The following is a 144179-nucleotide window of genomic DNA, read 5'->3' on the forward strand; positions in this document are numbered from 1 at the left end:
GAGTTAGTATGTACCAGGGCATTCCTCAAATTAGAATTTTTTCTAAATGAGAACATGGGTTTCTCAAATGATAACGTGTTAGATGTCAAAATTGACCATTTTTTGTTGATTATTTTTTTCAGGTCATTTGATGAGGAATTATATGTGGTCACACATATGAGTTGGTCTGGTTGCTCTTTTGTGTATGTTTCTAACAGAGCCTCCCTTGGTGTATTGCGCGCTCTTTTATTCGCTCTTTGTATGATCTTATTAGGGTACATCTTCTGTTGAAGTTTGTTACTAAGAATAGCAGCCTCTTTTTTGTAGGTTTGTATGTTGGAACAGTTCCTTCGGATCCTTAAGAATTGGCCTACTGGCAAATTCTCTCTTAAGGATCGCGGGTGGGCACTATCAAATCTTAATAGACTGTTCCTGTCCGTAGGTTTTGTATACAACGAGCTTTCAAGAGTGCCATCTTTAGCTGTGAGAGTGACATCCAAAAATGAAATGCTTTCTTTATTCACATTCATGGTGAAGTGAAGGTGTGGGTTCAGTGAATTGATCCATGTTTTAAAACTCTCAAGACTAGTCAGATCACCTCTCCAGATCATCAGGACATCATCGATATACCTGTACCACTTGCAGATATTCATGCTAAAAGGATTTTGAGTCCATATATATAGGTCTTCAAAGTGACTGACATACAGGCATGCCAGACTTGGGGCGAATGTACTCCCCATTGAAGTACCATGTACTTGTAGGTATAATTGGTCTTCAAAGGTAAAAAAGTTTTCTGTTAATGTCAAGTGTATAAGGGTGATCACCCACTCAATAGGAGCTGCCCATACCCAATCCTCTTGTCTAAGGATCTCATGGATTACTCTGATGCTTTCCGCCTGGGGTATGTTTGTATATAAAGCCTCTACATCCAAACATACCAGAAAATTTTCTACAGGATTGTATTCTACTTGTGTCAGGAGATTAAAAAGATGTTTAGTGTCTTTAACATAGGATTTGATCTTCTTTACCAGGGGGCGTAAGAACCAGTCAGTATATTTTGACAGTGGTTCCAGAATAGAACCGATCCCTGAGACAATAGGTCTCCCAGGGGGAGGAATCTTGCCTTTGTGTATTTTAGGGATGGTGTAGAACAGAGGAATTCTGGGGTTCTCTTGATTCAGAAATTCATATTCTTTCTTCGTGATCCATTCTTTGGTCAGGGCATCTGTTGTTAATGTCATGATAGTTGTTTTTATCCGTTGTGTGGGATCCCTGTTAATTTTTTTATAGTATTTTGTGTCAGCCAATAGATTTAGACATGCTGTTCTGTAGGCGTTGGTACTTTGTATCACGGTCGCTCCCCCTTTATCCGCTGGTTTGATGATTATATCCGTCCTGGATTGTAGGGTGGTTAGAGCAGCACGCTCTTTCTTGCTTAAATTATTGAACCCGTTTCTCTTGGGTTGGAGAAGTTCAACTTCCTTGCTGACAGCCTCTTCGAAGGATAATACTTCTGGAGGCATCATGTTGGTTGGGGGGAGAAAAGAAGATTTTAGTCTCAACCCCGTGTAGGTATTATCTTCTGTGGGTCTCTCTTTGTCCTGAAAAAAAGTTTTCAATCTTATTTTTCTGAAAAATTCGCCTAATTCGCATCGAAGGCGGAATTTATCCAGGTAGGTTGTAGGGACGAATCCCAAACCTTTGTCCAAAATTGTTTGTTCGTCTGTGGTAAGAATGACATCTGTGAGGTTTATAATTAATCCCTCGTGTTGCTTGTGCTCGGCTGTTGTTCCCTGGTGTTGCTCCTGGTGTTCACTGAGCTCCGCTCTTCTTCCCACTGGATTCGTTTCCCCCTTCTTCCTCGTCTCCCTCTTCTTCCGCCCTGACCTAAAAAATGTTGGTTAAAGTCCGGCTGGTAGTAGGGTCCTGTTGGGAATTGAGGGGGGCCATGGTATTGGACTGGTCCAAAAGGGGCTGGCCAAGGGAACATCTGTTGATGTCCGTATCTTTGGTTGTAGTTCCCCCTACGTGGTCTCCTTGCCCTTCCACGCCAGCTCTTATTTGATCCGTCACTTGACCAGTCATCATATTCTGAGTCAGATGATCCTGTCTGTTCGCTTCGTGCCGAACCTGAATCAGATGGGACCTGGCTTTTGTAGTCATCTTTAATATAAGGATAAACCTTCTCATGGCTGAATTTCTTCAGATCTTTCTGCAGTTTATTGATCTTGTTCTGCATCAGGTACTCTTTATGTTCATTTACTTCCTTGTTCACCTCTTCAAGTTTCTTTTTGTACAGAGTAAGTTTAATCTCTGTCAATAATGAGTCCTCACTGATCTTTATTTTTATCAGTAGGGCCTCTGACAATCGTTTGGCTGTATTGATTATCAAAATGAGCCAATCACGCAAGCATCTCCAAGCGATAAGCGACCATTCTTTTTTGAATTGTGGGTCATCGAGGAAAATTCTTGGGGCATTTGTCACCAATAAACCTGTGGGTGCCACATTTCCGCGAAGGTATTCTGTCATTATTGCCCCGTGCAATAGTATTTTCATCTGACAGCGTTTCAACTCCTTTAGTTCATCCCAATTTTGGGCTTGGGTAAGTGTCTGATTAATGTTGGTATCTGACAGAAGAGATGGACCCGCTAAAATTGCGGAGGCCTCTTCATCAGAATATCCAATACCGAATAATTCGGCCATCTTATGGATATGGTATATAGGGTGATTAAAAACCGGTGAACGAGTGTATCTAGTGGGAGAGAGAGAGAGTAAAAATCCACTGAAGTGATTCCTTTTGCAGAAATTTTCTGTGTTTGAACCCTACAGCTGTACGCTGCGCTAAACTTATGTATACAAAGGCTGTTGAGAAAAGTGACTTCTCATGCCCAAAGGGTAGAGAGGATACAGGTCAGAGTAACACCTCCCAGTATAAATAGTTTCACAAAAAATTTTACTCCAACTAACCATACAATGGTCATTAATGTTACGTCTAGATGGAATGTTATGATGAACAGGGGAACTTATAACTTCACCACTAGGTGAGCAAGGAAGCAATTCCTTTTGATTAAAGTACCCTCACACACCCTAGTGGTGTCATGCTTCATCATCGGGTCACCCCGACGCCTAAAAGTCGGGGTGGGCTCGACCACAGTGTTGGGAGCGCTTTTAAGAAGTTGCAGACCAGGGAGGCTATAAGATAAAAAAACCTCAGGCAGATCCCCAGTTTCCCTTTATTCTTGGGTCTGTCTGGGTTGATTAAAAATAATAAGAGTAGGGGTATATATAGGAGTATTATGGTCCTATGACCCTAGTGCCAACATGTTTCAGTCCACAGCGGCCATAAAGGTCCAGGACTTTCTTCAGGGCAAATGAGGCCACCCTGGGATTCAGATGGGGGAATACCCTATTCTGTTTTTTTAGACAAGGGTAGAGTAGCTACTCCTTGTGTAGAAGACTGATTAATTAATCTGTCCTGCGTTGTACATCCATCTGTAAAAGAAAACACAAAGAAACACATATCCAACTTATACAAATCGGTTTGCATCAAGGAGTTTCCAAAATGGCGTGTTTCAAAATCGTGTTTGGAATTCAGAGCCACACCTATATGTGCCAGGTGGTCATAGAGGCATAATAGTGTGCAGCTATATCCACATGTGTGTCACTCAGAAACTTGTATCTGTGTACAGTTAATCGGCGTGTCAGATATATCGTGCGGTGGCGATTATGCTCGCATTCTATCTGGAACCAGTCGCCAACAAAGTGGATGCTATCAATGAAAGGAAACTCTCGTCAAATCTTCCCACACGTACATCATTCATACCGTATCTGTGATTCAACACAGCTTTAAAAACATGCGTGACTGTTAACACCTATGAGTAATTGTGAAGGTGTCTCTCATTCTTGCATACTCGCTTACCCGGACTTCGAATGGTAGTTGTTTCTCAGGGGATGGAAGGGCTAATGGAGTAGCTCTGTAGTCAAACCCTGACGTGAAACCCAGGGGAAATATGGAGTGGTTAAGAATGATCAGGTTCAGGGCATTCAAGACCAAACATATTAACAGGTGATTACTTCTCAGGAGGGGGACCAACTGCTACGCTGATAGTTCTGATGTGACAGACTTACTTCGTCAAGAGTCCTGCTCCGCTTCACCACCTACTTGGACCCGATCCCCGGCGTTTTGCGCCGTGTTGTGGTGATCGGGAGGTTTATACTTCCGTATTGTTAAAAAGGACGTGTGGATAGGTCAGTGCAAGCATGTGACGTGTGACGTCTACCGCTCACGATAGAACAGCCGTAACCTGTGACCCATGGTATCGTCCAATAGGACAGAGCGTAACCAGTGGCAACGCCGAAGTAAACGGATATAGATTTATATTTTGATCCGTGTATGCATATTAGCGATCTTATTGCAAAAGCCCACAGTAATGTGGTATTCATAGTTGGGGGCTCTCATTCCAGATTGATGTACAGTTACTAATGGACCCAGGGTTACAATGTGTGTGTACTTGGTCCGTGGAATATCGAGGGTGAACTTAGTACCCAATGTAGTGGCTGATGGGGGATGTAGTTCATCTATCCACTCGTTGTGATAAAACTAACACCCTATAAAATGCGTAGACAGTGCTATTCCTTAATCTTGATTCATCACGTATCCAGTGTTCCTAAATGTTTTAAGGATATATTTACACTGAGTGACAGAAGTATCGCAAGAGACATCACATGGGTACATTATATAGATATGGGCATTGCACCATGGGTTGATGGTGGACCTTAAACGAAGTGTAGTAGTTTTTTAATTTACACGAAGCTAAAGGTTTTCGTGGAGACCAAAATCCACAAGTGGAGGATAATGACAAATAGAGAAATCTCATAAGTTAGTTGGTCACCCATATCAGAGGGAATGAGGGATGTACTGTATCTATTTGTTCAGTTGGTTCCAAGGTATGTAATCATTGAGCCCTTTCTCATGGGTCTTCAACCGGTAGACCCATCGTTGTTCACGCTCTAAGAGTTTTTGCTGCAGGTTGTTCCCCATAGTAGTGACCTTTTCTAGTACTGTCCACTTCAACTCTGTGTCTTTATGTTGTTTCTCCTGGTAATGGGCAGTGAGCCTAGTTGCTGTGACTGATCTACGTATCGTGCTTCTATGTTCGCTTATACTTTGATCTTACGAATTGGGATGAACTAAAGGAGTTGAAACGCTGTCAGATGAAAATACTATTGCACGGGGCAATAATGACAGAATACCTTCGCGGAAATGTGGCACCCACAGGTTTATTGGTGACAAATGCCCCAAGAATTTTCCTCGATGACCCACAATTCAAAAAAGAATGGTCGCTTATCGCTTGGAGATGCTCGCGTGATTGGCTCATTTTGATAATCAATACAGCCAAACGATTGTCAGAGGCCCTACTGATAAAAATAAAGATCAGTGAGGACTCATTATTGACAGAGATTAAACTTACTCTGTACAAAAAGAAACTTGAAGAGGTGAACAAGGAAGTAAATGAACATAAAGAGTACCTGATGCAGAACAAGATCAATAAACTGCAGAAAGATCTGAAGAAATTCAGCCATGAGAAGGTTTATCCTTATATTAAAGATGACTACAAAAGCCAGGTCCCATCTGATTCAGGTTCGGCACGAAGCGAACAGACAGGATCATCTGACTCAGAATATGATGACTGGTCAAGTGACGGATCAAATAAGAGCTGGCGTGGAAGGGCAAGGAGACCACGTAGGGGGAACTACAACCAAAGATACGGACATCAACAGATGTTCCCTTGGCCAGCCCCTTTTGGACCAGTCCAATACCATGGCCCCCCTCAATTCCCAACAGGACCCTACTACCAGCCGGACTTTAACCAACATTTTTTAGGTCAGGGCGGAAGAAGAGGGAGACGAGGAAGAAGGGGGAAACGAATCCAGTGGGAAGAAGAGCGGAGCTCAGTGAACACCAGGAGCAACACCAGGGAACAACAGCCGAGCACAAGCAACACGAGGGATTAATTGTAAACCTCACAGATGTCATTCTTACCACAGACGAACAAACAATTTTGGACAAAGGTTTGGGATTCGTCCCTACAACCTACCTGGATAAATTCCGCCTTCGATGCGAATTAGGCGAATTTTTCAGAAAAATAAGATTGAAAACTTTTTTTCAGGACAAAGAGAGACCCACAGAAGATAATACCTACACGGGGTTGAGACTAAAATCTTCTTTTCTCCCCCCAACCAACATGATGCCTCCAGAAGTATTATCCTTCGAAGAGGCTGTCAGCAAGGAAGTTGAACTTCTCCAACCCAAGAGAAACGGGTTCAATAATTTAAGCAAGAAAGAGCGTGCTGCTCTAACCACCCTACAATCCAGGACGGATATAATCATCAAACCAGCGGATAAAGGGGGAGCGACCGTGATACAAAGTACCAACGCCTACAGAACAGCATGTCTAAATCTATTGGCTGACACAAAATACTATAAAAAAATTAACAGGGATCCCACACAACGGATAAAAACAACTATCATGACATTAACAACAGATGCCCTGACCAAAGAATGGATCACGAAGAAAGAATATGAATTTCTGAATCAAGAGAACCCCAGAATTCCTCTGTTCTACACCATCCCTAAAATACACAAAGGCAAGATTCCTCCCCCTGGGAGACCTATTGTCTCAGGGATCGGTTCTATTCTGGAACCACTGTCAAAATATACTGACTGGTTCTTACGCCCCCTGGTAAAGAAGATCAAATCCTATGTTCAAGACACTAAACATCTTTTTAATCTCCTGACACAAGTAGAATACAATCCTGTAGAAAATTTTCTGGTATGTTTGGATGTAGAGGCTTTATATACAAACATACCCCAGGCGGAAAGCATCAGAGTAATCCATGAGATCCTTAGACAAGAGGATTGGGTATGGGCAGCTCCTATTGAATGGGTGATCACCCTTATACACTTGACATTAACAGAAAACTTTTTTACCTTTGAAGACCAATTATACCTACAAGTACATGGTACTTCAATGGGGAGTACATTCGCCCCAAGTCTGGCATGCCTGTATGTCAGTCACTTTGAAGACCTATATATATGGACTCAAAATCCTTTTAGCATGAATATCTGCAAGTGGTACAGGTATATCGATGATGTCCTGATGATCTGGAGAGGTGATCTGACTAGTCTTGAGAGTTTTAAAACATGGATCAATTCACTGAACCCACACCTTCACTTCACCATGAATGTGAATAAAGAAAGCATTTCATTTTTGGATGTCACTCTCACAGCTAAAGATGGCACTCTTGAAAGCTCGTTGTATACAAAACCTACGGACAGGAACAGTCTATTAAGATTTGATAGTGCCCACCCGCGATCCTTAAGAGAGAATTTGCCAGTAGGCCAATTCTTAAGGATCCGAAGGAACTGTTCCAACATACAAACCTACAAAAAAGAGGCTGCTATTCTTAGTAACAAACTTCAACAGAAGATGTACCCTAATAAGATCATACAAAGAGCGAATAAAAGAGCGCGCAATACACCAAGGGAGGCTCTGTTAGAAACATACACAAAAGAGCAACCAGACCAACTCATATGTGTGACCACATATAATTCCTCATCAAATGACCTGAAAAAAATAATCAACAAAAAATGGTCAATTTTGACATCTAACACGTTATCATTTGAGAAACCCATGTTCTCATTTAGAAAAAATTCTAATTTGAGGAATGCCCTGGTACATACTAACTCCTTTACTCCTAAAAAAACTGATCAACAGACTTTGTGGGGTCTAACACCTGTTGTTGGACACTACCCGTGTGGGTCATGTGTGGCCTGCCCCTTTACAGAGCACACCAAAACATTGGACTTGGGCTTAAACTCTCCATGGGAACAGAGGTCACATACAAATTGTAACTCGGAATCTGTGATCTATCTGATAAAATGCCCCTGTGGATTGATTTATATTGGCATGACCAGTCGTAAGATCAAAGTTCGCATAAGCGAACATAGAAGCACGATACGTAGATCAGTCACAGCAACTAGGCTCACTGCCCATTACCAGGAGAAACAACATAAAGACACAGAGTTGAAGTGGACAGTACTAGAAAAGGTCACTACTATGGGGAACAACCTGCAGCAAAAACTCTTAGAGCATGAACAACGATGGGTCTACCGGTTGAAGACCCATGAGAAAGGGCTCAATGATTACATACCTTGGAACCAACTGAACAAATAGATACAGTACATCCCTCATTCCCTCTGATATGGGTGACCAACTAACTTATGAGATTTCTCTATTTGTCATTATCCTCCACTTGTGGATTTTGGTCTCCACGAAAACCTTTAGCTTCGTGTAAATTAAAAAACTACTACACTTCGTTTAAGGTCCACCATCAACCCATGGTGCAATGCCCATATCTATATAATGTACCCATGTGATGTCTCTTGCGATACTTCTGTCACTCAGTGTAAATATATCCTTAAAACATTTAGGAACACTGGATACGTGATGAATCAAGATTAAGGAATAGCACTGTCTACGCATTTTATAGGGTGTTAGTTTTATCACAACGAGTGGATAGATGAACTACATCCCCCATCAGCCACTACATTGGGTACTAAGTTCACTCTCGATATTCCACGGACCAAGTACACACACATTGTAACCCTGGGTCCATTAGTAACTGTACATCAATCTGGAATGAGAGCCCCCAACTATGAATACCACATTACTGTGGGCTTTTGCAATAAGATCGCTAATATGCATACACGGATCAAAATATAAATCTATATCCGTTTACTTCGGCGTTGCCACTGGTTACGCTCTGTCCTATTGGACGATACCATGGGTCACAGGTTACGGCTGTTCTATCGCGAGCGGTAGACGTCACACGTCACATGCTTGCACTGACCTATCCACACGTCCTTTTTAACAATACGGAAGTATAAACCTCCCGATCACCACAACACGGCGCGAAACGCCGGGGATCGGGTCCAAGTAGGTGGTGAAGCGGAGCAGGACTCTTGACGAAGTAAGTCTGTCACATCAGAACTATCAGCGTAGCAGTTGGTCCCCCTCCTGAGAAGTAATCACCTGTTAATATGTTTGGTCTTGAATGCCCTGAACCTGATCATTCTTAACCACTCCATATTTCCCCTGGGTTTCACGTCAGGGTTTGACTACAGAGCTACTCCATTAGCCCTTCCATCCCCTGAGAAACAACTACCATTCGAAGTCCGGGTAAGCGAGTATGCAAGAATGAGAGACACCTTCACAATTACTCATAGGTGTTAACAGTCACGCATGTTTTTAAAGCTGTGTTGAATCACAGATACGGTATGAATGATGTACGTGTGGGAAGATTTGACGAGAGTTTCCTTTCATTGATAGCATCCACTTTGTTGGCGACTGGTTCCAGATAGAATGCGAGCATAATCGCCACCGCACGATATATCTGACACGCCGATTAACTGTACACAGATACAAGTTTCTGAGTGACACACATGTGGATATAGCTGCACACTATTATGCCTCTATGACCACCTGGCACATATAGGTGTGGCTCTGAATTCCAAACACGATTTTGAAACACGCCATTTTGGAAACTCCTTGATGCAAACCGATTTGTATAAGTTGGATATGTGTTTCTTTGTGTTTTCTTTTACAGATGGATGTACAACGCAGGACAGATTAATTAATCAGTCTTCTACACAAGGAGTAGCTACTCTACCCTTGTCTAAAAAAACAGAATAGGGTATTCCCCCATCTGAATCCCAGGGTGGCCTCATTTGCCCTGAAGAAAGTCCTGGACCTTTATGGCCGCTGTGGACTGAAACATGTTGGCACTAGGGTCATAGGACCATAATACTCCTATATATACCCCTACTCTTATTATTTTTAATCAACCCAGACAGACCCAAGAATAAAGGGAAACTGGGGATCTGCCTGAGGTTTTTTTATCTTATAGCCTCCCTGGTCTGCAACTTCTTAAAAGCGCTCCCAACACTGTGGTCGAGCCCACCCCGACTTTTAGGCGTCGGGGTGACCCGATGATGAAGCATGACACCACTAGGGTGTGTGAGGGTACTTTAATCAAAAGGAATTGCTTCCTTGCTCACCTAGTGGTGAAGTTATAAGTTCCCCTGTTCATCATAACATTCCATCTAGACGTAACATTAATGACCATTGTATGGTTAGTTGGAGTAAAATTTTTTGTGAAACTAATACCACAGTGGACATTTTGTAGCAGGGATTTTGTGAGAGGCGCCGATAGCAGTTGCTGTGAAGACCAGATGCCAGAATAGCTTTGGGAGCTTGGGAAGTAAGGGTTCTGGATTTAGTAAAAAAAATCTTTTGCTCATTTGTCCACAAAGACAGCTTATCAGGAAGCTTAAGAAAGAATGGAATCTAGAGGGGCAAAGATGAGGAGGAACTATTGGAAAGATGGTAAGAAAAGTGTGCTTTGCATTGCCACCTGAGAAGTTTGGGATTCATTCATTCAGGATTGAGGCGACGACAGAAGCTGACAGGCTAGGTTTGTCAAAGGAGGACATAAGAGCTAATGCGAGGTGGAGGTCCAATGTTTACAAGAGACATATCAGGCATAGTAGGACGAGAATGGGCAAATCTTTGATATGTTTAAGTTGAGTTTTAATTATCATTTCTTTTTGTTGCTGCAGGTTGTGTCACAAGCTTTAAAAGGAGCACCATGTCTGTATGGATGTTAAGATACTTTCTTATAAGATGGGCCTAGAAACGGTCCAAAGCAAGACCTTTTGGAAGACCGCTTGGTTTATTCAGAGTAAGGATAGCAGTAAACTGGTAGGACAAAAGTGACATGCGATGGGGGCAATTAATTCCTAGTTTGGCAGAGTGTTTTATGGGCCATGGCTGACCTGCCCTTTTAGTGCTACACAAACTAGAAAACAAAAAGTTCTGTTGCCAGGCATTGGGTTACTACAAGAGATGGCATAGGACATGAATCATGTGAAGTCATTATGGACTGGAGCATACATGTTATAGACCAAGCTGATTTATAAGAGGGTATGGAGAGGTTCCAGGAAACCAAGTGTCATTGAGAAAGCAAGATGAAGGTTTTACAGGATAAGGACATTTTTCAAAAGGACGGGGGTGAGACAGAAGGGCAGGAAAACTCCTGGTCATGGGTTTCCTGGTTGGTATGAGTAAAAACATTGGCTGGATTACACATGGAGGGTTGGATAGTTACTCGTCAAGCAATTCCAGCTAGGGGTGAAGGCATGGGGCTATGGACAGCCCTGCGATTGATTATGATAGCGTGCGCAAAAGTGGCAAAAGTTATAGAGAATGGAAGAGGATAGGGTAGGGAAGTTTTAATTTAAATGACATGATGATGTGTTCACGACTTAGTGAAAAATTGGGACAGTGTCTGATTGAATGTTTGGGTTTTTTAACTGAGAAGGACTAAAGGCAGGAATGTTGGGTAACAACTTATTTGTATTAGAGAGGAGATTAAAGCATCTGCTGAGCAGTTGTTGGCTTTACATAGACCTGTTCTATTAAAAGTGACTATTCTCATTTTATTTAGTTGTCAATGGTTAGTTCCTCCGTTTCTCTTGAAGGGTACCTGGGGGAGGGCAGGTGAGATCTGTGTGTGGGTGGTGCGGTTCACTGGGCTCTGGAGTCAGGGGCCACAGGGGTGGGGATGCATGGCGCTTTTCTCAGGTTTTGAGAAGGGAGATGGCCTCTGTTGCTGGTACCCTGTAAATCTAGTAGACTAGAGAGTTATGGAGTTTTCCTGCCTTCCCCCATAGCTTGTGTTTTTTGGGGTTGTTTGTTGGGTGTGGGTGAATATTTAGGGTGGTATTTTCTGTGGGTTGAGAAAAAACCTTGCCCATCGGAGTGCTAGATTGTTACTGGTTGAATTATACCAACTGACCGCTGGGAGCTTGGATCTAGGAACAGATCTGGGTTTGCTTAAAATTGTTGGCCTTATTTATGAGGCCTTGAAACACTTTTACGCCGCCCCTGCGTCACTTTTTGTGACGCACCGGCTGTGTAAAAAATGTGCCTCATTGCGCCCTATTTACAAAGTGACGCAGCTAAGCAGATGCATCACATTGTAAAGTCCTGCACTACATTATACCTGCGTCAAGTATAATGTATGCATGTTGGACGTTCCCCCACAAAAAGCCTCGTAGAAGTGGCATAGTGAAATCTATCAGATTTCACTGCGCCACTTCTAGGACACCATTGCGTCAAGTCCTTACGCTTGCCTCACAGCAGGCGTAGGACTTGCCCGTGAAAGGACACATTGCTGGAGGAACATCTGTTTTCCGGCACACCCCAGCAATGCGTCACTTTTGTACCTACAGATATCAGTTATACTGACGTATCTGTAACTCCTTGCGACATGAAGCGGTGTACATTAAATATGGTGCATCTATCATGTCACAAGGAGAGTGCAGTGAAAAGTGTTGCATCGCTGTTTTGTCGCAGCGATCAACAGTTTTCATAAATGAGGCCCAAGATAAGCAACTAAGTCCAGGAAGGGGATAAGACACTTTAGGCAACATTATGATGTCTTCAGTACTTTGTTAGGAATAGGGACAGTGCGGGGCTGAGTGTTTGGGGTTTTGGGTTTGAGGGAAGTTTTGAGTTTAGAATATTAGGTAATTAGGGGCATATCAACAAGGGCTTTATCTCTGCTTTTTTGGCTTTAAAAGCCAAAAAAGGAGAGATAAAACTAGCGCCCTATCAACAACAGGGTGCTAACATGCAAATTTGCATGTTAGCACCCTTTTACTCTACGCTTCCCCTTGCATCTCTAATGAGATGCAAAGGGGGCGTTCCAGAGTAAAATAATAGGAGAAATGTCGCTAAGCGACATTTCTCCTATTATCAAGAATGTCGCTAACCCTGTTAGAGACAAAAAAAGCAGCACTAACCGCGGTTAACGCTGCTTTTTTACGTCTGGTATTTTTCTGACTTAGCCATGATATCCTATGGAAGGAGGATATCATGGCTAAGTTTGCCTGTCCCTATCAACAAGGTAACGTGAGATTATCGCTGGGTTTCCAGCGATAATCTCACGTTAGCCTGTTAGCGTGAGAATTTTTATCGCTATTGAGATAAGCGTTGCTAATAGCACGCTATCTCAGCGATAAAAATTCACGCTAGCCGGCGATAATTATCCTCACGCTAAGAGCGCTGAGCGATAATTATCGCCGGTTGTTGTTGATATGCCCCTAAATTATTTGCATTAGTGAGCTCAGCAATATAATAGGCTGCAAAGCATTTTTTGGCTTGACACAGACCTGTGCTTTTGAAGCAGCCTCACTCACTTTATTCAGTGGTGAGTGTCAATTTGCAACATCTCGATTTTATGGGTACAAGGAAGCTCTCAGATATGGGTTTGGGAGACAGCAGTCAAACTGAGTGAAAAGGGGGGCTTGAAATTGACATTGAGAAAACTGCTCTGTATGGATCTCCATGAAGAAAGGCGGTTGTTTCTCATAGGGGTGGGGCTCTGTGAGGGGGCTGGAATGTCCATCAAAGGGGGAAAGGCTTCTATATGGAGATCAGGAAATGATATCTCTAAGAGCTCTTATGCTGAGAAGGCGGGGGCAGTCTCAGAGAGAGGAGCAGCTGTGAGCGGAGTTTGTGATGCAGTCCTCCTGAGGGCAGCAGCATGCTCCCCACCCCCCAGAGCTCAGGAGTTGTGAATGGGATTTGCTCATATTCTGCTCTCAGCCCATCTCACTAATGCATTGCGATGGGTAATCTGGATTTATCATCTGCCTTTTTCAGCCATCTCTGCAGGATTTGTACTAAAATACCATGCTCAGCCAGCTGTTCCCTCACCTGAGACCCTCTGAGCTGTAATTAGAGGGTGCACTTCGGAAGGAGGGGGAGAAAGAAAGAGATGGGGGGGGGGGAATCCTCAGCACACTGAACATCCCCGAAGCAGATATATCAACGTGGGCCTCGACATATTATATATTCATCTCTGCCTACATCTCTGTAGTCTACATGTTTTCCTTAATGTTTACCAAACCTTAGAGTGTAACTTGTTTGTCACAATAGAACTCTCTTGTGCGTATTCTAGACCTTGCCTGACTCCAAATCTATCAGCTTCCCAGTCTTCCTGAAGATCTGTACAAAAACCTGAAATAAACAAATAGCTATAATCCCGATATCTGTAACACTTTGACCATCTCCCTTTAGAACGTTGTGTCTTTAAATATATAAACTCTTACTGTCTCTAAATCTATAATTTCCATGTCTAGCATTGTAACGTCCCTATACCTAGCCCTATAATCCTATAGTCTAACTCTAACCCTGTTAACTTCACCGTAACCACATTTTTCTAACTCTAACCCCCTATGGTAATCTCAGCAACTATCCCACGCCCACCGCTAACTCCTCTAACTCTGCGTGTAGCTCATGTCTAACTCTATAAACTACTCTGTGACAAATTCTATAACTTCTCTTTCCAAATCTCTAAACCCCGGCTATCTCTAACACCATAACTACATATAACTTTATATTCCCTGGGTCAAACTCTATGGCACCCCTGTGCTTGTGGTTCACTCTATATCCCCAGGGGTTTATTTACAAGGCCATTACGCCGCAGGTGCATCACTTGTTCTGACGCATCGGCAGCGCAATGGCACTGTCCATATTTACAAGGCCATTTAAAGTCCCCCTGCATGACTTTTCATGGGCTTGTAAGTATGGGCCTCTTTCACTCATTACTCTGCGTGAAAGGGGCATTCCATTGGTGTTGCTGTGGGTGTTCCCACACAACGTCCATGGAACTTGATGCATTACTAGATTTACAACATTATGTAGAATCCTACGCCTTCCCAGGAGAGGTGTAGGAATGGCGCAACAAGGAAAAGTACTTTTAGTTCTAATCGTTTTTTCCACTTTCTATGCATAGAAAGAGGAAAATGCCATTAATGATTGTTTTTGTGCAGGAAGGTATTGTTCAATTCTATAATCCCTGTGCCAACTCTATAACACATATCTGACTCCATAGCCCCCTTTTATACCTCTATTACAACCAATGTCTTACTCAATAATCTATCTGTGTCTATCTTTGTAATCCCCAAGTCTAACTCTATACTCTCCTTTCTAGCTCTATATCAATGCATCAAACTTTATTATCGCTGTGTGTCTAACTCTATTATAGCTCTGTGTCCAATTCTGTAATCCCTCTGTATCCAAATCTATAACACCTGTGTCTGACTCCATAGCCCCCTTTTATGTCTCTATAAAAAATGCATCACTCAATAATCCATCTGTGCCTCACTTTGTATACCCTGATTCTAACTCTATACCCTCCTTCCTAGCTCTATATCAATACATCTAACTTTACCATTGCAGTGTCTAACTCTATCATAGCCCTGTGTCCCATTCTATAAACCCCTTTGTGTCCAACTCTATAACACATGTGTCTGACTCCATAGTCCCTTTTATGTCTCTATAAAAACAAATACATAACTCAATAATCCATCTGTGTCCAACTTTGTATACCCTGATTCTAACTCTATACCCTCCTTCCTAGCTCTATATCAATACATCTAACTTTACCATTGCAGTGTCTAACTCTATCATAGCCCTGCCTCCAATTCTATAATCCCTCTGTCCAACTCTGTGACACCTGTGTCTGACTCGATAGCCCCTTTTATAGCTCTATAACAACCAATGTCTTCCTCAATAATCCATCTGTCTAACTTTGTAAATACAGAGTCTAACTCTATACCCTCCTTTCTAGCTCTGTATCAATACATCTAACTGTATCATCGCTCTGTGTCTAACTCTATTATAGCCCTGTGTCCAATTCTGTAGGCCCCTTTGTGTATGACTCTATAGCTAAAGCTCTCCACTGCAGGCAGTCTTGCTAAAGTTACAGCGATATACCAAGCTACCAGAAAACAAACAAGCACTGTGACAGGTGTAGTTCAAATGTTTCAGGGCTGTTTGGGAGGGGTTTGGTAACTTTATTCTGTATCGAACTGCATATGTTTACCCTTAAGGTTAAGGTATAGAAGTACCTGAGGTGCATTTTCCATATCTTCTGCTAAGTATTAACACCCACTTTGAACTGACAATCTGGGCAGACTGTCTGTATTGCTTCACGTTATTCTCTTCCCTCACAAACGGTGCTAGTGCGCAAGAGTTCTGACTATGAGCTTCATATGCAAACTTTAAAATGAACAGATTAATTTGAAAAACTGTCACCTATGAATTCTGTTGTACGGTCCACTCTGACTCTAATCCTATAACCATCACTCAATAACTCTAGAACCCTTCCTGGATCAAGAACACTCCTTACCTATAACTCCAAACTCCTGCCTCTCATTCTATAATGCTCTGTTAATAATCATCCATCTCTAACTCTATGAAAAGCTCTGGGGTCAGTAAGAGTTTCACTTGTTTTTCTAACCTAGGACGGATATGGGAGACATGGAGGTCCCAGGTAGAGGAAATGCACAATGGTTCCCACAAGCAGGGAGATAACTCCCTGAGTGTCAGAACCATTGCTTTTTAAAGTTCTGAAAACAAGCTCATGCTTTGGGGGTTTGTTTTCAGAAAACAAAAAAAATCAGATCGAGTCAAGGGTGGGCTTGGTGGAAGCCTCAGCTAATAAATCCCAGCCGGGTGATATTCCCTATGCGATCTAAGAGGAAATAAGAGAATTGAAAAACGCACAAGAAAAGGCCCATAGGGAAGTTAAGGGTCAGCTCGACACCATCAATGACAATGTTTTGCAATTAAACCAGAGACGTACGCAAGCAGAACAGCGCAAATCGGATCTAATGGGGCCTGCTTGGCAAAGCTTCAGTGCAGCCACCAGCGTGGCCACTCAACTGAAGGCAGTCAGGGGCATAATATCAAGGACGGCGTTAAAATTATCGCCGGTTTAGCGGCAGATAGAGCGGCGATAATGGGCTTGATAACATGCCCTGGAGAATTCCAATAGAAACCCATGTTCACACCAGAACATGGACTTCTATTGGAATTCTCAAGGGCATATTATCAAGCCCATTATCGCCGCTTTAGCGGCAGTTTTCTGCCACTAAACCTCTGATAATTTTTAACGCCGTCCTTGATAATATGCCCCTCAGTTCTTTATGTGCCTGGCGGGGGTTTCTAAATGTGGTGGGTGGTTCTCCACTAGGGGAACAGAGGTCATGACTTTAATTAAAGTATTGCATCTCTGCTAAAAAGAGCAGGTACTTTCCATTTCAAATTTAAAAAGTGCAGGTGCTAAGTGCCACCACCCATTTAAAGCCCTGAAGGCAGCATGTTGATGTACGCCTCGCTCAGTGCATGGTTGAGTGTCCTTGTCCCCTAGACCGCAATGACATTTCTGCGCTCACAGTCATCTGGAGGAGTGTTCTGCAAGCTGCATGAAGCGTTGGACGAGAAGGGCAGTGGTTGGAGTGTGAAGGTCAGTGCCCAGCAAAGATGTTAAAGTTGGGCTTCTTTGTCATTTGCCAAACTGAAGCCATGAATTTCAGATCAGAGGTGTGGTCAAGCCTTATTATAAACTGCCCTTTCCAAGATATTGGTCTTTCCAGAGAATTCTATCTGAGGTTCCTAATCCAAAGCATTATCCTCAGATTTCAGTTCCTGTTTGAATCGTATATAAGGAGGCATCGCAACATATTAATTACCGGGTGTTCTTCGCCTCCTTCCAACTATTTTTGTCCCAGATGTTAGCTTCTTTTAAAAAAAAATTGTTTAAACTTGTTTTTATTAAGTTTTTTTCATAAACAACATACATTGTGTGCATCAAATAGGCATTGTGTGCAGCATGCAACCTTAGACAGTATTTTTACTTCAGTCATATTCCACCTTGTGCGCTTTAACGTTTGCTTCTTTTAGTTGGAATGTTTACTAGGTCTACTTGTGGATGTCCCTGTTTGGCTCTATCTTGTTTCCTGATGCTGCCGCGGCCTCTGCAGGTAAGAGGGGTGGTTCGGTGGTGCTGGGTGGGGGGAGATTTTTCAAGAGACGACCACGTGGGAAAATTTCATAAATAATACATTTTCCCTCGTGGTAGTCTCTCGAAATCGAAACCGACCAAACAGTCAGGGCCCACAGCATTGGACAAGCCACTCCTCCCTGATCCACCCACCCGCCCGTCCCCAACCAGGCATACACCAGAAACATAAAATGGTATTTAAAATACCATTTTATGTTTCTGCTTCTCGCACTGCGAGAAAGCAGTGAGGCAACACTCCTCCTCCCTAATGGAGGAGCCGCCTCTGGGTAGCACCCTCCTAAGTGTGCAATGACTGTTTGGCTGGCACTCTTGGGCCGGCAAAACAGCCATGCGCACTTTGGATGTTCTCCTAGCATGCTGCATTTCAGCCTATGTGGAGAACATGCTCAGGCCCCCCAGGCCATTGCTGAGCACCAAACCACGGCTTTCAGACCAATCACAAGGCTGCACTGCAGCATTGTAATTGGTCAGAGCAGCCTGGGTGTTTACCAATCACAGCGCTGCATTGTAGCGTTGTGATTGGTCAGGGGAGCCTGGTTGCCATCTTCCTGTTCCATTCCTGACACGAGAAGATACGACGGAGAGGTACGTTTCTTCTTTTTTTTAAAAATCCCCTTAAAATCCCCTTACACCAATCAGTATTGGGTCTGGTTTAGTTTAATCTGACAGGGGTCTAAGATATTGCTCTTGAGAGCCCTCCACGTTCTGGTTGACCCCTACACTACCTTTGTCTGCTGGTTTGATAATGTTGCCATCCTTGTTTTTAAGGTTGTGTAAGGTCATGCTCTCTGCTCTGAAAGTGTTTTCACAGGTTCTGGATTATGACATTTCTACTGCCTCCAAATCTGCAAGTACTACTTTTCAAGGTGCTCACTTCAGGGGGTGGTGGCGTTAGGAGGTGTAACTTGTGGTTTTTTCAAGGCCAGTGTCGGATGTGGCATTGGTCTCACTGATTCGTTTTTCATACAAAATGAACAACAATGGGGCCTATTAGCAAGAAATTGCGATGCTTAGCGCGTTCATTTTTATCGCTGCCTATCGCTGGATATTTTAGCGGGGAAAACATGCTATTAGCAACGTTTTTCTCCATTGTGCTAAAGTATCCAGCGATAGCGGAGAAATGCGTGAATGTCGCTGGAAATCCAGCGATATTCACGCATTAACGCCAATGTTATGTTATGTTATGTTATGTTTTGGTAGAGCGCAAAACAGCTGCCCCAGCAAAGGGGCGTCCCGGCGCTAAAGAACCACAGAATCATCACAAAAAACAGAAAACCAGGAGTCAGAAACCTAAAGGGGAGGAAATAGATGGGTTTTGACAGCTCTCCGGAAAGCAGACAGATTTTCCATTGAGCGGATGTTCACCGGCAGATTGTTCCAAAGTTTGGCTCCTAATACTCTAAAGGAGCGCCCACCTGTGCGAGCTAACTTTGTGAGGGGAACTGTCAATAAATGTTGGCCAAGAGAGCGCAGATTGCGCTGTGGTACGTAAGGTATAAGGAGAGGGCGAAGAAGTTTAGGGCATCCAGTTTTGAGAATTTTAAAGATCATAACGAGAGCTTTAAACTGGATACGAGACTCAATCGGCAGCCAATGCAGCTTTCGTATAGTGGCTCTAGCCGAGCACCTGCGGGGAAGTCCGACCAAGGTTCTTGCCGCGGTGTTCTGTACGCGCTGTAGACGCGCAATCTCAGCTTTGTTGGCGCCCAGGAGTAAGACGTTAGCGTAGTCTAGGCGGGACAGAATTGTGGCTTGTATAATCGTTTGGCGAACCTTGGAGTCAAAGTAGCCGAGTATGGGATTAAGGCTCCTCATCAGGCCCACACAAGTGGCCGCTACTCTTTTTGTGTGGGTCTGGAAATTGAGTGATGAGTCCATCCAGACGCCCAGGTTTTTGACCAGGGATTTGGGGGAAGGAATGGTGCCTAGTGACAAAGGCCACCAGTTTTGGTTCCAGTAGCTGGTATTCTTTCCAAGAAGCAGTACCTCCGACTTGCCTGCGTTGAGCTGCAGGCAATTATCCGTCATCCATTGGGCTACGGCAGCCAGCCGGGGACTTAACCTGAAGATCCACCGCCCATTGGGTAAACAGGTAAGTCATGTTTTTAGCAGGCTTTAGGTTATAGCGACAATTGCGCATAGCGCAATTTTTTTCATCGCTTCGCCTGCCTTGCTAATAGGAGATGGCTGTGTTAGCGACTACTTTCAGTCGCTAACAGTTTGGGTACGCCCACTTTGCATGTCATTAGCGATAAATATCGCTGACATGCAAAGCGGGCCCCAAACTGGTCGCTATCGCCTAAAAGCTGTCGCTAACTGCTGTTAGCGACAGCTTGCTGATAGGGCGATAGAAATATCGCCGCTTAAAGTGCCGCTAAAGCGGCGATATGGCCCTTGCTAATATGCCCCAATGTTGGATTTATGAAACATTGGTGAAGCTCTACCCATGTTCAAAGTGGTCATGTTTTGTGGAGGAGGCAAACCTAGAGTGGCTTGTTAGCTACTTTTACCTGTAAATTTAGTGCTCCTCGTAATTCAGGGATAGTTTGAAATCCTATGGTGCTGGTATTGGCCTTGATTCTTTCCTTGAGAGCTTCCTCAGCCTCAGCCTAAAAACATCTTCTACTGTTAGTGCTAGGAACTCCTCTTTTTGTGAATGGGCCTTGCCAAAAACGTAGAGGCACATGCATAAAAGTTTCATTTTGCGATTACCAAATAACGATTTTTAAGAAATCTCTAATTGGTAATCGCAAAAATGAAATGCAACAAAACAGAGAGCAAAGAGCGATTCCTTAAGAATCGCAAACGCAACTAGGGAATCGCTGTTTGCATTTGCGACTCCATTCTTTCCAATGGGCCACAAGGTCCATAGGTGAGAATGGTCTTGCATTGCCCAAATTGCGATTGTCTAATTGGTAATCGCAAATTAGGTAATGCAGAGGCATGGGTGCCCAGGGGCCTAAGGCCCCCCTGAGGTGCCCCTAACAAAAACAATTGCACCTGTAAGGCACACACATGCCCATAGGGGCATGTGTGCGCCACATGGCACTTTAAAAAATGTGGTTTTGTGCATTTTTCAAAGTATGCACATGGTTAACATCAACTTCAAATTGATAGTAATTCGAGTTTTCTAAATTCACAGTTCGCATTTAGGAAAGGCTTCTTGCATGTGCACTAGGGAGTCGCAAATTGCGATTCCCTATTTGCATTTGCAATTTAGGTAATCACAAGATATTGCAATTACCTCAATTGCGAAGCCAAAAACCTTCATGCATAGCAAAAGGCCATTTTGCGATCGCAAACGGGCGATTTTTGCGAATCGCACTGTTTGCGATCGCAAAATTGCTTGATGCATATGCCCCTAAAGGTCGGTTGCTGATGTTCACTTACTTTTTTTGTTTGCCAAAAGTAACCTGTTTCAGCACGTCAAACTAGAACAAGAAAAAAGAGACCTTAAGGATCTTAAATCTAGCTGTAAAAAAAACAACTTAGAAGCTAATTATGTCAAAAACAACAGTCAAAACTAAAAAGAAAAAAAAAAACACCCAATACATTCACCTTCATAGCAAGACAAATATGAGTATTTCACAACGATTTAAAGTGAACCAAGTATGAACCAATTTGGGAGGGAGGTCTGAGATAAGTAAGTGGCCTATCATATTTTTGTTGGGAGATTTTCAAATTAAATTTTTACCTACATTTTATTGTTCTAAAAAAAAAAACGCTGACAAACCAATTCAGTTCAAAATGTAAGTTCTTTATTTGAAGAATTACAAACGGGCACAATATACCCGAACATCTTGGTAATTAAATAAATACAATTTTAAAACTTCAGAGCACTCCATCATTCACTATGTCAGATGACAACCGCAAGAACTTGTATCTAGATTGTAGTAATTGAAAGTATTTCTGGTTGAGGTGCAAAATAGTCACATTTTCATTCAACTTTCAAGTGAAATGGCTGCAGCTAGTTGTGGGGATTCAGAGCAATGTGCAAGATTTAGCCAGACCTGAGTATAGGTGCACACTTCACTTTTAAAATACTTCATTATCAGCAGCAAAATCAGTTTGCCCACAACAGAGTCATTCTAACGGGGACGGGAGATTCCCGTCAGCGCTAACAGTGGGTAGGTATCCACTTCAAAGCCAATGGGTCCCATAAAAAAATAAAATTGGTTTGGCCTTGCTTGTCCTCGCTTTTGCTTCCAGGGATCCACACAAGACCATCTGAAACCAACACTGATCACACAAGTTCACTCGTTCATTGTTTCCAGCAAGCAATTGGTGGATTTGAAGGCCTCCGGAATATCACTATCTAGCTTGCAGATAACCTTGTAGATGGCTTTCTTCCAAGAAGGGTCAACATCTTTCCCCGTGAGAACGGCACTGAAAAATTCACGCAGAGTGATTTGGGAAACATCAAGGAACTTGGCTGGAATCTTTAAAAAATAACACAAAAGTTTGTTAAATACATTAACTTATAATAACTTGCCTCACGTATACATTCCTGACGACATCATAATTCACCACAACTTACATCCAAGGCCAAACTTACAGGCTCGGCTATCCAGTATCCCACTTTTGTGAAGTAATTGCTACTCAAGAAGGCGATGAAGCAAGGGTCATCATTATGATAATGCCCGTGCCCCCATGACGTATATCTGTAATGCCAAGATCATCGAACGTTCCAAGAAATCCCTTGTGCTGATTATCACTAAATGTATCAATACCGCAGTCATACAGGGCATTGTTCCCTTGAAACTAAAACATGTTCCACTAACCCAGTTAAGAACCCTAATGTTGACTTGGGATCCTTGAACAAAGACAGTCTTTTTAACCAGTGTCCAGCTCTGGCCAAGATCCTATAAACTGTCGTCAACACCCAGAGGAACTGTTCACTGCTTAAGACCATGACCACACTTGTGCAATTGTCCTTCACCACTCCTTGGCAAACAAAAGAGTTGACCACAAAATACTCCCAAATCATCATGCAAGAGTTTAGTAGGTCCAACCCTCAACTGGTTCACCTCACTCCTGTGTCACAGATCTCACCAGCTGAAACAGACCTCATTCCTGGCTACTCCAACAACCCTTTGCTGAGGGTCCCACAAGGAGCATCTTATCTTTATCCCTCTTTGATGCCTATATTGTACCCCTGTGCTGCTTTGTGAGTACTATCACACATACACCAACACCCAGATACGTACCAAAATATCCAACATCCCAGTAACATTCAGCATTTACAAGACAGCCTAATGCAGATCATTCAGTTTAATACGTTATGCTGAAATGCCTATAAGACTCAGTGTCACCTTTAGGTCCTTGAGTCAGCCCGCCAGCCCAAAAGGGGGACAGAGGCACAGGCTTTCGGTTCACTGGTGGAAGACAGCGTCCATATTTATAGATTCCTGTGTCCCTGTTCCTCCAACCTCTAAATGAGGCCCAGGGAACCTATTACTAGGCAGAGGCATCCCTACTTTGTTACAGTTGACCAGGTGCAATAAGCAGCAGTTCTTTCTAAGAATTAAAACAAATGAACTGCCGACAAAGAGAAAACATGGCGTCTGATGCCATCAGTGGTCTGGCCACACAAGCTGCCTCATTATTAATAAAGGTGGCAGGCTTGCTTGAAATTAAATATCTATAAGTGTTATAGAAGCACAGTGGGGCTCATAAAAGCATGGGACCAGTGGCATGATATGCCCCTCCTAACCACTAAACCTCACCCCTTGTGACTGCCCTAGCTCTGTCAATCCCGTCTTTCATGTCTGCCTCCACATCCCAGCCTTTCAACATGGCACCTTTACCTTCCTCCAAGGCCTGGTTCATGTGGCTTCAAAGTAAACACATAGTCAAGTGTCAACTCACCTCATAGTCACTGGACTTGTTATAGTGTTGGTTTAGGATGCGGGCCAGCTCAGAATCCCGAGTCACGGTCAGCCTGTCTGCACTGACCACCCCCTCTGTCACTGCCTGGCGGGAGAATTTCTCCATCTGAATGTAGAAGAACTCACGGAAGTTGCTGAACCACTTGATAAGCTGGGAGGTGATGGAGCGGTTGAACTATGGAGAGATAAGAGTGAATGGTGAGTGCAAATAATAATTCAAAACCCCAAAGGAAGACTGGTCATCGAAATCTGAGGGCTTCATGCAAAAAAAATCTACAACTTACACACTACTGTGACTCATCTACTTGTAAAGCCACCCTGCCTTTAGATAACTGGGACACAGAAGGGTACCAAGGCACATTGTGCCCAATACAGAGTACGCTTTACAACTTTGCAGCCCTCACATTCATGCCCACCTGCTTCCCCTCACTTTAATCAGCTTTTTCTTTGCTCCCTCCATGATGAAGATTCAACAGTACATAGAGAGTGGATATAGTGGGCATGTATCATTGCGAAGGGAAGGGAGTGTGAGGCGAGGAATTCAAAAGTACTGCGAGTAACTTGCACTCACACCCACATCCCACCCACCGCCTTCGTCCACACCAATGTGAAAATTTCCAAGCATTCTTGAAAACAGAAAAAATATGTCTTAGCGCAAAATATCCTTCAGACAGCCCAGCCAAACCGGCCATATACTCTGGAAGAAAAATCCATTGCGTAGTCCTCACAAAAAAGTACTAGCCCCAGTAAATTGTTGATCTTGGTCAGCTGTGGCAAGGCTTGCGCACCACCCAAACTGTTAATAATTACATTACTTAGATAACAGTTTTGATAGTTAAATAAGCAAGAAGAACAAAATAATAGTGTCCTGAACTACTGCTCAGCTATCCACAAAGTAGTTATGGAAAACGAAAAAGAAAGATAGTGGTGGGAGGGGTATACAGAAGTCATCATTACATATACATATGTCATGCTATTGAATGGTCCACATGAATTAATATAAAGAAATGTCTGAGCTCTCATGAATCGCCTTGAATGCTTTGTTTGCGTCCACTTCATAGATACATGAAAAAAAAATGATATAGGATAATAAACAACATTTTTTCCTACCTAAAGGGTCTCAACCACGGTTGGTCTTAAAATAAACATATTTAAATCAAAAACTTAAATTGGCCAACAAAACACATTAAGGATGTAATCTACAAAATACAAATAATCAATTGCATGAGATTGTAGCCAGGAAACCAGCACAGACTTTAATGTTTAAGGCCTCTGAGCCATTTGCTTTTTGTTTTCAAAAACAACTTTAATGTTTAAGGCGTTTGGGCCATTTCTTTTTTGTTTTTCGAAAACAAGTTCCCGCTTTAATAGTTTGTTTTTGGAAAACAAGAAAGTTTGATGAAGGGCAGCCTGAAACATGGTGGGTGCTCACCAAATTTTTGTTATCTTCAGAGAAGCCTCCATCACACAAATATATCTACAAGCCTGTGGAGTACTTTAAATATAAGGGGCGGGTAGTACAGCAGTGGTGGCGAGGTAATGACCTCTGTCACCCTGACAGATGGCGGGCTGCCCGCTATACCCTAAATCAGGCTCTTACACTTTAAACTGGATTCTACATAATCATTATAATATAGTTTGTTTTTTTCTTTTAAATGCATATAATTTGTGTTTTCAATTCTCAGGAGCTCCCTAGGAGACCTAAATAAAATGGCAATTCCAACGTCATGAGTTTTGTTGGTTAATTTATATCTTTGCATTTTAAGATTTTTAGATTAAAAAAACCTTCTTCAGGAAGTAATGTGTATTGCCTATGATGCTATACTAGTTGCTCTGTGCATATATGATTTAAACAAAAAATAACCGACACCAGTCACTTGAGTCTGTTATCTAATACAGTGTGTTTCATATATTATAAAATGTGAGCTGTGTGCCTGACTTTTGCCTTCTTTTAGTTTCAGCCCAAGTCACAGTTTTTAGGAATCAGTTCCAGTAGAACAAGATACTGAAAAAACGTTGACGTTTTCTTGAAAATGACTGAGCGTGCACGAATGCACACAACGAGGACGATTCAGAAAGGGCCTCCGTGGCGGTGGGAGAGTGGGGAGTGGGTACCAGCGTGGCAGGACCTCCCCACTGCAGTTACTCATTGTGGAAGTCCCTTGACAAATGCGGGGCCCCTGCCACAAGTGCCCCCCCCCCACCACCACGACTGCGGTGCCTTCACCACGAGTGCCGAAGCCCTTTGTGAATCTGCCCCAACTGAAAAGCCTACAGAGAACATTCCAGAATACGGGAAAAAGCTCAGCCAGAGATGGTAGTCTTGGGCGCCTGCCTACCTGTGTATAGATACACCATGCGCAATGACGCTATTCAATGTCCTGTTTTTACTTGAATTCAGGGAGAGCCGTACACTTAATAAAACATACATATAAAGGTCCGTTGGAAGTGAATTTAAGAAGGGAAATCTCCGCATTCATGTAAAAAACATATCAAACATTTGATAAAGACGACAACAGAGTTTCGATGTATGTATGTATGTATGTATTTGACTCTTATTAAGCGCATCTGTCACCCCAAGGGTATCCTGGCGCTGAGACCCTATTTAAACCACCGATAGAATGTTTATATTGCCCTAGGGAACAGATAGGTCTTAAGGTCCCTTTTGAAGGAGGTCAGATCTTGCTTACCCCTCAGCACTAGCGGAAGGGAATTCCATAATGAGGCGGCTGTGTGGCTGAAAGCTCGGCCACCTATCCTAACTCTAGTGATCCTTGGGATCCGCACCAGAAACGCCGATGAGGATCTCAAAGGCCGGGCAGCTTGGTACCAAGAAAACAGGCCCTGGAGTGGGATTGGTCCAAGTCCATGCAGCGCCTTAAATACAAGACATGCCGCCTTAAACGCGATCCTCTGCTGTATCGGCAGCCAATGTAGGTCAGCTAAAGCTGCCGAGGAGGAAGCAGATCGCGGGCGCGATAGAGCCAGTTTTGCCGCCATATTCTGGATCCTCTGCAGCTTCAGGATCAGTTTTTTTGGGGCTCCTAAGAGTAGTGCGTTGCAGTAGTCTAATCTACTGAGTATAATACTCCGCACCACCTCAGCTCTAAAACCTTTGGGGAGAATAGGCAAAATTTTGCGTAGGGCACGGAGCAGGCCCATACAAGTCGCTGCGGTCTTATTAACTGAACCATCCAACTGTAGGTCCGGTTCGAATACCACTCCTAAATTACGGGCCGATTTAGCTCCAGCCACAGAGCCAGGAATGGAAGGTGGCCAGAAGTCGTCAGGCAGCCCCCGGGGAAGGCGATCAGGAGAGCAGTGGAGAACCTCTGTTTTAGCCCCATTGAACTGGAGTGAGTTGGTTCGCAGCCATTCAGCTGTGGCCGACATACAGCGATGAAAGGTGTCTTTCGAAACCGCCTCACTACCCTCAAATGAAAAAATCAGTTGAGTGTCATCGGCATAATTGATGACTGATATGCCGAATGACTTAATCAGTGCTATAAGGGGTCGAAGATATAAATTAAACAGGATCGGACTAATCGCCGACCCTTGAGGAACTCCCTGCTTCACCTGTCGAGTGGCAGATTGAAAAGGTGGTAAAGCCACTGCTTGCTGTCTGTCACTGAGATAGGACGTTAACCAATCTAATGCTAGACTGGTTACACCCACACTATGGAGACGCTCCAGGAGAACCGCATGGTCAACCGTGTCAAACGCGGCCGACATGTCCAGCAGTACCAGAAAAACTGACCTGCCCCTGTCGACACGCGTTCGCAGATCATCTAACACGGTGACCAATGCGGTTTCCGTGCCATGTGCCGGCCTAAAGCCATACTGAGCTGTATCCAGGCAGGAGTTTAATTCCAGATAGTTGGACAAGGCTTTTGTGACCCATCTCTCAAGAACCTTTATTACAAAAGGTAGAAGCGAGATGGGCCTATAATTAGCTGGACAGGATGGATCTAGAGAAGCCTTTTTTAATAGTGGAGTTACTATTGCCACTTTCCAGCTTTCTGGAACTGTCGCCGTCATCAGTGACTGGCAGCAGATGGAATGAAGTGGAGGAAACAGCTCAACCTGAAACGCCTTCCAGATCTTATGAGGCATTGGATCTAGTGGTGAGCCCGATGACACTCCATTGGCCAATAAGACAAACTCCTCCGATGTTGGAATGGGAAAGCAAGGTAAACAAGATGTATCCACCTTGTTGTTATCCCGAAGCAATACCGAACAGCGGAGAGGTTCCAGTGAAGGAGGTAGCGGCGACCCCAGTTGTCCAGGCACTGAGAGTCCGTTCAAGATGGTTCTTATTTTCTCCTCAAATGCAGCGGCCAATGAATCGCACAGGTCCTGAGAGGCCGGGATAGCGGGAGCTGTACAGGACGGATTAGATAAGTTGTTAACCAGCTTGAACAGGGTTTGCGATTTATTTGTGGCCTTATCCAGGGTATCTTCTAAGAACTTTGCCTTATCATTTCTCAGCTGGTTCTTATATACCTGTAAGGCCACTCTATACGCTACCCTGTCCAACTCCTTATATCCTTTCCTCCAAGTACGCTCAGCCTGTTTGCAGCAGATCTTATGCTGTCTCAGATCGTCGTTAAACCAGGCATTAGTCGCTCTAGGTCTCTCCCTCACCCTCCGCATAGGGGCCAGTTCATCTAGGGATATCGAGATTTGCTGACAGAGTGCAGCGTAGCTCTTATCTACACTGTCCTCCACCTGAAAACTCGATGACCACTTTTTCTCAGTAAAAGAGATTGAAAGTTGCTTCTAGTTGCTAGAAGATGATGTAACTACAATAATCCAAGTGGTCTTCAGTGTTACTTGTTTATTGCTCCTGAAGGTCATATGTTTAAAAAGCTCAACAATATTAAAATTCCAAACAGTATAGGACCTTGGATCATATAGACATTTGTGGAAGAATCCATCAAAATAGTGTTTAACAACTAGGTCCAGCATTATGCTGGTGTAATCTTTCGTAATTTCCGGCATTTTGTGGTACATTTGTTATAAGAAATGCCTGAAATTATGCCATTTCGACACATCGTGTAATTTTTTTGTCCACTCGGGGCAAAATTCTACAGTGGAAGCACAGGAAAAGTATGAACAAACAGAACGCGAGCGGCTACTGTCAGTGATACGTGCGATTTAGCACCTTTTTTATCTGCTTCTAAAATGGATTTGATGGCGCATCTCATAATAATAATTGCGCTAAATACCGGGTCTGCAGTTTGCATTATTTTCCTAACATTTCATATAATTATGAAAAAATGAAATCATATGATATTCGTACACTGTTATTATCAACTGTATTCAGACAAGATGGAAGGAGTGGCTGAATTAACCTCAGCTGGAATGCTTGCAGCCGCATTATAGCAGATAGAGGAGGAGACCTGACCTGATCATTCTGGCAGGACTGTTCCTATTGGAGCAGGATCAAGACTGATTTGCTTTTGGCTCGTCTCTGTCTAGCGTGGCTTAGTGGGCGAAAAACCATGGGCATGAGATTCACTGTTCCGACTTTACATTGTGCCTGGCCAACGTCATCGCTAGATGGAACAAAATCAATCCCCGACACGTTTCTACCTATGTGCTTCATGAATGCAATGTAATTTTACTCCTCAGGCATAGCATACACTGAGGGTAGATATAAATACCCGTTGCTACTTAAAGTTATACTCCAGACGCAGACATTGTGATCGAAATATCTGTAAATGTTCATGGTTGGCAACTGTGGATACATTCTATGAAACGTTTCATCAATTTAAATTGCTGCGAGAAGACTGAGCGATCACTGCATAAGTATCTTTACTCTGTTATATGAGATGGAGAGGTGGACCTCATGAAGGCAAAGTCTCCCAAGGGGGTAGAAGATGTTCCCACCAGAACAGAGTCAACACTGGTACTTGTGTTCCTGGCAGAAGGGTTCTGAAGTAATTTAAATGGGACAACCTTCCATAGGATCCTTCATCTATGGAGAAATATCAGCCTGAAGAACCACCCCAAGCAATTAGTGGACAACAATTCAGCGGCGCTCAGATTACGAGTCCCCTGCTAGGTACTCTATTGTTAGCCAGTCGAGTTGTGGAACGAACCATTTGAGCTGCTGCTCCTGAATTGTGTCAGTTGTTGCCCTGCTTTGAATTTTTAAACTTGCTCGTTTGCACATGCTTATTTAATTGCCATATTTGCACATCTCTTAAATCTTAAATCGTTTTTAACCTTTTATTGTGGTTACCTTGATTGCTGACTACTGCATCACCTGGTCCGCTGCCCCTGACCCCGTTCCGCCACGGCTTGTGCCGATTGAGCGGAGGGTCGGCGGGGCTAGCAACCACTTCCGGCTGTACTGGGCACTGCAGGTCAGCGCTCTAGCGTTGCACGCCTAGCACGCTCCCCTCTCTACTTAACTGGACTGAGGGCGCGGACGCGCGCAGCGGCGCTCAGATTACGAGTCCCCTGCTAGGTACTCTATTGTTAGCCAGTCGAGTTGTGGAACGAACCATTTGAGCTGCTGCTCCTGAATTGTGTCAGTTGTTGCCCTGCTTTGAATTTTTAAACTTGCTCGTTTGCACATGCTTATTTAATTGCCATATTTGCACATCTCTTAAATCTTAAATCGTTTTTAACCTTTTATTGTGGTTACCTTGATTGCTGACTACTGCATCACCTGGTCCGCTGCCCCTGACCCCGTTCCGCCACGGCTTGTGCCGATTGAGCGGAGGGTCGGCGGGGCTAGCAACCACTTCCGGCTGTACTGGACACTGCAGGTCAGCGCTCTAGCGTTGCACGCCTAGCACGCTCCCCTCTCTACTTAACTGGACTGAGGGCGCGGACGCGCGCAGCGGCGCTCAGATTACGAGTCCCCTGCTAGGTACTCTATTGTTAGCCAGTCGAGTTGTGGAACGAACCATTTGAGCTGCTGCTCCTGAATTGTGTCAGTTGTTGCCCTGCTTTGAATTTTTAAACTTGCTCGTTTGCACATGCTTATTTAATTGCCATATTTGCACATCTCTTAAATCTTAAATCGTTTTTAACCTTTTATTGTGGTTACCTTGATTGCTGACTACTGCATCACCTGGTCCGCTGTCCCTGACCCCGTTCCGCCACGGCTTGTGCCGATTGAGCGGAGGGTCGGCGGGGCTAGCAACCACTTCCGGCTGTACTGGGCACTGCAGGTCAGCGCTCTAGCGTTGCACGCCTAGCACGCTCCCCTCTCTACTTAACTGGACTGAGGGCGCGGACGCGCGCAGCGGCGCGCCAAAGGCAAGCCCGTCTGCGCCCGTCCGCGCCAAGTCCGCTGCACGCTGCCAGTCCCCTTGTGCCCTCTGCTGCTACTATGCCAACATACACACGCGAAGGGCTTCTCTCCCTTTGGGACCGTTCAATCTGCACCCCCCACCTCCTCTACCCTGGCTCACCTATGGTTCAATGCCCTCACTGTGGCTACACCACTACGGAGACCCCCTTACTCCCTGACAAGTTAACACACCTCAAGGTGTTCAGTCTGAACTGTAGGTCCCTGGTTAGTCACTATGAGGATATTTATGATCTTCTGGCCGACCAAACACCTGACATTTTGTTTCTTACGGAAACATGGCTAACTAACGATACTCTAGCCATTCCGACCTTGTCCCTTCCACCAGATTACTTAATACAAATTCAGAACAGACCTGTAAAGAGAGGGGGAGGTCTAGCAGTGATTTTTAAATCCCCCTTTTCCTGCTCGCTCTCTCCGGCTAATATTGCGGATTGTGAAAGCTCTCTTTTTAAAATAAAGATCCTGGACACCTTCACTCTAACCGGGCTTCTGATTTACCGCCCACCTGGCCCTGTTAGGTCATTTCAGGATTCCCTGATGGCCACTATCTCTACTATGATTTTAAACTCCGCTAATTTTAACCTATTGGGAGACTTAAACCTACATTTTGACTGCAGTGAGACCTCGACGGTGAAAGGTCTCCTAGATGATCTAGAAGCATGTCAACTCACACAATTTATTAAAGGGCCCTCCCACGCAGCTGGCCACTTATTGGACCCAGTGTTCTCAAATATTCCGGATATTATTGCCTTTCCTCCAAGCCCCCTCAGCTGGACAGACCATTATTTGATCCACATTTCCATTCGGATAGCTAATAACTTTCAAAGACAGCTTCCCCCTCCTATCCCAAGACGCCCATGGCACAAACTAGACAGTAGTCTGCTCATAGACAACCTGAAAACCACGTGCCCTGTTTGGCCGGTGAATCTGGAGGAAGCAGATGTCGTATATAGAGAGTGGATTAATAAATCGTTAGACCAGCTGATTCCCGCAACACTGTCCAAGTCCAAACGTGGGCAACCTCATCTCTGGTATTCAGAAACTCTTGCTGGACAAAAAAAGCAATGCAAGCTGCTTGAACGCGCCTGGAGAAAATCCTATGACCCCCAGGCCAAAATTATATTCAGGTCTGCAACCAAAAAGTATCATAAACTAATAAAAAAAGCTAAGGCCAGCTATTACACTGACAGGATTTTGTCAAGTGCAAATCAACCTAAAACAATATTCGCTATGGTGAAAGACATGACTAAGTTACCAGAAGGCCCTAACAATACGATCACTTCCAATGCTCACTGTGATGAGATTGCCACCTTCTTTATAAGTAAAGTACAGGGTATTTACAAGTCCTTCCCCTCGATTGCTGTAAGCCCCGAGTCTACCAAAGCCGAGACTCTACAAGATCTTCCACATTCTCTTTGCACTCTCCCTCCTATTTCGGCGGATCAGATGGACAGGCTGACTGCAAAAATTAAATCCGGATCCCCCGAAGACCCTGTAAAACCAGAAATGGCGCGACTTCATAAGGATCCCATTTTGTCAGAAGGTCGTATTCTGATCAATAAAACCCTGGAACTAACTACTATACCCAGATCCTGGAAGCATGCCAAGGTCGTCCCTCTATTAAAAAAACCTACCTTGGATCCCTCTAAGCCGGAAAATTTCCGACCGATATCCCTGCTGCCTTATTTATCCAAGATAGTGGAATCTTATGTAAATTCCACTCTGATTAATTATCTAGAGGTCAATGGAATTCTAGATGACTCTCAAAACGGTTTTCGGGCGAATCATAGTACTGAATCGGCCCTATTAGCCGTTACAGAGCAACTGAGGGAGATACAGGACCAAGATGGTACAGCGGTACTGGTCCTGCTGGACCTAAGTGCAGCGTTCGACACGGTCTCCCACGAGATCCTCTTAAGAAGACTGTGGGAGATCGGAGTCCGTGACGGAGCACTAGAGTGGTTTGCCTCTTTTCTGACAGACCGCTCCTTTCAGGTCCATGCTCCACCGTATAAATCAGGAAGGTTCCCGCTGTGTTGTGGCGTTCCCCAGGGATCCGCACTCAGCCCCACGCTATTTAACGTATACGTCCGCCCCCTGGCCGCATTAGCCAGAGCTCGTAACATCAAATTAACATCTTATGCGGATGATACACAGTTAATTTTTTCCTTTTCCAGTGATACAGAGGCAGATATAACTAAATTTCAGGAAGATCTATTGGCAATTGCAAACTGGATGACTGAAAATCGCCTCCAGCTTAATTCATCTAAGACGGAAATATTACTGGTCGGTAAGGAACCTCAAAAATGGAACGATCAATGGTGGCCGTCTGCATTAGGCCCTGCACCCACCCCTAAGAAGGAAGTCAAAAACTTGGGTATTATGGTCGATAACCGCCTAGACCTTGACTCCCACGCCAAAAAGGTGGCAGGCACGTGCTATGGCCGAATACGGTCTCTGAGACCCATCTTGGGCTTTTTTGAACCCCAAGTCCGTCAGATGATCATCCAGGCCACGGTGCTGTCTAATATTGACTACTGCAATGTCCTCATGCTAGGCTCCAATCAATCCACAATCTACAGACTTCAAAGAGCGCAGAATGCGGCTGCACGCAGTCTGTTCGGTCTGCCTAAAAACTGTCATATCTCCCCCATACTTCATCGTCTGCATTGGTTGCCTGCAAAGCAACGCATTCAATTTAAGGCACTGTGCCTTATCCATAAAATTCTCTACTCCTCGGGCCCAAAAATTCTGCAAAATCTAAGTTCTCTATATGTCCCTACTCGGGCTCTCCGTTCTGCAGATTTGTTTTTGGCCCACATTCCTAGGATCCGGAGAAGTAGAGCTGGAGGTCGATCCTTTAGATACCTGGCCCCAAAATTATGGAATACAATCCCGCTCGAAGCTCGTGTTATTACGAATCATCTGCTCTTCAGGAAGAGAATTAAGACCTGGCTATTTGCCACTCTCTAGCCCGACTCTGTGGCTCTTCCTACCTTTGGCCTGGTTGCTCAGTATCTAGTCCGTCTGCAAAGCGCTGGGACGCCCCGTTGCTGGGGTAGCCATGCGCTATACAAGCTACCATAACATAACATAACATAACAATTCCTATTGTTCAGTCTATGAGAGAGGAAAGGTATGTGGGGATCTAGGCACCCCCCCCCGTATGACCCCTAATCACTTATAACGTAGAAGGAAGCTATGGGTGAAGCCTGGGTCATACTAATGTAACAGTAGGCAAGTCGAGGGGATCCTGAGGCCACATTTAATAATGAAAACCTTCTGAGGAAGTGTGATGGGTCCCAACTTGACTTTCCATTCATGAACCTCGTAAAACTTCTATAATCGAGCAGCAACATCATCACAGCTATGGTCCAACACAGCCGACCACTTCTGCAGATTGTACAAACTCAAGAATCTAGACTCTCTTGAAATTATGGGATCGCCTGACCCTCTGAGTGAGATGCACGTTTGTGGTTTCTAAAGCATTAACTAATAAAAACAATTGTCTCCTTGTGGAAATTTCCTAGGATGAACATCTAGCTTTAAGCATTGAGACGTCCCCTTGTGTAAGCCTGCTTTGGTACATCAAAGCAGTCTCCAGTGCCAGGTCATATGTGACTACTACTGGGGAATGCCAGCAATAGGCACAGCGATTACCTTGGCCACATATGGTGTTTAGCAGCATGAGTAGCTTCGGACCTGACCAGATGTTGTAGGATGCTGCTCTCTGATGGGCTGCTCACCAGAATTGTCTATCATCTGACTGATGATGTCTTGCGCTGGCCCAGCGGATTTGTCAGAGAAAAACAGATGACCAAGATCGAGGGAATGCACATTTCAAGATATGCTTACCCAGTACTCCTCAATGACAAATTACATAATAAAGTAAATTCGTAAGACTTCCATCCAAAGCAATGTGTTCTTCAGAGGCCCAGCTGAAAAGAATTCACACAATCACACATGATATAATGACATGGGGTGGGAAGTCTACAAGCACTCCACCTAGGGCTTATGTGTATCTGCCTGAGAGAAAGAACATGCAAGATCCATGTTATGCTGTCCAGCATATGCAGAATCCTGTGAAACACTGCAAGAAAGCTAAAAGGAAGGTGAAAAGTCTGGACTCATAGCATACCCAAGTAGAGAAGAAAAAACGTGCGCACGCAAACCACATGAGCTGCACAAACCCATGTCTTATCCCTCCCTGGAGAGAAAATAAGTTCGAGAAAACTGGTGGATATGTGAGAGGCAGAGCCGGGAGCTTAGGTGAACAGTGGAAGAGACCTGTTTTCCAAAGAGTAAAGTCAATGATGCAGGAAGAATGCGAAAGACAGATGGTCAGACGACCAAAGTCTTAATGTGCCTACAAGTAAAGACTACAACTCAATTGTGTCTGCCACAAAATTACTTGATGCACCAAAAAACAACCCCTATAAAGGAGGGTCGTTCTACCAATAGCCTTGATAACGCTCTAAAAACCACCGCCGAAACACATGCTGGCTGTTCTAAGTAACACATTTGGAAGGATTTCAAAATCATTGCACTGGTGGAGTGACTTTTACTAGAGTCACATTTTTTGTAGGAAGAAATTGAGCAGAGCCAGGATGTTTCTGAAAAATGGCAGTAAAGCATTCCAATATCATTTAAAAAGTAAATAACGTTTACTAACAAAGTACAATGGAGAAACACTCCAGTTTACTTGTTTTCATGTTATATGTTTGCATTCAGAACCTGCAATTATTACCCATACCAAGTTCAAACACTACAATCATGGTGCCTCACTCATTGTGGCATACTTATCCAGGCTTGATTATAGCAACACCCGATATATGGGCCTTCTCCTAGCCTCCACAGCCAAACCTTAAAGAGAAGGCTTTAGTGAACCCTTACAAACGTATCCCCCCAACTCAAGGCAATCTGGCTCACACAGGCATCATTGCCAAAGCTGGATTTACAGATCCCCGACAGAAAAAACACATTACGCAGTTTAATTTGCCATCCATTGAGATCTTCCCAATCACCACCCCCTGCATCCCCAGAAGAAAACAGTGGCTTCTAATGGAACCTAAAAACCATAGATTGACTCGTCTCTTTAGACCTTTCAGCCTTCAACAGCTGATTCTCCCCACGCAACGTTACTTTCTCCTTTCCCTTTTCCCATTCCATCGCTCTCCCTCCCTCCTTTATCATCCCTAGATGTAACATCAGCCTGGGTGTGTTAAAAACAACCAATAAAGAAATACGTTTTGAATGTCTCCTGCCCATGTGTAAAAAGTGATGTGGCCAGTGCTTTGGTCAGTGTTTGGATCTTGGGGCCCAATTCAAACCAGTGACTCAGCTGTGACTCCAACCAGTGACTCAGCTGTGACTATAACCAGTGACTCAGCTGTGACTCCAACCAGTGACTCAGCTGTGACTCCGGATTTTAAAGCTTGCCCGCCTCTTTCGACTTTCAGATATTTAAGCTGAAAGGAGCGAGGGAGCAAAGGAGAAGGAATAGCCAATCCAAGAAACCAATAGAGAGACTAGGGAAAACAAGAACTTGAAGAAGAGAGCAGTGGTTCCCAACCTGTGGTCCGGGAACCCCTGGGGATCCGTGAAGCCTCCTCAAGGGGTCCCTGAATACTTAGAAAATTGAATAATATTAACAGGTTAATAAAGTGTATATAAATAAAGTAGCTAAAAGTACAATTGTAAATTTTAAAACGTACTGTAAATGTGAAGAAATGTTGAAATTGGAGGCTAAAAATGTAATTAGTATCCTCAGATTGATTAGTGGGAGCATCAAACAGAATGTAGCATGGGTAATGAGTGGCCTCGATTGAATTTAGAAAATCTCGAACCTTTCTATTAAAATAAAAAAATAAAAAAAAGATTTTTGTGTGTTTGTGAAATAAATAAAATGTGTAATCATTTGTGTATTTGTTTGATGAATCCTTTTTTCTGTATTTTTTGTGTATTGTTTTGAAGATCAAATCATCGACAATGCTTAGACCGGGATCCTTGACTTCTAGTAATGACTAAGTGGGGATTCTCGGATTCCAATAATGATGCAATGGGGGTTCCCGGGTTCCAGTAATGATTAAATGGGCTCCCCGTAAGTCAAATGCTTTAGAACCACTGTAGTAGAGTACACTAACTACGACTAGAGGCTAGGAATAAGAGCACAGACATTAAACCAATGCGTGAATTAAAAATGGGAAAAATACCCAACTTAGAGATGTAACTCAGCAAGTGACAGCTCCTACATAGACAGTAAAGCTAAGATAATGATATAATGATACACTTGGAGACATTAACCCAAGAGAACAAGAAATTATAGCTGCATACAGATATTAAAGCAACAGGGCAGTGACAAAATAGTCAATTTAGAGACATTAACCCACAGACACAGTTAGAGAGGGAGAGTGCTTGAATGCTTGCCTAGGAGATGGAAAATATCTAATTTGAATCCCTTAATAGATGGAAAAACAACTTTGAGACATTACGTATGAAAGAGAAAGAATACCTAATTTACAGACATTAAACCAATGAGAGGGAGCAAAAGTGATAGAGCAAGGCATGAAGAGCTAGCTTAAATGCTTTTAACCTATGTGTGAGCGCTCGCATGCGTGCTTGTGTGTAAGAGAGAGACTACCCAATTCATAAACATTAACTAGTAGAAGGAATACACAACTAAGAGCCATTAAAAGGACACTTCATTGACACAGCCTCTCTCCGACACACAGGTCTACCTAACACCACCAGATAAACTACTTTGCCCACTACCAGTAAAACCCCTCAATCTTAATTGTATCTGAAATATTTCTTCATCACGAGACGATGTGACCCGCCCCTTCCCTCCTGCCCACACACTTGAAAATGATGTATGGTGCACGCTTACCTTGACATCGTTGAAGTAAGTCTTCAGGGTTGCGGAGCTGGGATAGCGACAGTAGAAAAACATAAGCTTGGCCTTCTTCAGATGCCCTGGAGTCAGGCCTTCCTGAGAGTGATAGAGTTAAGGAACCTTCTAAATAAAACAAGAGTGTGAAGAAAAGAGGGATCTCAAGGTCAATAATGAAAATGAGTATAGAGAATGAGCACTCACCCTTAGTTGTGTCTGAAGAGATTTATCTTTAGCACAGCAATAGAACAGAGATCATATAATTCCATCATTTTCCTATTCAATTCAACACTTTGGGCCTAGTTCACAAACTTAAATCTAAGCGTAGTGATCTCTGGGCATGTAGATAAATGCAATTCTGTGATTATAGGCTGTAGTATGTACCCAGTAGTAGGGAAGTCTGTCCCCACCTCCTTACAGCTTACTGCGGGGGCAGGGAGACGTACAACTGAATATATGTAGTTCAACATAATGTAGATGGAGATGGCGCCCTATGCTATGTTGAACTACAAATTAAAAAGAATAGGGAAATGGGCATAACCTCAGGAAAATAATGCATACCTGACAAATATTAATACTGGTAGCACATAAGTAGAGCCAAAACACCTGGCTCTGCTGTCTCCCCTTGTGCTGTGATACGATGTGGAGTCAAACATCAGCTGTAGTTGTATTGTGTGCCATTATGTGTGTGTTTGTGTTTTTTGAACATGCAATGTGTTGTGATGTATGGTTGAGTGTGTATAGATTAGTGTTGCATGTGAGATCATTCAAGTTTTTTTAAATTATTAACCATGTATATATTTGTAATTTGCTCAATATGTGAATCTGTTGTATTTACAGTTACACAATGTGATATTTGTGTCTCCAATGTTTATGACCATTTTCGATTAATTGTATTTCTTTTACTTTGTAATATTTTAAAATGAGGTTTTAGAGGTATTTGCAATATGTAATGTTCTGTGACTATTTTGTTTCCTTTTTTGATGTAGGTCTTTGTGGTGGTAGCACTATTCCATGCTTTTATTGTTTTGAGCATGATTCATTGCAGTATCTGTAAGTACACTATTTGTGGTGTGTGACTTACTCCAAGGCTTGAATGGAGTAGATTTGAGCCTATTTTGGCATAAGTAACACTGGAATAGATCTGTTCATAACTTTGGTATATAATTTACCTTTTTGTATGTGTTTTTGTATTTAAATGTCCCTCAATGTTCACATCCTTAATTTCCCCATTCATGTTGCCACTTTGTAGTAGATATTCCCTATTTTCCAGGCAGTCCCCTTGCCACACCCACATATACAGTTAAAACACTGAACTACAGTTTCACGGTTGTTTGCACTCTCGACTGAGAACTCTGTGTATGAGAGATAACACTGGCGCAGGCTTAGATCTACGTCCATATACTTGAGAATTGCATTTATGAGCATGTGAAGTAGTACTACAAGAGTACTACTACACCTACTCTGAAAAGTCTATGTCAATTGCTCTGTTAACAACTTAACCGCTGAAAAGTAATAACTAAAAATATAGACTAGAAGAGCAAAGACATGAAAAAAGATCAACCTACAAAATGTTTAATCTTTTAAAATGTTCCATATCTAGCCAAACATACTTCCCACCTATTGTAGAAAAGAGTTAGTTTACTGTTATGACTACCATTGTAAATCAGATGACTGTACACTACCAAAATGCTGTGTTTTGATTGGCTCTCAGACGGTCAATATCTACCCATGAGATTAATAACCAGTATCTGAGACAATCCTCATTATGGTACCAATCAACATAATTGAACACCTCCGTCCCCTCACCGCTGTCGGTAAAGATCACATAGAGACCTCGGCGGAGGTGCAGGCACCGACGCCGAACTCATGCAAAGACTCCAGACAATCCATAACGCAGCTGCTAGACTGATCCTCAAACTGCCCAAGAGAACACACATCACCCAGCATCTGAAGGATCTCCACTAGATTCCCGTTCAGAAGAGTTGCCAATTCAAGCTTCTGGTCCATGCCTACAAAGCCCTCCATGTCCAAGGACCCGCAAATATGAACCACCACCTGCACTTCCACCGACTGACCAGGAATCTCTGCTCCGTGCACCTCACCATTGCACAGATACCAAGTATTTGCCGCTGCCGCTCCGGAGGACGATCCTTCTCACAACTCACCGCCAAAGACTAGACCACCCCCCCCTTCATCTTGCACCGCACCCTCGCTGACCCTCTTCAGGAAGAGACTCAAGACCTGGCTCTTCGACTGATACCATGCAGCACAGCGTCTGGATACCCTCTAGGGTGATAAGCTGTGCTATACAAGTACTACTTGATTGATTGATTAAAAAAAAGAACTAGAGTGTTTACCTGGCTCACAGAATGTGCTGGTACTGACAGACATGCTACTGTAAGAGAGAGCTTTAGAATCATTCACTTCCCTGTGCATAATGTTGAATATGTATATGAAAATGGGTCTTACATCTGCTTTTGAAACCTCCCCAAACAAATGAGTACCCACAAATATTCCTTTTCATGTATTTTGTATTATATATATATATATATTTTTTTTTTTTAGAGCAAATGACACTCGCACTCAGGAACCTTGCAAATATTTATTGTTAACAGAGTTCCCTTCTGTTACACTGTTGGTGTAACAGAAGGGAACTCTGTTAACAATAAATATTTGCAAGGTTCCTGAGTGCGAGTGTCATTTGCTCTAAAATTGATTCTGGCCGCTGGCTTGGCCCAACACTCGCACCCGCTGCTGAGCGATCCGAATCTAAGCCGCACTGACGATATATATATATATATATATATATATATCTCACGATTTCCACAGCGTCTATGCTTTCTCTGCAGCAACACAGGGACACGGACCACGGACTAGTGCCAATAATTGTTCTTTATTTAGATGCCACCATAACGCGTTTCAACTCCTGCGAGTCTTGATCACATGGTAACGGTGTTTAGCGGCAAAGACACTTTTAAACTTGCAACGTGCTCCGTGATTGGTTCGCACAAATCAATGGGCATAGAAGAGGTATTTCACTTCATCATTTTTACAAATTCATTAACTGGCATTGATACTACGTTTTTGCGTTTTTTTGATATTCCAACAATTCAACAATTATTTTTCACCTTAAAGACAATTATATCTATATATCTTAATAACTTGTTGATTAATAATTGCATACAAGCGATTTACATTCTTAAAACATCATCAAAGGCCTACCATTTGTCAGAGTACTGCATCGTGAGTAATGCGTTTTTTTGATATTTCAACTGTTCAACAATTATTTTTCACTTTGAAGACAATTTTATCAATATACCTTAATAGCTAGTTGATTAATAATTGCATAAATGCGGTTTCCTTTTTTTTGAAACATCATCAGAGGCCTACCATTTGTCAGAATACTTCATCAAAAATAATGCCAATTATTCGAAATAAGAAGCCCAGTGATTACACTTGTGCAAATAGTGCTATAAAGTGCTGTTCTAGTGAAAAGTAAAATGTGTCAGTGCATGTGTAGAATAAAAAATAATAATATACATAAAGTACAAAATTCGAATTTTTCCCTTGTTCTACAAATTTATATATGTATGAAAATTATTCATAGTTTCACTGATGTCACTGTTGGAAGTATTTTCCTTTTGGGTATTATGTCAAAATGATTTTGCTCTGAACTTATCCTGATTAATGTCTAGTACTGGCAGGTTAGAAAAATGCATGGGTTAGTATGTATATAGTTCACCTATGTAACACTGGTGTGGTACTCGAACATATGTCGCAAATATATGGTGCAAAATTGCGTCTACATAAATATAAACATAAATATATAAATATATAAATAAATATATAATATATAAATATATAAATACATAAATAAGCAATATATATACACCAATATTTACAATATCCAAATTTTACACATGTTAAAAATTCCTCATAAAATTACGTAAAATTCTATACAATACTGAAGTCATTGTACGGTTTATAGAAGTTCGTGCTGGCCCGATAGGAGGTTTATTTATATACAGGTGTAAAGGTCTTCCGTGATGTTAAGACCACCTGGGGTCTTTGTATCGAGGTTCAGTATGTACTGAGTTTCTAATTTTCTTAATTTAACCTCTCTATTACCACCCCGTCTGCTTGGTGGAATACAGTCTATTAGGAAGAATCTTAAATCCTGACTTCTTGAGTTGTGGTATTCACGGAAATGTCTGGCTACCGGATATGTGTTATCATGATTATTGATGGCTCTAATATGTTGGAGAATCCGTTTGTGTGCTTGTAGCTTGGTGCTACCAATGTATTGTAGCTCACAGGGACATATTAGAACATAAATAACATATTCCGTCTTGCAGGTAAGTAGCTTTTTTATTTTAACCTCCTCCTTGCCGAAGGGTGTTGTGTATGTAGTTTTATTTATGCCTAACTGGCATGCCTTGCACGTTTTACATCTGTAAAAACCATAGTGTGTTTTTAGCCAGCTACACGATTCAATTATTTCCGGACTTGTGTTTACAAGCTTATCCCTCATAGACATTCCTCTTCTATATGTAATGGATGCTTTAGTGGGCAAACTCTCACCTAGAACTGGGTCGCTAAGGACGATTGGCCAATTGTTCTTTATGATTTTCCGTAGCTCTTTATGTTGGTTATTGTAGTCTACAATAAAGCGAAATTCACATTTGTCACTGTCCTCTCTGGTGTTTATTGCTAAGAGCTTCGCTTTAGGCCTGATTAAGTCTAGGCGATCACTATTCATAGATTTTGCTATTGCCCCATCTATGGTTTTGTGGGAATATCCCCTGGCAAGGAATCTTTTCTTGGCGAGTGTTTGTTCTTGTCTGAGGACTAACCCGTCACTATTGATACGTCTTAATCTAAGCATTTCCCCATAGGGAATGCTGTTAATTAAGTGTCGAGGGTGGGCACTAGAGTTATGCAGAGTTGAATTACCTGCTGTCTTTTTACGATAAAGCTTAGTTTGAATTATGTTTTCATCAATGTAAACGGTGGTATCTAGAAAATTGACAGTCGAGTTGCTGATAGTGCCTGTGAATTCAAGATTTAAATCGTTGTTGTTAATTAATTTAAGGAATCTTTCTGCCTCACATTGTTCACCCTTCCAAATTATAAACAAATCATCTATAAATCTTAACCAGATGATAATGTTGTTTTTCATATTTTCCTTGAATTCACTGTCCAAGACCAGCTCCTCCCACCAGCCCATGTGGAGACACGCGTAGCTGGGGGAGAAGCTGGCTCCCATCGCCACTCCTGTCATCTGCTGGTAATGCATGTTGTTGAACATAAATACATTGTTATTCAAACAAAATTCCACCATATCTGTTAGCATTTTGCTGTGGTTAGTCAATTCTGCCGTCCCACCACTCAAGTAATATCGGAGTGCCTGTAGTCCATCACTGTGCTTGATACTTGTGTAGAGCGATGTTACATCTAATGCCATCATTAGATAGTCCTCTTGCCATTGAATGTCTTTTAATTTGTGGAGGAAATCACTTGTGTCTCTTACGTAAGATCTTAAACCTTGTACATGACTTTGCAAATAGTAGTCCACATATTGCGAGGTATGTTCCAGTAAACTTCCACGTGCCGATATTATTGGTCTGCCAGGTGGTTGAGTTCTATTCTTGTGGATCTTTGGAATAAAATACATGGCTGCTGTTATTGGACTATCATTTTTTAAGAAGTTGTATTCATCCTTGGTAATGAGATCCTTAGTTCTCCAATTTATTTATATATATATAATGGGTTTCCAGTCAGTGAAAATTGTTTAGTCTGAGTTTTCACTGTTTCAAAACTATTGCTTCATTTTTCTGAATTACGTTATTTATGTTACAATATTTTAATTACCTTTGAATGTTGTTACTTCTAAAGTACTAAACAATAAATATATATTGTTACATGTGTTTTATCATTTCCTTACATTTAAATATCAATACAAATGGCTCTGAAGCCAGTGCATATTAACATGGGGCAATGCAACCACTGACCAAAGAAAGTGGAAGAACTGAAAAGACAAATGCAATGTCTAACAGCAACTCAATCCACTGAGATCACAAACCTATTAGTCAAAAAAAATAAACGCTGTCTGCAGATATATTCCAGCAACTGTAATTAAATCTACTCCCATACATTTAAGTGGCAGACTTTAAAAACATCTATGTTTACCAAAATGTTACTATATTTAAATGAAGGAGGTATTGAGTGACAGAAATGAAACAGATGTAGAAAGGTAATGCTGGAGTTAGGTTGGGGTGTCTCTCATTAACTATTTAAAATCCTTAAACATATATTTTGTCATAAAAGACTAAAACAAATACTTCCCCCCCCCCCACAAACAGCTGGTTTTGCAATAACCCCTCAATGTTCCTTTATTCAGAGTCTGCCTCAAAGAAAAGGCTTTAATTTCAACAGCTTCTACTACAGCAACATGGTACCCAGGAGTAACCTATTTTTGTAATGAATATGGGATGCTGCCATTCTAGTTGTTCATTAGAACTCTATGCTGAAGATAGAGTAGAACACTCAGCAATATTACTTCGGTTAGAAGTATGTTCCACTCAACATGACAGACTTTCTTCTTACATGGTTGTGGAAGATATTCTAGAAGATATAGAAAATCGGTCATCCTTTTAACTTTCAGAAGCACTGATTGCCTTTTCCATGGCAAAATTAAACCCTCATTGTGTTCATTTACTGCTACTCCTTCATAGACAATGTTTTCTACTGCCCTTATTTCAGTAACACAGCTTTCAGATGTGCCTCACAGTTGTCATTAATAGGAATGCAAGCATTGTAGTCAATCATTAGAATTATGCAGTGAAGCTGCAGTAGAACACTGGGGAATCAACTGACCGATGCTGCTGCTGTTGGAATTCCACATTCTACACAGATTTTTTTCTCCAATGGAGTAGGTGGTCTATATTTTTGAACTGATACTAATGGAACTCATTTTAGCTTATGGACCAGCACCCATAATTTCCACTTTTCTCTAAAAGAAGGTTCATCAAATCCTATCAGAGGATCAGTATTTTTCACAGAGTGAAATCATCTTAGAAATCACACACCAAAAAAATGAGTATTACGTCAACAATAAATAATTTACATTGTGACTAAAATCAAATATCACCCTTTCTATATGTTCCTTTTTGTAGCCCTCAATTAGGCATGCACTATAATGCATTTCAAGAGAATGAAAATAGAAAAGCCTTTTCACCAAAAAGAATCCAACAAATATGCTTATTGTGCCATCGAAATAGTACTATGAAGAACTTACCACTAATAAAAAAAATTGAAAATTTCACCCCAAATTTTAATAGCCTGATTTATAATAGCAATATTATTCAGGGGTACACTCGCCGAGTTATTGACCAGAGTGGATTAGGGCCCTAGGCTTCATCTCTGCCCTTTGACTCCACTCCAGTCAATAACTATCTGGGAGTGCTTTCCCTTCTGGATAACATTGCTTAATTCAAGCATATTTAGGAACAAGAGTTTCTACGTGGAATTATCTGCAGGTCAATTTTTTTGTAGGTAGCTAAAATTTGTATGGTCTTTCTTTTCACAGTCGGGAGTTTTGAGTCTTTATTTTGTTGTCTATATTTTTACAAACTACCATTCCAGCATGGGTAGGACAATTAGATGCTTGTTACAAATGTAATGCATTTAATACTAGGCCGTTAACATGGAGTGTTCCCTCTGCCTCCTACACGACTGTTGCCACTCAATATACATTTCGAACTGACCACTACCCCCGGGCAGACTAGGCGTGAGGAATGAACATCTCCTCACTGAGAGGTTTCACTGAACAACATGAAGAACAATGCTGTACATTTTGTGGGGAAATGCAGCACAGAATCTTTTATAGATGGCCTGGTGGCCCGGTCAGTTATTCACCCATCAGTCTGTCTTTCATTGCTGATGCTTTCCTTTTGTAGCAACAGTAAGCAGGACTTTAGCTATCAATGGTGCAGTAAGTACAGGGGCACATGGCCACATGGCTCTTAAGGACCCTGTACATGACAATTAAGTTGTTTTAATCCTCAGCAATTTATTTATTTATTTATTGAATTTATATATGGCGCACAGCTACCCGGAGGTTTCCCGGCGCCTAGGACAAAGCAAAACAGGCAGGATCAAGAAGTCAACCTAGAAGAGTTACTGGTTAAAGAGCCATGTTTTAAGTTCCTTGCGAAATCTAATAAACACCTTTTCATGACGTAAGTAAGTAGGAAGAGAGTTCCAGAGGGAGGGAGCCAGGAAGGCAAAAGAACGTCCCCCCATTTTGGCACGTTTGATTCTGGGCACCTGGAATTTTTGTTGATTGGAGGATCGGAGAGATCGTGAGGGTTGATAGCGTTGGACCAAATTTCTAAGGTACTTGGGAGCTGAGCCCGTATTGATTCTATGCATATAGCATAGGGCTTTGAATTTGGAGCGGCTCTCAATTCTCAGCCAATGAAGTTCACGAAGAGCACCCGAGGTCGGGGCAGTTCTGGGGAGTTGGCAGAGAAGCCTGACAGCAGAATTCTGGACTACTTGAAGTTTGTGGAGCACTTCTTTATTTGCACCCAGATAGAGCACGTTTCCGTAGTCCAATCTGGAAATGACCAGCGCCTGTACAACAGTTCTTTGGGAGGCCGCTGGAAGCATCCGGAGAATTTTTCGGAGCCACTTCAGAATTAAAAAACAGGTAGAGGCTACTCTGATCACCTGTTGTTTCATAGCCAGTTGGTCATCGATAATGATGCCCAGGTTCCGTGCTGAAAGAGATGGGATGGGGGGATCACCCATCTCAGAGGGCCAATGTTGGGGGCCCCAGAGTGGTTTATTATTTCCAAAAATGAGGAGTTCGGTCTTGCCACAATTTAACTTGAGTTTGTTTTTGTGCATCCAGTCTGCTATCTTAGATAGTCCTGCTTGCAGGGAGGGAGGGTTGGAGGTTTCTTTGTGGGAGAGTGAAAAAATAAGTTGAGTGTCATCCGCGTAGGAATAGATGGTCAGACCGCTTGTTCTGCTATACTTGCCAACGGACTGACATATATATTAAAAAGTAGGGGACTGAGAATGGAGCCCTGAGGGACTCCATAAGGGGATGCATGAGTCAAGGAAAGAGCTGTGGGGGAAAAGACCTGGAACGTCCTATTAGATAAAAAGCTGGACAGCCACAGGAGGGCCTTGCCGCCGATGCCCTTAATGTTAAGAATGAGACACGGTATCAAAAGCTGCGCTTAAGTCCAAAAGGATAAGAGCTACCGTTTCTCCTTTGTCAACTTGTTGGCGGATATTTTCGGTCACACCCAGTAAGGTCGACTCAGTTGAAAAACCGGCACGAAAACCAGATTGAGAGGAGTGGAGGATGTTGCCGGTTTCCACAAACTGGGTCAGTTGAAGGTTAACATGTTTTTCCAAAATCTTGGAAAAAATGGGAAGGAGAGAGATTGGGCGGAAGTTAGAAAGAATTTCAGGATCGGAATTAGCTTTTTTCAATAAAGGAAGGACCATAGCGTGCTTCCACGCTGCAGGAACACAAGCTTCCGTGAGTGACATATTGAGAAGCTGCATGATGGGGAGAAGTATGTGGGGGTCAAGTTTTTGGAGTACAGTAGTGGGGATAAGATCTTGCGGGGAACCGGACTTAATGCTAGTAAGGATATTATGAAAAGAAGCGGTATCCATGGGAAGCCATTCATTAATTAGATTAGTGCTATTAGCTTGGGTCATTTCTTGAGTGGTAAGAGGAGGTATGGAATGGGTAGATTGTGGTTTAGTACTGGCGTTGGGATGATTAGAGTAGTTGTGGAATTCAGAATAGATTTTGTCTATCTTCTCCACAAAAAAAATGGCCAGATCGTTGCATTTTTTAGAGTTAAGGTCAGGGGGCTTGGGTAAGCAGGTGTCACCTGAGAGCTCCTTTACCACTTCAAACAGCACTTTAGGGCAGTTTTGAGACTGTAAAATAATCTGGGTGGCATATTTGGCTCGCGCGGTGTTACACAATCGGTGATAGTTAAGAAGGGCAAGTTTGTAAGTAGATTTCCTATCTGCCTCATAATGTTTCCGCCATTTTCTTTCCAAATTTTTACATTTGGTTTTTTCTATTTTAAGTGTTTCAGAAAACCAGGGGGCTGGGGGGTGCTGGTAGCCCTGTTTATTCTTTTTGTTTGATATAGGAAGACATTCATCAATGGCAGAGGTAAGCCATTTATGGATGACCCCGTCATCTTTTAAACTCGTGAGCAACGGCATAGTTTTTTCCAGCGTTGAGTTCAGAGTGTTAATATCTATATTTTTCCAGTTTCTATGAGTAGTGGATTTGGCGAGGGGGGCGGGGGGAATCGGACCTTGTTTCTGTTCAACCATAAATTCCACAAGAAAATGATCAGACCATGGGATGGGAATGGCTTGTTTACAGGAAATGATAGCAAGGTTAGAAAGAATCGGGTCCAGTAAGTGACCTGCCTTATGCGTAGGGCCTGAATTATGTAAAAAAACATTTAGTGCTGCTAAATTAGCTAAGAGAGTAGCGCTCGTAGTGCAGGAAGTATCATTGAAGTGTAAATTCAGATCACCTAAGATCAAAAAGTTGGTGGTTTCTAATAGAAGGGGAGCAATGAGGTCAGGAAAGGACGATGCCCAAGGTCCAGCGGGGCCAGGGGGGCGGTAAAGAAGGGCCCCGGAGAGAGTAAAATTGGGTGATAGCAGGAGTTTGAACAACCCGGCTTCACAATCTTTAAAATCCAAGTCTTCCCATTTACATGTGTAGACTGTTTTAAAAATAATAGCTATTCCCCCGCCAGTTCGGTCAATGCGATTTTTTCCAAAGTAGGTATAGTTGGGGGGAAGAGCATATGCCATGTCAGGTCCGGAACTCTCATTGAGCCAGGTTTCAGTTAGAAAAAGGGCATCAGGTTGAAAGTCCGTGAGAATATTCAGAATATCACCCTTGTGTTTAGGGAGTGAGCGGCAGTTCAAGCTAAAAAAGGTGAAGGGAGCGAGGGATACGTTATTCCTGAAGGTCGAGGAAGGAATTCGACTAGACTCATGGCAGGGGGGGCTCAGGTAGAGGGCTGGTTGAAGGGTAAAACTACAGCAAGGACAGCTGTAAGGGGCTGTGTCCGGGATGCGGAGTAAGCAGCGTGGGTTGGGGGCAGGCCGAAGGGCCAGGAGATTATTACAATCTGGGCAGCGGAATTTTGGACAGAGATCTTGGCCCCAGGCCCCGTCAGGCCGCGGACGGGCGCAGACGGGCTTGCCTTAGGCGCGCGTCCGCTGCGCGTTGCGTGAGGCATCTAAATTTAAGCAGAATATTTAGAAGTGGAGCTTCTGATAGGTGGGTGACCCGGAAGTCGTAAATCACTTCCTGTTGCACTAATCGTCCCTCCACTCAATCCAAACAATTGGCGGTGGACCAAGCAGCCTCTCCAGCAAGAGGACAGAAGGCCTATTATCAATGCTTCCATTTAGACCCATGGCACACTTGTCACTGACAGTGCAGGCCTTCAGCTGAACTCTTCAGACCTTTTCTTTTTAAAATTCTAGAAATGTCTCTCTGGAGTTAAGACCATGATGTAGTGGGTATTTGTGTTATTTGTTCAGAATTCAACAGTGCTTCTTTGGGAAAAAGAGAGATTTGTGGTCGTTCAGCTGTACTACATCATTTTCTAGAGTCTTACGTGGTACTGTGAACACATGGACATAAATCAACAGACCTCTTTAAAAGTGTCTAGCTCATAGAGGGCTATTCACAAAAGTAAACTTACACATGAGCAAATCTACATGTGTATGTTTACTCTTACCCTTTTGAGTAACTTCACTACTTTCGGCTATTCACCATTTACGAGTGCAAAGGTTGTCAAAAGTGTACACCTGTCTTTCCCTAAACCCTTGCATTAAAGGGGTGGAGCCTAATTTATGAGTGTAAAGTTACAACTTCTAACTTTTCACACGTAGGCAGGAATCTCCGCCACCGAGGCAGGGATCTCCCTTTGGTAAAGTACAGAGATAAGTTTATAAGTTTATTAAACTTAAAAAAAAATTAAAAATATTTACATGTAAATGGTTATGTAAATGCATTTAAAATATAAACTTTGAATGTAGAACATAATAGAAAAAAGCTACAGCATTAATGTAATTTTTAATTAACTATTTAATGATTTTGAATGTATTAAAATGTATTTAAATGATGTTTCTTCAGCTTTAACTAGAAATAATTTCCTACCTAATGTATAAAATGTATATTTCTTTATTATATAGTAAAAACAATTTAAACTTATGTATAAAATGAACTTACATGAATTTCTTTTTTTTAAATAATGTTATATTAATGTTTACATTTAAAAAAGGTTAACATATTTGCTAATAACCTATTTATTTTGTTTTACGTATAGATTTTTTAACATAAAATTACATTTATTTATATTTTTAAAACATTAAAATACGTTAATTTATTTTTAAATTAGCTCTTTTTGGGCTTTTTTTTAAGTCCCTGCCTTCAATATTTGGGAGCCTGTTGCAGTTCCAGTGGCTGGCCATGTGTGGTGCTAGACTTACTCACGCTGAGCTGGAGTACATGTATGACTGCTTTGTGTTCTTTCTGGCTGTAGAAAATATAGAAGTGCAATTTGCGAATTGAAATGGGCTTACACTTTTTATGGGTGGGTTCATGTCCCTGTCTAGCCCTCCCTTAACTCCTCCTTACTCATCCAAAACCCCACCCCTCTAGAAGTATTCCCTATTATCACTCCCCCCTAGCTTCCTCTGCACCTTCAATCCTTTATCTCTGCTCTCCTAAAGCTTCCTCACATGACTCTCACCCTTCCCCCTTACTTTTGTCTCTTATTTGTCAGCTTCTCATCACGCCATCTTCTATTAAGATCTCAAGTTCTTCTTCTCATTGCTTCTTACTTCCCATCCTCTTCCTTTAATATCTCCCTCTCTTCTCTTCCCAGTTTCTCTCCTCGCTAATACCCTTATTGGTGAACTTTCCTTTGATGTGTTTTACCTCATTTTCCTTCTTCCCTTACCGGTTGTAGTTCACATATATCATTCTATTTCTATTTATTTCCATGTCTATCCTCGGACGGCACTGACCTCTTCATTCTATTGTTCCTACTATCCCCACCTATACCCCTTCCCTTCTTCCTAACACTTCCTCGGAATTCAGACCTCTCATATCCCCAGCCCTATCCCCACCCCTTTCACCCATTCATATGCCCCTTCCCCATTCGTTGCTGGCCTGTCCCTCCCACCACCTCGCTCTTGTCACTGCATGCCCCTTCCTCACCCCGTCCCTAGTTGCCTCCCTCCTACCTCCATCATAGCTTTTTTATATAGTGCAAAGTCAACTGGAAGGACTTGGAGTGCTGTATATGAGGGCCAGTTACATTACACAAGCATTCATTCATTTTTACAGGCACGGGGAGATTACGTGATTTGCCCAGAATCACAGAGTGTTGAGTTGGCGCCGAGACTCAAACCTGGTTCCCCAGCTCTAAAGTCAGCAGCCCTGGCCAAAATGCTGCAGCCTCTCCATGCTCAGTATTCCAGCTAGCTATACTTTGACACCCTGATAGCTGCAATGGGCATTTGTTCAAGAATATAAACTGCATGTTAAGTTTGGAAAAATAACAATTTTAACTTGTTTGTAATGCATAGCTTAAAGTTAAAAAACAAAAAGCTCTATGACACGGTCTGGCCACGTCCTATTGCTTTTTTTGTACTTTGAGCTATGCAGCACAGCAGCTCGCACCGCTGTGCAACATTTAAAAAACATTGACAAAGCCAATAGACCTTGCAAAGGCGAAATCTATTGGCTTTGCCAATGCTTGTTGCTTATTAGCCTTGATTTCAAAATACCGACTATGTCGATAAAATACTGGCAAAGTAGCTATCCTACAGTCTTTCCGTCCCTTTCCCGCTCCATTTCTTCTCTACCAAACCTTCCCTTCCTTTCCTGAACTCTTGCCTGTCGGTTCTCCAGCCTTCCCTGAGGTAACTCCACTTTCCCGCCATCTATTGCCTCTTCAGCCCCCCTCCCTCCTGTTTGCGCTCGCCCGCTGTCACGCACGCTAATAATCTGCTCATCTGTAGACCGTCCAAAGATGGCCTCGCATTCTGCTACAGATTCCAGCTTCAATAATCGCCTCTCCGCGCCCGCCCCAGTCCCCAGGGGTTTTAAGAAGTGAATCGTCTTATAGGGGGATCCGAGAGGGGTTAATCCGCTTAGGCTGGCTGCTCTGCTTAACGATGTGAACATCCTCAACTGTTAAAGTGATACAAAGACCCTGGGAATTACAGGAACGAAGCAAGGGCGCTTTACCGCGCGAGCACACATGCCTCGCTGGGGCACTCTGCTTTGGATGACCAGATGTCTGCTGTGTAACCTCAGGGAACAGCTTGGTCGCCACGCACAAGCCTGTACGATTTCACCCACCTGAGAGATAGCACTGCGGTCAAATGCTCAAACCTGTAAATATGCGTAACCTGAGCAACTCTTCCCTCTTTGATGCCTCATCCTTGACTTTTGTGGTCCAAAATGAAAACCTGTACAATTTCAATCACCTGAGAGATAGCTCTGCGGTCACACCTGTGAATTGACCCACTGTCAGATAGCTACTTTCTGACTTTTGACTTGTGGTCAAAAAGACCGGCCTGTACAGTTTCTCTCACCTGAGAGACAGCATTCGGTTAGACACTCAAACCTATAACATCTGTGTAACCTTGAACAGCTTCACTATCAAATGCCTGATCCTGTAAATAGTCAAAGCCTGTGCCTGCAAGGTCTGTCCCGCTCCCTGCCTGGTGCCTGCTGTGAGAAAAGGGGTAAAGGGAAGTCAATTATATTCTCTGCTGTTTTTAACAGGAATCCAGTTGCACAATCTAGATGCTTATTTTAGGCAAAATGACTTTACCATTCTAGAATAAAATGAGGTTTGGTGGCAAGTGTTGGAATCACTTCACCCCACAATTGGCTAGTTAAATATGCAGAGAAAAAAATCTTGATCAAAATTCTGTATTAACTAAGCATATTTTGGGAACTTTTATTATTACAAGGAAACATGTTCACATAATACTAAATTCTCATGAAGCGCAATATTAGTGCGTTCGTTCGGGCCAAGCGGCAGAAGGGTGAAACGGGTGATTATGTGTCATTGCCCACTGAGAACCACCACAGGGAGAGGTGTGGTGCAGTGGCCAGAGCGGTTGACTCCGAAGCACAGGGCTCACGGTTCGATCGCCGGCGGCAGCTCAGCTCAACACCCTGTGACTCTGGGCAATAGCTCACCTAGGGCCTCATGTAGGTAGCCAAATACCGGTCGGTAACGGCCGATTTTCGGTAAATATACCGTTACCGACCGGTATTTAGGCTTGTGCTATGTAGGGGGATCATTTCTGTATTCGGTAATTTACCGAATCGGCAAAAATTACTGAATCGGTAATTTTACCGATTCGGTAAATACCGAATACAGAAATGAGATGTAGGGGGAGTGTGTCGTGGGTGTGGGGATTTGTTATTTACCACCAACTAAAAGTTGGTGGTAAATGACGAATAGGTGTAAAAATGCATTTTTGTGCACTGTGAAGTGTGCAATGTGGCAGACATACATGCCCCTAGGGCATGTATGTGCGCCACATGTGCACACATGGACAAATCAGGGGTGCAACAGGGTGTCAATATGACACCCTGCCACCCATGATGATGCCTCCCCCCATTACCGAATCGGTATTTACCGATTCGGTAATGGTAACTGGCTTCCCATTGATTCCTATGGGCCTCCTGGCCCATAGGAATCAATGGGAAACAAGTTACCATTACCGAATCGGTAAATACCGATTCTAAAATACCGACACTTACCGAATCGGTATTTTTTTACCTACATTACATTTACCGATTCATAAATACCGAATCGGTAAAATTCGGTATTTAAGAATCGGTAAATGTAATTTACCTACATATGGCCCCTAATCTCCCCGACTGCCCCCAGCGCCTTGAGACTCCTTGGCGAGATTTGTTTGCGCTTTACAAATACCAGATACATACATACATAAATATGTTGCATCTCCTTTTATAGTCCAATGTCTTGATGCCTATAGGGCCTCATAGTTACATAGTACATGATAAATACGAAATGTATTATCACGTTCTACATGACTTTTTCTGAAGCGGATGAGGAGCTTCCCTTGCCTTATAGTGTCAACATGGTGTTTGAATATCGAGACATACAAATATTGAGGGCAAAATATTGAAAGGTAAGTGCGTATGGATTTTTGATACCTAATGCCATTTATATGTACCTTGGTGGTAAATATATAGCGAACTTGACTCGAAGGTTTCAGAGCACTTTACATGAGCACCAGTTGTGTTACAGACGGACACATCCATTTTGTTAAATACAAGGAGATTAAGTGATTTGCCCATAATCTCAGGATGTTGAGCGTCCCTGCCGAGACTCAAACCCTGTTCCCTAGCTTCAAGGTCGACCACTCTAGCCGTTAGGCTACATTCTATATATATAAATATATATGCAGGCTCATGTGATGAAGGCCTACATAGGCCGATACGCGTCATGGCGGAGCACTAAGCAAATAAAATAATACTGCACCAGCAAAAGTGGAGTCTGTTCCTGTTCTTTTCCAGCAGTGTGAAGGGAAAGCAAGCGAACAAGAGATTGACGTTATATATGTATGTATGTATATATATATATTCACTGAAAAAACCATAGGTTTCACACATGTTATAGTTAGCGGAAATTTTACTGATAAAAAACCAATGAAATTGCCCCGTTATAGTTAGTGCTGGCAACTATAACTCACGCGACCGCAATCCTCTGCTGATGCTAATACTGTATTTAGACACTTATTTGCCCATGTCTTCTTCCATACATTTTTAGCTATACATATATTACAAATATTTTTTTTTCATAAAGACACATATGTCATCAGCAGAAGATTGCGGTCGCGTGAGTTATAGTTGCCAGCACTAACTATAACGGGGCAATTTCATTGGTTTTTTATCAGTAAAATTTCCGCTAACTATAACATGTGTGAAACCTATGGTTTTTTCAGTGAATTTGCAAGGTTTTTTAAATGCTAATTCCTAACTATAACGTGTGTGAAACCTATGGTTTTTTCAGTGAATTTGTACGGTTTTTTAAATGCTAAGTGACTTTACGCCATTCGTGGCGTGCGCGCCCACTTAACGCAGTTCGTTCCGTGCGCGCACGGTGCGCTTCGCGCACCGTGCGCGCACAGTGAGCACGCGGTGCGCTTCGCGCACCGCGCACCCACTTTACGCAGTTAGTGCCGTGCCCACGTTACGCTAGATGGGCCATGTACGCACGATGCGCTTCGCGCACCGTGCGCACATGGAGGACATATTATGCGCTTCCTTGTGATAGGTAATCTGTTGAAATTTTTTGGGAAATTTCGCGGGGTACGCTTACCGTACGCTTACGGTAAGCGTACGGTAAGCGTACCCCGCGAAATTGCCGAAAAAAAAATAATGCCGTTTTTGCTCTTGGGGGATGTTTGGGGACTCCCTCAACATGACTATGTGAGAGGGAGTTGTCAAAACATCCCCATAACATGTTTTTGGCCATCATGTTTGATACATAACACTCAGTGCGGTAGACAAAATGGCGGACGCCGCTTCCTGGTTTCTGCCGATTCGAATGTTTACTAAGATCTAAGAGCCAATCAGAATCGCGCTCGCGCACGCCACCGTACGCTTACCGTAAGCGTACGGTAAGCGTACCGTAAGCGGGCTCAGATATATATATTGATTTAAAGGCTATTTTCTCAGAATCTACTGAACAGATTTACACCAAACCTACAAAAGGCACTTCCTTGACCTAGGGACTACCTCTCTGCCAAATTTCTAGTAATTCTGTTCAGCCGTTCGGGCTGTAGCTCGTTCTAAAGGTCCTATGGAAAAATGCATGGGAAAAACGCGTTTTGGGACCCCCCTTTTATCTCAGCCCCCGCTTGACGAATCCCCCCGAGACTTTCAGGGTAGGAGCGGAGCGTAGCGCCCCACCTATTTTGAGAAATTCGCGAGGATTCGTCGACCGGCGCCAAAGTTATTCAAAATAGAATGTTGAGGTTTTCCTATGGAAACGTGGTCCTAACTATAACTACCTACTGGCGACCGCCAGTAGGTAATATATATATATATATATATATATATATATATATATATATATATATATATATATATATATATATATATATATATATATATATATATATATATATATATATTCACTAAAAAAACCATAGGTTTCACACATGTTATAGTTAGCTGGACATTTCACTCGTAAAAAACCAATGAAATTCCCCCGTTATAGTTAGTGCAGGCAACTATAACTCACGCGACCGCAATCCTCTGCTGATGACGTCAGATATTACATCACTGTATTTAGACACTTATTTACCCATGTCTTCTTCCATTAATCTTCAGCTATACATATATTACAAATATTTATTTTTCATAAAGACACATATGTCATCAGTGATGTAATATCTGACGTCATCAGCAGAGGATTGCGGTCGCGTGAGTTATAGTTGCCTGCATTAACTATAACGGGGGAATTTCATTGGTTTTTTATGAGTGAAATGTCCAGCTAACTATAACATGTTTGAAACCTATGGTTTTTTAAGTGAATTTGCAAGGTTTTTTAAATGCTAATTCGTAACTATAACGTGTGTGAAACCTATGGTTTTTTCAGTGAATTTGTACGGTTTTTTAAATGCTAAGTTATAAAAAAAAAAAAAAATTCTGGTTTTTCACCGTGCGCGCACCGTGCACCCACGGTTCGCAGTGTGTGCCGTGCGCGCGCGGTGCGCGCACCTCGCGGTTTAAAAAAAAAAAAAATGTCTTTTTCTCCCTTGGGGGTCCTTCTGTGACCCCCTGACCAAGGCTAGGGGGTCAGGAACTGTCCACTCTGCCCCCTTTTCACGTTCTCCACCTTTTTTTTTTCACCCCCTCAGACTGCGAGAGACAAAATGGCGGCCGACACTTCCTGGTTTCGACCGATTCGAATGTTTACCGACATCTAACAACCAATCAGAATTGCGCTCGCGCACGGCAGGGTGCGCGCACAGTGCGCACACGGTGCGCGCGTATAGATATTGATATGCTTTTAAATGCTATTTTCTCAGGAAATACGGAACAGATTGACACCAGACCTGCAAAAGGCACTTCCTTGACCTTATGGCTACCTCTCTGCCAAATTTCACATAATTCTGTTCAGCCGTTCGGGCTGTAGCTGCGACTAAAGGTCCTATGGAAAAATGCATGGGGCATATATATATATATATATATATATATATATATATATATATATATATATATATATATTCACTGAAAAAAACATAGGTTTCAGGGGCGTTATAGTTAGCTGGACATTTCTCTCGTACAAAACCCTAGAAATTCCCCCGTTATAGTTAGTTCAGCTAACTATAACTCGCGCCCCCGCAATGCACTGCTGATGACGTCACATATTACATCACTCATGACATGGTCAGTGACATCACTGATGACATCACTGATGACATCTGAAATGACATCACTGATGATATCACTGATGATGTCATCCATGTGATAAATTAGTGCATCTTCTCACACCCTTTGATATACTCAATCAAAATTTCAGACGTCCGTTCTCAAAACCATACATACTCCAATACCAATAACTACATACCCACTCATTGACTCTTAGATCTACACACACATCCACTCACTTACCTGTACAGTCACTCATACTTACATTCACTCAGTACAGGACTATCATATGCATTTATACACCTACATAGACACTCACACACCACCAATCATCCATAGAGGTACTCTCACACCTAGTCAGTCATGCAAATAATTAATCACACTCCCATTTACTCACCAATGCAGTTATACACACACAAGTTCACTTACTCATAAAAATAGTACCACATTCTTACGCTCTTATACAATCACTGATACAAGCACACACTCATCCATACAGCCACTCTCACATCAGACACTCTCACATATACCCACTTATATACTCTTACACACATATATACTGCCTTTCACATATGTAGTTACTCACACATGTACCACTGAGATATACATTCAATCACTAACACACCCATACATACACTCACCCAACCATACAGTCCATCACAGATGCACTCTTAAAACCATGCACCCATAGAATCACCCACTCACACATGTATGCACAGAGTCACACACACCCCACCCACACAAACACTCTGGCACCCATACAGCTACTCAGACAACCAATCAATAACCGATAGAGACACTCATATAGCTATTCACAAAACCATGCAGCCGCTTATACACCAACAGACAGACAGATACAGACATTCACACAGTTTAGTCACTAGTCTGCAGTAAGATACGTTTAATGACTTACTTATAGAATCAGTCACGCACCTACTAAATCATCCATTCACACACTTATACACCCACTCACTCTTCCATACGTTTTTCCCTATATATATATTAAACATATTTAAAATTTACAGAAACACACACTCACTGGATGACGTCATCAGTGATGTCATCAGTGATGTCATTTCAGATGTCATCAGTGATGTCACTGACCATGTCATGAGTGATGTAATATGTGACGTCATCAGCAGTGCATTGCGGGGGTGCGAGTTATAGTTAGCTGAACTAACTATAACGGGGGAATTTCTAGGGTTTTGTACGAGGGAAATGTCCAGCTAACTATAACGCCCCTGAAACCTATGGTTTTTTTCAGTGAATTTCTAAGGTTTTTTAAATGCCAATTCCTAACTATAATGCCCCTGAAACCTTTGTTTTTTTCAGTGAATATTAAAGGCTTTTTAAATGCCAATTCCTATCTATAACTTATCTCTAAAGATATCATGTTTAATGATTTTTATTGGATTTCTATATTTTTCAATTTCAGTGTGTCAATTTCATTAATTATGTTTTTTTGAAATTCTTTTTTAACACTTTTTGTTTAACCTATTTTTTCATTTAAATCTTTTTAAAATTAAAAAATATTATTTGTTTTTATTGGGTTTTTCAAACATATTTTTTTATATTTTTTTAACTATATGTTCAAAACTTTATTTTATATATTTTTTTCCATGTTTTTTGGATCCGCGCACCCTATGCGATAGGAACCACTCACCTCACGCGAGAGAATCCGTGCACCCAACGCGATTTTTAACACTATTTTTTTAACCTATTTTTTCATTTAAATCTTTTCAAAATTAAAAAATATTATTTGTTTTTATTGAGTTTTTCAAACATATTTTTTATATTTAAAAAAATAGTTTTTTTAACTATATGTTCAAAACTTTATTTTAAATATTTTTTTCCATGTTTTTTGGATCCGCGCACCCTATGCGATAGGAATCGCTCACCCAACGCGAGAGAATCCGTGCACCCAACGCGATAGGATGCGCGCACCCTGCGCGCATTTCGCCGTTTAAAAAAAATAAATAAAAGGGGGCCCCCTAAGCAGATCTAGAGGGTCAGAGTATTTCCACTCTGCCCCCTTTATATGTTTTACACACTTATTCCCCTTGCTTCTTCAGCCTCGCTTTTACCGAGGCAAAAAATGGCCGCCAACAGTTCCTGGTTTCGAATGTAGTCAGACACTCGACAGCCAATTAGCATTCAGCGCGTGATCGTCAGGGTTCGGGGAGGGTGCGCTTATGGTGCGGGTAGGGTGCACGGATCCTCCCCGGCCATAGATATCACTAACTTTTTTACCCTAATTTTCTCAGGAACTACTGAACAGATTCACACCATTTATGCAAAAGGCACAAGTCTGAACTGAGGACTACCTGTTTGCCAAATTTGGTGTAATTCCGTTCAGTAGTTCGGGCTGTAGCTGCGACAACAGATCCTATGGGAAATTGCATGGGGAAAACGCGTTTTGGGACCCCCCTTTTTTCTCGGCCCCCGCTTGACGAATCTCCACGAAACTTTCAGGATAGGAGCGGAGCTGGCCAAAAGTTTGGAAAATTTCGCGAAGATTCGTCAATCGGCGCCAGACTTATTGTGAATAGAATGTTGCGGATTTCCTATGGAAAATAGGTCCTAACTATAACTATCTACTGGCGACCGCCAGTAGATAATATATTTTCATGGTATGTAGATGTGGAATTAGGAATAGTAAATCTATACTTTCCTATATGCACTTACCTCTTGATATTTTGTCCCTCAATAGTCCGTCCACGATATTCTTGTGTGTCGATATCCTTGAGCTCGATGTTCAGTAGTACAACCAGTAAATATGGTACCCCTGTAACTGAAGACCCGCTTTGCAATTTTATAAGGATGTAGCGAATAAATAAGGCACGCCTGTTTAGAAGAAGGGAAAACATTTATGCAAATTCAGTGCTTCAGTTGAGCTGGGGTTGTTGGTGAGTCCCACCAGCACTTAATTTGGGGACCTGAACTTATTTTTCAACATCAGATGGTTGCAGAGAACATAAGAGGGGAAAAACACACAAATTGGTCAGAGGGAGGAAGAGAAAGATAGAAAAATCGTCACAAAGCGAGAAAGCAGGAACCTGCAGGAGTGAGATAAAGGGGCAGGGAATGTCTGGTAGTGGATTAAAGAGGCAGTTGGATTTCAGGCTGCAGTTGCTATTCAGTGCATTTATGTTTAATTGCACAGGCTGCGGGCTTCTGAATTCCACTTCAGGCACTGGCACACTTTCTTTAACAAAATAGGCACTGGCACTACTGCATTTATCTATACAATTAATTTTTCTTTGGAACGTAGCAAGGACGGTGCAATGTGGTGTCACTGGGCTTCCATTCAAGGCATGATCTTTGAATGCCAGTGAACAAGGTTTTGAGAAGGATCTGCTGCATGATTGGGTTAAAATGTACTGCATAGATTACCCCGAAATACATATTTCAGAGCATATTTTGCCTTTACTTGCTGCCAAGTTTGAATTTCATTCATATATAATCTAGTCAGTGTAGTACATAATTTGCTATATAATTTCAGTGATCTTGGCAATAGAGAAGTAGGATCTAGCCTGATATCTAGATTGAGAGGTCTATCCACAAATCAGTGCCTAATTTGAGCTGGTGGTTTCCGGTGCTCAGCACCGACAGCGCTTTTCATGAGCACCAGTTAAGAACACATTCATTTATGGTAGGCACGGGGAGATTAAGTGATCTGCCCAGAATCACAGGACCTTGAGCCCACATCGAGACTCGAACCTGGTTCCTCAGCTCCGAAAATGGAAGCTCTGGCCAATACACCACAACCTTTCCCTACTTTTATGTTTAGTAGTTGGTTGTGTTTTAGGTGGCGCTAGCAGGAGAAAAGGACCGGTGCAAGCTGCTTTCTGACGAGAGCCCAGGCACTTATGTTTTTTCACAAATTAACCACTGCTACAAATACAATAGCAATCCCGTCAGATGACTTTGTTGAGGTCCAGCTCTAATCCCACGAGAGGGGTCGGTTTTTACAAATACTGTCACTTCTCTGTCCAGAATACTCTAAAATTAAATATGAGGACCCCTAGTTGAAGTACAAAAAAGATTAACTGACACATGCATCAAAGGAAAAACCGGTCGCAAACGTGCAGATTCTCAGAATCTGCCCCTTTGCGACCGGTATTTTGCATGCCAAATGCAAAAATCGCAATTTAAAGAATCTCTAAATTGCGATTACTTAAATTGCGATTGCATTTAAGGAATCCCAAATTGAGATTCCTTAAATGCAATGCATTAAAGTATAAAAATTAGCGATTTCGCTATTAGGGGGAGCAAATTACCATGAAGTTGAACTTCATGGTAATTTGCAAAAACTTTGTAAAATGCACTTTTGTGTTTTTTTCAAAGTTTCATGTTGCGCACACACATGCCCTTAGAGCATGTGTGTGTGTAACATATGTGCACAGATCAATTTCAGGGGTGCAAAAGGGTGTCATTTTGAAACCCTTGCACCCTTGAAATTGCATGAGCAATTTGCGAGTACCTACTGGTACTCGCAAATTGCTCATGCAATCTCCAATTCATTCCTATGGGCCTGCAGGCCCATAGGAATGAATGGGACGGCATTCCTTAATTGCGATTCGCAATTTGCGAGTCGCAATTAAGGAATGTGTAGGAATCGCTATTTTTATAGCGATTCCTACATGCATAGGCTTTTGCAATTCCTTAATTGCGATTCCTTAATAGTCGCAATTAAGGAATCGCAAAAGTCTTCGTTGATGCATGTGCCTGTTAGAGCAGAACTATTTGGAAAAATGTCAATGACTTCCCTTTAAAGTGAATACATCTGCTCATCTTTTAGAAAAGTGGCACAGACCGTGCTTCATTATAAATTCTCATATCAATAAAACATACATTATTGGGTAATCCTTTGGCCCTGATTACAAATGCAAGGAATGCTGTGCTATCTGACAACAGAATGTTGTCAAGTGTCACATGCCAAAATCTTGTGGGCAAATAGTGTGAGGTACACGTCTGGTGCATGTGCGAATGCCTCCCCATTTGGAATCCAATTTCAGTTGTAAACATGAGTTTGCCCAGAAATGCACTTAGCCCCATCAATGTAATCAATTTATTTTAAGCAATATCATACCCATATTTCTAGTCTTTAATGAGAAGATGAGTTGTAGTGGCTACTTTGTTGTGTTGTTGACTCTCCTCTAATCTTGGACATAAGGTGTTAACCCCACTGCCTCAGTTTCATTTTCTACCACAGTTAAGATGATTAAAGATAAATGAGTCTTAAGCCTTATATACTAGGACCTTACACATGCCTTAACAGTGGATGAATTAATTATTACCAGTGATCGCTTTTATGCAGTCTGTGTTGGATACAGTACTGTTACTCGGATTTGGAATGGCACTGAGAAGCATACTCAGCCAGTGGCGGCTCCTCCGCTATGGCGGCGGAGTGTCGCCCCACTGCTGAAAGGCAGCAGATAGAAGAAAAATAAAATGACAAGAAAACAATTTTATTATTTTATTTTTCACTTCCAGTCCGCCGAGTCTAGGGCAGGGTGGGGCTATGTCGCAGCATCAGAAGTAGGGGGATGAGGAGTGGTAGGCACTGAAAGTGCGCATGTCGGTTTGGCTGGCCGTCTTAGGACAGCCAAACTGACGTGCGCACTTGGATATCTCCAGGCTGTTCCTTAGAGATATCAGCAGTGCTCAGGAGAAAAGGCTCCCAGGCCCTGCTGGAGCGTGAAAACGCCTTGCTCTGCCCAATCCCAGCTCTTCTCTTATGCTGGGTAATAGCATGAGAGCAGCGTGTGGGGAGTCTGGGAGCCCGTGCTCATGGGGATTGCAGTGCCAGGAGCAGAGGAGCAGCGAAGCGCGGCATGGGAGCAGAAGATCAGAAGTGTTGGTAGTATCCCTTCTATATTAAAGAAGCGCAGGTACCTGATAGTACCTGCCAACTTAAAGCACTGGGGGCACACAATTAGCTAAAAATAAACCTGGTGGACAGCCTGCATAGGGCAATCGTACAGACTTTGTGAGCAGCATGACTGTGTGTGTGCATGTACACACACACACCCACCCACACATTTGCTTAAAATGTTTAACTATGGCTTTACATATATTTGTGTACATATCTGTGTATATGCAACTTGCTGCTAAACAGCTTTAACCCCTTGGGTGCCAGGCCTTTTCCCCCTCCTGTGCCTGGCGCTTCCCATAGTGGGTGGGTTTCATGACGAGATAGTCTCGCCATGGGCACAGCACGACTGTGCTCCATGACGAGACTATCTCGTCATGGGCACAGAAGAGGTTAATGATAATTTGTAACCTGCATTATTTAACTCATATAAAGCTTTGAACCTACTACCTTTGTCTGTCATTCTTATTAAAATGTTTATTACCTGCTGCTGAGTCTAAGAGAGTGACGGCTGCAGTCAGGGAGCACAAAGGTCCACACTGGGACGACATCACTCCTGGTCCTAGTTGTTGGTGCGCTTCATGAATGGTATTTAGAGTAGAGAAAGTGCGCCAAGACACAATTCAGAAAATTAAGTGTAAATGCTGCAAACACACCAGATTATTTGGCCCTTCCAAGAGAAAATTGAGACTTTCAGATGACTTACTGTTATCAGGGGTACTATTTTCCAGTCCTGGCGTTCCTTTAACCAAAGAGGAACAATTTAGATCCAGCTGCCATTTGAAATCCATAGATGCAAAATAAGGTCCACAAACCTCCCAATGAAAAAGATTGTAAGACCATTTAGGGGACAAGGTAGCCACAACCAACTACAGGTAGAGCTCCAAATTACTTAACATTAGATTAAACAAGAGGGTACTACACCACTCTACATAATGGAACTGAAACATTTGTGTGAACATCTGCTATCTTATTTTCTCCTATACTGATAGATATTATTCTCTAAAAAAATACCCAACCCTGATGAAGTCTGCATGGACGAAACGCATTGGCTGGGCTGATGTGCTAATGTCATAAACTTCAATAAAGCAGATTTGAAAATTGACATGCAAGACTGCTGAGGAATATCAATGGATGCTATATGTTTTTATGTTCCACTTGCTTTGAATTAAGCTATAGAGATTAAGTAATTGTATGCTTCTTTTCATTGGTGTGTATTGGTTTTTGGATGATTTGTGACTTTGAAACAGTGGGGTCATGAAATGTTTAGCATAGAGATATCAGATAAGGACTTCAAGTATACACTAGTGATACATCTACTGGCCCTCACTGCTAGTACGTATATTTTTATATTGGCTTTGCCAATGCCTTTTGGCAAAGCTGTACAGTGTTTTGCCGTATCGGTTAAAAAAAAGGTGGCATGATGCCACAGCTACCGGCGGTCGCGTCATCCCTCTGGCACGTAAACATATATTGATATATGAACGTCAATGCACACACCAGTGGAATGATGCAGGTAACTTGTGCTTTGTATTTTTATTTATCAGTCCAAAATGGTGGACACCACTTTAAATAGTCAATAAAAAAAATTAAGAACTGTTTGTTGAAATTAACAAAAAAAGACCCATGGTGGTGAGGGGCAAAGTAGGAGCAGGTGAGGCAAGGGGGAGGGAGTCAGCACAAGAGAGACAGATAAACACTGGGGGTTGTGGAAGAGAGAAACACAGAGCGGGGCAAAAACACACAATGGAGCGAAGAACAAAGAGTGTGAGGCCAGGGTGAGAAGGACAATAGAGAGCAAGAGCAAGCAGCATATGAGACTGACAGAAACACAGGAAGGGTGTAAGAAGCAAGCTATATCCTCAGGCAGGGATACCTGTGTTTGCTCTCTCTTGATGGGAGCATTTTCAAAACTTCGAAGGCCTTGCGCAGCTTGGGGTTAGCTGCATGTTGTAGATTGGCTGTATGCCCTGGCTCAGGAAGGGGGGCCATGTGGCCGCCCTTCCCTTTAAAACACATAAGCCCTGTGGCCAACCCCACACCGGGCAGGGCCAAAAGCCGATGGTGGCAGGGGGTTGGCTTTACATATGGTAATTAAGTATTACTTTACGTTAAAACAACTTAGAAATTCAGTGAAAGAACAAAGGTTATAGTTCTGTTATAGTTAGTTGTGATGAAAAGATGGATATTTTTTTTAAAACCTTAATAATTCACTGAAAAAAAACAAATTTTAAAGTAAGATTATATTTAGGTGAATAAGTCAGTGACAACATTAATGTTTTGAACTAAAAAAACACAGAAATTCACCAGATATAGTTAGCAGAGCTAACTATAACTTGAGCCCCCGCCATGCACTGCTTATGACCTCACATATGACATCACTCATTACATTCTATCACATCATTTATAACATCACTCATGACATCTCAAATGACATAATTGATGACATCACTGTGACAGGGTGCAGAAAGACTGCACTTTACTAGTACATATCTCCCTTTAGCTGTAATTTTGAATCAAAGTAACCACCACAGGAAGGCTATTAAATTCACAAGAGTGAGTCAGGAAATCACAGGGAGGCAAAATCAAGCTGCATACAAGAGGATCCCTAACCCATGGTCGCACTTATAAACGCTGAGCTATATCAAATGTCAGGCTTTGTCTTCAGCTGCTAATTTTTAACACAGAGACTGGTGTTTACGAACTCCTCTCACTGCAGTCAGAGTAAGAAAATAAAGTGGATTATATGAAAATGTATTTGAATAAGAGAAGGTCAGGATTGGATACAGTGTCTGAAATGAAATGGAGTAAGGTGGCCACTCATCATGATGTGGTTTCAATCTTTTCTAAGAGAACCCTGGGACCGTTTTCTTCCAATAGATAGGAGTTGCATTTACATTGTCTGCAGGCATATATGACAATTCTGCTGATGTACACGAATCGTAAAAGGAAAGCTGGAGGGTGTTATTTTTTACTCACACACAACAAAAAGTAAATACCTGTAAATTAACTGTACACATTCAGCAGTTAGGAATTCAAAATGAAGTACTTTTTTTGTAATTCAGAAGTGAGATGGAAATAAAGATTTTAGTAGAATCAGAACAAATCAAAATGCTTTACTTGGTGATTCAGAAATAATAAATATTCACTGAACCGGACTTTCACACATTATCATTTGTGTGCAATATAGTTTTATCTACAAAACTGATATATTTTATCTATAAAACTTTAAGACTGTGCAAATTTAGTGACCATTTCAATAGAAATTGTGCTGTCTGCAAATAACAATGCTCTACCACACGGTGCTGTATTACATAAAAAATTGGCTGCCTTGTGTCCATTAAAGCTAGGTGGGTCGCAAAAGTTGGTCATGCTAAAATCTGGATAGTGGTTCTAACAAGTTTGGGAGCCTGGTGTTTGTTTTAGGCTGACTTCAAAGTGAGAGTGTTTATAGGAAAGAGGAATGCAGATGGCTTTCTCCATGGAGTAGGGGTGTCATGGTTCTTTTAATGTAAATTATTTTTTTAATGCAGATTTATATAGCACGAACTTGACCCGAAGGTATTGGAGCGCTTTACATGAGCACCGGTTACGTTAAACAAGGACACATTCATGGAACGGGGAAATTAAGTGAATTGCCCAGAATCACAGGATGTGGACGCGACCCCGAGGCTCGAACCTTGGTTTCCAGCACCAAAGTCGGCAGGGAAGCCGGTGGACCACATCCTCTCCCCAGCTAATGGCTTTCCCGTTAGATAAGAACTCGTGGTCCTGGGCAAATAGCTTTTTTTTCCATCATCTGGTTTATTTATTCTTGTTAATGTTATTCTAGCCAGTTTCTGAGGTTGCTTTTACAGCATTTGCTCTGTGTCGTTTTTTTATCGTTCCTGTGTCATAACATCGCATCATGGTCATGACAAGTAGTGTTGTCGCTCAATTAGAGATTCAAAACCTGCAATATATAGCGGTACAACAAACATGCAACTTCAATGGCTGTTCTTTTCTAACAATCGTTCTATATTATATCGGTCTGTGTCTTGCTTTTAAATGGGTCAGATAAAATTGTAGTGCTCTCTTAATCACAAAGAAAGTTCACAATCAAAGGATAGGGTAGGTGATTGTATTTGTATTCAATTTGCCTTTGTTTCACCGATATTCTTAGTCAGATTGGCAACATTTTGTAGGGCTTCATCACCACCCCCTTGAGCAACCTATTAGGTCGATTACAAATGACTGAGAGGTTAACTGGAACTATCGTTCACATATCTATGCTGGTATTAAACTGACCAGATGCCACCAAATACATTTTGAGGTCCATATTTTCAACAGGAAATTGGAAGGCTTCTTTACATATTTGCATTTCCCAGAATGCTTACAGCAGTCAGGAATTGAACTCCTGTGTCCACCCCAGATTTAAATGAGCTTGTAACTTTTGGTGGATTGCTTTTATACCATTGTGGGCAAACATTTTGAGCAGTAGCTACAACACGCACATTAATACTCATTTTAATACTATAGTTTTGCAGCATAAATCTGTTGTATTTTCACAGGCTGTACTCAGGATACAGTGTTTGGGCTTGGGTTGCATCTTGCTTACTTGCTTATTAGAATTAATAGTTGTAGGTGTCGCCGTGGACAATGACTACTGATGTTGCCATCCCAAAGCCCTCACGTGTGAGACACCAGGTCCTGCTTTAGGAGCACAAGTGCTATCGGTAAAAAAACAAAAGTCAATTGTTGTTTCATCCCTGACTAGAGAACTGCAGTTCAAGTCATGTTAGAAAGTTTCTAAAATGTTTCCAATTCATGGTTTTCTTCCCTCTTGCTGGGAGTCAAAAATATTATGTTTTGTTTTGCGCGAAGTGATACCTTTAGCACCCGTGGGTCGATGGGCTCGGTAACAGCATGGGCTTCTAATAGCATTATAGGCCCGCGGGCAAAGCAGTGCACAGGGCCCTGCCTACACAACCACTCACATTTATAAAAATGTACATTCTCGATAAAATAAACGTATATTTATTGGTATCTCCAAGAAAATCAGTGAGCATAGATTAGCCTGCGACCCCTATGCTCGTGGGGCCCCTGGGCAACTGCCCCGCGTGCCCATACGTTAAAACGGCACTGCTCAGTAGCTCTTACTTAGTAAAAGTTGCACGGATGCTTGAACGGACCTTTAAAATGGTGAGTAAGCTTCCGCTGCATATGGGGTGAACGTTAGTAAATAAGGGCCAATATGTGCAATTTGCATCTTCCACAGGAGTACAACTTCTCTGTTGGATGCTTGTGGGCTCTTCATTTTAAAGATGTTGAAAACACTATGGAAAAAACGTGGCATTAGAACTAGAGACAAATTATTTCTGAAACTGGACAACAGGATCCTCAAATGTAGAGGATTTACCAAACAATACTTTGGAAGATCGAGAGGAGTATGAACTAAAACCTTTCATTGACCTTGTATGCTTAAAAGCCCTCAATTCCCAACGCCAATACTGAAAGTCCATTAGGACACTAAGGGGCATATTTACAATGCCCCTGCTGCATGCACGTCGATTCACCAAAATCACTGGGGTAGTGGAAGTAACATCATATACCCTTTGACCTTAATGATGTCACAGGAAGTGCCATCATATGACCTTTGACCCTGAATCGTCTCAAGAAGTGGTGTTGCATTACCCTATTCTAATGACATCACAATAATTAACATTGCTGAAGTTACATAATAATTGCACAATTAATATTCTATATTCTTCTAGGGGAGAACAGAAGGGTGGGGTTTCTCTCCCCTGAGAAAAGCTTCAAAACACTTTGCTTTACTAGTGAATTTTAATGCACAATTTTCACATAACTTTGCTAAACAGCCATATGCTCTGAAAAGACACCCACTAAATATTCAACTCCTTTCACTGTGTGCCTAGGTAATGAAACCTGACAGTCCCCAGGAGTTCACCCAATTATGTTTTTAAAATGACATATGGGTGCCCCCTTATGTAAAAAATTACCTCCATTGTTAGGACCAGCATTTTGCTATGGTGGACCCTTTTGCCCAAACATTACGTACAATATGTCAGTGCCAGAATGTTCCTAATACTACTTCTCTTGCACTATGGATGTCCCTTATGCCAAAGGTTATGTCTAATATGTTGTGGACCACATTTTGTCATGGATGGGCCCATGACATTGCCACAGTTGTCTTCCTATATGTCAAGAATTTCTCCAATGTTTCATCACCAGCAATTTGCCACAGGTGCTACCTATGCCAAGGATTTCCTACAGTAGGCCAGCACTCGCATTGTTTCATGGGTGACCCATACCAAAATGTACCTACAGTGTGCCATCATTAGCATTTTTCTGAGGGTAACCCATATGCAAGTATTGTCTTCAGTATGCCAGTGCCAACATTTTGCCACGGGTGCTTCTATACGCAAGAAGCATGCCAGGTCCAACAGTGGATTTGCAAGCATAACAACACAGATTCACTTACATTCACTTACTCACACTCATTCTCTCACTAGCACTCAGTTGCACTCATTCATATTCACCCAGGGCCATATGTAGGTAGTCCAATACCGGTCGGTAACGGCCGATTTTCGGTAAAAATCACGTTACCGACCGGTATTCAGGCTTTCTGTATGTAGGGGGGACATTTCAGGATTCGGTAATTTACCGAATCGGTAAAATTACCGAATCGGTAATTTTACCGATTCGGTAAATACCGAATCCTGAAAAAAGATGTAGGGGGAGTGTGTGGGTGTAGTGTGGATTCGTTATTTACCACCAACTGAAAGTTGGTGGTAAATGACGAATGTCTTAGTTAATGCATTATTTGGCCCTTAGATGTGTGCAATGTGGCAGACACACATGCCCTTAGGGCATGTATGTGTGCCACATGTGCACACATGCAGGAATCAGGGGTGCAACATGGTGTCAATGTGACACCCTGCCACCCTTGATTGTGCTCCCCCCATTACCGAATCGGTATTTACCGATTCGGTAATGGTAACTGGCTTCCCATTGATTCGTATGGGCCTCCTGGCCCATAGGAATCAATGAGATACAAGTTACCATTACCGAATCGGTAAATACCGATTCTAAAATACCGACACTTACCGAATCTGTATTTTTTTACCTACATTACATTTACCGATTCATAAATACCGAATCGGTAAAATTCGGTATTTAAGAATCGGTAAATGTAATTTACCTACATATGGCCCCCAGTCTCTTGCACTCACTCTCAACCTGAATCACTCATAAACACTCTGTCACTCACTCTTACTCTGACTGACTTATACTTACTCATTTTGACACACACACACCCACGATCTCACATGCTCACACATATAAACGCTCTCTCACACAAACTCACTCTCAACTGCATGCACCCAAAAAACATTTACACCCATTCAAATCAAATCAAATCACACCCATTCTATTTTTCTCACCTAAGATGTCAGTGAAGGTTCAGATCTTGCTGCTCCACTGTTTAGTACACTAATAGTGAATAATAAACTAGGTTAGAGCCAGACTCTGATAATGCGAGACACCCTTATGTTCTTCGTACTGATTTTGCAGCCTCTGAGGCCAGGGGTTGCAAAGGTAGTGCCAGGGTTAGCAAGGGGCGAGCTAGTTGTCACAACTGCAACCCCTAAATGACGACCATGCCCTGCTGCACTTTTACACAGCCGGTGTGTCACTTTTGTGACACTGGGGAGGCACAGTGTGCTGGCCCATATTTACAAGGTCACGCAAAGCCACCCAGCGTGGCTTTTCATTGCCTTGTAAATATGGAGTAAGGCAATGCCTTACTCTGTGTGGAAGGGGCGTCCCATAGGTGTAGCTGTGGTTGTTCCCATGCAACAACCATGGTTTTACACACTGCCCCCGATTTACAACATAGCCTAAATCTGGGGGAGCGCCAAAACTAATGCCTTCCCAAAGCAGGAGTAAAGAGGAGACATTTTTTACATTTCTCCTGTTTTTTTCCTCATTCCATGTGTGCTGCATTCTGCAGCACACATAGAATGAGGAAAATGCATCCTTTGTTTGTTTTTGTGAACAAAAATAATCATGCCAACAACTGAGACACTCTTGCACAATGGCGGTGCCGCTTGTCTGCAGTTTGTGCGCTGATGCCGGCAGAAAGGGCAGGAAAGCACTGTATCGTGTAGATATGTCGCATTCATGCCCTTGTCTTTTGACGTAGAGCATCACAGCTAGAAGGCTTGCAATGTTGCCCTGCACCAAAATATTGTAAATATGCCCCACTGTGCAAAGCCATAACCATTTTATTTCGACCTGTCAGCAGCACGTTTCATTATCTGCTATAACAAGGGAACGTTAGAAAAATTCAGCACCAAAAATAGTCATACCGGAAAAGACAAAAATTAGTATGTGAAGTAACAGCAGGCTACTGCACCTTTTCAAGGAAAGGAAGCCAAATGAAACCAACTGAGGCGGTCGTCTTTATAGAGGGTTACTTTGTACACCATTAACATAGTACACACTGAAGAAGAGACACAGTAGGCTATAGAAACAAAACAAAACACCCACATGTACCAACCTGCAGTACAGGAAACAGCCTATACCACACAATGCCTTTACCACGCATGGTGCTAAGTATATAAGATAAGTGTATGGATTTTTAGTGGAATCATATGGACTTATGATGACATATTTTCTACATGACAAATGAAAATATATGGCCACTGCATGATCGATCATTATATATCGTATATGAGGAGGAGAGAATTTGATGAATTAATTGTAGGCATGCTATATTTGGGATCAAAGTGGTAATATTCTTGGAAGATGCACACGTTGTTTGCAATTGCTGACTACACGCGTTTAAAAATTATGAGGAAGTCGGGTGCATATGGACATCCAGATTTCCGTTTAATCATTTTTGTTTATTAGTTCCCCACGTTTATCAAAGAATATTATTGTACCGTCAATGAAATGACAACATGACATTTGTTTATTTGGAATTTTATTCAATTGGCGATTTGTATCGTAACTTGCTATTGCAATGAGTTGGGATGTTGTCTGTTTCTATCAACTGTAACCTCTATTTTTACGGAGAGTTGGGCACAGGTCATCAAACTTGAAAAAGGCATCGCCCAAACGCGTTGTTGTGGGCACAATAAAATATAATTGTGCTATCCTCTGGTGTGCCGCCTGTTTACTTTTCGGAGCCCCGAAGTTGTAACATACTTGGAATATATATATATATATATATATATATATATATATATATATATATATATATATATATATATATATATATATATATATATATATATATATATATATATATATATATATTCAAAGAAAAAAAACAAATGTTCATCTTGTTAACCACAGTACATTAACTGGACCTCCACACTCTACCATGCACTGAATTCTTTAAAAGATGTCATTTGCTATGTCATAACTATTATCGTAAATACTCTTATTTTAAATGGTATAAGTGAGATAATATGAAAACGGTATAAGGAGTGCGTGGGAAAGGCGCACATTATAGTTAATATAGTGTGGCTACCGAGTTGAATATACTGTGCATGCAGGTGCGTGAGTCGTAATAATTTGAAGCTGTTGTATAAATTGTAAATTAAAGGAATATGTAGAAGCTTTAAATTTTTAATTTGTGGGCAGTTTAAATTCAAATTGTAGTCAAAGAATAAATCAAGTTATATTAATTTAAAGTTGGTGTGTAATGTATAAATCGAAGTTATAACTATCACTTTAAAATGTGTAATGTTTGGGCATTGCAAGCTTGGTTTGTATAGAAAGAATAAGTAAAGTTTTCCTAACTATAACAAAGCTTTAACCTTTGTTATTTTCTTTGAATTTCAATGTTGTTTTATTTTTTAATAAAAATCTGTTCCGAGAAAAAGACAAAGATGAGCTAATGCGGGCCAATTATGGCACGACGATGACACGTATTACAGACTGCATTACTAGATGGATCACGCTTCCCCTTTCTATGGCGGGAAGGACGTCGCTGATTAAAATGGTCATATTGCCTCAGTTGTTGTATCTTTTCTTGAATATCCCCTTTTATCCAGGCAGTTTTTTCTTCCGGCACCTACGCTCAGAGCTCATTAGACTAGTTTGGGGCGGGAAGTCACCCCGGCTCAAGTGGGAGGTCCTCACTAAGCCATATAGTCAAGGCGGGTATGGCGTCCCTGATTTTGAGCTGTACTTTCAAGCTCCGCAAGCACATTACGCCTATTTCTGGATACGGCAACCTCGATACATGCCCCAACTAGCGGCCGAACACTGGCTGGCACACCCGATCCCCATAGAAGGCGCCTTGTATATCCCAGTACAGGGGAAAGATACAACGCCCACGACAGTGGCGAGTACGGTGACTGCGTGGAACCGAATAACAGCCAAATTAGGGATTACCATGTTGTACGCGCCGCTCTTGCCCCTTGTTTACCATCCAAGCATGCCCCTGTTACAGGAAGCGGGGTTTCGGAAATTAGCTCACACTATCCACGTCACGACGTGGGGGGACCTGTACCGTGATGGCACGTTCCGTTCTATGGAACACTTCATTTCATTTCATTTTCATAAAGCTTTATTCGGAGCTTAACACAAAGTCCATAAAAGCACATACATTACATTGTAAAACACCATTAGAATACAAACAAGAATGATGTACCCTAAAAAAACATCCTCTATGCTACTTGATCAAACAAGCAAATTAAATACAGTTAAATAACAGTTAAAAAATAATACTAGGCCTTGCCTTAATGGCTTGGAGAAGAAATGTAGCAGTAAAAAAGCAGACATCAGGTGGGGGGTTAAATAACAATTTCATAGTGTCTTTAACTATCCTGACTCCATATTTCTTAAAAACAGGTTTTAAAAAGGCTAAGCGGAAGTTGCCGTAGAGTGGGCAGAACAATAAAAAGTGCAGGGTGCTTTGTGCGGTAGTGTTATCGCAGGGGCAAGGACCAATCGGGTGTTTTTTGATACTTGGGAACGCCACCAAATGGTGGACAATCCCAAAACGTAGTCTGGTCAGAACGAACCGATGGGAGGGTCTAGTTACAAAGCTCAAATACGGTTGGTAACCTATTGAATCACAGAAACTTCCGTAGAGCATACAAGTAGTTAGATTGCTACTGGCCCTCTCACGTCGCTCAGACTTTTGGAACATAAAAACAGACTTCATCTCACTTTTGGTCAAACTAGAGGCAGCATAGCTATCCTCAAATAAGTTAAGACCATAAATCTCCAAATAACTACTCGTGACAAAATTAACCCATGGAATCTTTAGATGGTTATCAACAGTAAAACAATCCTTAATGATGGCTCTGTTTAAGGAGGTCTCTTCCTTTACCCAAATAGCACGCCACAACAGGAGTGGTCTAAGGGCGACAGAGTCTGAGAGGTGTTGGATTCCAAACTCCCTGTGCACCAGATCCGTAGAAGCTGAAATGGGTAAACATAATAATCTTTTTAGGAAGAGATTTTCCTCCACTTGTAGACTCCCGGTCACAACGTGCCCCCAAACGCCCGCTCCATAAAGAGCAATTGAAAGACACCTCATCTGGTAGATTTTCAACATATCTCTAAGCCGCCTATCCCCAATTTTAGAAGCGAACGTAAACACCCTGTGGGCACATTTCGCCATTCTAGCCCTAACGTGGGTGATTTCACTGGACCAGTTACCTGACTTGGAGAAGGTAATACCTAGGTAGTTAAAGGTGTCTACCGTTTGGACCTTATGCCCTTCAATAAAATAGGAATGCGGTTTTTTTACGGCCCTTGCCACATTCCATAACGAAGGTTTTTGATTTATTAATCATCAGCTTCCTTTCCTTAATGAACAGAGAAAACCTGTCCATTAGGCGTTGTAAGCCGATAGGGGTCCTAGAGAGAAGAACGGCATCGTCCGCATAAAGTAAAACTGGGACGTGAAAATCAAGAATTTTTGGTGCGTCTGCCACGACAGTCTTTAAAACAGAGTCGACCTCATTAATAAAAAGTGTGAAAAGTAGGGGGGCGAGCACACACCCCTGTCTGATACCTCGCCTAATAGGAAACTTTGGGGTGCACTCCCCACCAGGGCCATATCGGACACTTGAGCTAAGATTAGCATATAACCTGGCCAGGAAATAAACAATGCCCTCCGGTGCCCCCATTTCAAGTAATTTCTCCCATAGGATCTTATGGTTTACCATATCGAAGGCACTGCTTAAATCTGCAAAGCAGAGAAAAAGGGAACCTTTCTTGGCCTTAGTATATTTCCCTATAAGTAGTTCTAGGTTGAGACACAGTTCTACTGTCCCTCGTCCCTTCCTAAAACCAAATTGGGAGTTTGCCAAAATGTTGTTCGATTCGGCCCATTCTTCTAATCTGACAAGAAGCACCCGGCTCATAATTTTCACGGAGGAATCTAGAAGGGAGATTGGACGGTAGTTCTTAGCATCCCTCCTCTCCCCCTTCTTATAAATAGGGATAATAATAGATTCCTCCCAGGTATGCGGGACACCGTAACAAACAGCTGCATTAAATACTTTGGTTAGTAACGGGCCCCATATCTCTGGTTCTTTTTTATAGACATCTATAGGCACCCCATCAGGTCCCTGGGCCTTCCCTCCTTTACTAGCGGAGATGCAATCCTGAACCTCAGAAGAGGATATATCTAAGGGAATGGTTGGCCAATCCCCTCCCCCTACATCCAAAGGTTTAGCTGAATCAAAGATCAGGGAAAAGTGAGAGACCCAACTTTCCGCACTGACATTTGCCGACAGTACAGGCATCTCCTCGTTCTTTAGAAAGGGGCAATTGACTGTTGCCCAGAATAAGGAGGAATCTGAAGTTTCTGCAGCCTGATCTAGCTTGTCCCATGCCTCTTGCCTTAGTTCGGCCTTTCTGTTAGTAACTGCAGCCCGATAGTTAGCTCTAAGCTGCCTAATCAGGATAGTATCCCTTTGTTTGGCTGCCAGAGCCTCTTTAAGACCCTTAAGGGCAATGGTACTCGCATGGTCGAACCAACCCCTTTGCCGGCATAGGTTACCCTTAAGAGGCTTGGTAAGTTTAGCTTCTATACTAAGATTAATGTTAATAAACTTGGACAAGATTACATCAGTCAGGTCTCTGCTCTCTAAAATAGCAACAATTTCATTTACACAATTAGTAATAATGGAGTTGGACAGGATATCTGCCTTATCCCCCTTCCACCTGATTCTGGTTCCGTTGGGTCGATGTGGTTCGATATTAGTTACTACATTTGGTTTAGGGCCTTGTTTAGCCTTCCAAAGGACAGCCTCCATGGTCAGGCAATTATGATCACTAATTAGGTTATCAACTACCAAAGGGACTGTACACCATGGGTTAAGGCTAGAAGAAATACAAATAAAATCAATAACAGTGTTAGCATTTCGGCCCGTAAAAGTAGGGAGGATTTCGCCAGAGGCGCCTCTCATATTTCCCAGCATCTCCATGTCATAAGTCATCAAGATTTTGTTTAATGAATCACCATAGGGATTGTGGGGAAAATGAGGGAGGCCCTCCCCCCAGCAGTTTACAAAACCACAGACCCTATGTGCGGAAGATGGGCAAGCAGAAGTATTAAAATCCCCTAACCAAATAAAATCGAAAACAATATCGTTTCCCGTAACAATATTTGCCAAAGCAGATTCTAAAGCAAACACTACCTGTTGCCTAGTATTATCGAATACATTATTATAAAAATTTATTAAAAGGATATTTCTATCCGGCTCCTGACAAAGCCATAGAATCTGGGAATGGGCCCCAATCAAAACATGTTTCTTTACAGTGAGTGGTACATCCACTGAGATCAATGTCAAAAGCCCACCCTTAGCTCTTCCCGAATTGGAAGCCACAGCCGGCAGTTGGTAAGAAACAAAACCATTATAATTAATGGGGTCCAGACTCCAGGTTTCCTGAAAACATATTATATTAAAAAGGTTAATAAAATCAAACCAACCTAAACAGACATCCTTATGTAGAAGTCCCGCAACATTCCAACAGGCAATTGAACACGGGCCACAGTTAGCTGGTAGGGTGAGCTTATTTAGTGCAGTCCAATCCCTATCATCAATGACTGGACTTTCGTGTTCACAATCCACTGGTGAATCAATATGGCTAACACAAATACCAGTAATATTAATTGACTCCGCAGAAACAGGTACCCCAGGGACCGTACTACACCTCCTCTTTCCCTGGGGAACGTCCACATTCCCTGTATCAACTAAAGGGGATACCAGTCAGTCATTACAATCAAGCCCACTCAGGGGCTGGAATCTATTAAACGTGGGGATAGCGGGGGCGGCACACAAGTTCTGGTCTCTAGGCCTCCACCGGTGGCGCTCAGCATCAGATTGGGTAACAAGGTCTCTGTAAAAGTACCCAAGGGGGCGTAAAGAGATACCTCGATCACTTGTAGAGAGAGATGCGGCTTTGGTTAACACAGTGGAGGTAAGTTGTGGGTTTCGGAAATTAATGACAATACAGTCTCCCTCACAAGTCTTACGGGATTTGCCAACCCAATTGGTTCTTCTGGTACTTAAAATATCCCTTGATAAGACTACAGGGAAGCCACACTGTCGGTGAAGCCAATCCACTGTCTTATTCTTTAATGACGAGTGGGATTCACCATAGCCATGGTTACTACCGGGCCCTCTAACAGGGGGAACGTTAGTCAAGATGGCCACAAAAGGTGCACATGTCGGTGGCAGATCCGGTGTAGGGCTGCTACAACTGATAATATTTACGTCGGGACCCATCAGCTTCCCTGGTACTGAATTAGAGGGTGATTTAATGTAACCCAACCGCTGGGGGGGAGTATTGGAGGCAGCAGATGGTATTTCACAAACATTCCCAGAACTAAAATTAGAATTTCTACTCCCAGCCGTCGATGGAACTGAGTTAGAAGTAATTGAGGGTATCTCAACAGGCCCTTGTTCATTAACATTAGTTTTGGCTCCTGTACCAGCCTTAATAAATGAGTCCAATAAACCTCCCAAACTGGCTACTTCATCTGTGATTGTAGCAAGTTTAGTCAAAAGGGGTTTAACCAATAAATCAAACTTGACATCTATAGCGTTAATTAGAAAATCAAGTTGCTCATTATCTAGTGTGATCTTAGAACCGACCAATAATACTGATTGATCTCGTTGCATATTGGGCTGTAAAGGGACAGTTCTCTTAGTGGGGCGATTCCCCCCTCGTTTAGGCTGGGTAGTTTTGCTGTTATTCCTACATGTGCGTAATAATCTTTTTCGCCTAGGGGCCGCCATGCTAGGGGTTAGTGGATCAGGTGTAGCAGCTTGACCAGATTCCGGGGCATTAGAAGGCCCGGGGGTACCACTAACCACGCTTATAATATCCGTTGGAGCACCCTGAATCGAACAATCCATTGGATCTGAAGATATACTAACATCTTGATTGGTACTAGACTGGGGGGCCAAACGGTTAAACGGAGGGGGACTCGTGCATTGTGACCCCGGCCGTCCTAAAGACTTCCTACGTTCATGGTTGATTTTGTCAACCATCTTGACCAGATAGTTATCCATAGTAGAGGACACAACTGCTGGCCTAGCTTTAGACATAATGACTAAGCCAGGCCGGTACCGAATCCTCGCAACAACTATCTCCACAAAAAGCAACAGACTAATAACTTTCTCTGTGAGTGACTGCCTATCCCAATTAATTAATCATGCGATACCACCATACACCTTATTGACCAATCCTGATAGTGATAATGACTAGTCAGATCCACCAACAAAAGGAAAACAAATTAATTACAAACAGTAAGCCAATATACGGCCCCCTCCTTCCCCCTCCTGTCCCGGACTGTCACAGACTGTCCGCCCTTTGTCCGGGCTTCGTCCTGGGCGTCCCGCGGCGCGTCCCGCGCTGCGGTATCCAGTAATATTAAAGGGGGACAGGGACCAATAGGCGGGGAGGCGGGCCGCGACTCAGGTGCGGGCAGGCAGGCACGGACTCCTGGGAACTGTAGTCCGTCCCACGGCCCCTCTCACCCTTAGCAGCAGCGGCGATTCCAGCGGCCAGCTCCTCCCGGTATGATGAGGCTCCGAGATGCTAATGCCCCCAACAGCGATGCGGGACCCGCGCCAGCGGGTTCCGCGAGCAGTTTTCAGTGTTTGTGGGCGGGGAGGCGGGCCGCGACTCAGGTGCGGGCAGGCAGGCACGGGCTCCTGGGAACTGTAGTCCATCCCACGGCCCCTCTCACCCTTAGCAGCAGCGGCGATTCCAGCGGCCAGCTCCTCCCAGTATGATGAGGCTCCGAGATGCTAATGCCCCCAACAGCGATGCGGGACCCGCGCCAGCGGGTTCCGCGAGCAGTTTTCAGTGTTTGTGGGCGGGGAGGCGGGCCGCGACTCAGGTGCGGGCAGGCAGGCACGGGCTCCTGGGAACTGTAGTCCGTCCCACGGCCCCTCTCACCCTTAGCAGCAGCGGCGATTCCAGCGGCCAGCTCCTCCCGGTATGATGAGGCTCCGAGATGCTAATGCCCCCAACAGCGATGCGGGACCCGCGCCAGCGGGTTCCGCGAGCAGTTTTCAGTGTTTGTGGGAGGGGAGCCGGGCCGCGACTCAGGTGCGGGCAGGCAGGCACGGGCTCCTGGGAACTGTAGTCCGTCCCACGGCCCCTCTCACCCTTAGCAGCAGCGACGATTCCAGCGGCCAGCTCCTCCCGGTATGATGAGGCTCCGAGATGCTAATGCCCCCAACAGCGATGCGGGACCCGCGCCAGCGGGTTCCGCGAGCAGTTTTCAGTGTTTGTGGGCGGGGAGGCTGGCCGCGACTCAGGTGCGGGAAGGCAGGCACGGGCTCCTGGGAACTGTAGTCCGTCCCACGGCCCCTCTCACCCTTAGCAGCAGCGGCGATTCCAGCGGCCAGCTCCTCCCGGTATGATGAGGCTCCGAGATGCTAATGCCCCCAACAGCGATGCGGGACCCGCGCCAGCGGGTTCCGCGAGCAGTTTTCAGTGTTTGTGGGCGGGGAGGCGGGCCGCGACTCAGGTGCGGGCAGGCAGGCACGGGCTCCTGGGAACTGTAGTCCGTCCCACGGCCCCTCTCACCCTTAGCAGCAGCGGCGATTCCAGCGGCCAGCTCCTCCCGGTATGATGAGGCTCCGAGATGCTAATGCCCCCAACAGCGATGCGGGACCCGCGCCAGCGGGTTCCGCGAGCAGTTTTCAGTGTTTGTGGGCGGGGAGCCGGGCCGCGACTCAGGTGCGGGCAGGCAGGCACGGGCTCCTGGGAACTGTAGTCCGTCCCACGGCTCCTCTCACCCTTAGCAGCAGCGGCGATTCCAGCGGCCAGCTCCTCCCGGTATGATGAGGCTCCGAGATGCTAATGCCCCCAACAGCGATGCGGGACCCGCGCCAGCGGGTTCCGCGAGCAGTTTTCAGTGTTTGTGGGCGGGGAGGCGGGCCGCGACTCAGGTGCGGGCAGGCAGGCACGGGCTCCTGGGAACTGTAGTCCGTCCCACGGCCCCTCTCACCCTTAGCAGCAGCGGCGATTCCAGCGGCCAGCTCCTCCCGGTATGATGAGGCTCCGAGATGCTAATGCCCCCAACAGCGATGCGGGACCCTTATATGAAGGCATCCAACCTTCTCCCCTTGATGTTTTTCTGTACATCAGGCTTCGGCAGGGGATTAAGGCGCTAACACCCGACTTTCCGCAGGAACCACCGGCTGTGGCACCATTACAGCGTATCCTCCTGGACGAGGCCCCTGCCAAGTTGGTCTCTAAAATTTATAGGTCGGTCCACTCGCTCAGAGCCGCCCGCCTCTGGCGGCTCGGGCGAAATGGGACCTAGAACTGCAGGTCACACTGACAGACAAACAGTGGGAGTTTGCCTCCAGCAGACGGAACGTATTTCCTCTAGTAGTAGATTTAGAATAATACACTATAAATACATTCACAGATTATATTACACTCCTGCTCGGCTTTACAAATACCGGCTCCGTGAAGACGACAGGTGCAACAGGTGTCATGCCCCTGGGGCGGATTTTCTTCACCTGGCATGGGCATGTGAGGCGGTGCACCGCTATTGGTGCCAGATATTTACAGCACTTTCTAAAATGATTAATTCGGAGATTAAGCCCTCCCCTATCCTTGCCCTCTTGGGATACGTGGAGCCCATACAAGCTTCGCACCGCAAATTCATTGCGCTTGCCTTCTTACTTGCTAAAAGACGTGTAGCATGTAGGTGGGGCAGAGGTAGGGCCCCAAAATTTAAAGATTGGATGCGAGATCTTACTTATTGTCAGGAACAAATCAGTACATATTCAGAACTCTTACCAACAGCATCGCGACCAGCAGATATCTGGGCTCCACTACACTGCTACTTGTTAGGGGGGGAGGCTGCCGTTGACAACGGGACACCCACATAGCCACGTGCTGGAGAATCACTCATGGAATAATGAGAGTTTGTTGAGGGAGGGTACTGCCCTTGGGATATGGCTATGTGGACACTGCATACTGGGGGACTCCACCCTTGTGAACACTATCTTCCAGACACCTGGTGTTGGGACTTATGGGACCTGGCGGGGGGCTCCTCCAGGGAGAGAGTAGTAATCGGTAAACCCTATAGTAATCATAGGATCGATGTACAGTCCTGCTCTGATGGACAGGTTCGCACTGTAAATGCCTGTTATGTTCTTTTCCTGCCTCCATTGTATTGCTTCTGAATGAAATGTGTACCCATTGATGCACCTTTGCTAATTGCTGTATGTTCGCTTAAAATTTTCAAAATAAAGGTTTAAAAAAAAAAAAAATCTGTTCCGAATCATAGAGTTCACTGTCATCGAGTGGAGTGTAAATTAAGTGGAGTGTGGTACGGTACAGTGGAGGAGAGGAGAGTGTTGTACAGTGTACTGTTATAGAGTGTACTGTTGTACAGTGGGGTAAAATGGAGTGTGTTACAGTCGAGTGGCGTACAGTGGAATGACATACAGTGGAGTATTGGAGAGATGAGTGCAATACAGTAGAGAGGAGTATCCTGGAGTGGATTGACGTAGCGTACAGTGGAATAAATTGTTATAGTGCAGTGGAATGCTGTATACTATAGTGGCATGGTGTGCACTAGATTGGAGAGGCGTAGTGTAGAGTTGAGTAAAGTGTTATAAATTGGAGTGGCATCAACACAGCAACATGTGTTGCCGCGCAGTGGAGAGCCCTTTGCAAAGGTTGAATGAGCAGATTTCTGTTGCTTATTTCAATATTTGGGAGTCACATTGGTACCAATAAAGTATAACCAATGTACAGAAGTGTTAACAAATGTAAAAATATTTAACCAATACGGCACGTAACAGTAATTTGCCTTTTCTTGCCACATCATTTACTCAACTACTGCATTATTTAGCAACCCATGCCAGATAATTTGAGTGGAGTGGTCCTACCAATAACACTGTATTTTACACGCTCACTTCCAGCCAGGAATAGTCTTTTATTTCATTTGTTCAATGTCCTCAGACTTGTGTCATTTACGGGCATTGCTGTTGTAACCTTGTTTAGAATTGGGGTGCTGGCCGCTAACATCACCCCATTTAATTTCCTTGTCTGTACTTTCCATTTTTCAGACATATATTCTGAGATATTTGTATTGTACTTTGTAAAGCAAGCACTTTTGAATCAATATTAGAAACCTGTGAAATCCTGTGGCCTTCTCCTTCCAGCTGTATCACAGTAAGAGTATCAGTCACTAGTTAAAATGACAAAATAACCGAACCATGCATTCAGAGAAAGGGATAGTAAACAGTTCCCTAGGTGAAACAAGCATTGGCAAAGTCAATAGGTCGAGCCTTTTTAAAATCTATTGACTTTGTCAATGTTTTTTTTTAGCCATGTTGGACAACACCACAGCTGCTGTGCAGCAAGGCTAAAAGTAAAGTAAGGAAAAGTAAAAGTGGTATGACACAGTCAACCCTGGTTGCATCATCGTAGTGTTTTTTCCACTTTCAGCCATGTTCTGTAGCAGCCACGCAGTTGTAAAACATGGCTTAACAATTTTTTTAAAAGACAAATAGAGTAATTGGCTTTGTCAATGTTTTCTGTGCCATGTTGTCTTTTTATTTTTAGCCATGCTGCTCTGCAGTACAACAGCCTCTTGTATTTTGTACCAATGTGCAATCCATAATCATTGATGAGTGAGGAGATGAGCTGTAATTCAAGAGGGGAAAATCCTCGTGAGGGTCATGCTGACCCTCTTCTTCCTAAAAAATAGCATATTACTTTCTAACACATTCAAGTGTAGTAGCTTTTATAATGCTGTTCTTTCATGTGTATTTTAAATACACAGGGGTATGTAAGGAGACCCAGAGCACAATCTCACTGAACAGTGACCGAGAATGCATAGCTTAAGTGTGGCTCAAACATGGGACTTGACATTTGAACTCTGGTAATAAATATCAGAATCTATATTTATTACTACACTTGCTCTAATGTTTTGGCGCCACGTGTAGTTTCAGTGGCATTGCATAAATAAATTGCCAGTGAAAATAAATGTGGCCCAATAACATGTAATTTGAACATGTATGCTAATAGATACAGATTCACACATTTATTACTGCAGTTCAAAGGCCTTATTACCATAATAGGGTTGAACTAAGTTCAGACAACACTAATTATTACCTTACAGAGTGCACTCCAGAATCAGTGATTGTGGTTTTATCTCAGTCCACGGATTTAACCCCTTGTGTTCTGGCTAAACACTTTTGTTTATAACTGTTGCTCATAAAAACAGCATGGCATAAACCAAACATGCAGAGAGCTAAGTGCAATATGGTATTTGTTCCCAGGAGGGAACAGGATATCATGAGCCACGAAAGGCTACGCCTTCTGCATATCATGATCCCGCCCACACTCGGGAATGGTAATTATTCAGATATTACACTCTCTGCTTCTTCATGGATACTGTACGTATATGTGTACATATGTGCATGCACACACACATTGGATCAGTCTACACACATAAAACTATTAACACACTGTGCAATATCCAACATACTTTCAAAAGGTTTTCAGATCAATATGAGGTCATGTATTTCTTATCTCTGCTGCTCTTATCCCCCGCTTGCACACACTGTGGAGATAGGAGGAGATCTAACCTTGTCTGTAGACGTGAGGTGCGCATGAGCACGCACACACACACATACCCACACACACAACTAAGCAGGCTTGTTTCTACATGTGAAACATGCTTTAGAAAGGATATAGAAGATGGTCTGTACAGAGATGTGTCTGCGCTGCCGTGGGGGTCTCTGCTCTCCAGTTTTGGAACATGTGCTGAAGATGTGCCTTCGGATGAGCCGGAAAGCTGGAAAAGAGGGCACTCCTGCTGCATCAGGTGTCGGGAGGAAAGCTTTGTCCGTAGGCTGACTCCTTCCCAGAAGGCCTCAATGGGTACCCTTTCCTTAAAGTGTAGCTGGCCAAGAGGCACTGTGTGGGACATCTTTGGCATGGAGTACTGTGTCACAGGAGGGAAGGCGGCAACCACTAGGCCGCCTTTCTCCAAGTCAAGAGGTGACAAGCGTTGCCGGTGAGAGGAACTGGACTCAGACTGGTTGGTGGGGTTCTTCCTGACCACCAGGGGCAAAGCTTCCGTCTGGTCTTCTTCCAAGTTGACTGTGTCACCTTCGGAGGAAGTGCCGGTAGAGAGAGCCTCAAAGTAGTGTTGCGGTGGTTGAGAAGATGTCCCAGTGCTGCAAGTCCCATGTTCCATCAGGCGGTGAGAACTAGTAACCTGAACGGGCGGCGGCACTGCTTGTACACCAGTCCGGGCAAATGCCTGGACAACGGCATCCACCACCTGCGTGACTGCAGTGCTCAACTCCTCCTTCAGGGCCTCCGCTAGGCTCTTTGGCTGTGAATCCAGCATTCGAATTCCTCGTTCTATCACACTGGACTGGCGGGACTTTTGCATCTCTTTTGTGGCATCCTGGTAGTGGCAAGAATCATCTATTGGATCTCTTGACTTTGTGGCACTGGCACTAGACACACCTCGTGCAATGCGCTCTCTGGGGAGACCAACGCCACCGTAGTCCTCAGACATTCCGGAGTACATCCGATACAGCTTCTCCTGTAGCTGTAAGAGCTGGCCCCTCATCATCTCCATTTGGTGCTTCAGCTCGCTACGCTCCTGACCCCTCTCAGCTTTCCGAGAGGGGGCATCCCGAATAGAGGTTTCATAGCTGCTTCCAACGGGGTCTTCCCCCTCAGAGGACCCACCATTACGAAATCCAGAGCTGCAGGAGCTGCTGATGTTGCATACAATGTTCTCCACCCTGGCCCTCTTGGCCTTCATAAATTCCTCGTAGAAGCCCTCAGACTCAAGTTGGCGTTTGAACAGGCTCCCATGGGGCGAAAACTCCTGTACCGGGCGTGTTGGACCGAGGTCGCCAGGGTCCCCGGGCTCTGAAGTGTCTGCATTCCTAGTCTTGACAATACCCTTCCTCAGGAGCTGGGAGATGATGTTTCTGTCAGAGTATGGAACAGGCTGGTCCCCACTTGGGGTCTCCTTAGTCTGGAAGCTGAGCGGGTAGGTGTAACTCATTCCTTCAAGCTCCTCGTCCTCCAGGCACTCCTCCTTTAGGTCCACAACAGCGAGGGACATGATTTGATGGTCCCAGACCTTCTGCAAAAGGGACACAGACATGGATTAGATGGATGTGATGCATTGTCATACTTTTGCAACCATTTTAGCAATGATTACATTAACTAGGCCAATTTAAATTAAACTAGACTATTTCACAATATCAGTACCCTTGGCCGTAAATTATGTATAATGGAATGGATCACTGAGGGCCCTCTGTCTCTTTCCAGTCCAGTTTTCGGGATTCTTCATTCCCAAGCACAGTCAGATTTTAGATGGAAACCACTTAAGAACCACAGGTAAGGCCACCCTTTGAATTACCATCAGGCAGCCTTGCTTCACATGCCATCTTCTGACTGGTAACTAGGAATCACTGATACATATGCAATATTCAGACTTGACACCAGAGGGCACCATTACAAACGCTATACTCTGACTGGTCTCTAGGGGTCAATGATTGTGTGCCATGCTGTGACTAATCACTAGATGTCACTGCTGGACATGCCATACTGAGACTGCTGCCATTTTTTCCATACAGACTCCTCTGGTAAAAGAAAACAGAGAAAGAGAGAGTGAGAAACACTTTCAGCAGCAAACATTCATACCTCGGTCATCCTTTCTGGTGCTGCCATCAGCCTTACATATCTTGTGTTTGCTTTAGAAAATTAATGGTGTATGCATGCACAGTCAAATGGTCAAGTTAGCTCCTCCTAGTAGGTAAGGTGCCCAAGCTCAGAAAAAAATGTCAAGGCTGGCCATAAGCAAATCATTCCCCTGACAGCACAGTGGTTGCAACTGCTATCCTAAGCCTGGCCACTCTGTGTCACTAATGCATGTTACATATTCGGAAGGGCTACTAGACGACACTGCTACACATTCCACCTTCAGACTGGCCACTCTGTGTCACTGCTGCAACAGTGTCTACATAGGTGTGGGAAGTAGTGGTGCAGTGAGTGCTGCAGCAGCCCCATAATTATCATGCTGGAGTTCAGAAGAAGAATGAACAATAAAGATGCCTTTAAATGTTGTTTTATCGTGTCACATTTGCTGTGCTTCAAAGACAGAGATCAAATGTCAGGCTGTGTCTTGTGACACATTACTGCTTATTCTTTTAACATGGATATTGGTTTTTACTTTCTCGATCCAGAAAGTTAGAGGATTTTATAAAGTGCACTATGGGACACTCTTGCTGAGGTGGGGGGAGTGTGAAAGGAAAGGCTGTAGGATTCAATTTTTTCTAACAGACAGCAAAATATAAATACCTCTAGATAATCTGCATAAATCTTTTTGAGTATATCACAAGTTAGGAAAGAAAAAATGAAGCACATTTTTTGTCATTTTGAAGTGTGATGGAAACAAAGATTTTAATTGGATAAAACAATTCAAGACACTTCACTTGGTGATGCACAAATGATAAACTTGATTTCCACACATTATTGCTTGTGCGCTATATCATTTTGTCAGTAAACCTGTACGTTTGTTCACATGTAGTAGCTATTTCAATGAAAAGTGTGCTGTCTGTAAATGACAGTGCTCTACCACACTGTGCTTTAGTAATATATTTGTGACACTGTGCTCCAAAGTGCACCACCAGCAGCTACAAGCACCCTTATCACTTTCTTGCTGAATACATCTGCTACACTTGTCCTTTGTGTGACGCTTGTATTTTTCACAATCCTTATGCCTTTAGTGATGTACCATTGCTGGCAGCACCCCTACTCTCAAAATGCTTCCAGCATCTCTCAGTGTCCATTCAGTTATCTGGATTGAGTGAACGTGGCTGCAGATAGCCACCCCTCCAACAGATGTCAGGTTAAAGGGGCTCTGGGGCCCACCAATAATTTGCTTGGGCAGAACCTTTCACATTATACATCCTGGTCAGTCTTAGCTGAGGGAGGAAGCACTGTGAGAAGATGAGAGGTTGAGACAGTGGCCCAGAGCAGGAGAGCTCTAGTTCGCTATACTGCACGGTGGCGGTTTTCTATGCACACAGGGTTAGAGTAAAATGCATATCTCAAGGGTGCTGCAGGCAGTGCCGTCTTAATGCTTGGGCACACTGGGCAGTTGCCCAGGGACTCCACAAACATAGGGGCCCCATGCAGAGCCAAATTTAACACTAATTCTCTGAAACATTTTTATTCCTGTGAGTTTTTGTGCAGGCAGGGTCTAGTGCACTGCTTTGCCCGGGGGTCTATGATGCTGTTAAGACGGCCCTGGCTGCAGGCAGTCAGAAATACACATAGGGTTGCAATTTCAAGCCATGTCTTACTTTTTGGAGTGTTATTATCAACGTATTACTCATTGGAGAAACCTTGTTTAATGTGCCAACTAAGCTTACCTTTCCGCGGTTTTACAATCTTATCATTTTAAGAATTTTAATTGGAAAGCTACCCTTTGATATGTGTCACTTACGACAGTTGAAGTAAATTCCAGCTGTTCTTTTCATATATCTATTTGTTACATTAGCTGTCTTTGTACAGCAGTCAACAACAGTCAAGAGGCTGCTTCAAGGCACTAATATAATAATAATAATCCACATTTGTAAAGCGCAAACAATCACCCGTAAGGGTCTCTAAGCGCTGGGGGCCGTCGGGAAGATTAAGCAGGCTATTGCCCAGAGTCACAAGGTGCTGGGCTAATCTGCTGCCGGGGATCGAACCGTGATCCCAGATTCCGGAGGCAGTCGCCCTGGCCGCGGCGCCACACCTCTTCCACAATATAACAACCTCTAGGTCTGATGTTGGCTATCAGCCGTTTATCTTTGTCAGTTTTGTATCTCAAAAAGTACACATTGGCAATGTAGTCCCTGGTGCTGTAGGGAACTACTTTGCCTGTGAATGTACTCCTTTTGATAAAGCAGAATGCCATCACTCATAGTGAAATCAGCCAGTGGATAAAGTGGGCAGACCTTTTGTCACATGCTGTATGCTGTAGTGGGCGGAAACAAACCCATGAATGACACAATGACAGACCAATGGATGAAGAGGGGTGACGGAAAGACCCTGTAGGTATATATATATATAATTTTTTTTAACTTGTTTTTATTAAAACTGCTTCCACTGTATCCAGGACAAAAACATACATGTACAATTTCAGTATCTTATAGGCAGTATACAACCAGCGTTAGTAACATGTCATTCCATGAATACGTACAAGCTCGCTCTCTGTGAGCGGCATTGCTCATTCATTTTAACAGTGCAAGTTTTCTTTTTTGTTTTTAAACTATAGGACCAACATCCTATTTGGCAAATAAACAACAACAATCACAATAGGGAATCTGGGTTCGCGCACCAGATTCAATCCCCCTGTAGGTATATCATACATAAAATTTTAGTCTAATCAAAATGTCTGGGCTAACGTTAGACTTAAACATAGAATCCTCAAAAACCACTGAACATGTAAAACTGCACTCATTTCCCATGGCACTCTCTCCATAATATATCATGAATAAGAGCATTTGACCTGATATGTCATCCCTGATATTAACATATTTAATTCCCAATATAAAGGACATCATCTGCGCTAGGCTTCTTAAAGCAAGCTTTGCATTCCTCCGTGTTTTTTGCATGGCAGTAATTTTTTAATGAGTACATACGCATGCATTATTTATTTTTATGCTTATTTATGTATCGTCTCAAATACTTACTGCTTTGCAATGACAGGTACATGAACGTTAAAAACATGCATTGTAAATCATACATTTTCATGGCTTATTGAACGCATTGCAGTTTGTACCTCAACTATGGCTTCAAAGCAGGGTATGATATGGTTGTTTCAGACCTTGCAATGATGAAGTGACATTATTGTCTATGCTCAGTAGATATCCATCTATTTTATACGACTTTTTTGCAATGTTTTACACTATGCACCTGGCTCAAGTCCACTGGTGCACTTTACAACAGGACTACGCTATGTTACACTCTTTTCCCCTTTTTTGGCACAGGCCACTTAAGAGATTAGCCCATAATCATAGGATTTTGAGCTGAGGCCAGGATTCAAATGTGATTCTCAATGTTCAAAGGTGGGAGCTATAGCTGCAAGGCCACATCCCCTTCCCAATCACTTTTTGCCTACTTTCTGGGGTCAACGAGGTGCAGCTTGGGTGGCAAGCGCTGGATGGTTGGATCTAACCAAAATCAATAAGCAAAGGATTTTCGTAAACAGTCTTGGAGTCTACAACATATGCGTATTGACTGGTCTCTTTTCGGACAAAAGTGTAGGCATCTCGATGGGCCAACCAGGTCCTTTCGCCTCAATGAAACTGCCCATTTGACAAGCTGGGCATTACCAATGATTTAGTAAGCCTGTCTCCCATGCTGACTCCATTATACTGCCTCAGCAATCCAGGCTGGCTCTTTCAAGAAGAACTGGCAAACAGTGTTACTTTTATCTGTGGGAGGCAAAGCTTCATGTACTGAGAAAAACAAAAAAGTGACGGATGGAATATCTGAAGTGATCTCAGACACTGGTAATCCGTCTTTCCAACATCCCAGTTCATCTTTTTTGCTCACTATGCCTCTACAGAAAGGAATGAAGAGCAAGGCTAAGACTGAACAAAATGTGAACCATCAAATCTGTGCCATGCCGCTGTCTTAGCCGAAACATTGGAAGTTGGGTATTTCTCCTTTCACCACATTGTCTATTTTTACCCTGAAATGTCTTTCCCTACTAATAAATAAAGTGGAATCGGTTCTGGGAGGAAATTCTAGAAGGTCAGGAGTTTGCCTCCTTATGTAAACTAGAAAGAGCAAGAGTCTGTGTGATGTAAGAAAACAATTGAACTCGTATGGATGGGTAAGGTCAGTGACATGAGATAGTCCGATTCACTATTGCGCTGCTGCCCGGACATCAACCTACCAAGTGCTTTGTCTCCCACCCTCGCATTTGTAGGGTGCCAGTCTGCCTGAGATGTGAGCCACAACCCTACTAGGCCCACCTGACTGGTGTTTGTCCACCATTGGGAATTTTCACGAGCTTAAGGTGTGTACTCCTTGTTAAAAGTTTTTTTTTTTTTGGTCTGGCGGAAGCAGGTACAATCTGGACCTTTTCAGGTTTCCGTAGGTCCTGTTCAGGTTGCCAGCTCTTCCATTTCCTCCTCTTTCGTTGGGTATATTTATTCAACAGGAGACAGTATCCCTGCCTTCAGGCGAATAAATAAATAAATAAAACAAGTCCCCTTCTTGCTCTTTATGCATCCCCTTACTCATTCAACAGCATCTCTTCCTGGTGCACGTCGCTTTGAGGATCATTGGGCCCTCTCTGACTATCCGTCTTTTTGGTGTAAAGGCACACAGCATCCTGCTGCCTGAAGGCTAAGCGAGTAAGTGTTTATTACAATCATAAATTGCTGGTTTATCTCTCATATACCCTCACCAAAAACACAGCCATGCACTGTGTCCCTTAACACAAAACAGTACCTTGGTGGTCATCACACATGACATGAAACACTTCCCCCACTGGTTCAAAAACACAACACCCTACCCATACAGCTATACACCCAACATGGCTAGCTTGCTATTACATGGGGTAGTGCTTCAATGCCCCGCAGAGGGGTAGTAAGCTCTATACAAATGCTATAATACAATACAAAACAGGAATTTCACACTCTGTCTTCACCGGTTTAAATACTGAGGACGTGGGAGGGGGAAGAAACTCTTGACTGAGTCCTGAGGAGTAGGGCATGAATTTCAAAAGCATACAAGTGAGGACGCCATGAAACTGCACTGTCTTCTAAGTAAATCAAGGTTTCCAAGCACTTTGCAGTCAGGCTAGGAAGCTTTCAGGCATATCGCAGACTAAGCATGACAAATCAAAGTTTAATTGTTCAATAAAGGACGATGGGGGAAGCATTGTTTAATTCCTTCTACAATGGACCATCAGCAGCTCTGAGAAAGGCAGATGGTTATGGTGGGTGGCCGTACAAGGGGCTGGTGTTTGCGTGTGGCTGGTGGTTGCAGGTGGTCGGCACTCGCACTTATTTATGGGAATGGGGCTTATTTCTCATCATCAGACTTTGACCCAGAGCAAGACAGAGAAAGACATTAATGAGAGAAAGAAGGAGATAAGAGAATGAGAGGAAAGCAGTGACTAAGGGAGACAGCAGGGATGAAAAAGAACCTGCACGATAGAGAAAGAGGGACAAGAAATGTAAATAAAGCTTGAGAAGACCCCTCTACCAAGCAGTCCCCTGTGGTTGAATGTCAGAACCACCCAGGCGTTAATTACGCCTGCCTTAATGACACGGTCCGAACAACTAAAATGTCTTTACAGCGCATTCGGTTACCACGCAAATCATTACAAAGACTTGCCTTAGGGAAAGCGCTGGAGTTGGAATAATATAATTTACTATTCCAACTCCAGTCTGTGCAACAGTAGGGAAGGTGTTGAACTTAAAGTCCAACATCAATCCAACGATGCTTTTTTTAAGGCATAACGACTTGCGTGGTAAAGCAATGCGTTGTACAGAGGTGTCTGTGGCTCGGACCTTGCTGTTAAGGCATAGTGTGGTTCGAGCCACGGTGTATAGGCTGTTTCCCGTCCCCTGCAGGTCACTTCACCCCAACTTCATTGGTTTCCACTGTAGGCACAAAAATGATTCAAGGAACACAAAATGTCAAATCACTGAGAATGAGAAACCTGACACTATTGCAATCTGAAGTTCAGAAGCCAGTCACTGAGCCCACACTAATAAAGAACTACACTACTGCAAGCACAATCTCTGGGCGGCTTGGTGGCATAACACAAAGAGCAATCACCAGGAGGTGGCAACAGAAGTGATGACAACTACAACATAGGTAACTGCTGTGCATGCTTCCTCACATGCAAGGAATAGGCACTATATTGTCTCCTCCTGCCAGCACTTGAATTTGCCATAGCAGCACTGGAGGTTTTGAAGGCACCATGACATGGTGGCAGAAGGCACATTAGCAGGCAGCGGCCAAACCCAAGGATACCACAGTATGAAAAATGGGGAGGGAGGGGCTGAGCACCTCTACAATGAATGAATGAATAAATGTATGTAGATTTTGTAGAGCGTAGCAGCTACCCAAAACTAGGGTGTCCTGGTGCTGAGAAATTCTGGTTAAGGCGCAGCCGGCAGAGTTAGCTGGAATAAAAGATGCATTTCAGCTATTTTCTAAAGGAAGATACGGAGGCTACTAGACAATGTTCTTACAGGATACCAAATGAGGTTCTTACAGGGGACCAGACGATGTTCTTGTAGGAGACCAGACAATTTTCTTGGAGAAGAGCCAGCTAAGAGGGAGAAGAAATGACTCGAGCGTGTGGCTCGTCTAAATAGAGGGATAATGAAAGGTCTGGCATTGTAGGATCTAAGAGGTCCAAAGAGAGCATAATAACAAATTAGCTTCGGTGATATTTTGGGCCTATGTTAGAAAAGGCATGAAAAATAAGCACTAATGCTTTGAAGATGATTGTTTTGTGCACTGGCAGCCGGTGCAGGTCTCTGAACAGTCAGGCAATAGAATAATGTTTCGGCATATTCAGGATAAGTCTAGCAGAAGCCTTCTGCGCTCTCTGCAGTCACTGGATGAGATACTTAGTTTGTCCCAAATAAAGGCAGTCCCCGTGAGTTTTTCACTTATAGAACAGCAATGACAACCACCAAGGACACCCAGAGCATGCCGAGGAGGAAAGCTGTTGAAGAGGACTAGCGCATTTCGGCAAAACAGGCGTTTTTAACTTATAATTTCCCAGTTGTCATTTTTAACCAACCATGATGCATTCAAACAAAAAGTATTTAAAAATATAACTCCTAGAAGGAGGGGGATATCACGCGGCACCTAGTCTCAGCTGGTAGACCCCTCAGATGCCGTCTGCCTTACCTCTCTCACCCCTTCCCATTCTGGTGCAGTAAAAGGGGCAAAGATCACCAGGTTTACATGAAATGGTTATTGCAAGGCACCTCAGAGTCCTCTGATCTTACAAGAGACATTTGGTCTGAGGCTTCGTACCTCTTTTTACTCCTATTACACTCCTCTGTGACTTCCAATATCCTTTTGAAGTACACTTGTGGGTGCCTTGTACAGACATTATCCCATCATGCTCTCCATACAGTGCTCTGCTGTATCTTAAACCCAGGTCATACACTTTGTAGATACCCACATAAAACAGATGTATAACCCCAGTTCCCAACAAGTGAATATCATCCCACTCAGTTAAGCTGATGGGTGCCGGTGGGGGCCACAGAGCTTATTTTTTGGGGACGAGCGCTTACTTTTCCGCATCAGACATTAACAAGAGTAAGAGAGGGGAAAAAGAGGGGAAAAAGCCACAATGGGGAAAGCGCGAGCTTGCAAGGGTGGGATAATGGGTTAAGGAGTGTCTGGTTGTGGTTTAAAGAGGCATCAGGTGGCAGCCACGGTATTCCAGGTGCTGACATTTTTATTGCACCGCCCACTGGCTTCTGAGCAGAGCTTCGGGCACCGGCACTCTTTCTTTCACAACGTAAGCACTGATTCTCGCCAATAGTAGGCAAGACACGTCAGAGACGCCTCCCCTCCGCAGAACACCAACCCACTAATCATGGGCAAGCTGAATGGAGTAGCAACACCCTATTGGTGCTGCTAGGAGACTGCAAAGGAAAACTCCATCCCGCTAGCCACTCTAACATGTCTTACCATCTGTTATGAGTTCCTCAGTGACACACTGGTAAGCAGGTTTGCTCGAAAAGGCACGTTGAGTGGCACAAAAACTACCAAAGACCTTTGTCACCTGCTCAAGACTTCCCGCCTGTGTGCCCGAAGTCCTCTTTTAGTTAGGCCTATGCGCCAGACCTGAGATGCTGCAGATGTGCCAGTGATGCACCTTCTACCTGCCCAACAACCAAAGGTGTGGCCATGTACAACACCACATCCCATCTCAATTCAAAAAACATCTCCGTAAAACCATGAGTAGCTCCTTAAACCACCTTCACTAGGGAGGGAGAAGGCAGCTTGAAAGCTCTAGTCTGCAACTTGTTTCAGTCTGGTGGCGGAAGCCAGGCTGCTCCTAAATCACAACAGCTCTCGGCTAGGTCACAGTTAAGTCAAACTCTCTGTAGATTTCTGGATGGTTGCAGCTACAATTCGGAGCAAAAGGGATTTGCTGCTACAGACTGGAGATCGGGTTGTCGTTCGGCGGAATGTCATGGGTTGGATAGCGGCAAGTGCCGTTTTACATTTTTCAGACTGGTCCTCTTAAACTAAGCCTCCCCATACTTCTGACTCCCATTCTCATGCCTCTTGCGTCTCGTTTTTGTGTGATCCAGAATTGTCAGAACCATATGTAGAGGGTCAAATATGCTCTTGTCTGTGGGTAGTGACTTCACTGCCCTGCCTTCTGGTGCGACTTTTAGGGCATTTGTGCTCATGAGCACGCTTACACCCCAGTGCAGTGTGGTCAGGAGAGAAGGGCGGACAGGGCTAGGATATATCAGTGGGAATTAACCTCTAGATGCTGCAGCCCATAGGGATGGAAGCTAGGAGAGCCTCTAAAGTGAGTGTTTTGCCTATTTCCTCTCAATGTGTTTGCTTACACCATGTTCAACTCTTCCGTTTGATGGACAGTCCTCTGGATACTGTCCTTCCATAGTAACCACAGGGATAAAAATTATTTAGTTTGACGCTGTTTATGAAACCTGGGTCCTGCAATCTGAATCGGTTTCTCTTCACAATTTTATTCACCTTTTCACATGAATCTTTTTTGTGGGTACATCGACTCAGGAATAGAACAGTCTGTCACCTTGTCCAGGGCCAGCGTGGTGGGAATTTTATTCTTGGTTTCTTGGGAACGTGTTTTGGCAGCTAGGAAGGTTTGGATCCTAATAGTATTTGTTGTCTCACCTCCTCCTCAGGGTTGGTTACCATGCATGTGCTCACCTTCTTCTGTAGTCGGACATGAAAAATGTCAAGTGATTCTGGTGGAGAATGGTGGGCTATACGCCATAGGAATATCTCATAATATGCATTCAACTGCGGTGCAAAGCATGTGTTCAGAGCACCAACTTTAGTGTCGTATAGTTTCAGATTTTTTTTTCATCTCTTCCTCAAAATACTGGAGCGGGGGAGCATTTTACTGCCTCTTCTATTTCTTAGGCTGCTCTCAATATTATGTGTTGCTGTGATACCTATATTCCCTTATCCGAAACATAGGTAGATGGGTCAATGTATGGAAGGAATAGAGAAAGGATAAGCGGAGTCACAGCACCAATGCAGGTCTTCAAGATTCAGTTCGTGAATTTAGCCATCCCCTACAGCACTCACAGAGTCTTTTATCTGGTTGATGGGGCTCTTTTTCACATGTTGCCCTTGGCTTATCTCATAGGGCCTAAGGATGCCACCTGGCTAGCATTTCCCAGAATACACAGTATTTTTAAGTTAAAATTAATAAACAAATTGGGCAAATCAGCAAAATTCACTATTCATTCCGCTTTTATTACAACACATAGATTGACTGAGTATCTAACCTATTCCTAAATGTTGAGGTTTTATCCATTCAGTCATGTTGGATTCTTGGTGATTCGATGGATAAAAGTCCTCCAAATTTTTTTTACCAATAACAGAATTCTTTAGGTCTTGGAGATTCTTGTTTGTAACATTTTGAGTGTGTCTAACCACCGAGATCTTGGTCTTCCTCTTTTCCTTTTTCCTTCCATCATTCCCAAAATAATGTTCTTTTTCAGGGAGGCTTCTCTTCTCATTATGTGGCCAAAATATATGCATTTATTTTTTAACATAAACGATTTTAGTGAAAGTTCCAGCTTGATCTGGTCAAGTATTGATTGATTCATTCTTCCAGCAGTCCATGAGATATGCAAAAGCCTTCTCCAGCACCAGAGATCGAAGAAGTAAATTCTTAGACAATCATTTTTATTAGTTGTCCAGCTTTCACAACCACACATTGTTGCAGGAAAGACCATTGCTTTGACGATTCGTATCTTTGTTGTCTGCGAGATGTTCATGGTCTTTATAGTTTCGTTCAGGCTTGTCAATGCTTTTCTTCCCAGTTGTAGCCTTCTTCTGTTTTTGGGGCAATTGCCATCTCAATTTAGCTTGTGGTCCTAAGAAAATTAAGTTTTTGACGATCTCTATTTCTTCAGTGTCAATTCAGAAACTTTGTAAGATTCCTGTTGACATGATTTTAGTCTTTTTCAGCTTCAACTTTAGTCTAGTTGCAATGCTATTTTTTTTTTTAATCTTGGTAATGATTGCTTTGAGATATTCTGCACTTTGCGCAATCAGGGTTGTGTCATCAGCATACAGCAGCCTATTGATTTTTCTTCTTCCAATTTTGATTCTAGTCTGAACGTCATCAAGTTCAGATCTTCGCACAATAAACTCGGAATAAAGATTGGACAAATATAGTAATAGGATACAACTTGTGTCAAACGCCTGTTGCAACATTGAACCACTCTGTTTCTCCATAATCGGTCCTCACTATCACTTCCTCGTTTATGTACAGATTCCTCAGGAGGCTGAGTAGGTGGGTTGGAACAACCATGTCTTTTAACATATTCTTCAATTTTCTATGATCAATGCAGTCAAAGATCTTGGTATAGTCTATAAAGCAGAAAAATACGTCATTCTGAAATTCTCTGGCTTTTTCAAATATCCATTGCATGTTAGAGAGCGGGTGAAGAAGAAAATGTGACCCACTTCTGTATTTTCGCCAAGAAAATTGAAAAGATAGAATTCCCTATATGATAGAAGCAGAATTGCAATGCCAAAAATAGAGTATAGGAGATCTTACAAAAACCCTTAATCATGTACATGTTCCTGGCCCTTTTAGAATCTGACAACATGAGCTGGTCTAACTTCTCATAGCATGGTGGCACCCTATCAGGGGTTCAAGCGAACCCTACCAGTCGGATTAGCTGGAGTGTGTGGCAAGGACACTCAGAGAGCAGAACAAACACAGACCAATATCTTGCTTCCTTTCCAAGCATGGACAGTCCTTTTTGTTATATCGCGGGTACACCTTGCATGCGCAAACGTTAAACCGCCAACTGCCTGTCCGCAAAGGCCTGGCCATTACCTCCTTGTCTGTCTTCCTCATTCCAGTCCTTAAAAAATAGATTTTGCCTTGTTACACAGAACCTTCTTCTCTTAGCATAAAGACATTTCAAAATAAAGTAAGCTGCAAGTCTACATCTCCCTAAATTAAGCCCACCCCTCTTCCTTAGCAGCGTCAATGGGAAGTCCGTAGGCTAGCGACTAACCATATCCTTAACAGCATAATGGATGGTCGCCACAATTTCCCTTTCTGTTATATCCTGGAAATCAGAAAAAAACAAATAGCCATGGACTCCGCCTCATAGTGGGTGCAGGGAGGAAGCACAGGACTGTGGCGAGGGAAACCAAGACGTGACTTTGAGTAATGAAGTGAGCGATTGGACCAGATACAATCTGCTATATCTATTCTGTGTTTTCAATGAGATATGCATGATCTTAAAAAGCTCTTCATGGATCTGAAGAAAAAGTAATCCAATGCATGTGGCTTCCTTCTGTTCGTTTAATTCACTCTGCCAGGGTTGGACTGGGACAGAAAACAAGCCTAGGCACCACAATAAAAGTGGCCTTCATTAGCGAATCAGACAGCTAAAAAAGTAGCCCACATTTGCAAATTGAAGCAATTTTGAACTTGCCCAGGCACGCTTTAGGAGTTCTGCATGGTGTGGGAGACTACATGCATTTGTTCCTGCTGCCGGCAAAGCGTGTGGTCATGGGGAGAGATATGGTAAAAACCGTCCCATCAGACTATAAAGCGGGTCAGCAAAACACGGCCCACACACTGACCTGTCAGACCAGCCCTTCTGCCTCTGTCACGTTGCCCTAAAGGCCGGTTCGACCGTGAACTCTATAAAGCAGAAGCCACGTTGAACAGTCTAACCTCGGAAAGGATTAATGGAATTAGCGCCACCAAATGGTGATTCGAACGAACTTCAGCTAAAAGAGGCTTCGGAGAGTGCAGTTGGGGCAGTCAGTCTCAGTGTGTACAGACGGTGTAGACAGTTCCCTTTTGATCACATAGTGGTCACAGTGTCTCTCGGAAAATAAACTTTTAGGGTGAATCCCCAGGCTTCTGAATCTCAAATACTTTATTTCACAGTGCTGCCAGGTGCTTCCCTCGCAGCTTCTACTTTATTTCAACTACTTTAATGTATCCGTGGTTTTAAAAACCCTATGTATTTATCTTCAGCACATCTAGGCTGATTTCCAACAGGCACCGACCTCACGGACGGCAATTCGTCCAGCGGAAATGACATCACACACAATTTAACTCCGATGACATCACAGCATTGACCTTGTACGCCTTTACGTAGCCCCTCGATAGCCTCATATTTGCTACTGAGGGGCTTGAAAAAAAAGTGTAGAAGTGGAAATTACAAAATGTAAACAGAACATCCTTTGTACTTTCTTTTCCTGCGGCTGTTTTAATGACCCATTGATGAGAAAAGAGGGAGGAAAGGTAGTGCCAGAGTCACCAATGGCCAACCCAAGGGTAGGGCGACAACTAAATATTTCGCCTGCGGTGACTCCAAATCACTGGCTTCCAATATATAATCGCCAACCGAGTTGAAAAATTGTGCGTGGTGAACAGGCCCACACATGAAATAGGCTCAGAATTGTTGACCAATCGAATCTGGCCCTAAAGGCGAACCAGAAATGGACACTCAGGTGACCATCGCCTTATTTCCAAAGTTTCGAAAAGTGAGCAAAAGGAGACCTTATGGTTCAGGCAGTGAGTTTATGAGATTCGGCAAAAGATAAAATCCTAGCGCTTCCATGTAGCCAGTTGATTCCTGCTCCAGACATTTTGTGGCTGAATAGTCTCCCCAGCGCTAGAAAGCCTATACGTGTGCGCTGAGACTGTATGAAAAATGCAAGGGAATTGTCCCTCTGCCACTTTCTCCATCGCCAGGTGTCAAACCTTCTAGAACTAGCTCTGGAGGGGGCACCCAGGGTTCTTTCTTGTAGGCACAGATTTGGTCGGGAGTATACTTTTGGCAGAGGCGGGCCACAGGAAGCCTCTCACTCGGTGGGTGAGCTAAGGAGACAAGGAATGCAGGACACATGGGGCAAAGTTCCTTCTGTGTCAACCTTCACGAGCTTCGCAAGTTTGTTGACTCCGGGGTTACAGTTAAAGCAAACAGCCCTTCAGCCCAATCGATGGAAAGGCGACATGCCGCCCACGCACTCAGACAGGTGAGGGGAATGAACATCTGAGGAGGAAGGACCCGGAAGGGGTCTGCGCTGGACGTCGACGTCCTTCGTCACTCGCCGCTCGCGCTCAAGGGCTTCGGGGTTCTTCTTCTGATGCGTCAAGGGCTCTCTACTAAAATTAGGATATCCTGACAGAATCTGTGAGAGGCACGCGTCGCGTTGTTTTTAAAAACCAAACTACTCCAGTTCACAACAAAGTGGGTTGGGTTGGGTTAGGATATCTCGTACTCTCGGTGCGGACTACATCTCCCTTGCCTCAGTGCATAGATGCCAGCAGGGTAGTGGGAGGGGGTATTTACACTTATTTCTCACCCAATACACCACTCAAACGATGAAGACATGTTATTCGATCTAATGAATTGAACAAGAGGTTAACTGAGGCTTCCCGCCCAAAGAGCTATGATCTGTACATCAACATGTTGACTTTTCCAAAAGGCATATGACAAAACCTGGCACAATTTCCCGATTTCGTCATTCGGTCCTTTCGAATCCTTTGTTTGTTTATGTTCAGGGACAACTTCTTAGAAAATGTATATAGCACTAATGACCCCAGCTGTTCTCGCCACTGACCAGTGCCATCTGGTGTAGCCACTCTTCCAACTCCCCTAACTGCTCTCAAAATGAAGATTCCTATTCGCATCCAATACCACTTACCTCTTCCAAGTGCAATTTCTGTCGCTCGAGCCATGCACAAGCCACTCACAACACGACCCAGAGACTCAATACAAGCACTCCCAAAACCAAACAATCACAGTTTCCGATACCACATCACCATAACTACTCATCATTGTTAAACCTCAGCGCCTCAAATCACACCACCACCACCCATGCTCTGGCACTTGGAAAATTATTAATTCAGAGCCACCCAATACACACCATCTCAGTCACTAATAGCACCACTCCCTGGAGATACTTATATGTTCACTGTGGCATAGTTATCTATTGGTGCAGCAGATGGAGTGGCAGAGGCTCAGAACCCTGACAATACTGTATTTTACTACCCCAACAGAAGTCAAAAGGGCCATTTTCCCTGCTTACACATGGACCCATGGCATACTTGATACAGTTCTATATGTTCAGGCAATTATATGGGTAAATTAGGGATCTCGTAGTAACGCTCACCTGACAGTAAGACACAGTATTTAGAATTAGAAATTCCTAGAGTGGTGCACTCAAGGAAGGAATATTTACCCTACCCTACTAATTGAACTTCCTAAAAGTAGGAGTCCTATACAAATTTAAACAAACCTTGGGCACACACTATGTACAAATTATATACAATAAATTATTCCCATTCAGTAATAATCCTGATTAGACATTAAAAAGATGAAGAATATATGTTCCACATAAAAAATATAGTCATCCAAGTCTTTGGCTTCAGAGATCTTTTATTCGCAGATCATTTTCAATGTTCATGTAGCCAACACGTGTTTCGTCGGTTTAGCAACTTCATCAGGGCCACAGACTTTTAACAATTGAACAACTGAACAACAATCATTACTGAATCTAATCAACACGGCAAGAAAATACATATTGTGTGGCATACTGACCTTCGAGTACGGCCGTGCCTACCTCCTGATCTTATTCTATTCGAAGCAGGTATGTGATCAGCTATCACATGACTACTATTACATGAGGTTATAAGGTTTCACACAGTAAACCCGTAAATCCTGCAATCCACAAATTACCGTGGCCTCGCTCGGTGTGCTGTTCTTGTACTCTTTTACCAATCTTTTCTGCATTTCCTTCGTTACTTACTCACGTATCCCCTTGATTCAGTGTGCTTATATTAGCATAAACTTAATGAAATGAGAAAGAAAAAACACGTCTTAATTTGTTGTTATATACTCTCTAAATTAACATAAGCATGAATGTCACCTGTGAATCATAGGTCGACGACACTATGTCATAGACAAACCTGAACTATTTGACTCATTCCTTAAAAATGTCACTTGAGATTAACCCACCTATGCTCACATGCACTGAATATGTACATGTCACAAATATGCCTGTGGTAATCACAACCTCACGCTAGATGGTGATGTATTTGCCTAATGTGTTTGGCATACTTTGGGAGTCTGTATCCCTGATTATTATTATTATTTTTATTAATTATTGTAGCCCTGATGAAATCACCTTTCCATTTCACACTAATATTTATCGAAACCTTTGTCCTACAATTCAAGCCAGACTCTTAAATCAGAGATCTCCAACTTTTTCTGTACCAAGATCTACTTCTGATCGCTGAAGATAGTCTTGAGCTGCTAATGGCTATGACCATTGCTAACGCAGTTACCACATCAAATACAAACACAATAGTGATCTCACCTTCCCAGATTACTAGTAGCAATCATCCAAATGTTTGTCACAATACTGAGAGACAAAATATCGTCATAACAAAATATATTCTTAAAAATAATACAATATCATAAAAGTACACATATATATATATATAAGTAAGAATAGATTTACTATTCATAACTACATATCTGCATACCTTGAAAATACATATATCTTCAAGTTAAATAGGTGTAAAGTTCAGAACGTAAATACAGTTACATTTACCTATAAATACTTAACTTCATGATATTGTGGTAGTCAATTATCTGGGCTACCACAACCTGAATTAGGGTTACTAATAGTAATGTCAGGTAATGCTTTATCAATATGAAATGCCTCTACTTGACTAATGAAATAACAGTCACAGCAGAAAGTCCCCACTGGCACAAAGTAAATATTAATAGCTATACATCTGCTAAACTTGGTCACAATTAAGCCAAGCATACTCACAATAAGGCAAGGAAATCTGCCATTATGCAATGTTTAGTCAAAGGATGCCCAACATATGTCACAATTCACCATTTTGTATGCTAGTGCCAACGTTATGTCCGGAACAGTCATCATCATGTCAGAGATCAACTTCTTATATTGGGGGCATATAGTTTGATAATATTCCATATACCTTTTTATGGCACATGAATTTCATCATGATGAATTTGTTGACGCCCACTTGGGCTAAAGTCAGTATGAGTTCTTGTAATGAGGCTTTTTTATGATGTTATATTTTTGTGAAAATCATACAACCTATTATACAAAGACACATGGATAACATGCACATGATATGTTTTGAAATTGTCTAATCATGGTGGAAATTACAATTGTATATGTTCAATTGTGGATTTGACATTGAGGGCATCATGCTCAAAAGCTATGCGCACCATGAATATTGTGCCTATTGTTTCGCACTTTTGTTATATTCTGATTTGGCTTTTATTTTAGTTTATTTTATCATTTTAGCTGACACTAATATTGTGACACATATTGTATCAGTATTATTATTTAATGTCCAACCATCTGAGAGACACGAAATGTTGAATTGTTGGTTGCGCAATGCAAAGTACTTCTTCCGTTGTATACAGAACAAGTATTTCTGTTATGTTGAGAATGTGAATATATCAAATTATTAGCATGAAAACAAAATGGCACTCATTGTGCTAGCAAAGCTCTGAGTGATCGGCCGAAATGCGTTACGTGGCGGTAACACAACAAAACAATTGTGGAAACACAGACCCTTTGTCGCGTCGGTGCCTTTTTTCAGATCTAAAAGCGGCATTGGTGAATATGTTACGGACATTGCTGGCAATGGAACCTGACACACCCCTTCGTTTGACCAAGAAATGAGTCTACAAATCACCCAAACTATTGTGAACCTATCTGACTTTGAACTAACCAAAGAAGAACAACAGATTTTATCTTTGGGACTCTAATATTGTGCACCTATCTAATTCAACTGTGGGCAAATGGGCATTGATCTATTCAAATTAATCAGAAAATTAAAACTACGCAGATTCTATTCAAGTAAACAGTGATTCTGCCAGCAAATGCACAAAATTCAAAAGAAGGAGGTTCCAATCTACAAGTATCCAACTTCAAATTGATGATGGAACTAGAGCAACTAGAGAGGGAAATTTCTGGTGAACATGAAGCTTTAAGTGAACAAGATCTAATCAATGTATAGGAACTAGATGTGTATGAAAGGACTCCAATGCCGTTTAAACCATCATCAGCCTTCATATCAGATATGCCAAGAGATTCCATCAATATCTCCTCAGAATTAGTGGTGCAAGCTCTGAAAACCCTACAAAGTAACATGAGTGCAACATGCAGGAATACTGTCGGAGGCCGACATGTAAAGTACTACATTTTGATGAATAAACTGAGGCATAGACATGATGTGGTGGTCCGACAGTCGAAAAAGGAGGAAACATCATGTTAAGGCCTATGTCAATGTACAAAATGGAAGCAATGAAACAGTTAAATAACATGGACTGCTATAGTACAATAGCATTCAGATGTTACTGATATTAGAGTGGCTTATCATTTAAAGTTATCACAATGGTGTGGTACAGGTTTGCTTAACCAAGAGGAGTATGTTTTTGAAAAATGATTTTCTCACAATACCAGTCTTGTATACTATACCAACGATACACAAAAATGACACAATGCCCCCGGGGAAGCCAATTACATCAGCCATTGTGGGTGTGTTTGATAGCACCTCCAGGAACATAGATTTTTCCTGTCAAAGCATGTCTACAATTTGTTCTCCTATTTCCAGGACACTGCTGTCTCTTACGAAGAATCTATGATATCCCTGGGAGAGTAATTTTGTATAAATAACTATGGATGTAACATCTCTCTACACTGGTATCTCCAACCAGGATGTTCTAAGTAGGCCTGGGCGGTAAATTCAGTTCCGCTTGCGGAATTTGGGTAATTTTGCGTTCCTCAGAGAACGCGGAATTGCCAAAAATTCTGTTATCCGCAGCTTCACGGAATTTTTTGCTCGTTCGCGATTTCAAAATGCGTGTTCGCGAGATATTTCTCCCCAAGCACGCAAACTGCGTTCGCGAACAAGAAGAAAGCATCGCGAACGGGCGGAACAAGCGATTCCGCGTGTTCGCGGAACTTTTGTGTGCTCGCGGAGATTTATTACCGTTTCGCGGAGCTTTGCGTAGCGCGACTACGCAAATTCCACCCACCCCTAGTTCTAAGGGCTTTTGAATACTTCACTTGACCAGTGTCATTTCACAAACACACACAAATGCTGCTGTCCAAGACATATTGGTGCCAACACAACAATTTCTTTCTGTTTGGCAAACAGACATACAGTCAAGTCAGGGGCACAGCTATGGGCACCTGCTTCACCTTCAGCTATGTGAATCTTCATATGGGATGGTGGGAGGAGCAGGTGCTCGCACAACAATTTACTGCAGAATGGACATAAAATGTGGTCCATTGAACCGATTTATCGACAATTGGGAAGGGGACAGAAAGCTCAGCCAAGCATTTTTTACAGAGAAACAACAATCTGATCTTACACTTTAGTAGCTCTATCAGTAGGGAGACCAGACGTCCCGGATTTGCCCGGAGAGTCACGTTTTTTTGATGACTGCCGGGCGTCCCGACACTTGTTACAAAAACAGATAAATGTCCCGGTTATGAGAGAGGGTGGGATGAGCTCACACATTTATCACTGTACTCAGTAGGCTCACGTTCACACCAGCCCTCTCATGACACCATGGACAGAGTTTTGTTGAAAAGACTCTCCTGCTGCGCTGGTGACTTAATTCAGTCAGCACAGCAGGATTTAATGGTGGTGGGGGGTGAATCAACCCCTGCGGAGCCCATCACCTAAGGAGAATCACAAAGCTCCCCTTGCAGTGTGCCGAGTTCATGCTACAGAGGTATGGGTATGGGTTTCTTTAGCATGAAAATTAAATACTTTCTTGGCCATGATGTGGTGTGTTCCATATGAGAGGGAGAGGGCGAGAGAGAGAGAGAGAGGGAGAGAGCGAGAGAGAGAGAGAGAGAGAGAGAGAGAGAGAGTGAGAGAGGGAGAGAAGCCATTGCTTAGAAATAGGACTAAATGTTGCCACTGGTCAGTACAGTGTCAACATTTAGTCCTCTTTCTATGTCAGTCCCTGTCCCGATTTTTTGCTCTGAACATCTGGTCACCCTATGTATCAGTACACAAGAAGAACACTTTTTAGATTCCACTGTTATGTTATGTTATACTATTTTATAAAGCGCACAGCTGCTCCAGCAAAGGGGCGTCCCAGCGCTAACAGCAGCAAATTAGGAGACCACAAAAGAAAGACAACAAGACCTAAAGCGGAGGGAAGAGGTGTGTTTTAACTGCCTTACAAAATGCCAGGTAATTATTCATACAGCGGATATATATAGGAAGAGAGTTCCAGAGTTTGGCAGCCAGTGTGCGGAAGGAGCGCCCACCAGCACGCACCCTCCTCACCCTAGGAACAACCGCCAGATGTTGACCCAAGGAACGGAGTTGGCGCGTGGGTGTGTAAGGTAAAAGCAAGTTGGCCAAAATGCCAGGAGAGGAGGAGTTCAGAATTTTTAAAGCAATTCAAAGGGACTTGAACTCCACACGACTGGCCACCGGCAACCAATGTAGTGGCGGATAGCACTAGAGGTAGAGCAAGTTCTAGGGAGGCCAAGAAGAGTTCTGGCCGCCACATTCTGGACCCTCTGCAGTCTCCGAATCTCTGTCTTATTGGTACCCAAGTAGAGCGAGCTAGCGTAATCCAATCTAGACAGAATGGAGGCCTGAATGATAACCTGCCGGATGGACGGATCGAAAAACCCTAGCAGTGGTTTGAGCCCCTGCAGTATTCCAAAGCAGGTCCCTGCCACTTTCTTAGTTTGGACCTGGAAGCTGAGGCCCGAGTCCACCCAGACACCCAATTTTTTTACCACCTGTTTGGGGGTGGGTGCACAGCCTTGGGTTGTAGGCCACCAGCGCTTGCTCCAAAGCTCTGAGTCCCTCCCAGCCAGCAGAACCTGAGACTTGCTAGCATTAAGCTGCAGACAGTTGGCAGACATCCACTCAGTGATAGCTGCAAGATCGCTCTGGAACTTGGAGGCATCCTGCACAGAATTGTCAGAGAGTGCCACTACCAACTGTGTGTTGTCAGCGTACGATACTACTGTCAACCCTCGGATCCTAGTCACAGCTGCTAAGGGTTGGACATACAGGTTAAATAGCGTGGGGCTCAATGCTGAGCAATGTGGTACCCCTTGTTTAATGGTGTGGATCAGGAAGGAGAAAGGGGGGGGCGTCACCTGTAAGGTCCTCTCAGAAAGAAAAGAGGCAAACCAGTCCAGGGCAGAGCCCACAATGCCCGCCTCCTCCAGCCATTGCAGCAGGATCTGGTGGGAGACCGTATCAAACGCGGCACTGAGATCTAATAAAATCAGTGCCGAAGTGCGTCCCGCATCCAGTGTGACCCTCAGGTGTTAGGTCACCGCTAGGAGAGCAGACTCCGTGCTGTGATCTGGACGGAAGCCGTTCTGAGAAGGGTCTAAAATGTTATCTTCCAAGAAACCTGACAAGATAGAATTAACATAGGTCTCCAAGATCTTGCATACCCCTGGCAGGAGAGATATGGAGCAGAAATTCTCTGGTTTAGCTGTATCCAGGGCGGATTTTTTTGAACAGGGGGACCACCCTTGCTTGCTTCCAAGTCCTAGGGACAACTGCCATGGACAGGGACATATTAATCACCTGGCCCAGAGGTATAAGGAGCACAGGTAAGGATTTCATAAATTGCTCCGGCTTAAGGGGGTCAGCGGGAGAGCCCGACTTGACCTTATTGCAAAGCAAGTGCAACTCATCCTGAGAAATTGACAGGAAGGCAGTGAGAGTGTGTGTAGTAAGGGGACTAAAAGCAGGGCCAGGACACAGAGCAGCTTGAGGAAAGGAGTTATAAATGTTCTCCACCTTCTTAACAAAGAAGGAGGCGAGAGCCTCACAATTCTCATCTGATATCAGAGGTGCTGTAGATAACCCCACCCGTTTAAGATCTTTAAGTATAGAGAAAATACCTTTAGTGGGGTTGCTGCTGCTCCTGATCTCGACCGCAAAGTGAGCTGCCCGTTCTGACTGGATGGCCCTGTGATAATTCTTGATAGCTACCTGATAGCACCCCTTCAAGATCGGACCATAATCATGTCTCCACACCCGCTCCAGCCTTTTGCATGCTTTACGCAAGCTTGTCATTATACCAAGGACTGGACTTGGTATTGCAGCACTTGGACCACTTAACAGGGATAAGCGAGCCAGTGGCCGGAGAATCCAGTCCGACAGTGCTTTATCAGCAGCATCCAGGTCATCCGGCATGCAAAGGGTATTTGTAGAAAGGAGGGCATGGAATTGTTCAATATTTAATTTATGCCCAAGACGCTTATAAGAGGATTTCTGAGCCATGTGTCTGTGAAAGATGATAAGCTACATACCAAAACATATAGAAGGCCTGCTACTGGCAATATCATACTGCACGCTCAAAGTTTTCACACAAACAAACTTAAGCATAGTATCCCCTATGCCGAAAATGTGCACATGCAGCGTAACTGCAGTGATGAGGAACAGCTAAAATTGGCACAAACAGAATTATCAGATAGGTTTTCAGAAGGACTCTATAGCTCAGACATCACTCCAAACATAAGACTAAGATGAGGAAAAGAGAAACCCTATTGCTCACAAAAAAATACACCAAGCACATTGTGAACAGGAGATCAGGATGATCATAGGATACTGCATAGAAACCAGAGGGTTAGAAGGATACTCACCGGACACTGGCAATACCATTATTGGGGACACCATGCACAACAGACCTCAAATGACCTCTAGATGGGCTAAGTCCATGCAACAGAAAGTAGAAAGCAGTAGCACTGACATGAGAACAACAACAAACAATTGGCTAAATAGGAATGTGGGCTTTAGGAAATGCCACAAGTGCAGGGCTTGCAGATATGTGGTCAATACAACTGAAGTCATGTCACCAATGACTAATACGCCATAAAAAATGTGCAGTACCTTGCACTGTAAGAGTGAGTATGTTGTGTATATCCTAAGATGCACGTGTTCCAAAATGTATGTGGGAAGCACAATTTTGAAAGTACATAAAAGGATCCTCCAACACTTGAGCGCCATAAAAAACAAGGATCACAGTAACCTTGTCGCCAGGCATTTTGAGGAAGTGCACAATAGCAATGACTTAGACCTCTGCTACTTTGTTATCGATTCAGCTCCTAGCAACATAAGAGGTGGAAATAGGGAACAACGTTTAAGGAGATTAGAATCATGCCACATCCTCAAATTGAATAGCACAGCTCCAGTATATTTAAACACTGAAGAGGAATTATACAAGATATGTAGATGTGAAGGTAAGAACAGTAAACCTACACTTGCCTATATATACCTACCGCCACAATATTTCAATATTTTAGTTGCTATTTTTGCAACAACATTCTTGTAGCACCGTATTTCTGTAGTGGATATTCTGACACACAAGGTTTACTCAGATTGATCAGAAAAATGTACGAATTAAAAATATTGACAGTACCCTTGAGGCAGCGGATGAAGAAGACACATGCCTCCAGAGATTGCTCATCCCAAGGGAGTGGATCACCATGATACAACACAAGCCACCTCTCTTACGGTAGTCTAAGGGCCTGATTACAATCTTGGTGGGCAGGTTTACTCCATTACAAACGTGACGGATATCCCATCTGCCAAATTACAATTCCATGATATCCTATGGAACTTATAATCCGGCGGACAGAACATCCGTCATGTTTGTGACGGGATATTCCATCCGCCAACATCGTATTCAGGCCCTAAGTCTTGGACTACACTCACCTCTAGCTTACCTCCTTCCAGGCAAACTGCATGCAGCAACATGTTGCCCATCCTGGCACCAAGAAACACACGCACAAGTATGGTGCACAGATTTTAAGCTGTCCAGGTAAAATAGAAGTATGTCTGGGGGAACTACCCTCATATAATTAAAAGAATACCATTTTCCCTGATTTGGCAGTAATTTGGTGCTATCACTAAGTGGTGCTCTAAGGTTATTGCCTCACAACACTTTGCTGTGGAGCACCAGCCCAATATGCGAGTTCCTCAAGAATCCCCATCTCTTGTTCCCTTTGACATTGGTACCCAATTCATCAAGTACAACGCATCTATCACTTGACACACGAGACTCTTAGCAAGGACTGTAAAATTAGCTAGCCTGGAGCATCCTTCAACTCAACAGCTCCAAACAGAATTTCTGCTCCTCTAGTCAAAATGACCCAAGTACTCTTGTTCCACCTTCACGCAACATCTCATTCAGGGACAATCTATCACCGCAGACTTCAAGCTTGTTCAGGCCAGCCACCACCTCATGTGAAAATTATTTACTTGGGGTCACCTAAAACAACATGATACTTTCTCATAAATATTTTGGGGCAGATTTATGTTTCCTGGCGCATCCCTGCAAATCAGCAGGGATGCGCCAGGAAAGATGCGTCACAAAAGTTTACCCTTGCGCCACAATAGATGCGCCGCATTTACAAAGCAGCGCATCGTGGCGCACGGATAAACAGATGCGTGACGCATCTGATGGCGGAAGGTTGGCGCATTGCTGGAGTTGCGTCGCAAGCGCGACGCAGCTCCAGCAAGGCTCGGGGGTGCCCTATCGTCACAATGCTGCGTCAATCCTTACGCCTGCTTCAAGCAGGCGCAGGGTTTTGACGCAGCATGGCCGGAAAAGTGACTGAGTGAAATCTTGTAGATTTCACTCAGCCACTTTTCGGAGGCGTTCCTGCGCCGGAATGCCCCCCCCATGCAGGTACGCCCACATGTGGCGCAAGCTTTACAACGTGACGCATCTCCCTAGATGCGTCACGTTGTAAATGGGGCGCAACATGGCGCAGGGTTTACGCCGCCGCAGCGTCACAAAAGTGACGCAACGGCGGCGTAAAAGTGGCGCAAGTCCGATATAAATCTGCCCCTTTGGGCTTAGGGGCATTTATTCTAAGACATGTAAACTACAACACATATTTTGCTGGTGCTTTCCAATTTGTCACATTAAATATATGCCCCAAAAAAAAAACATTGCAAGTGAGAAAAGAGGGGTCATTCTGAATGAAAAGCAAAAAACTATGATCCATGTCTGTTTTCTAGGACAATAAATTCAGTATATCAAGAATTAGAAATCAAAGATATATTGCAATTGCGGGTGTTGTTGATAATGTCCACTTACACTTTGAAGTGAAAAGCGCGTATATATGTCCTTAAATACATTTTGATGAAAATTAATTTACTGCTAACCATTTATTTTCTCATATTAGCATGTTTAACATGTCAAGCAAGGCAATGATAGCCACATTTTCCTTTTAATTGCACATTTCCCAAATATCTCTTGGTTTTCAGAGACCCTTGTGAAGTGGCTGGGGAAGCTTCTTACTGAGCGTAAGGTATGCCTGTGGTTGTAAGTGGTGGGCATCAACACTCATTTTTTGGGACCAACACATGTGTTTTCATCATCAGACTTTGGCCCAGAGAAGGACAGAGAAAGGCGGGAAAGGGAGAGAGACGGAGGAAGAGAAAGACAGCAAAACAGTGACAAAGTGAGAAAGCATGTATGAAAAATAGTCCGCAAGAGTGAGATAAATAGAGATGAAGTGCATGGTGGTGAAAGAAAGGGTCAATGGGTGGAATCAAAACTAGGCAGACTTAGTAATCAGTGACCCTGGTGTACAGCAGCACCATCGGCAGGCTCCTAGGATAAACTCTACGCCCCTGCGGTTATTTATAATAACATAAGCACTACTTGCCCCTACTCTGTGCCCAGACCCTCCAGTATCAGTTTGTCCATCTGTTCTGATGTTTGGCCCCTCATTATCAATTCTGCTTTGGAAGACGGACCGGAAACAGTAAAATAACGTGTATTTGTAAAGCACAAGTTCACCCAGAACGGTATCTTGGCGCAGAATAATAGTTTATTGTTACCCAACACAATGGTACTCATTTTAACGGCCCCAGAAGGATGAAAGGCTGAATGGACCCCCGGACGTGAACCAGTGACCATGAGGTCAAACACAGGCCCCTACAGTGAACGCATTAGTCTACTAAGCCACCAGCGCAGACCCAAGTGAGAACCAAAACACACTACAACACCTTCCGCGACCCCGGCCGGTAGAAATGACAGAACGCTATCTGAGCAGAAACCCTGGGGCCTGAGGACCCGCACTCTGAGGGTGCTCCACCGGCCCCGTCAGCGCACAGTCTAATTCAATGCTCTGCGTCACACAATATTTATCTAGGTAAAGGCCACCAGGCACGTCAGCGCCAAAATAAGGAAGTCGTGGGTATCTCAGGGGATACTTCCGCTCGCATAGGAAGAGAGGTGAGGCTGCAGTTACAGGACAGGCGTCCACTCGACAGGTGTATGTGGGACTCTATGCGCCTTTGCATTGGCAGAGAGGAATTCGGGTCCATATGCTATTATACTAACACGATATTGCATTCTACATTTGAGAAACACTGGCAAGGAGGCATGTGGGTGCCCATGTCACACCCTTAGAGAATGTCGCACGCCACCACCGAGATGCACAACCAGAGCTTTATGTATGTGTCCGTTACACTAATAGCGAGGGAATGCTGCAGGTCGGGACTGAGGTGCACTGCCACAGCTGTATGTGAGTACAGTCGCAGTACCTATGCATTCAGCAATGACAGTTCGGGCAGCGGCCACGATTGAGGTTCTCTGCTCGAGCATTCAGTTATAACAGAGTGCGCTGGAGGTCAGGGTAGGGTGTACCGACTGAACTCTGTGGGGCCAATGCGCAGGTATAACAGGGGCCGCTGAATGCCACTATACACAGACTACCTATGTGCGCGTCCCTGCATTGGAAATGGAAGTGCATTGTGTGTCTGAGCCCCAGACTGAAATATATCAAAAAATGCAAGTCAAACAGGGTCGAGGTGCTTTGTTTGCCTGAGCAATGTGTGAGTTCCCATATTGAAACAACAAGGGTCTCCGGCAGCATGATGTGTGTCACAGTGGAGGTGCAGCTACAATTCTGGACCAAGTGAGAGGTCTTCTAAATTAAACCCCATCGCCCCGCCACGGTAGTATGAATAGTGAAGTCTCCCAAACCGGCCCTTTTCTCTGCCTTGTGCACAACCAGCACAGAACACAGGCAGTGATAGGCTGAGCAGAGCGACTCACAGAGCGGACAGTTGTACCAACCTCCAGCTGTTCGTTCGTACCCTGCGGCCCTCCGCCGCGAGTACACGCCGCCCAGGCGCACCCGACGCAGAGAGATAACTTGGGTACATCTCAGGTACTCACCTCCGGCAGCTGTCCCCAGCGCTCTCTGGTCCTGACTGACAGCCAGAGCACCGCTCGCTCACTCCTCGTGTGACATCACAATGGACATTCGCCCCCACGTGGGGAACTCCAAACTCCTACATTCATCACGAGTGACCAATCGGATTGACCGTCGTCACGGAGCCGCTCGCCTATTGGCGGTGGAGTGCCCCCTGCCGCAGCCAAGTCCTGTCTGAATGGGAAAGTGTGAGGGATGGGATGGGGAGAGTGTCTGTGACAGGTTCGTATGTAAGCAGCTTTATCCGGGGGCAGGAGGGGGCCGGGCAGGAGAGGAGGGATCAGGCGAGAGAGTGAGAGAAAGGGAGACTGGATAAAGAACTGGCGCTAGGAGAGGGAAGAGACAACAGGAGAGAAACAATATACCAGAAATCAGGAGAGAAAGACGGGTAGCGGGGGGGGGGGGGGGGGAAGGGGGGGGGGGGGGTTGGCACCTTTAGCTGCCTTCTTTCCACAGGACTACCCAAATTCATAAACCACCGGCATCTGGGTGGGATTGTGAAAGTAGCAACGTAACGCACCGGGGAGGGAGTGGAGAACAGGTATCAGGAAAGTAGGAGACGGACACCGTGAGACAACTGTCGCTGGGAAAGAGCACGGCGTAACAGCCAGAGCAGCTGCCGACTTTAAAGCTGTAGAACCAGGTCCGACTCTGGCGGGAGGCCCAAGCATCCTGTCATTCTGGGCAAATCAATTAATCTCCTCCTGCCTAAAAATGAACGTGTCCATCTGTAACGAAACTGGTGCTGGTGTAAAGCTCTCTGATGCCTCCGGGTCGAGTTCGCGCTATATACAAAACTGCAAAAAAAAAGAAAATGGGAAATAGAACATGGCATCGGGGATAGGCAGAACAGATGGTACCCCTGGTTACCCTACTTCCGACTGACATCTTTAAACCTTCATAAAGATAGATCAGGGCATTAAGTGGGATGAAAAAACTGGGGGGTCTCTTAAAGGGGCGTGGCCAATATAATTAAGGGCGTGGCTTAAAAACACATAAGCTAAAAATCTGTGCTTGGCATAGTGTGCCGCCCGACTTGTATTTTGCTGTTTCCGTCATTGCATCCAGATATATGATACAACAAGTAGCATCATCGTTTTAGAACCTTACTACATGACCCACATGCTGCACCACCCCCTGACTCATACACCTTCCGCAATAAACACACACAAACAACATAAGCGAAGTGCCACACCTCATAACTTTGCTTCCCCATGTCTACTGCACAACAATGTTTCACCACGAAAACAACAAAGCACACCAACTCACTCTCAAACACCATTTCCACCACATACACAGGCAGACCCATCAAAATGCCTTCTTAGCATGCTGGATGAGGAACATGATACAGAACAGCTACACGATTACTATCCTAATACAGCTAATGCCAGCACTAAAAACACACCTGCTACAAACACACACAATACTGTTCACTCTACTACAAAACAAAGTCTCACTATCACCAAAGGCCATTCTCTAAACTGTCTACTAATAAATGCTCGATCCCTCTCTAAAAACAAACATCACATCTACGACCTTCTCACAGATGCAAAACCAGACACACTATTCATAACTGAATCATGGTTGGGAGATGATATGGCTCCAGTCCTGCATGAAGCCATTCCTCTAGGCTATCAAACGATCACCCAAAATCGTATTGGCAAAAAAGGAGGTGGTCCAGCTGTTGTGTTCAGGCAAACATTACATATCACTAAAGTTGATGACATCTCCATAAAGAATTGTGAGGCTCTTCTAACAAGATGCAATGCTACACCGTCTTCATCCTGTAACTTCCTGCTCCTTTACAGACCTCCACCTAGCAATGCGACATTCCCAGACGCATTTCTAGACACAGTTTCAAACCTGATAACAATACACTCCAACTTATGCATTCTGGGTGACCTCAACATTTGGTTAGACAAACCCAATATGACCCATCCAAAAACAATAATCACTGGCCTAGACGCACTGAACCTGCATCAGATTGTCCACAAACCCACACACATCGCTGGACATATCCTAGATGTCATTTTTGCTAATACTGAACTGGTTACCTTTCAAACTATAACTCCAGTCACATGGTCAGACCACCACTTGCTTGCTTTCCAACATAAAACAACACTAAGGGACTCACCTAAAACTAGCCTACATCTATCCACCTATCGGCCGTGGAACAAACTCAATTTGGAACACTTAGAAACACAACTAACATCAAGTACAAATCTGGAAACAATAACTTCGGTTCAAAATCTATATGAGTGGCTACAAGAAGCTTTTGACATCCTGATACCACTCAAAACCACACAACAGCACAAAAGAAAAAAAGCGCCTTGGAGAAACGTAGAAATAAAAGACATAAAACAACAAATTAGAAAGCTGCAACGTACCTGGCTCAAAACAAACGCCAAACGAGACAAACTTCCCCAACAAAAAAATAACAGATTATACAAGTCAGCTATCAAAAAAGCCAAGAAAAGGTACAACTCAGACAGAATTCAACATGCTAAATGTGCAAATAAAGAATTCTATAAAATACTCAATGAATTTCGCAAACCAAATTGGCTAGAAGGAACTCATCCTGTTACTCAAGATTTCACAGACAAACTGGCAAATCATTACACCGATAAAGCAGACACATTGGACTCGTACTTAAAACAGAAACAAAGCACCAGCACTAACCCCTGTACAAAACAACAATCCAAGAATACTCTAACCCAGCCCCTCCATTTCTTCCAACACATCTCACACAATGAATTTAGGGACCTGGTCAAAGCAAGCAGGCCTGCCGGCAGCCCTTCTGACCCCTGTCCACCACAAACTTTCATGACAATTCTTTTTAACAACCTCTGCTGCCTCTCCAGTAAGAAGAATCATCAACGATTCCTTAACTACCGTAATATTAATGGACCTTTCCTGGGTAAACTGATAGAAAGAGCAGCGTTCGTCCAGATGTCACAATTCATTGAAGAGAATGACATACTCTCAGACTTCCAAACAGAATTCCGTCCGGGAAGAGGCACTGAATCTGCCCTCCTTGCCATCTGGGATGACCTGAAGAATACAGTTGACCGCAACGGGGTTGCTGCTCTACTCCTCTTGGACCTCTCGGCTGACTCTATCAAGCTGGCATAAAGGGAACTGCTCTAGACTGGATCGCGTCCTACCTTCAAAACAGAACTAATGTCATACATACCCCACCTTTCTCGTCCAAACCATAGTCCACAAAAGCAGGGGTCCCTTAAGGTTCTATCATCTCGCCCATGCTTTTCAACATCTACATGAAGTCATTACCGGTACTGATCAATCAATTTCACCTCATGTGCTATAACTATGCAGATGACACACAAATACTCCTTCAACTGGAATGCCCCAAAGACATTGAAAAATCCCCAATTTTCAGTTGTCTCAGAGCCGTGGATCAGTGGATGACTTGGAGCCATCTCATACTGAATGCTTCAAAAATGGAAATACTCACATGTGGCGATTGGAAACATTACGACCCGCTTGCCGCCTGATGAACTGGGATCACCGCCTAAAGTATCGAAGGAATTAAGAAACTTCGGAATGACCATGGACTCCAAGCTGTCGATGAATGCCCAAGTGGACAAACTAGCAAGATCAAGCTTTGTCACTATAAAAACACTGCAACAAATTTTCCCTCATTTGGGATTACCACACAAGGTCCAAGCTACCATCTCCCTTGTTCTGTCCAAACTCAATTACGCCAATAGCCTCTACCACGGCTCACCTTTAATGACCATGAAAAGACTACAACGGATTCAGAACTCGGACACCAGACTACTCTTGCATATCAAACCGCGAGACCACATCTCACCTGCCTTGAAAGCCCTGCATTGGTTACCGGTTGCCAGAAGATCCATGTTCAAGCTACTTTGTATCACCCACAAAGCAATACATGGAATGGGACCACTCTTCATCAGGAATAAAATCACCAAACCCATTTAACAAAGGAATCCACGCTCTTAAAGGGGCATCTTGCCTCAAAATCCCAAGATACAAGAAAAAAAACATGGGTGGCACATCCTTCTCTGTTCAAGCAGCCAAACTATGGAACTCTTTACCCCCAACATAAGATACACCGACAACCACCTTATCTTCAGAAAACTACTCAAGAATTGGCTCTTCCCCACATAAGCACCATAAAAAAATAGACATTTACAGCATATTCCTCTGTATATAAGCATTTATTTTCACTATAGATATGTACCTATCTTTGTGTATTGCTTTGTATAAACATGTAGAATAATTATGTTGTTGTAAATAAATAAATCATCTTTGGTCTACATGTACTTACTTCCATTGTGCATCTATGTACCTTCCATGTACTTGGATCTGTGTGTCTGTTACCTTTCTCCTGAAAAAGCATATGCAATGCACTACCCTATTTCTCATTCTGTACCTCTATCAAGATCTTTAATCTATATATACTTACCTCCTCTATGCATCTTTATACTTTCAATGTACTTATGGATCTATATATTTATCCCGTTCTTCTAATTTAGCATTTCAAATGCACTACCCTATTCCTCAGCCTATACTTCTCTCCATATATCCTCTGGCTCAACCTTCTGACTCATCTCAAACATTTTTCTACTACTATTTCCAAAGCACTACCCTATCTCTCACCCTATACATCTATCATTACATCCTCTACACCCACTCTCTCATTTATCCCAAATCCCATACCACTACCATGATCCCCAAAATAACCCTTTCTAGACTCTCTCCTACTCTACCCCTCCTTGCATCATCTGACACTTCTTTTACTATATCGATCCCACAAAACAAACCTTTATAAACTCTTACCTCTGACTCTTCCCCTCAAAAACTCCTTTTACATATCCAAAAACCTCCTCCTACTGCTATGACCTCAACACAAAAAAAGAAATCTCACTCTTCTGTCCCTCCACTATCCTTTTCAATCAAAATAACAGATTAACATGTTCACTTCTCAATTTCCATATTCCACTATACTAATTCACCACTAATCCTTTATGGGTTCCAGAGTAGCGTGCTACTCGCCAATGAAGCACCTCAAAACCCCATCAAGTGGTAGCAAGCGCTATATAAATACAAACTTCTTTCCCTCTTCTATTCCGCAACCTACCCTTCTCTAGCCAAATAACTGAATAACATATCCGCCACTCAAATTACTTCATACTTCACTATACTCATTTTTTCAACACCAATCCATTATGGGTTCCAGAATAGCGTCCTACTCGCCAAAAAAGCACTTCAACACCCATCAGGGGTAACAGGTGCTACATGAATGCAAACCATTTTTCCCTTTTATCCCTCCGCTCCAATCTACCCCACCCCACTCTACACCACTCTAATCTACTCCATTCCACTCCAATCCACTCAATCTACCCCACTCCACTCCAATCTATCCCTCTCCACTCCACTCAAATCTACCCCCATCCACCCCACTCCACCCCAATCTAATCCACTCCACTCCACTCTACCTGTCTCCACTCTACAGCAGTTCTCCATCTACTCCAATCTACCACAATCTACCAGACTCCGACTTACCACACCCCACCCAATCTACCCCACTCCAATCTACCCCACTCCAATGTACCCTACTCCAATATACCCCCTAAACTCTAATCTATCCCACTTCACTTCAATCTATTGTACTCCAATCTACACCACTCCAGTCTACCACAATCTACCCCACTCCACTACAATCTATCCCACTCCACTACAATATACCCCATCTACCCCACTGTAATCCTCCGAATCTACTCCAATTTACCCCTAATACCCACACTCCATGCCACTCTCCCGCAATCTACCTCACTCCAATCTACCCCAGTCTACCCCACTCCACCACAATCTACCTCAATCCTCCCCACTCCAATCTACCCCACCCCAAGCTATCCCACTCCAATCTACCCTACTCCACGCCAATCTACCCCAGTCCACTCCACTACAATCTACCATACTCCAGTCCACTCTAACCCAATATACACCACTCCAATCTACTTTAATCTACCTCACTCGACTCCACTCTACCCCAACGAACCCACTTCAGTCCAATCAACCCCACTCCACTCCAATCCCCCCAATCTACCCCAACTCCAATCTACCCCACTCAAGTCCAATTTACCCCACTCCACACCAACCTATCCCACTCCACTCCAATCTACCCCACTCCACTCTATCTAACTTACATACTCACCCCACTCCACTCCAATACACCCACTCCACCTCAATCTATCCCATTCCACTCCAATCCATTCCACTCCAATCTACCACTGTCTACCCCACTCCACTCCACTACAATCTACCCCACTCCATTCCAATCTCCACTGAACTCTATCCCACTCTTTTCCATTCCACTCCACTCCACTTTATTCTAACCCTTTCCAGTCTACCCCACTCCACTCTAATCTACTCTACCCCACTCCAGTCTACCCTACTCTAATTCACCACAATCTATTCCACTCAACCCTACCACAATCTAACACACTCCACTCCAATCTACCTTTCTAGACTCCAATTTACCCCACTCCTATCCCCAATCTACCCATCTCCACTCCACTGTTTCCCATTTACACCCCACTCCACTCTACCCCAATATATGCCACTCCACTTCAATCTACCCAAATCTACCCCACACCACTCAAATCTACCCCACTCCACTCCAATCTAACTCACTATACTCCAATCTACCACAATCTACGCCACTCCACTCCACTCCAATCTCCACTCCACTCCAGTCTATCCCACTCTACTCCAATCTACCCCACTCCACTCCAATCTGCCCCACTCCACTCCAATCTGCCCCACTTCAATCTACTACAATCTACCCCTCTTCACTACACTCCACTCCAATCTACCCCACTCCACCCTAATCTCCACTCCAGTTTATTCTATCCCACTCCACTCCAATCTACCCCACTCCAATCTACCCAGCTCCAATCTACCACTCCAAACTACCACACTCACCCATTCCAATCCATTCCCACTACAATCTACTAGTGGTGTAACAAAGTTTGAGTGGTACCCCCTGCAAAGTACCCTAGAGCTTAAGGCCTCCACACCACAAGGACTGTGTGGGCTTAAGTTACACCACTGCAATCTACCCCACTCCTATCTATCCTACCCTACCCCATTCCACTCTAAACTACCCCAGGCAACTCCAGTCTACCCCACTCTACTCCACTCCACTCCACCCCAATCTACTCCACTCCACTCTAACCCAATCTACCCTACTCCACTACACCCCAATCTACCCCGCTCCACCCCAATCTACCACACTCCATCCCCCCCCCACACCATGCCACTAACTTTTAGCCATGCTGAACAACATGGCTAAAACATATTGCCAAAGCCAATAGCTCTCGTATAGACAAGACCTATAGGCTTTGCCAATGCTTGTCCTACTTAAATTCAGCACCTGGGTCTGCCATGCATTGACAACCAGCAGTTCTCCCACTTCAAAATAGGGCAGGGAGCCAGAAGAATGAGAAAGGCTTCTGCTCCACCAAACTCCAAATGATCCCTTCTGTGTAGACTTCCTGAATAGCAGCCCTCCAACTTCCAGACAGTACAAAAACATAGGAGAGAGCTGCAGATGGTCATATGTGTGTGTATCATGGAGGACAAAGTGCAGCCATCACTCACATGGGCAATCTATCTCTAGGAAGATCAGGGAGCCAAACTGTTTTGTGTTAATTCTTTGATCTCAAGTAGAGCCCTAACCGTACAACATTCAAATATGAATTCCTCCAAAAAGATTACCTCAGGGATTTCAGGGCTTGCAAGGAGATGTCACATATGGGTCTGGCATGCAGGAGGACAAGAGGAACCCCTACATTATGCTGCAATGCTGTGCTCTTGCAGAAAACCACACACACAGCCGATGAACAGCCAAGCATGTAACATACACTCTACGTGCATACTACATGTCATAATCATACATATAGTTAAGGAGAAGAGAAGAAATCCAATTAAGGGTGATGGAAGAGACAGGGGTATTGCTTCAGGGGGGGCGGTGCTTGGGGTGTTACATCCCCTAATAAATGTATTTTCTGCAAATATTGGATACAGGTGCTTTCAGTCGGATATGGTGAGGTGTCTGTCGGATATCACAAGAAATGTATTACATAAACACAGACAAACACACACACACTCCCTCTCTGCTTTGAAAGTCTTCAAAATGTTAGTTATTTTATAAAATATTGTGTTTTCTCTCACTTAGGACCCCTACCAATTCCCATTTTTCTCCCATTCCACTGCCCCTTTATCCCCTCTCATATGCCATGCTTGTTGTATAATGTATTTCGACATTATATGCCTTCATGATTGGTGTAAATCTGAAACTCACCCCCTCCTGGTCTAACTGACCAAGCTACGCGCCCTGGGAAGAGACTTTCTCTGAGTGGGTCGACAGACTCTCAAGCCCCGACATACTAATGACAATTCTGGGCCCCGGCATTACAGATACAGCTGCTGCCAACCATCAGTCACCACTTAGGTTGGTAAGAGGACAGAACATACCCAGAATTTTAGATGAGTGTCAACTCTTGCTGTCCGCCATTAGCTGGCAGATCCTTGTGTTCTGCTAGCTGACCAACAAAAACATAGAGCATCCTCAGTGAACTTGCAGATTTTCGATCTCTGTGAGCGAAGGACAGGAGGCAGGTGAGAAAAACAGGTGGCATGGTGGCACACCTTATCTCTCACTGTGCCAGGACTTTCAGGACTTTCATTCCAATGTTTCTTTGATCGAGCTACAATACCAGATTGATCACATTTGAAATGAAATCAGGAGAAAGTACAGCTTGACGTAGGGAGTATTTTAATTCTTCCAGAAGCCACCATAAAATACAAAATTATCCTCTGTTCAGAAATTGATTCTCATTACTCTTTTGACAAGTTATCTTTAGATGCGGTGGTCCTCGTGTCATATTTGGCGATTATTCACTGAAAAAAACATAGGTTTCAGGGACGTTATAGTTAGTTGGACATTTCACTCGCACAAAACCAGAGAAATTCGGCTGTTATAGTTAGTAGAGCTAACTATAATTTGCGCCCCCGCAATGCACTGATGATGACGTCACATATTACATCACTCATGACATGCTCAGTGACATCACTGATGACATCTCAAATGACATCACTCATGACATCATCTACGTGATCATCTGATGCACATCCTTACACCCTAATAAAACCTTTTATACACCCACTCTAAAATACAGACTACCAACATCGAAACCATAGACACACCAATAGCAGTTAGTAAATACCTCTCAGACCCTTTCTGGAGAAGTTTGACACCAGTAGCGTAACACCAAGCGTAGGGATCAGTGAAGCTTTTGATTCCCCAGTACAACGGTCTGTTAGTGCATGGGTGAAAATCTTTGATAAAAATAATCCTCACCCCATATATGAAAAAATCTGTGACAGATGGTGGAAAAGGGAAGGGTTACAGCTTTCAAAATTAACCTGGAATAGAATTAAGAAATTAAACGCCACAGTTTTGAGAGGTGCAAACCATAAACGTATGCAATTTTATTCTAAATGGTTAATATATAGGACATCTTCCTTTCTACACAATATCTACCCACAAATCGAAGACAGGTGTTTTCGCTGTGTTAGAGAGAATTGTGGTACCTGGTTACATATTATATGGGACTGCCCGAAATCAGGAGCTTATGGGAAGACATTGAAAATTATCTCAGAGCCAACATCGATCCTTCTATTTCCATTCATAAATTCATCGCAGCGATGGGCTGTTCCCCCAATGTGACGCTAATCAATACACAAGAAGAGTGCCTATTTATTGCAGCTTTAGTAGCAAGGTCCTTAATCTTACAAAACTGGCGCAATGATAAGATACCATCCTTCCAAGCTTTGAGATCGAAACTTAATAAAATTAAAGAATTTGAGAGAAAATATGCATTGAGATCAGGTCATTAAGGAAGTTTGAGAAACGTTGGAGCTCCATAGGGGAGTAGTCCGGGACCAAGAGATGATGATTGTAATTACATGTTATAAAAAGTAGTGAGGGGGGGGGAAATTTTGTATCGAATGGCAACATCCGGGAAAGTTTCCTTTTTCAGATCAACCTTCGAAACTAAGGCTAATCGATATCATGTATCTATGCACTTCTTTTTCTTTTTTTTTTGTAAAATGATTAACTGTAAGATAATTCGAGTACCTATATCATAAATGTCTCACACTTTATCGTGTAAAATTGTATTATTGTATATTCTTGAACTCACAATAATTTTTTTTTTAAACTGATGACATCATCCAGTGATTGAGTGTTTCTAAAAATTTCCAGAATGTTATATCTATATATGATAAGGTATATTGAAGAATGATTGGCTGTCTGTGAACCTGTATGGGTGCCTGAGAGTCTGTGTGGGTGGGGGCTGTGTGACTCCTTGAATGGATGTGTGAGTGGGTGATTCACTGGGTGTATGCGTTTATGAGTGCGTGTGTTAGGTAGTATATCAGTGAGTGAGTGTATGTATAGCTGTGTTGGTGAGTGAATGGATGCGTTAGTGGTAAATGTGTAAGTAACTACATATGTGAAAGGCAGTATTTGTGAGTGTTGGAATATATAAGTGAGTATATGTAACAGTGAGTGATTGTGACAGTGGCTGCATGGATAAGTGTGTGCTTATGTCAGTAATTGTTGAAGACAGTACGTGTCTGTATAAATAAGTGACGAGATGTGTGTGTATAACTGTATAGGTGAGTAAATGGCAGTGTAATTAATTCTTTGGTTGACTGACTAGGTTTTTGAGTAACTCTTTGGGTGAGTGGCAGTGTGTGAGTGTCTATATGGGTGTATGAAGGGATATATCAGTGGCTGTATTGATGAATGCCTGCATGTATGAGTGACTGTATGGGTTAGTGGGTGAATGTGTGTGTAGACCTATCACTGATCGGGTATTTACTAACTGCTATTGGTGCGTCTATGGTTTCGATATTGGTAGTCTGTATTTTAGAGTGGGTGTATAAAAGGTTTTATTAGGGTGTGAGGATGTGCATCAGATGATCACGTAGATGATGTCATCAGTGATGTCATTTGAGATGTCATCAGTAATGTCATCAGTGATGTCACTGAGCATGTCATGAGTGATGTAATATGTGACGTCATTAGCAGTGCATTGCGAAGACGCGAGTTATAGTTAGTTCTACTAACTATAACAGCTGAATTTCTCTGGTTTTGTACAAGTGAAATATCCAACTAACTATAACATCCCTCTGCTGCTCGGAGGAGGAACTCCACATGTGTCCTGAGTTCCTCAGGACACAAGAGGACCTCATCGCCCCACCAGCAGTGCGCCAAGAGGCGCGTTTGCAGAGTGGTATAAAAAAGGCTGTGGTCTCAGACCACCTCTCTGCAATCCAGCTCTGTGGCGCTTACTGGAGGTACCTGGTGGGCTAGTAGGCCCCCAGGGACCCTCAGTATTCAAGGGGAATTAATTCCTCAGGACACAAGAGGACCTCATCGCCCCATCAGCAGTGCGCCAAGAGGCGCGTTTGCAGAGTGGTGTAAAAAAGGCCGTGGTCTCAGACCACCTCTCTGCAATCCTGCTCTGTGGCGCTTACTGGAGGTACCTGGTGGGCTAGTTGGCCCCCAGGGACCCTCAGTATTCAAGGGGAATTAATTCCCCAACTTACAACGCGCCAGGGGGCGCGTTTGCAGAATGGTGCAGGGAGGGGGCGGGGCCTCCAGCAAGATGCCAGCTTTTTAAAAATATTTTTTTAAGGCCCCCCTTCTTTTACCATTTTTGGGACCCCATCCCCCAGGGCCTCACCTCTTTTTATTTAATTTTTTTTTTTAACGGGAAGGGGGCCGTGCGGCCTCCCTCCCGAGGCCAAGTTAGGCCCTGGGGACCCCATCCCCCAGGGCATGGCCAGACTTGTTTTTTTTAAATAAATTTGGAGCGGGGCCACGTGGCCCCCATCCTCAGGCAAATTATGGCCCCGGGGACCCCATCCCCCCGGCCGACCTTCTCTTTTTTAAAATTTTTTATTATAGGGAAGGGGGGCCGTGTGGCCCCCCTTCCCTGGGCCACTATTAGCCCCGGGGACCCCATCCCCCGGAGCTTGGCCATTATTCATTTTATTATTATTTTTGGGATGGGGGCCGCGCGGCACCCCTCCCCAGGCCGAATTTGGCCCCAGGGCCCGGCCATTTGTTTTTGTTTTTCAAAGGGAGGCGGGCCACGTGGCCCCCCTCGCGGGCCACTTCTGGCCCCGGGGACCCCATCCCCTGGGGCCTGGCCTCTCCGTTGGGGACTGTGGGGGGGAGCCCCAATGCCCCCACGGTCCCGCCAGCTCCCCGCCTCCTGGGGGAGCGGGCATTCCTTTTGAGCAAGGGGAGCTGCTGACATGCAGCTCCCCATGCTCAAAAGCAATCCTGCTTTGCTTCATTGAAGAGAGAGCAGGTTTTCCTGCTCTCACTTCAGTGAAGCAAACCAGGGTTTGCTATAACAGGGCAGGAGCTGTGCTCCTGCCCTGTCGTAGCCAGCGGCAATGTCCCAGGGGTGGCACCCCGGGACATTGCAGGAGCCGGCTCTCGGGGGTGGCCGTCCCCAGGGCCATGAAGGGCTCCTGGAGGAGTGCCGTGCGCCCCCCCTCCCTTACAGTTTAAAGCCCCGGGGAGGTGGTGGTCCCCGGGGCTCGGGAGTCCACAACAGACCCCCGCATTTAATTAAAGAGTGCCCTGGGGAGTATTACCTACTGGTGGTCGCCTTAGGTAGTTATAGTTAGGATGTAGTTTCCATATGAAGAGTGTTTTTTGATTTGCCAATAACTTTGGCGCCGTTTGATCAATCATCACGAATGTTCAAAACTATCGGGGTAGTCACTTCAGATGCTGTTTTGAAAATTTCGGGGTGATCCCTCAAGCGGGGGTCAAGAAAAAAGGAGGGGTCCCAAAACGCTTTTTCTCCATGTTAATTCCCATAGGAAATTTTAGACATGGCTATATCCCAAACTGCTGAACGGAATTACACCAAATTTACCAGAAAGGTAGCTCTTGGTCCAGAAAGCACTCTTTTTGTTAAATGGTGAAATTCCGTTCAGTAGTTGCTGAGAAATGTAAAGAAATTCCCAGTTGTAAATCTAAGGATGTAAAGGATCAGCAAACCCTCCCGATCTCGTGCCTGAGATCTGATTGGCTGCCAACACTTGAAACCAGGAAGTGTTGTCAGCCACCTTGTGACTCGGTTGAACCGAGTCACTGTAAAAAAAAGGTTGAAAAAAATAGGAAAGGGGGCAGGGTAGAAACACCCTGACTCCCTAGGCCTGTTCAGGAGGTCCCACAGAGACCCCCAAGGCCAAAAAAAAGCATTTTGTTTTTTAAATTTTTAGCAGGAGTCGTGGTGGATCAGTGAATCCGGCCAGAAAAAAAAGGAATCGTGGTCTCCCGCGCTTCGTTTAGTTTAGGCCCCCGGGTATGCCAGGTCCTGGGGGCAATAAAAAAATAAGGATGGAGGGCCTCGCATGGGCACCCTGCAGCCCCAAGGACAGCCAGCTCCCCAGGCTGATTCACTGATATGCGCGGGGCCACGCGGCCCACTGCAGCCCCGGGCACTGCCACCATATTTACAAATAATGCATGGGGGGATCTAGCCCTCCCACGCAGCCCTAGGGACCGGCATCTCCCTGGGGCAATTTTATACTAAATTAGATACGGGGGCCTTGCGGCCCCCACAGCCCTGGGACAACCACCTCCCTGGGGCTTAACTTTTGTTGAAGAGGGGCCTTGTGGGGCCGTAGATGGCCCTGGTGACTGCCATCCCCCAGGGCCGGCTTCAGCAATGTCCCGGGGTGCCCACCCCCGTGACACTGCAGTTTGCTATTTCTTGGCCGGAGCATTGCTTACGCCAAGCCATAGCAAACTGTGCTCCGGTTCATGGAAGCGAGAGCATTAAAAATGCTCTCGCTCCCATGAAGCAGAGCGGAATTGCTTTTGGACAGAGGGAACTGCATGTTTGGAGCTCCCTCTGTCCAAAAGAGGTAAGGAGCTGGTAGGGACTGCGGCGGCCTTGTGGCTCCCCACGCGGTCCCAAACGAGAGGCCATGCCCCGGGGGATGGGGGGCAACTACCCCCCGTTACCTCTAGTAAGTTCCACACAGCAGGATTGCTGAGAAGTTGTCAGAAGCACGCCCCTTTCTCCACCAGAAAGAGCGGCGCTCGTTTTATTAGATCTGAGCGCCGCGTTCGACACCGTGTCCCATCCTATCCTGTTGCATCGCCTGGAGGAGGTCGGGCTGGGTGGCTCTGCCCTCCAGTGGTTTCGCTCTTTCCTGAACGATCGTTTCTTTAGCGTTGCGTTGCCACCGTACCAGTCCCAATTCCTTCCTCTGAGACAGGGGGTCCCGCAAGGCTCCTCGCTGAGTCCCACGCTTTTCAATCTGTATGTGAGACCGCTGGCTGAGATCGTCAAGCAATGGGACATGACTATGGTCTCGTATGCTGACGATACTCAGCTAGCGGTGACTATCAGCGAGGATGCGGATCGGGATGCCCCCAGGTTTCAGAGTGGACTTAGGGCGGTGGCAAGCTGGATGAAGAACAACTGTCTCCAGCTCAACGCGAAGAAAACCGAGATCATGATCGTTGGCAGGAAGGCGGAACTGTGGGGGGACAAGTGGTGGCCCATTGAACTGGGGCCGGTCCCTCTCCCGGTCACTAAACTTAGGAATCTGGGAGTGTGGATGGATCCCGCTCTCAGTTACGAGGGCCACTCGAAGAAAATCGCGGCCGGCTGTTTTGGCATCTTGCGGTCGCTGAGGCCCATTCTTAAGTTCTTTGACCGTGGTACCAGGCAGCTGATAGTCCAGGCCACGGTATTATCTCGCCTGGACTATGCCAGCTCGCTTTTGGTAGGGACCAACGTGGCGGAGACTACCCGCCTTCAACGAGTGCAGAATGCCGCGGCTAGAGCCATTGTAGGCTTACCCCGAAGGAGCTCTGTCTCAGGTGTCTTGAGATCCTTGCATTGGCTCCCCATTAAATCACGCATCCAGTTCAAGGTGTTGTGCTTGGCGTTTAAGATCTTGAGGGGAGTAGGTCCGCCAATTCTTGCTGACCTCCTGTCGTGGTATGCTCCTTCCCGCGCTTTGAGATCGGGAAGCCAAGCGCTCGCGGTGGTCCCCCGATACAGGTTGTGTCGGGCTGGTGGTCGCTCTTTTCGGGTGAGGGCGGCTGAACTCTGGAATTCCCTCCCAGTGGGCTTGCGGCTACTGACTGACCTCTTGGCCTTTCGCAAAGCTCTGAAAACGTTTCTTTTTAAATAGATTTTTTGTCTGTGTTGTGTCTCTGCTATCTGTTGCACATTGCCTGCCATGCGCCAGGACGCCCCTTAGCTGGGGCAGCTGTGCGCAATACAAAAGTGCATAACATAACATAACATAACCACTCCACAAACGTGCCTCCTGGCACACTACTAGTTGGGGGATGAAGTCCCCTTGGCTCCACAAGGACCTTGGGGGCCAAGAAACCCTCATTGTACCTCCTATAAGTCGTACACAGCAGAATTCCTGTGAGTTGGTCCGCCCCCTTTCTTCACTACTCTACACACGTAACTACTACTTTAAAAAACGTAGAAATTCACAGAAAAAAACAATGGTTAAAGGGACATTATAGTAAGGAATTAGCTGTTAAAAAACCTTAGAAATTCACTGAAAAAAACAAAGGTTACAGGGACGCTATAGTTAGGCTGACATTTCACTCACACAAAGCCAGAGAAATTCAGCAGTTATAGTTAGCTGGGCGAGCTATAACTCGTGCCCCCGCAATGCACTGCTTTTGACCTCATATATTACAGCACTCATGACATGGTCAGTGACATCACTGATGATATCTCAAATGACATCACTGATGACATCATCCACATAATCTCTGACGCACCCACTCACACCCCATATAACCTTTCATACACCCACCCCAACTTCCACACTACCATTCTCAAGACCATTGACACAACCATACCAATACATAAACAACCACTCACTGATTCATAGGTCTACACACACATCCACTCAGTCACCTATACAGGCACTCATACACCAACTCACTCACTAATACAGCCCGATATATCCACTCATACAGCCACTCACATACTGTCAGTCCCGCATAGAGCTACTCACACACCTAATCACTCATCCATAGAGTCAATCACACAGCCACTTACCCACCTATACAGTTATACACACACCAACTCACTTATTCATACAGATACTAACAAATACGTACTCACCTATAGTCACTGATACAAGCATACACTCATCCATACTGCCACTCTCACATTCACTCACTCCCACATAAGTCACTTATATACTCCAACACTGCCTTTAACATATGCAGTTACTCACCCATATACCACTGACACACCCATTCACTCACCAACACAGCCATACACACACCCACTCACCCATACAGCTCCTCACGCACACTCATTAACCCATAGAGCCACTGATTCACCCACTCACTCATCCATGCAGGGAGTCACACACGCCCCCATTCACCCACACAGACACTCATACACCCACACAGATACTCAGACAACCTATCAATAACCCATACAGCCACTCATGTACCTACTCACCAACCCAAGCAGCCACTTACACACCAACTGACAAACTGATACAGACATTCACACAAATTAGTCACTCACTCATACCTTCACTGAGACACGTATAGTCACTCACTTATACAGTCACACCCCCAGTAAATCATCCATACAGGCACTCATACACCCACTGATTCATTAATACACAGCTTGCTGTATATATATTGAACATAACATAAACCTTTTAGAAACACTCTCAGTCACTGGATGATGTCATGAGTGATGTCAGTGACGATGTCATGAGTGATGTAATATGTGAGGTCATAAACAGTGCATTGCGGGGGCGCAAGTTATAGTTAGCACAGCTAACTATAACTGCTGAATTTCTCTGGTTTTGTATGAGTGAACTAGTTCAATGCTGACTTCAACTGCTGTCTTGAAAGTTTCAGGATGATCCGTCAAGTGAGGGCCGATAAAAAAGCAGGGCCCATAAACGTGCTTTCCCCATGTTAATTTCCATAGGAACCTTTAAACAAGGCTACAGCCTTAACTGCTGAACGGAATTACACCACATTTGGCAGAAAGGTAGCTGTTGGTGCGGAAAGCGACCTTTTTGTGAATTGGTTGAAATCCGTTCAGTAGTTGTGGAGTTATTTAAAGGTCCTTCAGATATACAACTGGGGACATGGAGGATCCGCGACCCCTCCCAAGATCTTGTGCTGAGATCTGATTGGCTGCCAACACTTCAAACAGGAAATGTTGGCAGCACCTGCCTCCTTTTCTGCCCTTTCACCTGTATGGTTGAGTGTGTGGTTATGTGACTGGCTGTATGGGTGTGTAACTGGTTGTTTGAGTGGCTGTATGGGTGATTAATGGTTGTGTGAGTGTCTGTACAAGTGAGTGAGTGGCTCTATAGAGGAGTGAGTGGGTATGTGAGTACTGGTATAGGTGTGTAAATGGGTATATCACTGGTTGTACAGGTGTGTGAGTGGGCGTACAAGGTTGTATTGGGGTGTGAGGAGGTGGGTGAGTGGTTCTGTGGATGATGTAATCAGTGATGTCATCAATGATGTTATTCGAGATATCATCAGTGATGTCAACGGTGATGTCACTGACCATGTCATGCGTGATGTAATATGGGAGGTCATAAACAGTGCATTCCTGGGTTGTAAGTTGTAGTTGGCTCAGGTAACTTTAAGTGCCAAATTTCGCTGGTTTTGTACGAGTGAAATCTGAGCCTAACTATAACGTCCCTGTAACATTTGGTGTTTTCATGAATATATATAAATACATTTAAAAAAAAGAGAAGGGGGAAGGGTAGGAGTACCCTAACCCCAGGGCTCAACGCTGGGGTCCCCCAGAGACCCTGTCACGGCCAAAAATAATTTTTGAAAACACTTTTTGCAACGAAAATCATGGTGGATTTCAGTAAAGAAATGTTTAAAAAGCTTTCCCACGCTTGTTCTTATTTCAGTGCCCAGGTGGGCCAGGTCCTGGGGGCATGGTTTGATTATTAAAGAGAAGGGGAGAGGGGAGCATGCGGCCCCCCCTCCCTAAGGGCAGTTTTACCCCAGGGGACCACCACCTCCCCGGTGTTTATTTTCTTAGTAGGAGGGGGGGCATATGCCCTCTCTCCTCAGGCCTTTAAAGGCCCGGGGACCAGCACCTTCCCGAAGCCTGTAAATTAAAAAATAGGGGGCCGAACGGATGTCCCTCCAAGTTCCTAATTGCCCTGGGGGCCGCCATCTCACCAGGGCAAAACAAGCGGCCCTCTCCCAGGCCATATTTGGCCCCAGGGACCACCACCTCTCTGGGGCATGGTCAAATGCAAAGTGGGAGTGGGGCTGCGTGACCCCCCACTTTTTTAATTTACAAAGCCCCCGGTGTTGGCCCATGCAAAATGAAAGGCCCTGGGGACCGCAACCCCCAGGGCTGGCTCCCTATCCCCCAAGGTGTCCACCCCCTGGAGATAGCAGTTTGCTTTAGCTTGGTGGGAGGATTTTACAGCTCCTGCCAAGCGAGAGCAAACTGTAAGTCCATTCCCAGTGGGTGGGAGCAGGAAAACTGCTCCCGTTTGCGGGGAGTGGACTTCTCGTCTGCTTTCCTGCCCGCTGTCAGCAGGAAAACAGGTGAAAACATAGCTCCCACATGAAGGGAACAGCATTTTTGGCAGCTCCCTTCTTATGGGAGCAATGCTAGCTCCCGCTGGAGGCATGGAGCCAGCAGGGACCACGGGGGCATTGAGGTGTTCCCCCCGTGATCCTCAGCATTGCACACTGGCCAGACCTGTGCGGGAGGGGGTCCCCAGGGCCAAAATCAGCCCAGGGAGCGGGCCGCGTGGACCTCCTCCCCCATTAAGTTTTGGCCAAGCACTGGGCGATGGGGTCCCCAGGGCCCCCCTGCCCCATTAGGTTTTGGTCGGGCCCGGGGAGGGAGTGGCTGCAGCCCCTCTTGTATAATTTAAGAAAAAGAGAAAGAGCCACGATTCTCCCTTTTAATTACCCTGAGCATGCAAATGCCCAAAATCATGCTTATTTGGCCCCGCCCCGTTTTACTTAGTAGTATGTGAAGGTCTTCCCACCTTTTCCCGCGTTGATGGACAGTTTACCAAAAGGCCCCCCGAGCGCGTTTCCCATCGATTTTGGTGATTGTTCTTAATGCAGAGGAATGAGAGGACATCTCCACCAAGCAAACAAGCACTTACTTCATATAAGGAAGAGGAAGTACCTGTTTGGTGGAGATTCTCCTCTTTGTAGTCTCATCATGTTCTCTTGACGAGGATACGTGTTACCACAGATTTGTGGATGAAGATGCTGCAGGGACAATCAGATTGCCGAAATTACATGCACACAAGGTTACTGGAGACATTAAGAAAGACATTTACACAACAAGGTGGCACTTACTAAGTAACAAGTAGAAAGTTCTCTGGTTGAGTAGACATTTTCATCAAAACTATGGACTGTGGTTCCAATCTGACCCTAAAGCTCCTTTCACAGAAATTAAACATCAACAGGAAGCAAATATAAATGTAAACATAGTAGGTGCCCCATTTGAAGCTCCTCTTCTGTAAAGCACAAATTATCTTAACTTCTTGCATTTGGCAAAAGGCAAAGCAAGTGTGTTTCCTCTCATATTCCACATTGAAAGAAAATCTGAAATCCTTAATGGAGGTGAATGCATTGTTGATCTATTGGAGCGCTATCTGATCTGTAGTGACTGTGACGAGTGGCTTCTTTCTTGTCTTAAGAGCAGAATCCATTGTCCTCTCTTTTAATTATTCTGACTATGCAAATGCTCTAAGTCATCTGCAACGTCTGCGCATTTGGCCCTGTCCCATTTTCCTTAGTAGTATGTGAAGGCCTTCCCGCCTTTTCCCACATTGATGGACAGCTTACCAAAAGGCCTCAAAGCGCATTTCCCGCCGATTTTGGTGATGCGTTCTTGATGCAGAGGAATTTTCTTGTTGGATAAAGGGGCAGGTGAGCTTTCTTTCTGGCCCATTCCCTCACACAGCTACTGACACACCCAAACAGACACTCAGCCATCACTAACACACCCATTCATCCACTCTCACAAACACTCACAGTCCCACACAGCCATTCACCCACTGATCTACAAAACCACTAACACAGCCACTCACAAATCCATACAGCCACAAAACCAATAACACAGTCACTCACACGCCCATACAGCCACTCATACACCCACTCACATACCCAAAAAGCTACTCACACACCCATATAGTCACTCACACACCTACTTGCAGATCCATGCAGCCAGTCACACACCTACTTACAGATCCATACAGCCACTCTCAAACCTACTCACAGACCCATACAGCCACTCACAAAACTGGTCACACATCCACACAGCTACTCAAGCACCCACTCACAGACCCATAAGAGCCACTCACACACCCACTCACATTCCCATACAGCCACTCACAAACCCACTCTCAAAGGGTACATATATATATATATATATATATATATATATATATATATATATATATATATATATATATATATATATATATATATATATATATATATATATATATATATATACATACACATATATATATAAATCACCACTGTGTAGTTATAGTTAAGACTTAGGGCCTTTTTTTCACTTTGACCACCCACTCCCAGACCGCCAAAATAGACTGCCCACCAGAGTATGACTTTTAAAGTCTCTGTTGGGCAGTTCTTTGGTGGCCCCACTGCAGTCCCTTTTAAATAGGCACTGCAATGGGAGCTTCAAAGGCAGTTCCTGCAGGGCATGGACTATCAAGTCCACGCCCTGCAGGAACATGGGTGCATGCATGCAGGGGGGCACAACATGTGCCCATAAGACCCCATTGTTTCCTCATTGCCACACTTTTCATGGCAGGCTCACCGCCATGAAAACTGTAGCGGTGAGGAAACTAAAAATCTGCTTGGCGGTGCTGCAGCAGTGCTGCCAGCATATTACAAGACTCACAGCACTGCAAGACCACCAGGGATCGCGGATCCCTGGCGGCAGCAGTGGTTTTTGTGACCATGCAACCGCCATCACGACTACGGCAGTCTAATGGAACGCCGTAGTCATTATTAAGCTCTTAGTTAGCATCGGAAATTGATTTGTTGGTTTGCGAATAACATTAGCGCTGCTTGACGAATCTTCACAAAAGTTTCAGAAAAAAGTTTATCCACCCCTGCTCCTTCTTGGAATGTTTCGGGGAGATTCATCAAGCAGGGGCCTAGGAAAAGGGGGTCCCAAAACACAAATTCCCAATGCAATTTCTCTGGGGAATTTTGGACACCGTTGCAGCCAAAACAGCTGAATAGAATTGCACCAAATTCAGCAGAACGTTACATCTTTACCCAGAAAACGTGGTTTTTGTGACTTGGTGTAAATAAGTTCACTAGTTTCTGAAAAATTTAAGTTGAAAATGTAAACTATCTGGTCGATTGGGTTTGCAGGAGTCTTGCGGGAGTCCCACAGTCGCACAAAATTAAATAATAAAAGCGATCTTATTGGCCAAGGTTTTTTTTTTGTCCCTGACCAACTCGCTGTCACAGGAGTGTGAGGTACCCACAAGTCCCGCAGTAGCTCACACTCTGATTGGCTGGTTGAAACATGAAGAGAAATGTTGCGGCTGCCATTACTGGACATGGGGAAAAAAAGAGACACAAGTGTCTGTGGTGGGTTGGCATTGTATGGGCAGTTGGCTGCCCGTGGGTGGTTCGGTGCAGGGTCTGTTCCCTGTACAGGTTCTGCAGCTAACCCCACTTTGCGAACATTCAAAGGCTGTGTGCAGCAGGAGGTTGGCATAGTTATGTATGGTTATAAAATATTACTTATGGATTTTTTTAAAATCTAGAAATTCACTGACAAAAACAAAGGTTAAAGTAACGTTATTGATCGGTATGGTAATAATTTCTTACTTTACATTAAAAAAGCCTTGGAAATACACTGAAAAAAATAACAGTTAAAGTGATGTTATAGTTAGGTGAAAATATTAGTTTAAATGTAACATTTTAAACTAAAAAGAAAACTGAAATTCACCATTTATGATGATTTAACTATAACTCACGCCCTAGCCATGCACTGCTTATGACCTCACATATTACTTCACTTATGACATGTTCTAGATGCCCTACGGCAAAAGAAAAGGGCAGGAATGCGTCGTATCTATCAGATACGGCACATTCCTGTCCTTTTCCCCTGCACAAGTGCACAATGGGCTGCGAAGTGCCAACGCAGGCTCCTTTGCACCACGGTGCGAGGGTGCCTGTGTTACAGAGATGATTATTTTTGTGCAGGAAGGTTTCCCTTCCTGCACAAAAATAATCACAAGAGGTTTTTACCTCTTTTTATGTTTGCTGCAGGATGCAGCACACATAGAACAAGCATTTGCAATGCAATAGGCCTCGCAGTTACGAGAGTTTCAGCTATTGGCATTGTAAATAACAATGCCTTTTATTTATGTTTTTAAAAGAAAAAAAAAAAAGTATTATTATTTGCAATGTCAAAAGCTCAAACTCGCGTAAATGCGAGACCTATCGCATTGCAAATGCTTGTTAAATATCTATTTGCAGTTGGTAACAGGTCTGATATGACCTATAGAAGTGGTATCTGTTTCGTATTTGCATTACACTCAGTTCATTTTGCATTTTGATTGGCCCTTTCAAGAGTTACATCTGACCCTCAGAGTCTGGCTCGCAGCCATTCAAGCATGAATGAGTGTACACTTGCTAAAACTTAGAGATAAATACTGGGCCCTACTCTTTAGAAAGGATGGCATGTGAGAACCAGCCTTTTGACCTGAAAGAAACTCCCGAGGGGTGAAAACAACTTTGACCAGGATTTAGTGGCTGCTTCTTGCTTTTTTCAAATAAGGATCTTAAAAAGATCCACCGTTTTCGGATCAGGCCATTTTGGCCCCTTCTGGTACCATCTTCAGCCCTACTGCTACTTAGGTTTGATGATAGGATAATAAAAAAAACTCAAGGGGCATAATTAGGCAACCAGGTGTGCTGTAGATTTGTGTAAATTTGGGGAGAGGAGTTGGCCTAACGGCTAGGGCGTCTGACCTCGAATCTGGGGAACTGGGTTCGAGTTTCGGCAATGACGCTGAACATCCTGTGATTCTGGGCAAATCACTTAATCTCCCCATGCCTAACAAAAAATTAATGTGTCCTCATGTAATGCAACTGGTGCTATGTAAAGCGCTCTGATACCCGATTTGGGTCAAGTTCACGTTCTATAAAACTCTGTAAAAAAAATGTACTTTGTCACATGACGTGTGTTGTGATCTCCACTGGTTTTTCGTCTCAGAAAGGATCCAGTTTAAACTATGTGTATGGTTAAGTGGTCCTTTTATGGATTAGAGCTAATATGCTTTTGCTCCATAATTTGCCTTTATGCTCCTGTTTGAGATTTCTGCTCAGAAGCACCAATCTTCTGGTAGTACAGCACTTTAAGCAGGCAAACATTAGAATGCAAGGGACGGTTTTACCTCTGTAGTCCTACCCACCTCGAACCATTGGCTTATATCGTTACAACACACGGCGAGGCCTCTACATAAGGCAGAGTTGCTAAAGGCAGACTTGTTTGATTAGCTTCTTTGGGCTTCTCTTTTTTCTTCTGCAGTCCTAAGCCCATGATGTTCTCAGGAAACCATATACTTTACAAGTAACTCACTCTACAATCATGGTGAAATCCCATGTGACCAGTTCCAATTCAAGTTTGCTGGACTGGTTGCATTACATGGATAATTGAACGTTGTACTATTCAAACAAGAAACAAAAAAGTGCTACTCTACTAATTACAATATACAGCGTATAAACAACATGTACCAATAAATACAATAAGTGGTTGCAAAATTTCAAGTGGATTACTCTTCATAGCCTAAACCAGTAAGCGAGCAACCAAGGCCAGTAGAACCAATTGTAACTGGTTAATTGGAATTCCCGATAGGGAATTCTTTTTTTTTTTTTTTTTTTTTTTTTTTTTTTTGAAACCGTTTATTGCAATCTCAAATAGTTACAAGTATGGGCCTACAACCGTCTGGCCGGCCGCTAGAGTGGCAGTAGCATATGACATACATACAGAAAAATCTCTAGGCGGTGCAAAAAGGGTAAATCAGGAGATATCAGTAGTGCAGGCCACATAACTCCGAACCAACAATGCGGTTTCCTTTTGTCGAAACACAACAACACAAAAACAACCACACCCGCAAGGCAACCCGCAATCCCAAGTGACAGCACGCGCTCCGTAAGTGGGGGACCCTAACCAATCGCCAAACTCTGAAGAGGGGAATGAGAACAGATCAGGGACTGGGGAACCACGGGCCCGTGGCTGGGGGAGGGGGTCGGCTAGGGGGACGGAGATGGTGAGGCAGCCGGCAGCAGTGGCGGCTCGCAAATACCCCCGCGATAGGCGTTCCAGGGGCCCCAGACTTTCACCCACGCCCCAGGCTTACCCCTCGCAACATACACCACCTTTTCACGAAACATACACCAGTCCATGTGTTCTTTCCAGGCCAACACCGCCGGAGGCCTCTGGGATCCCCACAATTGAGCAATGTCACGCTTAGCTATCATGTATCCCAGAGTCACCCACCGCGTCTGCGGAACCGAGTAGTCAGTTGGCTCCCACACATTCAGCAAGCATCTCCTCGCTTCAGGCAACAGCACGACACGCGTAACCACTCGCAGGACCTCGTGCACACCACGCCAGAATCGCTCCACCTTTGGGCATTCCCACAGAATATGCAAGAAAGTTGCCAAAGCACCACAGCCACGCTTACACAGTCCATCCTCAGCAAAGCCCATACGTAGAAGCCTTGGCCCCGTCACATAAACCCGGTGGAGGATCTTAAGCTGGACGAAGCGAAGGCGAGCCGGGATGGCCACCTCCTTCGGAGAGGCCACCGCGGACATCCAGTCCTCGTCGTCCAACTCCAGCCCATCGGCAACCCAGGCCTCGCGGAGGCCAGTCAGCAGGCCCGATCGGTCGTTGATCAGTTTCTTATATATAAGGGAGATCGTGCTGTCTGGGACATGGCCATCCAGCACTCTGTCCTCCAGGGGGGAAGACTCCGGAATGGATGCGACATCCGGGAAGACGGAGCCCAGCGCGTGGCGGACTTGTAAGTACCGGAAGTACTCACTGCCTTGCAACTGAAACTCCGTCTGCAGCATCTCGAAAGTTTTGAATCCCCCCCTTGTCCAGAGATCTCCCACTGTGCTGATGCCGATCGTGTCCCACTTCTCGAAGCCCTTCGAGGTCCACAAGGAGCCCAACCTCGCCGATGCATATAGCGGTGACGCCCGGGTCAAACGGTCCTTCCACCCCATAGCTGCGTTAGCCGCGTGCCACACACGCACCATGACACGCGTCGGTCCCGTCAGGCGAGGGTCCGGCGCGCCAGAGTAGAGCGCCCGATTGTAGTCGCCACCGGGCAGGAGCATCTTGTCCATTTCAAATGCCGGGTTCAGGGCGGGCCCGTAAAGGCCATGATTAATCGCAGCTAGCTGGGAGGCCCAGTAATACCGTTTAATATCCGGGAGGGCAACCCCCCCATCGTACCACGGGAGCGTCAATTTAGCCAAGGCGATACGTGGCCTCCCGTCCCAGAACAGGCGACGCTGCAAACTCTCCACCTCTCGGAAGTAGCGCGCCGGAACCAAATCCATAGTGTTCTGGAGAGCGTACAGAAAGCGCGGCAACGACATCATCTTAAACAAGGCCGCTCGGCCAAACGGCGAGAGCGGCAGACGCCGCCAACGCACCACGTCCTCCTTCAAGCGCTGGAGGGGGGGCAGCAAATTCCGCTCGTAGCGGGCCTCCGGGTCCAGAGTAATATATATACCCAGGTACCGAAACCCCTGGGAGGCAATCTGGATCGGACAGTCCCGTGGTAGGACCGGAGCCTCCCCGGCAAGCACATATACACAGGATTTCGCCCAGTTGATGACGAGGCCTGAATTGCGACCGAATGAGCGCAAAACATCAACTAGGACGATCAGTGATTTACGCGGGGAGGCGAGATATAGAAGGATATCATCAGCGTAGAGGGACACACAGTCCTCATGCTCGGGGGTCCAACGGAGACCACGGATGGAAGGGTGCCACCGCAGCCACTCCGCCAGGGGCTCCAGGGCCAATGCAAACAGGAGAGGCGACAGGGGGCAACCCTGTCGCGTGCCCCGTCCCAGTGCGAATGGGGCCGAAACTCGTCCATTCACCACCACCTGCGCCAATGGGCCGGAATACAACAACTTGACCCAGCTGATGAAGCCCGGTCCGAAGCCAAACTTCGCCAGCATCGCCCAAATGTATGGCCACTCAAGCGTATCAAACGCCATGGTGGCGTCCAAGGACGCCAAGATGGCCGGCTCCCGCACGAACGGGACACGCGCGAGCACCCCGTGCAAGCGTCGCAGATTAAGGGCCGTGTTACGATGGGGTATGAAGCCGGACTGGTCCTGGTGGACCAAGTCGCCCACCACGCCGACCAGCCGGTTGGCCAGCACCTTGGCGAGGATTTTGGGCTCCGCGTTCAAAAGCGAGATAGGCCTATAGGATGTGACCCGCTCACGGGGTCTCCCCTCCTTGTGGATCACCACGATCGTGGCCAGACGCTGGTCCGGCGGAAGGGAACCCCGCGAGCGGGCCGCCAGGAACATCGCGCGCAGGTGGGGCGCCAGCACATCCGGTCGCAGCTTGTACAGCTCGATAGGAATGCCATTGGGGCCCATGGCCTTGCCAGATGCGACCGAGCGGATAGCAAGGGCAATTTCGTCCGAGGTGGGAGGAGCATCCACCGAATCCCTGTCCTCCACCGAAAGGGAGGGCAGCGCGATGTCCCGAAGCAGGGCATGGGAATCCTCCTCCGAGTAGGGAGAAACCGGGGAATACACCTCGCGGAAATAATCCGCGAAGCAGGAGACAATGGCGTTCGGCTCGGTGACACACACACCATCCATCCTCTCGATCAACGGAACCACACGACTCGCTCTCTCCTTTTTGTCCAACCACGCAATCAATTTACCCGCCTTATCACCCACATCATACAGTCGCCCCTGTTGCTCTCTACTGAGGCCCCTGGCCGCCTCCGTGACGAGGGCTCTATAGGCCGCCTGCTTGAGGTGTAGAACATGCAATGTGGCATCCGTCACCCCGCTCCCCAGGTCACCCTCTAGTTCAGTAATTTCGGCCTCCACCCGGGTTACCTCCTCCCGCTCGCGCCTCCGGGCATGGGAGATAAAGGAGAGGGCCTCCCCCCTAAGAACTACCTTAAAAGCCTCCCAAAGGGAGATGGCAGACGGGACAGACCCCACATTCTCTTCAAAGTACCGCTGCAAGGATTTGATCAATTCGGCTCGAATAGTGGGGTCGCGCAGGTACCAGGCATTGATTGGGGCTACCCTGCCCTCCCCCCTCGGGAAGACATCAAGATGCAGCAGTAGTGGGGAGTGATCTGAAATACCCCGCGCCAAATGGCGCACCTCTCCCACCCTCCCAGCATAGGCCGCAGGAACAAGGATATAATCAAGCCGCGAGAGGCTACCATGGGCACCCGAGAGGAAGGTGTATTGCAGCTGCGCGGGATGCTTTAGTCGCCAGCAATCTACCAACCCTAGAGTATCTAAGAGGCCGGACAGCCACGCCTGTGCCCGGGGGAGATCCCTGGGGGGATGACGATCCATAGACCCAGAAGCCACCGCGTTGAAGTCCCCCCCAACTACCAGAAGCCCATCCGGGAGGTCAAGGAGGAGGCGCCCCAGGTCCGCAAACGTGGTTGATTGCAACCCCGGCGGGACGTACACTGATACAAAAACGACCACCCTGCCCTCCATTCTACCCACCAAGACAGTGTGACGTCCCCTCTCATCATGGCGCACCTCATCAATCTCCAATGGGAGCGAGTTCTTAATCATGATGCCCACCCCCCGCGAGCCCGAGGTGAAGCCCGAATGGGCCACCAAGCGATAGCCTCTCCGATTCATGGCATGAAAGGAGTTACCTATAAGGTGTGTCTCCTGCAGGAAGATCACATCTGGTGAAATTCGTTTCAGATACTGCAGGACCACACCACGCTTAATCCTATCCCCCAGTCCGTTAACGTTCCATGATAACACAGTCAGATCCCTACCCCCCATCATACATGAAAGCCATCAATCGTCCCCCATAGAGCCTCTCAAAAACAACAATACAGTAAAGGGTTCGCCTTGCGGTGCAAACAAACAACACTCCACCCCCACCCACCCATCCCAACAGAACTCCCCCCTCCCTGCACCCCTGCATGAGCCCAGACAGCCCCCCCAAAGTGCAGTGTGCCTGTCGCCCCATAGATGAAAAACTAACTAGTCCCCCAGAGGAGGAGGGAAAGCCCCCAATGGACCCCGTACCACCTCCATAGGAGGGGAACCTACACGATCAGTGAATGGTAACCAAAATATTGTCCAGAGCAAGGCCTACTATGCACCCCTCAGTTCTGATCCGGCGAGCCCTCCCCGCCAACCGCACCCCCCCCACCCCCCCGGCCCCGATCCCCAGGCAGAGTATCCAACCAGTCCCCAGCCGCCTCGGGACGGTCAAAGAAGTGCGTGCGACCATCCACCTCCACCCTCAGCTTAGCTGGAAAAAGCATTGAGTACTTAAGGTTCATGTCCCGTAGGCGACGTTTAACTCCGAGAAAACTCAGTTTCTGCTTTTGGACCGTCGGAGTAAAGTCAGGGTAGAAATTCACGTTCATATTATCGAGCTTGACCGGTCCCTGTAGCCTGGAAGTCTGCAAGATAGCGTCTCTGTCCCGAAAGTTAAAAATCCGGGCAATGAGAGGCCGCGGCGGGGCTCCGACCTTAGGTCTTCCTCCGGGGACCCTGTGAGCACGTTCCACCGCAAAAAGTTTACTCAGCCCCCGGGGCTGGAGATGGGTGAGGATTAGGTCTTCCACAAACAAATCTGCCGCCTCCTCCTCCCGTCCCTCCGGCACCCCGACAATACGAACGTTGTTCCTCCGGGCCCGACCCTCGGCGTCCTCCAATCGACGGTCCATCATGGCGCTCGCCTGGCCAAGCCGGTGCACCTCCTTTTGAAGGGCCGCCACGTCTGTAGTGAGACTCGAGGTGGTGTGGGCCAGGGAATCGACCCGGTCATTTGTTTTAGACAAGTCGGCTCTCACCAGGCCCACCTCAACCAGGGCCGAGTCTATCTTCTGCGCCAGAGTATCAAAGCGCTGGTCCACCGAGGCCTTCATCTCGGCAATGGCGCCCATGACGTCCCGGAGGGTCAGATCCGCGGGTTGAGCGGACGCCTCAGCCGGGCCCGCGGGGGATGTACGCTGTGCCTCTGGGGAACCCTTCTGGAGGGTGTAGCGGTCCATACTGTTTGACTGAGGTGCCGGGCCGCGGCGGGTCGATTTCACCTTGGCCCGGTCGCCATCTTGCTTTGTGGACATGTCGCACTCCCAAAGTCGTGCCAATCTCTTCGAAAGGGCCGATAAACCAGTTCACGGGTTCCGGGGGGGGGTGACCACTGGACCGCAGGACAACTCACAGCCGGCGGGTCAGCCGGGCACAGGGACAAGGCCACACCACCGCACCCCGCTCCGCGACCCTACCTCGCTTGAGGGCAAGGAGGGCGCAAAAGCGAAAGTGAAAGCGCGGGGTACGCGAGTCGCCCAGCCCCGCCCGCCGCTGTTGTTCGCTTTGTCCCCGGATCGCCCCACAACTCCAATCCGGGGGGTCGGCGCGGAGAAGGCCGCAATCTTCGATCGGTGCTCCCACCCGTGTCCGGGGTCCGATTCGAAAACGGAAAACGGGTGCCGCCTCAGCTCGGGTACACAGACACAGTCCCCTCATCAAATACAGGATATAATCAGGATTAATTCAGGAGGTCGCAGAGGTCCTCGGGAGCTTCGCACCTACGCGGCCATCTTGGTTGCGCGCTAGGCTCCTCCCCCCCCGATAGGGAATTCTAATTTTTTTTCAACACTTAACTGCTAAAAGTTTAGTTGTGTAATGACCTACATCCCTTCCCAATGTCTGTTTTGAGGATGCACAAAACCTTTTTGATTTTATACAAAGGTGGATGTAGTCTAGTCTCATCTTCTTATACTCTTAGCGTTTTGGAGAAGCTGTCAAAAGCCTGACAGTGGTATAAAACAGCGAATGTCGAGTCGAAGGTTAACATTTGCACAGATTTCAGATATATTAACATTAGAATACCAAGCATTGAAAATGCAGTAGGCCTCGCCTTTGATTAAGTTAAAGCCATTTGTTTTGCTAATGGTATTGTATAGCAAAGCAAATGGATTTAACTTAATGAAAGGCAAGACCTATTGTATTTTTAATGCTTGTTTATATTAAATGCCAGTTATGTTTCTCCCCCCAAAGAGCCCATGGCACTTTCTGCCAATCACACATTGATAAACTGGTGCACCCTCACGCCTTGGAGTAAACTGGCGCACACTCACGCCTTGGAGTAAACTAGCGCACCCTCACGCCTTGGAGTGTGGGGGAGTTCTAGGACCCCCACAACATGGCTACAGA

General features: G+C 44.4%; 1 protein-coding gene across 3 annotated transcripts; it reads right to left on the reverse strand.

The window, feature by feature from the left end:
• Nucleotides 1–21716: 21716 nt before the first annotated feature.
• LOC146798746 (prospero homeobox protein 1-like) lies at nt 21717–113617 on the reverse strand. 3 transcript variants are annotated; one of them, XM_085626038.1, is made up of 5 exons: nt 113518–113617; nt 84714–86129; nt 38085–38192; nt 23849–24043; nt 21717–22419 (listed from the first exon to the last, which is right to left on the reverse strand). In XM_085626038.1, exons 2-5 carry the CDS (start codon nt 86109–86111, stop codon nt 22234–22236), a joined length of 1887 nt encoding a protein of 628 aa, XP_085482164.1. In that variant the 5' UTR covers nt 86112–86129; nt 113518–113617; the 3' UTR covers nt 21717–22233. The 3 variants fall into 3 exon arrangements, with proteins under 3 accessions (XP_085482164.1, XP_085482162.1, XP_085482163.1); XM_085626036.1 differs by having other exon boundaries at nt 84714–86132; nt 113518–113610; XM_085626037.1 differs by having other exon boundaries at nt 84714–86132; nt 113416–113544.
• Between the last annotated feature and the right edge of the window lie 30562 nt (nt 113618–144179).

The sequence above is a fragment of the Triturus cristatus genome, chromosome 9 (assembly GCF_964204655.1).
Source record: "Triturus cristatus chromosome 9, aTriCri1.1, whole genome shotgun sequence".
In the NCBI taxonomy this organism is placed as follows: Eukaryota; Metazoa; Chordata; class Amphibia; order Caudata; family Salamandridae; genus Triturus; species Triturus cristatus.

What these genes read in the sequence shown, in the direction of transcription:
- LOC146798746 (XM_085626038.1), bottom strand. Translation starts at nt 86,111, where the DNA reads ATGTCCCTCGCTGTTGTGGACCTAAAGGAGGAGTGCCTGGAGGACGAG. An exon ending in CTCTGTACAGACCATCTTCT is followed by an intron (nt 38,193 to 84,713) that starts ATATCCTTTCTA and finishes TAACTCTATCAC; the next exon opens with TCTCAGGAAGGCCTGACTCC. An exon ending in ACAAGTCCAGTGACTATGAG is followed by an intron (nt 22,420 to 23,848) that starts GTGAGTTGACAC and finishes TATTTTTTAAAG; the next exon opens with ATTCCAGCCAAGTTCCTTGA.